At 36.2% G+C, this 144179-nt stretch overlaps 5 protein-coding genes across 8 annotated transcripts; 3 read left to right on the top strand and 2 right to left on the bottom strand.

Annotated features, from left to right (window-relative positions):
- The first annotated feature begins 22438 nt into the window (after positions 1-22438).
- On the top strand, positions 22439-24653 carry LOC123540462 (uncharacterized). Its single transcript, XM_045325538.2, has 2 exons — positions 22439-22700; positions 24310-24653. Exons 1-2 carry the CDS (start codon positions 22622-22624, stop codon positions 24651-24653), a joined length of 423 nt encoding a protein of 140 aa, XP_045181473.2. The 5' UTR covers positions 22439-22621.
- Positions 24654-25134: 481 nt separating this feature from the next.
- LOC123546333 (uncharacterized) lies at positions 25135-35341 on the bottom strand. Its single transcript, XM_053527088.1, has 3 exons — positions 35147-35341; positions 34417-34517; positions 25135-28295 (listed from the first exon to the last, which is right to left on the bottom strand). Exon 3 carries the CDS (start codon positions 28290-28292, stop codon positions 25980-25982), a length of 2313 nt encoding a protein of 770 aa, XP_053383063.1. The 5' UTR covers positions 28293-28295; positions 34417-34517; positions 35147-35341; the 3' UTR covers positions 25135-25979.
- Positions 35342-73132: 37791 nt separating this feature from the next.
- On the top strand, positions 73133-99607 carry LOC123541430 (uncharacterized). 3 transcript variants are annotated; one of them, XR_008367879.1, is made up of 3 exons: positions 73133-73161; positions 97413-97649; positions 99319-99607. XR_008367879.1 is itself a non-coding variant. In XM_053527087.1 (2 exons), the coding sequence occupies exons 1-2, from the start codon at positions 97435-97437 to the stop codon at positions 99413-99415; spliced, it is 312 nt and encodes a 103-aa protein (XP_053383062.1). In that variant the 5' UTR covers positions 97413-97434; the 3' UTR covers positions 99416-99607. The 3 variants fall into 3 exon arrangements, 1 of the variants encoding a protein (XP_053383062.1); XR_008367880.1 differs by lacking the exon at positions 73133-73161 and adding an exon at positions 96086-96138; XM_053527087.1 differs by lacking the exon at positions 73133-73161.
- A 12272-nt stretch (positions 99608-111879) lies between these two features.
- Positions 111880-113010, top strand: LOC123539884 (heparan sulfate glucosamine 3-O-sulfotransferase 1-like). Its single transcript, XM_045324666.1, has one exon. It carries the CDS (start codon positions 111880-111882, stop codon positions 113008-113010), a length of 1131 nt encoding a protein of 376 aa, XP_045180601.1.
- A 2151-nt stretch (positions 113011-115161) lies between these two features.
- LOC123539794 (solute carrier organic anion transporter family member 4C1-like) lies at positions 115162-138062 on the bottom strand. Of its 2 annotated transcripts, none has more exons than XM_045324569.2 (13): positions 137799-138062; positions 133419-133766; positions 132703-132813; positions 131656-131826; positions 130974-131144; positions 129844-129946; positions 126275-126396; positions 123607-123867; positions 122363-122558; positions 120551-120704; positions 119194-119354; positions 118756-118820; positions 115162-118053 (listed from the first exon to the last, which is right to left on the bottom strand). In XM_045324569.2, the coding sequence occupies exons 2-13, from the start codon at positions 133603-133605 to the stop codon at positions 117698-117700; spliced, it is 2058 nt and encodes a 685-aa protein (XP_045180504.2). In that variant the 5' UTR covers positions 133606-133766; positions 137799-138062; the 3' UTR covers positions 115162-117697. The 2 variants fall into 2 exon arrangements, with proteins under 2 accessions (XP_045180504.2, XP_053383061.1); XM_053527086.1 differs by lacking the exon at positions 137799-138062 and adding an exon at positions 135768-136054.
- Positions 138063-144179: the final 6117 nt, after the last annotated feature.

Here is a 144179-nt window from a genome sequence, read left to right as displayed (position 1 = left end):
CGTTGAACGTTAAAGCATATTTCACTAATCTTGTTTTATTTTTCTCGTACTTTTCATGCCTCAAGCCCCGCTTAGATTTTTTATTTTCACAGTCTAGATAACTAGAACACTGATAATAAGTGTTAGGTTTCTAAAATGCAATATCGAAAATCTGTCGTTCATCATTATGCATTTTGTTACATTATATCTATGTTATAAATGTTATCAGTGCATCTCGAAATTTGTTTAAGCATGTGTTTTAGGTTTACGGTATAATCATATATGTAAAGATATGTGATACCAAGGGAACGTTTGAGGAGGTGTAAAATCCTATAAAAGATATATGTCATTCACAGGGACAATGCAAGTTGAATTACTGAAACATGAGCCATCATACAAATTTAAACAAATGTAGACGTAGAGAAAGTAAAACAACCAGCCAACAAGGTCAAAAAAGGGGAAAAATATAAAAAATTGCATTCAAACTGTCAAATAGAATACCACAGGTCGCACAACATGCCATCAATATAAGAATGTTGCAGGCTCGGTTTAATTGGGCCTGTTCATGGACGGTAGTAAAAATGCAAGTAACCATCCACGTCCTGTACCCCCAGTTTAGCAGAACTCAACAATAACATGTGAAACCGGTTAATGGAGCGCACAATTACCTCTCTAATAACCACTACCATATACCATCTTTACAAATAAGCGTAAATAATGTTTATTAAAGAAATCCCCATCCAATGCATCTCTTACGAACGCCGTGGTAACAAAAGGAACTATAGTTATGTTTTTAATAGTTTCAATGTCCTATAGCCAATACAAATCACATCCTGGGGAAGCAATATTCTCAAACGGCAACCATAGCAGTATACATAATTTACATATTACGCAATATACACAGACAACGTAAACATAGGTTAAAATAGAACGATCACGAAACGAACAAATAAAGGAACAGAACAGACCGGAGCATCGCTTTCGAACGGTATATTAAATAATGGTGCCATCTTAATCCCAAACATGTTTCAAAATCAAAGGATAATTTAAATAAAAGATATCCCCTAATACATGTAATGGTTACAGAACGCTTGTTGTGTGTTAAGCACAAACATGCTGTTGTAAGTGTATATAAAAAGCACGTCTTAAGTATCTACACAATACCTTTGCAGAAGACAGACCACCGAAAGGCCCGACAAAACAGACCAGCTGACAGACATCATATTACATGTAGCTTAGTTACGATGGAATGCCAGTCATTAGCCTACTTCTTACAATTGTGTCATACCTGGTTTCATGAAAGGTTTTGTAACTTTGCCAGATACACTTAGAGGTTTTCCATGACACGAATCTAACGAATGTGTTAAATAACATACCGATAAAATCAGATTTTGATATATCAGCTGACAGAATGTTAACATTAATATTAAATTTCAAGATCAAATCTGTTTAAGATGTATGATAGAAAAAATAATCAAATTATTCAAACAAAAACAGTTACAAAATTTAAACGGTAAACCCGCTTGCAAAATGATTTAGTTGAGCAATAATAAAAACTGAATATACTCAATGATCTCACATATTCTCACATATTCAGCAAATATAACAACACTGAGACCAAGTACTGGGACACTTTGAAAGCCGCCACACTGCACTTATAGCCTGCTGCTGTGATAGTTAATAGAACCTATAAGAATATCCATTAGAAGCATAGAACGCAACCAAGAAAACAAATAGCCATCTCCGCTTGGGTCACCCCATGACAGCCAATGAAATGTGCAACATCCCTTATGCACCCTAGCACAAGAAAACCATGTAAATAATTATAAATATCATCTAATGAACCAAATATGCATGTCCTCAATACTTTAGCAACAAGGGAACATAATGAAGGTTCAGGCAATACAGACAAGGAGACAAGTTTCAATTTAAATGGTTTTATCATGGAATCGTCAACATGAAATGTAAGATACAATGAAAGAGAAAATCATACTTTTAAGTAACGGAAGGACTGAACTCCAGGTATGCGATGTTTCATTTCAAAATTGTCGGTTTATTACCTCTTTCAACAATGTTTTCAGAAGCTTTCCTCTGTATTATTTTGAATGACAGCTTACTCTTAAATATGTGTATTTTTTGTATCCCTTTTATTCCACTTATCTTTCTAAAGATCAATTGAATCTATTCTAAATGCTATTTTCCTACTTTCGTGCATATGTCATACATAGATTTAAAGTGAATTTAGTATCAAAATGCTATTTTCCTACTCTCGTGCATATGTCATACATAGATTTAAAGTGAATTTAGTATCAAACGAAGCTTCGGACATTTTCAACGTTCGCAGGCTCATACTTCGTGAACTGAAAACAGTACGAATCGATACAAAATGGCTATGCTGTGAAAAGGTAAATTAGATGGTTTATTTTTTAATTATATAAGAAGCTGCTTTGAATATGAATAACGCAACCTAACGAGGCCCTTCGCGAGGTTACGTAAAATACTCATTACGTCTGCCTAGGTTTGACCTAAGTAGTTATAATAAAGGTGAATGAACTCCACGACCCAAAATGATAAGACAATATAAAACAGAGTCCGAGCCTGAGGAAATTTTACTGCCTCCAAACTGCAATTGTGGCAATTCATAAAATGTGTAAGAAAACGCGTTGGAAACATAGAACACATATATTTTTGTGTTACTATTATTCAGGAGAGCACCTAGGGTTTTCCTCCACCGTTAAAGCTGGAAAATCGCCATATGTCCTATCATGTGTCGGTGCGACGTTAAATCTAAAAAAATTATTCAGGTTGATTTAATGACTTAATGACATGCATACAAAAAAACGTGTTCCACTTGATGCAATAGTTAAAAACTTAATGATGTTGATAACTAGCTCAAGATACTTATAAACCACTTATCATATATTATAACAAAAACTGTCTCTGGTTAAATGTAAACACTTTTTGCAGTATGCACCTTGAAAGGTATTCTACATTTTTATCGTAATGCACAAATCTTATGTAATAAAATGAAATAAAACATTATGAAACTTAACATATTTTGATCGTTTCAGTCACTTTTCTGAACACTTGCACAGCATTCCATGAAATCAGATTGCTTGTCAATATTTTGCACTGCAGCTCCAAAAGTAATTTATTATATTAGATAAAGAATGTAAAAAAAGGATTCACTTTTCGTAGAAACGACTTGATCGATTATGTTCAATAAATCAAAAGTTATCATTAAATGACAGTAAAAAGAAGTGAAATTAATTAAATGTGTAAATCAAATCTACAAGCCTTAGGGAAAAAGTATTTTAGCATTAAAGCGATATCAATATTTAGTAAAAGGAACAAGCATTCTGTATGAATGTTACGTTACAAAACCCAAAGTCGCTCAAAGTGAAATCTTCATCAGTGTTTGTAAGGCTGAAATGTGATCAATTTTACAGCTATTTTACATAGACAAAGGAAATCGAATAAAAGTAAAACTCAAATGAATAAACGAGCACAGTAGTGCGACCAATGGCAACACCACTATCTGGAACGTTATTACCGGTTAATTCAGCACGCTCACTCAGTTTCAATGCCAATATATTCAATAGTGGAATGTAAATTGATAAATAAAAGTTTCATCATCTATTAAATCCCTAGCGATATCATGGATATGTACATAAAAGATAAGCTCTTGTTAACGTATATACAAAAAGACAACAAATCATTTACTTAATGCAGCTGTAGCAAACAGAGCAACAATGTCACACAAATATAGAGCCAGTGCAGACTTTCCGGTGTAATGAAGTATTTCGACCCCCATAGAATAATGACCCCCGGTCATTATTCTGTAGAAAAGGTGACCCCCCGGTCATAGTATTATGACCTCCAGATCATAGTACTATGACTCCCCCACGTGAAGTAAACTGAACCTCACGAAGAATATTGACTCCCATAAAAAAACGACCCCCGGTCATTTGGTCAAATTTAGTGATAACTCATGTATCTAAGGCCTAATTGCTGCATTTTATGCCCCCACTCGGGGGAGGGGGGCATATAGATTTGCCCTTGTCCGTCCGTCCGTCCTTCCGTTTGACCATTAGCCCCAGATACCATCACTTGACACAGAAATCAGAGCATTCCGCAACAGGAAAAGGGATTCTATTTCTAGACGCTGTATCTTGGTGTATACATTTTTTTTTCAGGAAAATAACAATTCACAATACGTTCACAAAACACACCAGTGTCAATAATCCCTGCAAACTTCAGTATGAAGTAATTCTTCAGAAGAAAACTGCACAAGAAACTGCTAGCATAGAACTTAGTATTAATAGAAGTTGCAATACTTAGCAGTGACAGTAAAGTACGGTAGCGGCAACAATAGAAAGTAGTAGTACTAGTAGTAGTAGTAGTATTAGTGGCAGTGTTAGTGGCAGTTGCAGCAGCAGCAGAGGAATAAGTGACCTCAACAACAGTAGCAGAAGAAGAGGTAGATGTACAAGACGTATTAGTGGAAGCAGGTATAGTAGTATCAATAGTAGCAGTTGTAGTAGTAGTAGTAGAAGTAGTAGTAGTAGTAGTAGTAGAAGAAGAAGTACATGTAGTAATAGCAATAGAAGTAGCGGCACCAGTAGTAGTAGTAGTACAATCAAACTGTTAACTATTTGCAATGGAGGGTATCAGAGTTGTAGATCTAGTAAAATTGTCCGTTAGGTTTGGTGCGGATCACTTTTTAATAGATATTATCGTCGAAAGTCTTTTTAGGAGCCGGTGTTTTACACGGAAAGAGTAACTTTTTTAAATAGAATAATGTCCGGGAATCGATATTGTATTTTACACGGAAGGAGTCACTTTTTCTATAGAATAATAACCGGGGTCGTTATTCTATGAGATTCGAAGGGAGTCATCTTTAGGGAGTCAGTATTTTACTTGGAGGGGTCAGTTTTTCTATAGAATAATGACCGGTGGGTCGTTATTCTATAGAGTTTTCAAAGGGAGTCAGTTTTTTATAAGGGGAGTCAATATTTTACAGGAAAGGAGTCACATTTTCTATAGAATAATGACCGGGGAGTCGTTATTCTATGTGAGTCGAAATACTTCATTACACCGGCACCACATACAATTATCAACGAACTTTGTAACGGTTACATGTAGATTAGTTATTTTTTCATACAATTTAACTTACTAGATGGAACACGAGAATTATTATCGTTGTCGTGATATCAAACATAATATTTTCTAGACATTTGAATTACTCTTGATTGACCTAATCACATACTTGCAAAAATGTGTTTCGTGTGATGCAGTAGCTAGTAAAATCTGTAAAAAGACTTACAGAGTTTGGCAACCAGCTCAAAATACTTAGAAACCATAAATCATATATATCAAAATAAGTTTCTGTTTAAATATCAAATATTTTTTGCAGTTTCTATCTGAATGCGTAAATTTTATGCACTGAAAAATAAATTGATGGTTTCAGTCGTTTTCTCTGAATTATTAAAAAGCATTCCATGTAATCAGATTGCTTGTCAATATACACTGTATATGTTGTCAGTGTATTGCACTTCAGCTCCAAAAAATGATACATTATATGTGAAAAAGAATAAAAATACCTCACTTTTCGTAGAAACGACTTAATTGTGCTCAAACATTTCAAAGGTGTACAAAATTTGTATAAATGTGAATACTTATTTTTGCCAATCGATCAAAAGTTATCATTAAATGACAGCAAAAAGTAGTAAAATTGTATGCAGATAAAAGATTAGTTAACGTTAATGTATACAAAAAGAAAACAAATCAGGTACTTGATGCAGTTGAAGAAAGCGGCAGAAAACATTTGTTCATAAAACTTTTTATGTTAGAGATGACATCCTTTTAAAGGCATAACATGCTAATATTGTGTCATTTACAGACAGACAGGATTCAATTAAATATCCTTCAAACGACTAACTGGTACAAAATCACTGTTAACATTCAAGTAGTTTTTACAAATAAAGTATTAACAATCATTTGGGTTTACCAAAAACCTTGCGAACGTGTTGCTTTTAACGTTTTAAAAACGTACATGATTACTTTATTGACGTTATCTTGCATCTGCTGTCAACCATAATGTGCTGCTTTCAAATTGTAAATTGATGTTTTCAGGGATGTGTCTGATTACAGTTTTATATCTAGAAATACGAGCGAGACGAATGTGTACAAGATCATGAGGTCACAAAAACAAATTTCTATACGTAATTTACAATTTGGCTTATCAAACAACCATGAAATGGTATATTTACGCTTATATAGCTAGAATACATTAAAATGTTATTTCAATGATTTATTCAACAAATATAGTTTATTTGTTTCAAGTCAAGGTCAAAATTTAGACCGGTCCTAGGGAGTGTTTGGTTTCATGCTAGGTATATATTGTCACAATTGAAAACAAAAATGTTTAGAGATTTGTTAATTCGTTTGATAATAAACTTTCTGATCTGAATATCGTGTTATAGAAGAGAACTACTTCTGTGTTTAAATTTTTCAGAGAATGTCTTACAGCTGTAATTCAATAACTTGCACTCGCTTATATCAAAATTCCGCCTACTAGAAGAGATTTTCTATGCGTGAAACACGTGCACAAAATATCATTTCAAGTCGAATTGTGGTCATCTCCAAGTAAAACGCTCTATCACTTGGAATTATACAAATTATTTGATGACAATAATGTGCCTCAGTATTTAATATGCCCTCGATTTGTTAGACAAACCGGAAGTTATATATACTGCGGTAATTGTCATAAATTCGTACTGTCCTTGTTAGATTATGAGTGAAATTTCTGAATTCGGAAAAAACAAGATTGGTGTGGTGTTTGTACCGATGGTTTTGGGCTGGCATTTTAAAAGCGGGTGGTGTATATAAAAACTACCAACCAGGTAACAGAATAACTGTCAATACAACTGATTATCGTTTTAGATCTGAAATATAATCATTACAGACTACTTCATTTCAATTAACTGACTAAAGATATGAAGAAAAAAAAATATTATGAAATTATACATTTGAAAAACTGGTGAAGCTAAACTGTATTACAAATAGAATTCGTTTCTGCAAATAGAACTGATATTTTTTCATTCATCAATGATATGAGCAAGGGTCAAATACAGAATACATGTATACAGTTCCGGTCAGGCTGAAGCTGGACTGACTTAATATTTAAATAAAATAGAAATTGAGGGTTTTAAACAATTACAATTTATTTACAATAAATTATTATGAAAATATTGAAATGCAATTAAAGATCAAATATTGCATGTGTCTGAAAATGCTGTTAGAAAATATGTAATATACAACACTGCATAACCTTAAATCATAAACATGACATAGATATGTGTCCTGAAAATTTACTGCTATAGATGAAAAAAGTAGCATTTTTAGCTTGACTTTTCGAAGAAAAGGTAGAGCTATTGCACTCGTCCTGGCGTTGGCTTCGCCGTTGGTTAAAGTTTTTGATAAAGTCAAATATCTCTGTTACTGTCAAAGCTTTTGACTTGATAAACTTAAAATAGTTATTTACTATCAAAGTCTACACCAGGTGAAACAATCCCCATAACTCTAATGAATTTTGACAGGGTTATGCCTCTTTTTTAACTTAGAATTTTTTGGTTAAAGTTTTTTGATAAAGTCAAATATCTCTGTTACTATCAAAGCTTTTGAGTTGAAACTTAAAATAGTTATTGACTATCAAAGGATACACCAGGAGAAACAACCCCCATAACTCTGATTGAATTTTGATAGGAGAAATAACTTTAATGCAACTAAAAATAAGTATCATGATATATTATAGACGATGTGTACATAGTATATATTTATTGTGATTAAAGTCCATTTTAGAACAATCTGGGACTGGAATTATAAGCTTTTGTACACTGTTACGTCCGTTAAATGGAGCGCACTAACAAAACTTGAGAAAAATTGTAAACACACACACACACACACACACACAAAGAAAACGCTGCTCCACTGTTGCTTTTTTTTTTAAATCAGTATGAAAAATGTAACTGTATTGCACAAAACATTGTTTAGTGACGAATGCTTTACATTGTGTTATGACAATGTTATATGAAATAAATCTACCTTAAATAAAGGGGTCTTCTTACTTGTTATATATATGTTTCTGAGCAAAGTTAATTACTCCACTCATGATTCTTAAAGACAAAATTAGATACCTTTCAATGATTGATTTGTTTTACTTGCTGTACAAATAACTCGATGTGTAAGCCATGACGTTGCATTTTTCAATCTTATAATTTAACTAATTATACAATTTATTTAAAACAATCATCTCTGTCAAATCTATGTAACTTTAGGTTAAATTTAAGTTTGATACTAGGCCATCTTAGAGTAAACATTACCTCGTGCTATCATCGTGGGAAATCTTACTGAGGCATAATTTTCTACCTTATCTCCATCAAATGCAGTCATAATTTATGCCGTTATAAAGTGTAGGTCCCTTATTTTATAAAGAGACGTTTTGGTCAAAACTGTTATCACTATGTCTAATAATAGAAAGCCTTGTTAACTTTCCATATATTCATCCTAATCTACATTAAAATGGTATATGTCTCCATAAAACCTAGGTCATGTTATTCGGCTTTGATCAATTGTAACGACATTTCCTCAAAATGTATGTCTTTTTTATAGTACAAGCTTGCCCACATTCTTTCCCAAATGAGGATGACTGGTCAGGGTAATCATGACCCTCATGTTAAGATTGATGAACTTTAACAAATGGAAAACTTCATTAAAAAAAAAACAATTTTAACATCGCTCCCTTTGATAAACATTTTTATGCAATTTGCCTGTCGAAACGATATTTTTTCTTTCATTAAAAATTAAAATTTGCATGTTATCAGAACCTACATCGTGAGATTTTCTGCATAGATATTCCGGTGTAACACTTTAACGTGATAAATTATTCAAACCATTAATCATTTCAAAATATTATTCTGAAAAGTTTAGTTGAAATCTTATGCTTTTCGTCAATAAAAAAGAAATTGGACCATATACATTTAACTTTTACAGATACACATAGAGGACATGCAAATGTGTGTTTTCTGTAATTTTTAAACAAAATCATAAATTATGTCATCCCAATTAAAGGTGACTACAGCATTCGTGCTTTTAAGGGTACATGTAATATTTCTTTCCTTAATTCAAAGTGAATGAGGTGAACAAAATTCCGATCATAACATTATTTTCACAAACAACAGCCCTTCAGGTTTAATACATGAAAAAACAAATTTATTGAACTGTTTCTGGTTCTTTAGAATCGCATGGTCCATACCTTGTATCGGTAAGCAGAATCAAACACATGTACCTGATGGTATGTGGCATGTGATGTGCTGATTACCTCTTATGTACAAAGTGAATTAGTTAAGCCGAGTCTTCTATCTTGTTTGGTTGCTTTCTAAAAACTCCACAGATCGCTCAACACGACAAAAACGAAGTCGTGCTGAACGATCTGAGAAGATCGAAATATAACAGCTCTGGTTGAATGTACGGGGATACTTTTTGCGGCCGCCACACGGCACAAACAACGCTGCTGTGATAATACAATAATAATAATACAATAGAAAAAGTGGAAACTCCACAGGAGGCTCAACACGACAAAACTGAAAACGTTGCAGGCTTGGTTTGAGCATTGTCATGGACGGTAGTGAAAATGCATGCTACCGTCCACGCCCCAGGTTGACCAGAACTCAACATTTACACATGCTACAAGTATAAAAATCAATTAAGAAACATCCGCAGATGTATTCATACGGCAGTGCGCATGGAACTTCAATGATACACTAGCGTGTGATTCCATGAAAAGCGGCGTATGGTCCCCAGTTCATATAATGGGTTTGCCCTAAATGAGAAAACAAGTTTCCAAGGGGTTTTCGTAAATATTATTTAATCTAGTGTTTTAATCTAGTTAATATCTTCATGTCTCTAGTTAAAAAGACACACTTCTATGAAATAAATTATACATGAATACCACTGGTTGTTTGACTCAAGGGTATTTAAGACGTCTTGAGTATCCTCTATAATCTAGCTTCATGCGTAACATATTAAGCAGAGTTTGTAAACAATCGCAAGCCCTACGTTGAGTTGATATTTTGTAGAATGTATTATATTTGATCAATTATTTGATAATAAAAGTGTCAGGTTTCTGAAAGGATACCATCAGACATCAGTTATAAACCATCCTGTTGTTTGTTTCTTCTTTGTTTGGGTTTTTGTTTGTTACTGCACATTAATTACATGTCAATTAATTTATTAGTAAATCTTTAAATTTGAGTAAGAACAAGCATAATTGGTTTTGGGGTAATCGAACAATCATTACATGAAATGAATTTAATGTTTTCGGAGTTCATGAATATCTAATATTAAGACATAATATTGAACTGAAGACACAGGTTTATTACATAAAAATCAAAATAAGATTAGAGATTATTTTTTACGAAAAACGTACGTCTACCATATACACGCAAAATTGTACAATTCCACAAATTAAGGGCCAAAGTTCCAGTGAAAATCACCAACCGTAACTTTCAAACAGTTTGCACAACTAGGCATCATAGAATTTTACAAATCAAGGCTCACAAGCCCGCTGAAAATCATAGGCGATTTGCACAAATACGCCTCCCACTGACCACTTGTGAGTTTTGGTGAACTTAAGCCCAGTGGTATAAGTCAAGTAGTAAAAACACTGTAAGATATAGCAAGAGCCATAACTCCGCTGAAAATAAATGAACCAGAAATACCGACAATATCCACAATTAGTCTCCTGTAAGGTTATGTGGGAATCCACCAAATGATAGAACAGATGTGGCCAAAATGTCATAAGATTTGATGAATCAAGGGCCATCTGAAAATCAACGAAATGGGATATGCGGATTATATGTACAATAAGTGTTGGCAAAGATAACTTTTAAGAAGTTTGGTGTAATTCTTCCACACAGTTGAGCTGACAAGGTAAAATATGACAAATCAAGGGCCTTAACTCCAATGAAAATCAATGTACAATATACACAATGAGGCTTAGTACTGATTACTGTTGTAAGGTCTGGTGATAATCCGCCCAATAGTTTAACAGAAGTGGTTACAACATCATAAAATTTGATATATCAAGGGTCACAACTCTACTGAAAATCATCAAAACGGAACCTGCCGACGGAACTAATGCGCAACTAAGCTTGGCATTAGTCAATCGCGAAGTTTGGTGTAAATCCACCGGGTGGTGCCAGAGGAGTTGCGTTGACAACTATGTGACAAAAAGACAGGCTGACTGACGGAGAGCATCTTAACGATATGTCTTCTCCATCGACATGTTGGAGACATAGGTCAGGTACAGAAAACATACGAAACAAGCATCTTAGCGTATAAAACAGAAATAATAAATAGAAAGATATGTCTTCTCCAGTATATCATTCACATTTGTTATTTAATGTACATGTATTTCAATTTTCATTTTGAATGTTCATGGTATCAAGCATAGTATCCTACATATAAATATTTATGGTAAATAATGTTGATGTAATAAAACATACTGGTTCATTAAGCAAGATAAGAAATTATTTTGGCAGTGACTATTTGTCATAGGATTTCTGAATTACAGTACGGTATATGTACATTTTATCCCAAAAATAAAACAACTCAACATTCTAGATAATGTCATCCAGTTTTAGATATTTAAAAAAAAGCAACATTATATATATTATGGTTATCATAAAGAGTTGTTTTGTTTATTACATGAAAAATATTGTGTTTTTGCTCTAGTCATATTATCGTACATTAGACTGAAGAGGAGTTTTAATATTTTTGAATATTTTCATATGCGTTTATATTCAAATTGAATAAAACATTATGAAATTTATTTGCTATCAATTTATTAATATTTCTTCGAATGCGCTGTGGGTTACTCATTACTATTTATTCTATTCCATCAGTTTTTATTTATTTCATTTAATCCGTTTTCTTGTTAATTTCTTGATCTTTTTTGAAATTTCGGTTCTCATTTTCGTAGAAGCCACATCATAAATTACTTTCAGTTATTTTATGATGTGCACTTAGCATAAAACTAAAATGATCGTTTAATGTGTTATCTTTAAAAGATAAAAAGAATTGTATATACAAGACAGGCATGTTTATATTTAAATTAAAGCGACTCCATAAATATTTTGGCTGAAAAGTAGAAATAACTACATACCAATATTGCAGCCCCAGGAAACGAAAGCTTTCGGCAGCGTTTGTTATACACAATGTTTTATAATTTTAGAACATGGACAGGTTTGGGTATGAGTGAAGTTTGGTGCAAACCAGTACATGGTCTGAACTCATTTGTACTGTGTTTTTTTTTTGTTTTTTTGTTTTTTTTTTTGTTTTTTTTTTTTTTGTTTTTTTTGTATTAAAGGTTTTTGACTGGGCGGATGGCGGATGAAAAGATGGATAGACGAATAGACGGAATAAAGTACAACTGCGATCACTAATTAATATAACCCGTTACATTTCAATGTACATTGCAAACCACCAGTTTCAAAGATTTATAACTCATAAGTCTAAAAAGGACTAAAAAGTAAATGTTTCAAATATTATGACCCTACAGTTTTGAGCCGCACGCGTTCAACTTTGACTTCGGTTGAACAGTCATCGATAGTAATTCCTTAAAGCCCGCTGGAACTGTACTGCTGTACTATTGTTCTTCTGGCCTTTACCAGTGCTCTTAGTGGTGTTTTTGCATAATTTCCGCCTTGTGGCCTTGTCTTCCATAAATGTATTGAGTGCATTTTACATGGTTCGTAAGGTATGTATTTTATATCTTCACATTTTTGTGTTTAACATATCGTGAGCAATGGGTCCTTTAGTGGCGAAGTATTTTTTACACTGTTCTGTATCTTTAGTCAACGAAAAGGAATACTAGCGAGGTTTGTTGCCCACAACTTTTATATAAAAAAGGATTAACACGTTTGTTTTGTATCACTGTTGAAGGAATAATCTTATTATTCCTTCTCTTAAGAAGGAATATTATAGTTCAATAAGTCACACTTGACTGAGCTACTGATACCGAAAGCTGTTGTCATTACAAGCTGGCCAATAAAACTCCGTGACCTTAGAAATAACCTCTGACGTTAGACTATTCTTTCCTAATTGAGGCGACTCTCTGACTGAACGCGTTCCGTGGATTACATATTACTAAACCCGAGGATGTTATTTCCTCAATTCTTGAAGAATATAACATACATTCAGTCGACCAGATAGACATATATCAACAAATTTAAATGTAAACAACTACATATTATCGTTACCTTGAAATGCATAGTTAATATATGAAAACAAACCCCATTGCGACCCTCTAATTATGCGCAACAAATTCACGCATCGAAACGTAAATGATTAACCGGGTCAATGTCTTATTGCCATATTTACTCTACTGAAAGTGGTAACAGATTTAATTTGTTGTTGGATTTAACAATTTATATTAAATAACAAGCGTAAATACTTACTTGAAATTTTTTGGCAGTATAAAACAGAAATTGCAACCAAAATTTTACAAGATGATCATTTTATATGTATATAGATATGCCCTAGAAGGAACTTTTGCTATGCTTTAACTTGTAACACACCTTACCCTCAAGTTTGACCTACGTAGAACTCGAGACACAGGACCCAGAGGTATATCGTTTTGATAGCCACGTTATATATTTAAATAAAAGCTCCGGTCTTTGACTGGTTACATTTGACCAATGTCATAGCTGCGGATGTGACAAAGACTAGAATAATACTTAAGTAAGGTCCTCTTTTATTTCGGATACATAACTTACAATGTAATGTAATGTATGAGTCTCAATTTTAAGTTCTTGCGTATAATGCGTTGTCCGTCCGGCTTATCTTCCGTCCATCTATTCGTGAGTGCATCCGTCCGAAACTGAAAACGCTTTGCACCAAACCTCATATTATTACATATTAGCTCATAACTTTCGCTCACATTTGCACTAAACCTCATATTATATTAGCTTTCTCTCACATGTACTATCCTGCCCTTGATTTAGTTCAAATTTGACTAAGTAAAAAGTAGGAAGTTCGAGAGTGTCTAAGTAACATGTTGACGGATCTTCATGAAACTTCACACAAATGTAGATAACTATGTCGGTGGTGCACATATAAATTTCTTAGGCAGTAGTTTCAGAGTTACTGTCCTTTGATTGTTTCGCAATTCATAAATTTGCACATAACAAAGTAATCCATCGATATATCTTCATAAAATTCAACACATATATTAGATAGTGGTAAATGCATATCTGTCGTCAGGAGCTCTTCAGTATCTGAGTTATTAGCCTTAAATTGTTTTAAATTTCAAAATTTTCAAAGAAAGAATGTAACCCATTTATGGATCTTAATGAAACTCGTTACAAATATATATCACAATATATCGTAGGTGAACTTTCGCCAAGACGTCTTCAGTAACTGCAGAGTTATTGCCTTTAAAGTATAGTCAGGGGCTTCCGTGACCGAGTGTTTAAAGTAGAGGAATTCAAATAACTTGCCTACAACGATGTGGTTCTTCGAGCCTCTCTGGGGTGAAGAATTCTTCATGTGAGGATGCCATTCAGCTGGCATACGGAAGGGCGATGGTTCTACCGAGATGCCCACGCGTAATGACATGCCTGGAGGAACCCCTGGGGTCTTTTTCCATAATAAAAAGCTGGAAGGTCGCCATATGGTGTATGATTGTGTCGAGGTGACGTAAAACCCAACAATTATTTTTATCTTTATTTGAAAATGCAGTCCCCTCATTTGGTTTAAACAGTATTTATTTAGAATTCTGCACATATAACAATATACATGAATTTGTACATGAATGGATTAGAAAACAAGTTTACAAAAACTTATATGAATTCTTCTCCATTAAGAAATATTTACACTAGTACAAAGATGCGTTAGCAACATGGTCGTGTAAAATATGCAGACGAAGTACGAAAGAGAAACTTTCGATGGTGGGATTTGGAAAAGATGAAATACTACGACAATATATGCCTATTATTAGGTAGCAAATAGTGAGTTTTTTTTCGGTAGGTAGGCATTAAGAATTTTGAAAAAAAACAACAAAAAAACAAGAGTGCACGGATAAAAAAGCAAACATGGACACAGTAAATTCAGCACACGGTTACAAGCGATGGTCACTGGGCAGGTCGTCTGATTAAAATTACCTATCAAAGCGCTTTGTTGATAAGATGAATTTTTGTACTTTGACAAAGAGAAGGGTGTTTTCGTTAAGTAATATGTGTTCGTTCCCGAATAAGAGGTTATTAAGGGTCCGCGGGCTTGGGATATCTCAAAGAAACTGTTGGCGTAATTGTATATAGTTACTGCAAGTAAGTAAATAATGGCTAACAGTTTCGACCGATCCACAGGTGTACAACGGTCACTCTACAATCGACCTTCTGTACAAGTCATGATTTAAAGAACTGCATCCCAGTCGCAGGCGAGCGTGGAGGATTTGACCAAGACGGGTACCAAAGTTGTAGTATTTGGGGGTTCGCCGTGAGGTACGGTTGCGAAATGCCTTAAATGCTTCTATTGTCGTGCTTGTGCGGACGTCTTCAGATAATGAGTTCCATTCCTGGATAGTTCTTGGAAGAAAGGAACTAAAGTATAGAGTTGTGCGAGGGCGGAGAGGTGTTATGTCATTGGTATGCCTTAGGTTGTATTGGGGCTGTTGGCTTGGTGGCAGAAGGTTACAGAGATAATCAGGACAAAGATTATTATTCATTTTGAAAAGGAGGATGAGTCTATGTTTTTTTTTCGTCTAGATTCAAGAGTTTCCCAACCGAGGTCGTGGATAAGTTTTTGCAGATTACATAATTTAGTTGCCCCGGCAACGATCCTGGCTGCTTCATTTTTGGACGGACTCAACTTCCTTGCTTAGATCGTTCGAGCAGTTGTCCCAGACAACGTCAGCGTACTCTAGAAGGGGACGGATAAAAGAAATATACATACGCTCTAGACATGATTGGTTCAGAAAGTCCCCTCATTTAACGAACGTATTAGCTGTGGGTTGTTTGTTTACATTGGAGTAACCATTGGTTCATTTAGACCAGGTGGAGGCTTGCTATGATTATACTAATAATCTCTTAGACAATTTCCGTAGCACTACATGAACTTCAAAATACAATTGTGACAAATGAAACAAAAGTGTCCAAGAGGTTTTCGTAATCAAAATAACTGCATTTTTTTTAAATCTATTCTTAAAGAGGCATACCCTATAACTTGGTGCAACCGAAAACCGTCCGAAAATGATTTACTTACAGAGACTTTTATAATTTTACATCGAATGACGCCGATCCCAGATCGCTGGACCTTATCGTTCGTCCACAATTCTCGTTTTTCTGTCACTTTGGTTTTGCGCCACCGCAACACCTACAACGCGCTTATTCGGGCGTAGCAATCGAAAAGGGACAGGTAGCATGCTAACAGGGATAGTGTCGCGCTTCACCGTCGTAGTGTCGCGCTTCGCCATCTCACTGTCACGCTTCACCATCGTAGTGTCACCATCGTGCTGTCGCGCTTCGCCATCGTACTGTCGCGCTTTTCCATCGCACTGTCGCGCTTCACCATTGTAGTGTCACCATCGTACTGTCGCGCTTCACCATCGAACTGTCATGTTTCACCATCGTAGTTTCACTATCGTATACTGTCGCGCTTCGCTATCGTACTGCCGCGCTTTATCATCTTTTCTCTGTTTATTTAAGGACCGACTTTAATTAAACTCGGTATTGTATAGTATTGTCAACTTTGTCCAATGATCAAATAATATACCTTAATATTTTTTGAAATGTACAACAAAAAATTGGTCTATGGTCTATTTTACATTGTTTATTTGAGGGATAATTAACAGTGCGATGGTGAAGCGCAAAGGTGCGATGGCGAAGAGCGACAGTACGATGGTGACACTACAATGGTGAAGCGTGACTGTGCGATGGCGAAGTGCGACAGTACGACGGACTGTCACCATCGTACTGTCGCACTTATGTCGCGCTTCGCCACCATACTGCCGTGTTATCACCATCGTACCGTCGCGCTTCGCCATGGTGATACTTTCGAGTTTTGCGTTCACAGGAAGCAGACGCTGGCTAACGGAACATCGTATTGGATAGATATTTTAACGCTTTATTGTCTTACAAAAAACCTTCAACGATTATCGGTCTTATTAATGGATCGCGATAATTTTATTTTAAGGTACTTGGAAAAATCCAAAAACAGGTAAAGCAGGTGTATTTTCCGATAAGTGGTGTTCATTTGTATATTGTAGTATTCTTTACTCTAGACACGATGCGTCATTCCATAACAGATTTGTAGTCAAGTGGATAGTGTGTTGATTTCTTTTCTTTTTATGTTTGTATGTGTAGGTTCGAGTCCTTCTTTTTAAAAATGATTTTACTAATTCTATTTTTGCAGGTCTTTTTTTATATCATCTTTTGTATTTATTTTTGCTTTCATTCTTGCAAGAGTTTTCTCTATTCATTTTGCAATGTTAATAGATTTAATATCGATTCTAATATGAGATCCCCTGAAAAATATTAATATGTACTAAGTATAAGTGCACAAGAAAATCAAGTTACAAATAGTTTTAACTGCATTCTTCTCCAGGTAAAAACATGTTAAAATTTTTTAAAAAGTAACTCGTCCCGTATTCAAACCAGCACCGTAAGCTTACAAATCATACGTGTTAACCACGCCGTTATTTACATCGGTTTTGCGATATAAGCTATTTGTCATGTAATGTTTCCACCTGATTCCCTATTTCATTGTTATGGGTTGATCCGGTATTAGTAAATAAAGGCCACAGTTATCGCGTTTTGTTAATACTAAATGTAAAATTTTAAATCAGCTAAATTTCTTAATGTTGTTGTTGCGATTTAATCATAAAACGTCACTGTAATGCTGTTTACGTGCCTAAAATGACATTTTTCGATGCAAGTTCTTCTGTGAATTATCATTACTTGTTATTTTAGGTTCGTCTAGCTAATAATATAATGGGTTCTTTGTATTTACTTTCCTCATTATAGGGTTTTCCCCATTGTTTACACATGATATAAAACATCAATCGCCTTGAAGCAAAAGCCCCAGCATTAATTTTGATATATATAGTTACATAAAAATGAATTTATAGATGTTGCGATTTCCTATTAATTACTAAGTTTTAATAGAATTCTCGGTTGCAACCATATCAATGTTTTCAAAGAGCATGCGTATTTTACATTAATCTTGCATTTTTTTTCGATCAATTGAAACATTTCATTAAACTATCCTTCTTCTTTCTATGCAAGCAAATGGGAAATGAATTACGAACATAAAATATGTCTGAATGTTTAAAAGAAATTAAACAATATTTCTGACAGTTTGTTATATTTTAATTAATGCTTTGTTCATATATTTTCACTTGAAAAGTACATTTCCCCATTTTTTTATCGAACATCATAATATCCATTTCTAGAGTTGCAACAAATATATTTTCTGAAATATTGCCGATATCTGAATGAACCTTAGAGCGTTTGGGATTTTTCTTTCTTTCTTTTGAAACTGTTTCTGTCTAAGATAATATAGAGAAAATGTTATTGCTTTGGAAAAAAAAAAGTTCGCTGGTCTCATGTAGGTTTCCAACAGCCGTGTTCTTGAGTGGTCCAACGTTGTCGTGATCGATCTTTAAGCTTTTCAGTCGTCCTGTAGCCACAAGACTATGCAGGACATTGTGCACAACTTCTTCTTTCTTCTTGTCGTTCGCGTCTACACTGTCAGACCAGTAGCATTTTGCACAACAAGTCACGTCAAGTTGCACGAGCTGTCATAATTAGTCACAACATGTCGCACGACCAGTGATAACTTACGATGGAAATCTGTGTTTATCTTAGGTGACCGTACGAAACAATCATCGAGGCCATTAACGGTTCATGCCGTCAGTCTGCTGAAGGTCGCATACAGGTGTGTAACTGCAAGGCTGACGTCTCGAAAAAGTTCTCAACACAAGGCCAAGACAGTCCTACACTGACCAGTGGTCGCAGATAATTGCAGCGCGAATGCAACTGGGGCAATATGAAAATAAGATTTCACTGTACAAGCGACATAACCTGAAATCGATAAAATCTGTTTTACGCTAACGCGTTCCCATTAATGAAATGCCTTTTATTCATGTTACTTGATTTGAATGCAAATGTGGTGCATATTTTGATATCACATGCTATGCCACGTCGACGATATATGTGAATGTTATATGTTACTAATGCAAAGCTTACTGTGTCATTTGTTACCATTGCCTTTGTTAAGGCTTCATCTGGCTGGCAAGGAATACGTTCATTTACGCTGTCCGGTAATTTTTGAACAAGGTTAGGACTCAGGGTAAGGATTTAAGCTCACCGATTTTTTTCTCTCCAGTGCTTTTTGTTTACTTATATTCCCGCCCATTTGAGTTCCTTTATTTGTTTAATTCATTTTCGTCTTTTTTGTTCTTGCTTTATACAATGTATATGTTTTTTGTATATATATATTAATGTACATCTCTATCCATACAGTGCTGTAGGGTTTTTAAACATCTTATATCATGAGGTCACATAAGAAAATAATATTATTTCGCTTTTGAATCAGATTTTGTCAGCTTTAATATCCTAAGGACGTTAGTTTTTTCTTCAGGTGCGTTTTTGTTATTTGATACATTAGATAGTAAAATACTAATATAATTAACTAACCGCAAAAGGAAGATCGGCTATGATAGCATGAAACGTTTTCAATTGCGACAAATGATGGTAAATGACATTTTCCTTTTTTAAATGATGATTACTTTTAAAAAGATAAAAGGCGTATCTCTCACAAAAATTAGTTTTAGGTAATAAATTTGCATGTAAAATATCCTCATCAAATGAATTCATTTTGATTTTATATAATTATAAACACTAACTTAAGAAAAAACCCGGCTTTGTTATAAAACTTGAAAACGTTACCAAGTAGACAAGTAATCAGTTTTAAGAGCCGTTGCTAATGGACGTGAAGGACTGTTTGTTTAAATAAAATTATTGTCATTATTATTATTATTATTATCATTATTATTATTAATATTATGTATAACGCCTTTGGATATGTCATTGTACAGAAGTAGGCGCATATCAAATTAATCAGTTTCGGTTTCAGAGGGGTGCTGCACATTTCATTTCTCCTCCTGACTCAAACTTGGTCTAGTTTGTTTCCGTTCTGTTATATCAAAGGATTTTGTTATAGACTATACCAAAATGATTTTATTATGAAAATATGAATCTGGTAAATGACGACAGCCTAGTGTGAGGTTTTTTTTCTATTTCGAGTTCAATTTTTAGTTGTCACTAATTCATGAATACACATCGTAGTGTCATACTAGCATTTTCAACATTTGACTAAAAATAATTAAATTTACTTTCTGAAATTGTTCTTTGAGAAAGCATTTGTGTTGTTATACATTTTACCTGACACAAATTAAAACTAGGTGTTTTTGTCACAAAAGCATATGTATTTCCACCCCTCCCCCCCCCCTCCTCACCCCACCCCGCTAGCTTAAGCTCTGGCTGCCATTTTGTGCAGCGAAGCGGAACGTGTCGGAAATACGCAAAACTAGGCTTGTTACTGATGACACCTTTAAAGTTTCGTCGAAATCTGTCCAGCAGTTTGACATGTGAAAGCCGGAAAATAGTTTTCTTTTTTTTTAGCTCTGGGTGCCATTTTGTGCAGCGCAGCGGAACGTGCTGCCGATATGCATAACTAGACTTGATACCGATCACTCCTGTGAAGTTTTGTCGAAATCCAGCTAGCAGTTTGACCTGTGAAAGCCGGACAAGATTTTTCTTTTTTAGCTCTGGCGGCCATTATGTGCAGCGAAGCGGAACGTGCTGGCGAAGTGCACAACTAGGGTTCGTACTTGTTACTCTTGTGAAGTTTCGTTGAAATCCAGCTTGCAGTTTGACCTGTGAAAGCCTGACAAGATTTTTCTATTTTTAGTTCTGGCGGACATTTTTAATGTTTGTTTGGCAAGATTATTGCGGACGGACGGAGAGAAGGGCAGACGTACAGGCGGACGGACAGATGGACGGCAAAAGCAAAACCAAGTATGTCTCCCCTATTTCATGGGGATACATAATTACGTTGTATAATAGTTTCATTTAAAATGCAACACAAGACTACAGTTTCATGGTCAATTAGAAAACATAGAAAACCACAGATCGCCAAATACGACAAAAATAAAAATGTTACAGGCTAGGTTTGATTGAGTCTTTTCTTATTATTATTGTTATTGTTGTTGTTGTTGTTGTATTATCAGCAGCGTTGTTTGTGCCGTGTGGCGGCTGTAAAAAGTCTCCCAGTACCTTCAGTCAGAATCTCTTCAGATCGTTCAGCACGACATTTATGTTGTTTTAGTGTAGTGTTGAATTGTTAATCTTAAACATTTCGGCTTGAGTGGTTCAAATACTTTGGCTTTAAAAGCTTTGGGTATTGTTTAACAACCTATTTGATATGGTATGGAACGACGGGACTGTCTGATGTGATCAGCTATAGTTTCATTATGTTAAAATACAGTATTAATTTGTTTACAGCTGTGATATATTGTCAGTTTGTTGTACTGTATTCTCTACTGACCTATCATCTTGTCAAAAGGACATATCATTATGTTAACACACAGTATTAACTTGTTTAAAACTGTGTTAATTTGTCTGTTTGCTATACTATCTTGTCTAGCTGTGTTTTGTCCATTTGCTATACTGTCTTGTCTACTGACCATATTGTCTTGTCAAACGGACATGTCATTATGTTTACATACAGTATTAACTTGTTAAAAGTTGTGTTATTTTGTCCATTTGCTATGCTGTCTTGTCTATTTGTGTTTTGTCCATTTGCTATACTGTCTATTCTACTGACCATATTGTCAAACGGTCATGTCAATATGTTTTAATTACATACAATATTAACTTGTTTAACATGTTTAAAGCTGTGTTATTTTGTCCGTTTCCTATACTGTCTTGTCTACTGGCTAAATTATCTTGTCAAGCGGACATGTCATAAACATGTCTAAAACTTCAAGCTTAAATTCCAACTGAGACTTACAATCAATAATAAATAGCTACTTGAAAATAGCTATTAACTTTAAATTTCGTTTTAAACATGTCAGTTAGATGTAAATGCCAAAAACGTTTCATTATCAAACTCATCCGAGACTGAAGATGTTTTGTGAACACGGGACCAGGACAACTAATTATGTTCAAAGTTTAGAAGGAAAAAGAACTGAAGATCAATATCAAATAATTGTAACATTATTAATGTTTATGCATTTTTAATATTTATAACGGCATGTGAATTTTACCTTTACTTCTGAAGATAATAATTACAGATACGGTTTTATCACGTAACATTTTCCTTTTCATTCAAATTGTATTTGATATGATTGGTGATAACTTAGGTAAACATTTAATAGACGAGTAACACTATATATTCAAAGAATGCCGTTCACGTACTCACTCTTGTTACTTCACTTTCGGTAACTAAAATATACCACCAGTTTAATATTTGTCTTGTGTGCAATTATTTGTTGTGAATTGCTAGTATTTTGGTAAAGATGAATTTCTGGATCACCGTATCATACCTTTTAGTAATCTCTATAGTGATAGGAAAATCTTGGACATATAAAGAAACAGGTTAGCATCAATACTTTTACTTTGCATTACTTCTTATTTTCCTTGTGTTTTTTTTCAAGGGTGAGCTTTTGTGGTCAGTAATTGTCTGGCGTCCGTCGTCGTCCGTCTTTCGTCAACACCCCCAGCATAAATCACCAGTCCAAGTTTGATGAAACTTTACAGGAATGCATCATTCTCATTAAAATTAGTCACAGAAATGAATTTCATACAGAAATCTACTTGCCGTGGCAACCGAAAGGAAAAACTTTAAAAATCTTCTTGTCCAAAACCACAGTAGCTAGGGCTTTGATATTTGTTATGTGGCATCATATAATGGTCCTCTACCAAGTTTGGTCAAATCATTCCTTTAGAGTCATATATGCGCCCGCAGCACTGGTGGGGGCGGTTGGTGGGTGTCACATGGTTTACATAGATTTATATAGGAAAAAACTTTGAAAATCTTCTTGTCCAAAACCACAGGACCTAGGGCTTTGATATTTGGTATGTAGCATTATCTAGTGGTCCTCTACTAAGATCGTTCAAATTAGCCCTCTTGTTTTTAAAGCTACAGCAAAAAGAATTTGGACCACCAGTTTAATGTCTAAACAGATTTCAGTAGTTATCTTGAATAATCTTAACCATGACCTACTCGCCTAGTTTTTGTTAGTGAACCATGGTATTGCGCAAAACACACTGTCTCACTACGGGAAACAATTGTTTCAAGTTATATTAAAATCCCTAAATAGATGACGAGAGTTATTGACCGAACAGGAAAATAAAATCTACTGACCTTCGAGCTCTAACTGTGACCTTTACCTTTGAGAGGAGTGTGGTTGTTGCTCATGACACGCTGACTTATCAATGGAAACGTGTGCTATTAAAATCCTCTTTTCTATTGTTGAGTAACAGCTCGGACATGAAAAAGTCCTTGTTGACGTTTTACCTCCATTTGGGTCCTTGACCTTTGAGCTAGAGGTCTCGCTGTCGCACATGACATGGCATCTTTATTTGGAGAATATTAATATCACAATCTCTTACGAGATAACAGATTAATGACATAAAACCAATATTGACCTGTGACATGCAAGTGTGGCATTGGCCTTTCAACTAGGGGTCTAGATGTTGCGTATAACAGGTCGACTTATTAAAGGGAACATTGGTCCCAAGTAAAATTAATTTCCCTTCATAGATTGTGACAGGTAAAAAGCCCTGTTAACTTTTGACCTCCAGCTGTGTCTTTGACCTTTGAGCTAGAGATCTGAGTTTTGCGCCAGACACGTCGTCTCATTTCGGGGAATATTTGTGCCAACCAATATTTAAACCATGACCGGACAGGAAAAATTCCCTATTAAAAGTTAAATGTTGGATATAGGTGTGTGGTTATGAAACAGTTTGAGGAGTGCAACAAGCAATATTACTCTACCCCAGCCGAGCCCCCGCATTACCAGCCAACACTCCAAAACACACTTTCTAGAAAACAATCCGAAAAAGAGCTTTTCAGTTATTTGTGGCCTAAAACGTATGTTGACTTAAACTGTGTTTGTTACAAGTACGTAATATACATAAATTCTATCAACAATGACTGCAGTTATTTCCTACTAATCCATGATGTTGAACTTTGATTTTTCAGTTTCAAACGGAATTCCGAGGAATAAACGGCAAATATCCCAGGTGAACGACGTAATGCCTTTTGATTCAAAACCCAAACTAGAAAGATTTGATGATTTCTCCGCTGATATTTATCTAGATCTTGTTAAACGATCAGACACTGACGACAAAATGTCTGATAATTTACTGCTGAAGCCAAAAGTTGACAAAGACATTCATTTGTTCGGAGGGAAACGTAGGATACAGAGGTCGAATGCGGCGATGGAAAAAAGCAACAGGAATTTAAAACCTAAACTTTCAACAAAAAATGTCAAAGAAAAAGCGACATTTACAATTCATAACACAAGCGCAAAGGAAGTTTTATGAGTACAGTTACCAGGAGCAACATGCAATATAGAACAATGCCAAAAAAATACTGGCTAAATGATCCCCCTTATGTGCAGTATACATTGACTGTATAACAATCAACGTTTAAAATATTAGAACAATTATGATAATGAAAGCAACAACAAGTTGTGTGGAAGGAAGAAACATGCATAAAGAGGAATGCAGATCGCGTATATTCGCAACAAACCTGTTATCTTATGACTGATTTAAAAATAAAACCTACAAACTGCCACATTAAATTCTCGTTAGAATGACCATGTGACATAAGTGGCATGTTTTCACTTATGAAAATATTTTGAGGAGCGTTTCTATAACTCTCAATATAGATATTGCAAAAGACACATTTTTTATTGTGTTTATCCAAGAAGAGATATTTATTTTCACTGAATATATACCATAAAATTCCTGATGATCTTTTATTTTGTATTTTATAAAAAAAATTATAGCGAAAATACCCTTCGCTATGTTGGATGAACACTCCAATTAGAGGCAGGAGATGCTCCTGACTCTAATGGCAGAATAACAATGCAAATTGCAGCCTACTTACCAAGGATTAGCCTGGATTTTCACTGCGAGTAACAGATAGTAACAGAAACAATGGCGTCCAGAATCAGAAGAGGCCGTGCAGCCTTCGTCCTCCACTCTCATTGGCTGCGACAGTCACATGATGCCCGATTCGGCTACTGATTGGCTGAATGGCTCCTCAGATGACCTCTCACGACCTCTGTGACCTCCATTCCCACTACACTCCCCCCCGTTCTAAAAACCCAGTCCCCAAAGGTGGAAAATAAGAGGACATACGGGCTGTTGGAAGTGGGTGAGAACAAAGGGCGCCCTACTAAAGGTCATGGGATACCCATATTAACCTTCTTTTACCACAACCACTCTGGGATGCCCAGAGTACCCAAAAAACTTCCTATTCCTAAAAATTCCAGAATGGCAAACCACATATGCCCTAAATTCAGAAGGCAAGGTCATGGGAAACCCAGTTTGACCTAGATTTGTTATCCCCAGCCTAACTAGGGAGTAAACATGAATACCACAAACAAAGGTTAAGGTCATGGGAAACCCATATTGACCTCCAAAAGAAACAACATTGATTCTGGGACAACCAGAGAAAAAAGAACAGATAGTTTAATTTAAGGTCATGGGATACCCACACTGACCTCCAAAACAAACAACCTTAATTCTGGAACATCCAGAGGAAAAAGAATAGATAGTTACAAGTTAAGGTCATGGGATACCCATATTGACCTCTAGTCTCCCAACCCATCCTGGGATACCCAGCAACAGTTATGGGCTGTTTCACTCGGACCCGAAGAACAATTCCTCGGCATTTGAAGTGGTCCGTGCAATAAGGCTTTCCGGGGTTGTCCCCAAAACCCTGGCCACCAGCCTTGCTGTGACCCCAAGAAGATGTGGGCCATTTGCCCTAAACCCTGGTGGAGAAAAAGCCGGGCCATCAGACTCCAGCAGAAGTCTGCTTGGCGGCAAGCACTTCAACCCAGCCCTCTGGTCTTGTGAAAAGTGTTGAACCCCATTATTAATACTAAAGTAAGTATTGGGGAATCGGTCAAGCCAACTCATAGCCATAAGTCGACTCCCTTGCCAGCAATGAAGTTGGATCCTCCTATGGTGACTTAACCCAGCGGCAGAGCACAAACCTAGCAGCCGCATACAAGGTTCCTCATTAAAAGAGTCATGGGCCATGCCCCTGGCGTGGAGAACAATAACTCCCTTAGCAGGAACACGGGACAACAGGTCCTTTACCAACTCCTCCTGGGCCAACCAATAAGATGGGGATACGGTTCTATCGAGCCCTATCTCCCCATACCCCGCAAGATAACCTGAAGTCCAAAGGGATTCTAAAGTCAATCTTTCTTCCCCTCCAAATTCAACGACCACCTTTGGGTGCACTCCCACTGTGGAGGCAACCCTAAAGTCCATTAGGTCTGCAACCAGGGTTAAGGAAGGGAAAAATCCTGGATCACAGAAAGAGGTTACCGACCCGTGAACCTCTACCCGGTCAGCTGGGGTAGCCCTACCCATGGCTTCTGCCAAAACAGTGGGCTGGGTCCCCGTGGACACCCCATATAACCTGCACAGCCGGTCGTAGTGGTAATGTGAGTCCACGACCCGGCCCAGATAACCCCCTTTCACCGGCTCCTCTACAAAAGGCAACGGTAATGGCCGTGTACTGGTACTTGGAACAGTACCCGACCTATGTACCCCTGGATCTGGCGAAACTCGAACTTTGCGATCCCTACCCCGGGGGTCAGGGAATGGTTGCTGTGCACCAGAACTTTGGGTCCTATTGATGCCCCCAGCATTACCACCCGTTCTACCTTCCCGCCTACGGCCCCCACTCCCTGATTTGGGTTGACCTAATCCTTGGGCACCTAAACCTGAGGTCCCTGTTGTTCCCAACACACTATCACTCCGTCCAGGTGTTACCTGGCCCGAAATCCCACTCCCTAAATCAGACGAACTATTCCTCCTCAGTGCGACCCCCTCCTGGAACTGTAACCTCATGGATGATGGCAACAGATTTATTGCCGCCACTAGACACCTCCAGTCGGCCAACATGACGGCAGAATTTAGGGGATCGATTGAAAGGGGCAAGATCAGTGGCCAACCCACAGCCCTTGCAAATCTGCTTAAAGCCTCTACCTGGCTGCCAACCAATCCATATTCAGTGAACGGTATCCGTCCTTTCAGTAACATAGTAAGAGTGCTAAGGGACCCATCCCCCCCTCTTACATGTTGTGCCAGCCACTGAATAAGACATGCCCTTTGCCTAAGAATGGTAGGGTGCGTGCCCCCTGTCCGAAACTGCCCCGGAAAATGTGCTTTTCTTACATGGGCCAGCACATCCGACCACATACCCCCACACCCAACTACAGGGCAAACCCTAGGGGCAGATGAATTTCTCTGCCTCTGAGGGCGATCACTAGATGGCTCGTGACTGAGCTGAATAACCTCCCCAGACGTCTTTGGTTTAGCCCCACCCCATGGCTCCTCGGAATGATTCCAATTCACTGATTTACCTGGTCGAGGGTCAGAATCTGGGGATGTCCGAGGCCTTTTCCCCACCCGTTCTATTTCAATACTACTAAGAAGTGGGTGAATTCCTCGCCCAACTGGGGTGACCCTTACCCCTGACGGGGTGACTTGTAGGACAGGTTTTACCGAGGGCGATGTTTGGTCAGGGTACCCCTGACAGGTGCTAGGATAGGAACCCATGGACTCAGAATCAGCATTATCCCCTTTTGCAACCACAGTTTCCCAGGAATCATCGCGCCCCAGTAGGTAACCTGATGATATCGATGACCGTGACCCTGAAGAGCTAGGACTCAATCTGAGCCCCCTCTGCAGTGTAGCTTCTAACCCAGGGCTTGATTGGACTATCTCTGAAAAATCTGGACCCTTTGGAGAGTAGGCCGGATTAACCTGGCCTGAAGGAGAAACATTGGGGACTATTCGACCCAATGATTTAGGGGAGTGCTCGAAACCCCCACGTGCTGGACGTTTCTGGGGACTATCCAGATCTCCTGGCTCCAACTCAATATCCGGATCTGACAACGCGTCCAGATCCCTGAAAGGAGGGCTGCCCTCCATGACCTGAAAAACAAACCAAAATTACTGTGAGATAGTTCCCCCGACTTTATCCCCCAAGCGACATCTATCACACCGATACTTCTTAATCTTCAATGCATCCGTAGGTGATATATTGATGCATGACCCATGATACCATGCGTCACAATAGTCGCACATAATCATGAAACGCCCTGCCCACGGTTTTCGACACAAGCAAAACACTTCATCAGAGGTATCCTCTGGTTCCTCCCATTTTCCCCCAGACTCTTTAAATTTCTTGACCCACCCGGGCAGCTCCCTATCTTTACAAGTTTTCAATCGGTCGTGATTTGCCGTAAACACTGCATTTGACAATTTCACCCTGTATACATAATCTGACAGTACCCTCACTATTACCCCCGGTCCCTTCCAAGGATTCATCAGTTTACGGCACTTACCTTTCACGGTAGCAGTATCCAGAACATACACAACATCACCCAAACCAAACTTGCGCTCATACACCCGGAGGTCATAATCCCTCTTTAAAGATTTCTGGTAGGTCTTAAGACTCTGCCTCGCGACCCTATGAGCCTCATTAGTTTTTTCCACCAAGTTGGTGAGATAGGACTCCTCTTGCCCTGTGGTGCTATCGCTTGTCTTAGGTAGGGGAAACATTAGAGTCAACGGGGTATTAACTTCCCTCCCAAGCATAAGACGGTTGGGTGTGAACCCTGTGGCCCTATTGACAGATGACCTCATCGCTGATGCGATTTGTGGGAGAAACTCATCCCATTTGTTCTGAACCGACCCAGTATAACACCTTACTGCATCCATTAACGTCCTATTATACCGTTCCACCTGGCCATTTGCAGACGGTCTGTAAGGAGTAGTGCGTGCCTTATGGATACTGAGAACATCGCACATGGCCCTAAACAAACCACTTTCGAAATTGCGGCCCTGATCCGAGAAAATTTCAAAAGGGAAACCAAAACGGCAAAAGAACTCATTAACTGCAGCCCTAGCTGTGATTTCAGCTGTCTGGCCGGGCAGTGGGACTAACTCACACCATTTGGTGAACTGATCAACCATGACCAAAACATACTCATTGCCTAAAGTGGTCCTTGGAAGAGGCCCCAAGAAATCCACATGTACCCGCTCCATAGGAGCCCCCGCATGATACAACCTCATTTCCCCCTTACCCAACCGTGTGACTTTTTTACTCCGGTTACACACTCCGCACGACTCCACATAATTCCTAACACTCTGTCCCATTTTATACCAAAAGAACTTCTCCTTCAGGCGGAGCAATGTCCTCTCTCTCCCTTGATGTCCCGCGGTGGGGATATCATGACAAAACTTAAGAACTTCCATCTGCAAGGAATTAGGGACTATTAGGGCCCTATCACTCCCCTCGGGATTAGCAAGGTAAAGGATCCCCTCCTCCAGCTCTAACCGTTGCCGGTTTAGCCATAGGAATTTCTCCCCAGGACTCCCCAGGGCCAGTTCCGCTTGTGAGGGCTTTACCCCTGTCTCTAGGAAATTAATAACAAAACTCAAGGTCGGATCCTCCCGTTGAGCCTTCTTTAGGTCCTCTATGGGGAATCCCCAACAACTGCTGGGACTTACTGTTAGCGTCCTAATTGATAAACTGTTACCCTCCTGATCACCCCACTTGTTCCCGTCATCAGAACGGCCAGAATCGAACCCCTCTTCCTCAAACAGACTCCTGCCCCCAACCATTAAAGAAATATCTTGGTCATCTCTGGGCCCCCTTCTTGTTTTCCTTAAAGCAAACCGATGGCCTTTACCTTCCCCCAAAGGGATTGCGTCATCTACCTGATTAACGAAATTTCCCCAAATATCTTGGGCTCTCGCACAGTACTTACATGGGAAACAAGGAAGGTCCTTACAATCAACCCCCAGTTTGAACTTAAGACAAGGGTCCTCTGTCCCCAACCTGGACAGGGCGTCTGCATTTGTGTGCAGTTTGCCCGGTCTGTGCTTAATTACCATAGTGTACTGGCTTAGTTCCTCTAACCAGCGGGCTAGTTGCCCCTGAGGATCTTTAAATCTCAATAGCCACGCCAGGCTACTATGATCTGTTCGCACTATGAAAGGCCTACCTAACAAATAATGGCGGAACTGCCTGGTGAACTTCACCACAGCTAACAGTTCCTTCCGTGTGGTACAATAGCGGCGCTGTTCGTGTGTAAGAGCGCAACTACCGTAAGCAATCACCTTTTCTACGCCCCCTTGCATTTGCGACAGTTGGCAGCCAACCGCAAAGTTACTGGCGTCCGTATCTAATATGAATTCTGAGGTGGTATCCGGTAGTGCTAGCACTGGAGGACTAACTAGTGCTCTTTTTAGAGCGTCAAAGGCCTCTTGTTGATCAACCCCCCATTTGAAAGACCCCCCCCCCCCCCCCCCTATGCAAGGCATACAATGGAACTGCAAGCTTAGCGAAATCACGTACAAAAACCCTGTGGTAGTTGGCCAAACCTAAGAACCTTTCAAGCTCTTTAAGATTTCTAGGAGCCGGCCAGTCCCTCACCACTTTGATATCTGTCACACTCATTTCCAGAGAATCCTTCCCTACCCACCTACCAAGGAACTCGACCCGTTTCTGAAAGAATTCGCACTTCCGAGCCTTCAACTTAAGGCCATACTCCCTAAAGCGACTCAAGGCCCCCCGCAAATTCTGTAGATGGGACTTGAAATCAGCCCCCAACACCAGAATATCGTCGAGGAACGCCAAAACTGTTTTCCAATTCAACCCTCTAAGGATTAAGTTTATGGCACGGGCAAAAGTCCCTGGGGCGTTACAAAGGCCAAAACCCATCCGGACATGCTCAAACAGACCCTGCTTCGTTAGAAATGCTGTTTTGTGGCGGTCTTCCTCTCGAATTGAAATTTGCCAGTAGGCACTGTTAGCATCTAACTTGCTAAACCATTCGTTACCTGCCAGAGTGTCCAGGCAGTCGTCCACCCTAGGTAACGGGTACACATCTTTGGCGGAAACCGCGTTTAAAGCCCTATAGTCCACGCACCAGCGAACCCCCCCATCCCTCTTTCTAATAAGGACTGGAGGGGAAGCCCACTCCGAAACAGACGGTCTAATCACGCCCGCCTCCAACATTTTGTTAAGGTGATTTTCTTCCTCGTCTGCAAAACCAACTGGGGTTCTGCGCATCCTTTGCTTTACTGGCCGTGCACTTCCCGTGTCAATTGAATGGGTTACCCCCTTAACCTCTCCCAAATCTAAATCCCCACGCGCAAACACATCCTGAAATTCAAGGATAAGGTTCCTCACTGCCTCCCCTTGTTCTACAGTAAGACCTTCGTATTCCTTTTCCATAAGTGATCTTATATGTTCCGGGACCCCCTCCCCTCCCTTGATAACCTGGCAAGCCTTAGCTATAAAGGCATTTGGCTGGTCCCTAGTGACAACCTCTGAGGACAAAGTCCCCTCCTCGGATAGCCACTCTGGGACACTAGCGGTTGCCACCCATTGGCCTTTCTTTAATACTTGGAAATTGTCTGACAGATTAACCGCGACAAGCACTGGATTACTCCCCTCACTATGCAAGGTCCGCGGAATCATAACTCTCAACCCATGGCGAGGTTCAACAAAGAAACTACTAGACATATCAACCCCAGAGCAAGGCACATGGGCTAGCGATGCCGGTGGGATTACCGTGCGCTTACCAACTGTCACTCTGGCCACTCTATCAGGGTGGAAACCGCCACACATTTTTAGGGGAACTTCCCAACTTCCGAAGTCCAACACCTCCCGGCGAGTATTAACTATAGCTCGTTCCCGATAGATAAAATCGAACCCTAGTAACATGTCATCCTCAATAGGGGCGACATACAGATTTTCCTTGAACCATTTCCCCCCAATCCTTAATGAAACTGGACCTACAATCCTGCCCCTAATAGGCATATCCCTGCCTGCCGTCATAAGTGTAATTGTTTTTAGGACTGGTGGTCTCTTACGGAAAGTGTAATACAGGCGATCAGAAATCAGAGTAATCTCAGCAGCAGTGTCTACCACTGCATCAACCCGTTTCCCCCCAACTTCCACTGCAACTTTACACATAGAGACGGACTTCAGCTGCCTCACATTCACTACAGGGTTCACTTCAGATCGCGTTTGAGAAGAGTAGCCCTCAACAGGTAAAGCCTCCCCCGGCAAAAATTTTTGACTCGCACCCTGTAACAATGCTGAATTCTGAGAATGATGGCTCAGTACAGATGCGTCAACCCCAACCCCCCTATTGCCCAGCCCTATTTGATTCAGTGAAGTTTCCTTCACACTTTGGTTGACCTGATCTGCTCCCGATGGAACAACATCGACCATAGCCCCTGCAACCCCGTGGGACACCAGAATGCTTGGTGGGGCTTCACTTAAACAAACCACCCGTCGGGCCCGGTTACCCGGAGACTTGTTACCCTCATTTGTATCATCCTTAAAGGACACCCGCCTATCGGACGGCGATGCACTCCTAGAACGTCTCATTCTGTTTTCTGGGCAATCCCGGCGAAAATGAGATGGATCCCCGCAGTTAAAACAGGTCATTTGCCTACCCGGCGATCTCATTGCAATCCTTGGTTCAACTGAAATAAAAGAGCATTACAGAGAGAGCTCATGTAGGACTTTTGTCTGCAAGTACAACATTCGTCTACCATGTTCCTATAGATGTAATGGTCACAAAGATTGTCCGACTGGCGAAGATGAAAAGGATTGCAATGAGAGTGGAGGACGAAGGCTGCACGGCCTCTTCTGATTCTGGACGCCATTGTTTCTGTTACTATCTTCCCCAAATCTACGCTCTAATTTATCTAGAAGCTGTTTATATGTCAGACCTGGTTGACGGGACTGAATAATAGCCCAATATTGGCCAGCTTTATCAATCAAGTTCCAACATAGCTGATCTTTACTGTGTTCATCAGACCATCCATTAACCACCGCATATCTCTCAAATCTGGCCCGAAAGCTTTGCCAATCACCTTGGCCGTCATATTGTAAGGCCTTTGGCAGTCGAACATCCCTATGATGATGAGTCACCGGGGATGATGGGAGAGGGGAACTGGGTGCAGAGGTTACAATTGGGGTCTGAGGGGCGTAAGCAGCTGTGACAGCCACATTCGGAGGGGTGTACGCAGCCGTGACGACTGGAGGTGGAGTAATGTAATGGGGAGATGCCATGTATGGAGAAGGGGGAGGCACTGGTGCCCCAGGTGGAGGCCATCCATATCCCAAACCCGGGGGATAATAGCCTTGGTACGGCCAAGGGGGAGGGGGAGGAGGGGCGGTGTGTAACGGTCCCCGAGGATCCGCACCCCGCCAGTGTGTGGGGGTTAACGGGGGGTTTGACCATAACCCATAAGCTGACCCACGCACAAAGTGCTGATCATCATCCGTATCCTCACCATAACTAGAATAGTGACCCATCGTCGGCATCCGACTGGAAGACTTGAAATGTTTAGGAATGGCCGCAGGACGCCCAGGCGTAAAATGAACAGACCCCTGAGAATATTCCCTTGACCCCTTGTTTAAACTGTCAAGCTTGGGTGAGCACTGGCTATCCAGTTCCGTAACCTGAGCAGAAGATGTTTTGACTGGTTCAGACATGCTAGCCTCAGGTATATTGGCCATAAGCCCCTCACTACGGCCAGGGTTACCTTGAATCCCCATGCCTTGTGCCATAATAAACATTGCCTCAGCCTGTTCTTCCAAAAGCATTTCTTTCTCCGCCTGATCATCCGGATTATCCGAGTCTTCCTGTGACCAAGCTACCGGGGACGTAACTACATCATCCCCCCAATCAGGGTTTGGAGAAAAATCCAAAAATAAAGCCAAATACTTAGGATTAGTCAATTTTGGAACATATTCCAAATTGTCTAACGTTATGTTTCCGTGTTTTTTCCGGAAACGCCCAATTGCCTTAGCCCCCCGTTTCCCAACCCCTGGGATCGAGGCGTTGAGCCCGTCGATCGTCTCGAAATTTATCTTCACTTTTTGCTTGGAAGCCTGAGCTAACTTAGCAGCCATGGTAACCACAGCGTAACACAATGAATAGAATAGAGTACACAAGTAAGTGTATCACTGAATCAGTGCCAATGGCAGAAACTGCCGCACCAAACAAACCAAAAGACTTACGTGTTAAAAAGTAAGGGATGCCCTTGACGAAATTCCAAACCGAAATTGGTCCAGATGTATACTGTATTGCAGATTGCAAAGTGATGTAGAAATCTAGCACTCTGAAACAAAACAATTTAATATATGAATCAGAAATTAGAATTATTTTATTTATTTACTGAATTTTTTTTTAAAAACACCCAGGGGAGGTTACTGTAATGGCCCTTGCGGTGTACACTCCCGGAGTTAATGGTAACCAGACTCTCTAGGAGTTCTCTAGGATTTGCCTAAATCAAAGGAAAATTGTCCAACGAAGGTACTTAAGGTTAAATCGAACGTAATTGGAATGACAAGGAACCAGTGAGGGTTGACTTCTACTACAGCCCTGAGGAGCGAACTCTGTAAAATGGCGGCACCGACCGGGATCAGCAAGTTGCCGTGATTCCCGTTTTCCGACAGTCCGCAGGCTGTCTAAACCGGGCTAGAAATTAAAGAAATTATCCTTACTAATCCTACACAGGAATCCTGTTCAGAAAAAACCTGGCTGAAGGGACAGTTCAAAGGCTTTCGCCTTCTACTACGTAACGGACAGGGACCTACTAGGGAATTTCCAGGCGAGATGTTCTCGATTACTTCTGACACCAATATAGCGAAAATACCCTTCGCTATGTTGGATGAACACTCCAATTAGAGGCAGGAGATGCTCCTGACTCTAATGGCAGAATAACAATGCAAATTGCAGCCTACTTACCAAGGATTAGCCTGGATTTTCACTGCGAGTAACAGATAGTAACAGAAACAATGGCGTCCAGAATCAGAAGAGGCCGTGCAGCCTTCGTCCTCCACTCTCATTGGCTGCGACAGTCACATGATGCCCGATTCGGCTACTGATTGGCTGAATGGCTCCTCAGATGACCTCTCACGACCTCTGTGACCTCCATTCCCACTACAAAATTATGTCATGTCCTTGAATAACCGATTTTTGTTTTGAAATATCTTACTTGAAGCAATAAACTTTCTTCATGGTTATAAAACCTATATATTATTATGTAAATTGTATTGAAAAAAAAAATTATGTAAATTGTATTGAAAACAAAACTGCAAATGTTACAAATGTTACGATGTGTTAGGTTAACCCGGCACTAAAATATGGTTTATATTTGAGTTTTAAGCGCGTATCGTAATATATATATATTTGTTGTCTTTTTTTGTATTGGCATGTTAAAATCGATTAATTAAAAAAGATATTTTATTAAAAGAATGTCCCTTCAGGTATATGTTTTAAGAAACTTTTCATAAATCTGGACGCGTGTCCTTTTAATTGAATATTTTTTTTAAATGAATTGAATAGTAGTTATTGTTCGAGGAATAGGTCTGCATTGTGTTTATAGACCTGTAAGGGATTTGTGAACCGAGCGAGCGAGGTTTTCAAATCTCCTCACAGGTCTATAAACACAATGCATACCTATTCCGAGAATGATAACTGACTTACCTACATGCTTCTTTGTTTTACATAGTCCAGATTGGTTTCGGATTTGAAGACCGTTTGTATGAAAAGACAGAAGTAAGAACAATTTGTCACAATTTATTTGATACTATTGATATAACATAATGCCCAACATGCTACGAACCTGTAAATATATTTGTCAGCAATTAGGACATGACATTTTATATTGCATGAAAAATCCGTGCACATTTGGGAAATAGTCCCTCCCTGAGATTATCAATGTGTGTCTAGACAGTCAGTCAGAATTTGACGCGAATGATATTTTATGTTTGTTTTTTTTTTCATAATTATTAAAAAAAAGTTTATTTAGCTCTTTAATTTGACACTTAAATATACATTGCCGTATAAAAAAGTATTGATATAGATTTATCATTACAGTATCACAAGAAATGCGTATCATAATAATATCCTGATTTGGCACACGCCAAGAAGACACAGCGAAATGTACTAAAAACTGCGCGGACAGCATCGAGAAGATATAAAAAAGGTTTAGTTTTCTTGACAATGAAAGTAATGAGTACAACTAATTAAGAGGTTTGTAGTTAGAGGCCTCCGTTTTGATTGACATGGCAACGATTTGAATAAACATTATATAGTTTAATGTCGTTTTGGTTCTCCACACCTCATTCACGTGTAGAAGTTGTCATATACTTGTGGATGTCAATACAAGTATAGAATCAATCAAACCTTGTACATCGCAAAATATCTAATAATATTTAAAGGCATAAAAATGTAAACTGTTAGTTCTATATGAATTAACGACATTCAGCAAATTTAGAACATTTTTCAGAAAACAAGAAATGTACTTTGACCAGTTTCCCACTAATTACCACTACCTAAAAACTGCCTTTAAATATGTTTAAACTGTCAGTCTTATTTCAGACGCGCTCGGAATGTATCACGATAATTTAACTGAGCTATTTTAAAAAATAAAACTTCGTTACTTATGTTCCATGTTAATTGTACAGAAAGTGGTCACAATTTTCATTAACACTATTAATTAACTTGGAGGAAATTTGTGTAGTTTGTAGTTTTCGCAATTATATCATTGTCAATATTTTTCAATGTAAAATAAAATGTCCTGTTTCATGAAGCATTCTCCACTGAAGAATGAGTATGCCCGTATTAACTTTCTGACAAATATCAAGACCTGCTTAAAATTGAATGATAAAACTTTACAGTATAGTCATGTTTTGATCAATTTTCAAGATATGTAAAACTGGTCGAAATTATTTCACTTAAAACGTACTTTTTTGAAACAATTGATACTATATTCACGGAGTCAATCACGCGTTCATCTAAAATGTCATGCACGGACTTCTCATGATTCTACTGCATTGTTTCGGTCGCTTACGCATAACTTAAAATTTAATCTTCGACAAGTGCGTAAGTGTGTCGACAATTTGGCTCAGTGGTTAGAGCACTGAACTAGCATCGGAGCGACTCGGGTTCGATTTCCACTACAGGCACTTGAGATTTTTGTGTAGACAGTAGAAATAGGACAGGTCTGGAAATTCTTATAGGCCTCATAAGCGGTCTATAAGGTGTTTATAGACCTCATCGGAACAAAGAAGCCGGTAGGTAACTATGAATAAATGTAGCGTCATATTTATAAATAAGAACATGCCTTCACATAAGATGATAATATTTATACATTAAAATCGTAGAAAACATTTTTGAAAATTTGTACCATTTGCTATTGTTAGAACAATTTAACATTTCAGCTGTTTTCCAATTACGATAATGTATTCTTTTTTATCGTTTATGATCGAATTTATTCCCAACTGTGAATAATATATTAACCGAAATTAAAGTGACGATAACAAACATCAAAGAATCCTTTATAACTGATGTAAATATTTTTCGTATTGCAATTATCAAAATGAATTAATTTGCTGTATAGGAAATGTGTTTTGCTAGTTCAAAGATCATGAAATGTCCATATTTATGGATACATTTTGTTTTGATAAAATAAATGACTGATGTAGAAAAAGATACCAACTTTGTGATAAATACCCGGGCGTAACAGCCGCAAGCATTAAGGTGCACGGATACCTGACATCATATAAATGTACAACCTCTTCAAAGGTAAGATAATCGGGCAGACGACTTAAATGTGACTATTTTATATTGTTTTTCAGTTGATGTAAGTTTACTAAGAATGCAATTAACATATCATGGGCTATATGCTATGTTCCATAAGATACACTAGCAAATAGAAGAGTTTAAGCGAATTGGACATACATCTTTATGTACGTATAATTAATTCAAACGCTCCCTTTTACTTGCATACAGTGTTCTTGCTGGTCAGTAGTTAATAAGAGCACTCGGGGCCAAACGAATTGATTTGACCGCCGAATCTCACTCTTTCCCTTACCATATTTCAAAGTCACATGACAGTGTAAATAAAATTAATCCTTGCTAGGTGAATCCCTAACACACGCAAATGTTACAGTACAACACAAAAAATGCTCTTTTAAATTTATATAAAAAGCAAACCTAAAGAACCAAACGCATGTACTCAATGCCTTTGCAGAAGACAGAGCATCAAGAGAACAACCTTAAGGGCCCGACGAGACAGGTCAGAAGACAAAAATCAAAACAGTTCATTCCCGATAGGATTTAAAAACTGCCTATCACAGAGTCCTTCCTAACATGTATTGCATACAGGTTCTTCATGTATGTTGAATCTTTGAGCGTGTTGTTCCCTGTTTCAGTTGGATCATTGAACATAACTGATCCAGATGGATATCTGTCTTTGGTTTGTTGAAGGTCTATACTTAACCTGAATGTCAATTAACCCTTACCCTGCTTAATTTCTACAATGAACTTGTCCATCTTTCAATTTGGACAGTACCAATAACTGTTAAAATGGTTGCTTACCAAAAAGATAGTGACTGTATAGCGAACAGTGCAGACCATGATCAGACTGCACGGATGTGCAGGCTGATCTTGGTCTGCATTAGTCGCAAGGGAAGAATCACTTGCCGCCAGCAGTCTAAGGTAATATACGAATTCAACTCTACGGAAAACCAATTCGTTTTAAGAGGTTGTCCTCAGCCTTAATTGTGATGAAATTATATAAACAAATAACACTTGCGTAGATGAACATCCACGTGACACATTCTTTAAATATCCCGATAAGCCGATAAACACATTCAGTGCTACTATAAAACACACCTGATAGAAATATATTTGTCATTAAGTGATATCGGCGCGCATATATGTGAAAGCTTTTAACGTAAAAACTGATTTTTGAAAAAGGTGTTCATATTATAGGACATTAAGGAGATCGTAGAGAGGATGACTTCTTTGACATGCAAAGTTGTATTGCTTCTTCTCTTGGTTGGAGTACTGTTACAAGTTGATGCTGATTCTGAATCAGGTATAATTTGTCAAAGATTAATATAAATATGCATGTATGTATTAGAAATTCTAATACCAGTTTTAATAAATATTAAATGAATTGATATTCGATGTTCTCTAATTTCTTACAATGATTTTACCACAAGAATAAGTAATTTTTAACACTGTAATAAGTAGGTAAAAAACAGGTAGTTATAAGTAAAATTACTTTTAAAAATACATTTGTATAATAATGATGGCATGTTACATGTCCAAAGGCTCTTAACCCAGATTTCATTATTTTCTTACGGCATATTTGTATTTCCTTGTAAAGCTATTTTTTTTCCTTTTCAAAAGGAGAAAAACGTTGTATATTTTTTGAATCATTATAATAATGTGTGTCATTCTCTAGAATATATTGGCTCATTTTCTTTTAAAGGCACTGGCCTCCAGATCGTATGACAACAAAAAAAGAGATAATTTTTTAGGTATTAGGAAATTAATGCTATATGTCTTAAGAACGCGTTGAACATAAATAACTGAGTCATACTATATGTTATGAGAACACACGATAATTAGTTGTTTTTACTTATTTTATTAAAATTAGACGGTTTTTAACGCTTTGCTCGGGGTAAACTAACTTAATTAAGAGTATCTGTATTTAACTATCGATAAGTGGTGTATTGGTAGACTAAGTGGGTTATTGCCGCCGCGGCCCGGGTTTAATTCCCGACTTCGGCATTCTTTCTTGATTTAGCATTAAGATAGCATAGAAAAAAAAACTCATATTCTAATGTTCATAGTATCACCAACCTTAATTTTAAAGAAAGATCGCCCCTGACTAAAATCTGGAGTTCAGTGCCTTAAACTAATGCAAATAATTTTGAAAGTACTTTTGAGGTTGTTTGTTTATTCGCTTTTACGGAATGCCCCTAGTATAGTTTATTCAAATTTAAAAATTTTCAGAACTTTCTTCTTGTTGTAATGAAACGTTTTGATGTTAAGTGATTTAGAACGATAACAGAAAATAAGCAGTGGATGTAAGGATTCCAATTGATATGTTCAGGTGATCTTTTTCTATACACAAACATATCAAAAGTGAAGCCCGTTGTAAAATTGATCGGACTACACATATTTTTAAAACGCAAAGCAACGCATTAAGCACATCCCGATATTTCATTGCCTGATTTTCCTTTAGATACAATGATGATTTGGAAAAAAGGCTAGATAAAATGCTTCATTGAAAAAAACAAAAAAAAAACAAAACAATAATTGTTTCAGAACTACCTTAAGGAGGTAGGTTACCTTAATATTTGTATGTGCGCATGTCCAACCGGAAGCTAACGTGACGATTTACGACGACGTTTAGGATAAAATTAAATGTGTTTGTATATCCATTCTCCTGAAAACAAATTATGAATCTGTCTCCATTCTGATGCTTTATGGTTTAATAATACAGAAATAATGAATAGATTGCCGCAGAAACGCTTCAAAACAATGTTGCTTTAAAATGACGTCACTGACGTCTTGACGTTACGTGTCAGTTACCGCGCAAAATTAATAGCTTTTATATTTCATTAAAAATCACTCTTTTATTGAATTTTCGGCCACCTGGCCTTTATCACAACTTGAAAAGTCATTGATACAACTATGTAACATCAATATTATAATACTTGTTTTGTCTCAATAACGTGACGTCATTTCCTGTAAACACGACGTCAAACGACGTAACGTCACTTCCCGTATTATTTCACATGTGTCTTTCACTCAATTTATGTGTTATATTTAACATTGCAACCATGTGGAAATTTCGTTGCAAGCTTCTTCATCCATTTCTCCTCTATTATCTGTCTGTAAAGGCGGCCTTCATGGTATAACTTTTGCAGTACTACCACCTGCAAGTCCCTTTCAGTATGACCTATAAAATGACGATTAATAGGCTTGTCAACCTGTTGTCTGATATCACGCAAATGTTCACTTATTCTTTCTTTCAGACTCCTCTCAGTTTCCCCAACATATATTGTTTTATTGCATGGTTTGCATAGCAATCCATACACTAAATTGGTATCACTACAACTGGTATGTGTTACTGTCTGGTATGTGTGTCTCTTTGTGGTGTCAGCTACCTCCTCTTTAAATATCAGTAGGCAAATGTGGCAGGAACATATATCAGGAGAAGATCTAAAAGCTCTATTAGTTTTGCCATGTACCAATACATCACGAATGTTTTTATCTCTTCTGAAGGCTAACAATGGTGGTTCCTGGAAGACAGTTCTCATACGTTCTGAATTATAGAGTACTTTTTGATGTTTTCGCAGGATGTTTCGTATATCTGGTAACATTTTGGAATAGGTCAGCACTAATGGGACCCTCTTTCTTCTGGTTCAGTCTTCTTTTTTGTTTTTAATAATTTTCCCTGCCTGTCTAATTTATCGACCCGTTGCAGCTGTTGTTCAATTTCTCTACCACTATATCCTCTTTTTCTTAGCTAGTTGTTTCAGTTCTCCTCTGTGTTTGATATAGTCAGGTTCTTTTTCACAAATTCTTTTAATTCTTATACCTAGGCCATAGGCCAATGCCTTCTTGGTATGTGCTGGATGACATGAAGTTTTCTGTATATAGAGCTGTTTGTCTGATGGTTTTCTGTACAATTCAGTATCGATATTACCATTCTCTAACCTAACCAGCGTGTCTAAAAATTCCAGTTATTGATGACTCCATCTCAGTTCAACTTTTATGTTCTGGTGAATATTATTTGCAAATTCACTAAATTGCTTCAGCTTTTCAATGCCACCTGTCCATAGTCCAAATCCATCATCAATAAATCTTTTGTAGAACCATGGCTGCACCTCAAAATTCATCAGTTGTTCATCCCACTTCCGCATGTAGCTGCATGCAAAATTCTTTCCTAGTCGCGAACCTATTGCTACTCCGTCAGTTTGAACATAGTGTTTTTGGCCTAAATTAAAATTGTTGTTGTCCAGTACAGTTTCTATCATTCGTAGGACATATCTAGTTGGGATTATTGGCTTAGATCTCTTTGTCAACCCCTCTTCACATGCCTGCAGGCCCTCAACTCTTGGTACTGATGGATATAGTTTGCAAACATCAAAACAAAAGAGAATGGTGTCACTTGGAATGGGCTGTTTAATCTGTGAAATCTTGTCTATAAAATCTGTTTTGTCCCGTAAGTAACTTGGTGACTGCGTGACATATTCATTCAATTCATATTCAGCTACCTCTGCTAATTTTTCAGTTGGTGTGTTTATTCCATTGACGATGGTTCTTAATGGTGCACCAGGTTTGTGTAGTTTTGGGTTGCCATTTAATTTTCCTGCCCTTGGATATCGTGGAATAAGGTATGCCTGCATTTCTTTTGATATAGCTCCTTCCCTATACATTTTGTTCACTAGCTGCTTAACTATTTTAAGAGAGTTCAGAGTGAGGTCTTCTTCGGTTTCCATGTAAGATTCATTGGATTTCATTTCTGCATAGAGTTTGTTTATGTATTCCGCCTTGTCAATTATAACAATACCAGATCCTTTGTCAGCTGGGCGGATGATGATATCATCATTATGAAGTAATGACTGGAATGCAGATTGTTCATCATGTGAGATGTTCAGTTTTCCTGATCGCTTCAAACTATTAACTATGTCATTCTTGATCAATTCTATGTATAGGTCTAACCACATATCCCTACCTTTGTTTGGTGTAAAGTAGCTCTTTTTGCGTAGTTTGAAGCGCTCTCTTGGGTCATCCTCACTTTTTCTATTACTGTCATCTTTAATATCCTCTGTATAGAAAAATTCTCGCAATCTCATTCTTCTTTCCAATTCACCTAGATCTGCCAGTATTTTCACTTTATCTATTTTCGTTCTATCTGGTATGAATTTCAATCCCTTCGTAAGCAGTGATTCTTCAGCTTTTGTTAATTTATAGCTGGAATTGTTTGTAATAACTGTCTCAATTTCTGGTCTTTCTGGTCTCTTTCCTGGTCCACGCATATTCTTCTTGTGTTTCTTTTCTTTTACATTTAAAATTTTGTTTTCATTTGATTGCTCATTTTGTTCTTGAAGAATATTCAGCTGATCTTCATCACATACACTTTCACACGGTGTATTAACAAATTTTATTGAATTTTCGGGAGGAAAACAATCACTTAAGTTTGTGACATCATCATTTAAATTGTTGCATATATCTTCATAATCAAACCAATCCTTTTTGTAACGTGTGGTATAAGCCTGTTCTGTAACTGTGTTATCAACCTTTTTATCAGATTCTCTGTCAGCTGCCAAAATAATTCTAAAATGGTCATTTTTCAGTACGAGTTGTATTGATCTGTCATACGGGATAGTCATATTCATGGGATTTGTACCACTGATTCTATATATGGTTACTGGATCCAGTTAGATTCTCTTCATTGTCAGTAACCTTGACATTGATTTCATAAAGGGCTGATGCTGCATACATCTCTGCTTCTGTTGCCCATGATTCAATACTCTATAATTCAATATTCAATACAATAATCTATACTGAATTGTACAGAAAACCATCAGACAAACAGCTCTATATACAGAAAACTTCATGTCATCCGGCACATACCTAGAAGGCATTGGCCTATGGCCTAGGCATAAGAATTAAAAGAATTTGTGAAAAAGAACCTGACTATATCAAACACAGAGGAGAACTGAAACAACAGCTAAGAAAAAGAGGATATAGTGGTAGAGAAATTGAACAACAGCTGCAACGGGTCGATAAATTAGACAGGCAGGAATTATTAAAAACAAAAAAGAAGACTGAACCAGAAGAAAAGAGGGTCCCATTAGTGCTGACCTATTCCAAAATGTTACCAGATATACGAAACATCCTGCGAAAACATCAAAAAGTACTCTATAATTCAGAACGTATGAGAACTGTCTTCCAGGAACCACCATTGTTAGCCTTCAGAAGAGATAAAAACATTCGTGATGTATTGGTACATGGCAAAACTAATAGAGCTTTTAGATCTTCTCCTGATATATGTTCCTGCCACATTTGCCTACTGATATTTAAAGGGGAGGTAGCTGACACCACAAAGAGACACACATACCAGACAGTAACACATACCAGTTGTAGTGATACCAATTTAGTGTATGGATTGCTATGCAAACCATGCAATGAAACAATATATGTTGGGGAAACTGAGAGGAGTCTGAAAGAAAGAATAAGTGAACATTTGCGTGATATCAGACAACAGGTTGACAAACCTATTAATCGTCATTTTATAGGTCATACTGAAAGGGACTTGCAGGTAGTAGTACTGCAAAAGTTATACCATGAAGGCCGCCTTTACAGACAGATAATAGAGGAGAAATGGATGAAGAAGCTTGCAACGAAATACACATAAATTGAGTGACAGACACATGTGAAATAATACGGGAAGTGACGTTACGTCGTTTGACGTCGTGTTTACAGGAAATGACGTCACGTCATTGAGACAAAACAAGTATTATAATATGGATGTTACATAGCTGTATCAATGACTTTTCATGTTTTGATAAAGGCCAGGTGGCCGAAAATTCAATAAAAGAGTGATTTTTAATGAATTATTATATCTACTTCCCTATGGAAGATCTTTGAATGAATATAATAGCTTTTATTTTGGAAGTACGTAATTCTGTGCATTTTTTTTATTTGAATTATTTTCAAATAGCCATTATTTGCTAAAATATTTGTACGAGTCTTTTGCTGTGCATAACAATCATTATTTTGCTTCTTTTATGTAGTTATATTGAAATGTTAAGCCCGTGACCTATATATCTAAATGTAAAATTCAAAAGCGTTGACACCGGTCTATCTAAGGAACACAACTTCGGCTTTTTATTTTCATTTAAACAATATCCATTTGAATAATAGCAGCATGCTGAACGATTTTTCCATGAAAAATGCCAGACGAAGGGTACTGCTGTAACTATTTTAAGCTGTAAAATTTGTTTGAATTAATGCAGATAATACGAAAATATAACTTACGTTAGAAATAATATGTTTTAAAGCTACATTAACAAAAAAATTTTATTCAGTATCTTTTATAAGAAATTACGACAAAAAGCAAGATATAAGCTATTTTAAACATCTTTGTTGCCATTGTTACTTTAAACTTCAAGAAAAATAGGGTACCATGTAAAGTGCTTGGTATTTTGCTAATAATATTACCCAAATATTCCATGTTGGTCATTAACAGAATGGCACTGGAGCCGTCGAAAAAAAAACCCGTGTTTATACAGAGTTGTTTTAAATGAGAGAAAATGCATTACTATGGAAACACGAGCCCCGTGACATATACATTTTAAGCTTATATTAGAAAGCCAACGCGCATACTAAAATTATCAATTATAAAGACTTCTACGGATATCAATGAAACTAAAATACATTGAAAAGTGTTAAATATCCGTATTTTTCTTCTTCTTTCAATATGAAATACCTTTGGAGGGTCATGTTCTTCAAACCTGGATAAAAATTGAACTTGAAGGAACGGAGATAAACGAAATTGAGATTGTAGCAGTTATAATTAAAACATCATATTACACGAAATACAAAAAATTGCTGCGGTTCAATTAATTTGAATTTACCCTGGTAACAAGGTAACCTACCTCCTTTAGTCAAGGACTTGTCAAATAATGCTCTAAAGCAATCAAAATGTAATTTAATACAAGACTGCAACCTATCCTTGATGGAATTCATGTAGTATGTTAACTTATTGTTTTTATTAGTTATTCAATTCTGAGACAATTGCCATAATAAGAACGATACTTTTGTCGTCGTCCAACCACTTTCTCCTGTAACCTAGCATCGACCGAGTTTAGCTTAGTCTAGTCTATAACACATACGGCGTAAGTCTTATGTGTCCAACGTTCTGCCTTTAAAGCATTTAAGTTTGCTTTCACGGGTACATGGCTTGTGAATAGTTTGCAATGTTCTGAAATTTGACACCCATGACACATATAGTGATTTATTACGTGCATGCGTAAACGTATATTAACCCATATGCAATTTCAACCTCTCTAAATGTTATATTTGGATAGCGGTGACATCACTAATATTATACCAGTTTGGCATTTTTCTTTTGCTTTTGTTTACAGATCTTTACAAATTGATTGTCAATCCACCACCGAAGACATCCTTACATAAACGGGAAACACTCGAAACAAATGATGCAATGATCAACCCACCTAAATTAGACGGCCTGCCTCCGAAATTAGAACTGCATAAAAGGGATGCTGAACCACCGAAACTGTCTTTACATAAACGGAAAATATCTCGGGCAAATGATGGGAACGTCGCCGGCCGTCCGAAATAAGAACTGCATAAGCACTGACAATATTCTTACATAACACAAATGACGAAATAAAAATTTGCATCCCATAATAAGGTTTGTTTACCATACAAACTGTACATGAACGGAAACTACTCGAAACAGCTGACAAGAAAGGTCGATGTGCCGTTTTAAAAAAAATGAAAGTACCATGCATACATGATGAGTTAAGCACATTTATCACATTGACCAAATGAGAATAAGAATGTGAAATATTACACTATGTGCTTTCTATCTGTATTAAAGTGCGGCTTGCATTTAAGTAGTTAATTTTCTATATGCAAATGTGGAATTTTACATTCATTATTATATTGTGGTTTGTTCTTTATGTAACGTAGTAGTTGCAACGTAACAGTCATGGAAGTAAAATATTTCTTAAATCTATAACAGTCTAAAACAATCATGTATCTAATATTTTTGAAGACTGGAGTGCAAAGTTAGAAAATAAGGAAGTAAACTTAATCCTAATTGCTATACTAGTTATTACTGGGGTTTGTGTTTGATGCTACTCATGTGTACAATACACAAAACAAAAGAATAAATCATAATATTTCACTCGTGAACACCATAATTTACATTTTCACTCGTGGCTGCGCCACTCGTGAAAATATTGTATTATAGTGTTCACTCGGTGAAATATATTTCGATCTTACACTAAAACAAACAAATATCCTCTATATATTCATGTAAATTTTGTAAACTCTTGTGGTTCCAGAATGTTACAATCACAGGAGAATGTGTAACGGCAAATTCGGTAATTTATTCAATTAGTTTGTTAAGGGAATAAAATAGTTTATATTAAGTGTTTTAGCTCAGTTGTTGTAAGGGCAAACCTTCTATTTACTTAAAAAAGCACGTTTGCTTAATTTATATTTGTGCAATTGCATCTTTTATAAATGTTGAATATGTTTCGTACCTAATAAATTTGTCTTTATTCAAACAGAATGTTTTTGTTTATAACTTTTATTCCATACATATAACAGATAAAGATATTAACGTCTTCAAGACCTGTATGTTACAAAACGCAAGAACCCTGTTTTCACTAAGAACACTGACGATGGCTTTCAACAATAGTATCTTGTTTTAATACATGCAAGGATAAAACAGCTGTAGTTTAAGATATTCCAATTTAATTCCTAATGTGGACAAATGCAGTTGATTTCTGTATTGCACCCTACTAGAAATTCAGTTTATACTGGCATTAGAGGCCTTCGTTCATTGTTTTGTTTTATGTAAGCGGTTGTTCACTCACTGGTTAATCTTTTTGTTCAAAGGGTATCTCGGCTTTATTGTTTCCGCATATTATTTAGAAAAGATGTATCGCTATTCGCGGTCAATGATTACTGCACGTTTTACAGTCACTTATTATTAATGAAAAAAACTAATAGATTCAATTATAAGATTTTATTATTCAGCCGTCCCTTGTTGGTCTTCGGTTTCGTGCAAATAAAAGGAAAAGAAAGACTTCATTAAGTTTAGTACTCATCTCATGATTACATGAAATAATAGAATAACAATTTGTCATGTTCTCATTAAAAGACAATATATTTTGTGCGTCAGCTGTTATTTAACTACAATGAAATTATTATCTTATCGTTTATGATCAAATTCCCATTGATAAGTAATGTGTTAATCGATAACAAAAAATCAAATAACCCTCTACTGGTGTAAATAGTCTGTCAAAATTAATTAAATTTGCCGTATGCGTTTTGTTTGTCCGAAGAGCATAAGATGTTCCTATTTATGGACGCGATTTATTATACCACAAGAAACGAAGTAAATTGTAGTGACGAATGTCAGTCTATCCATCCGTTTGTCCGTACTTCTGCCAGTTAGAAGGCCTTAAATGAATTTTCATATCAGTGAAGTAAAATGTTTCCGTTCGAAAACAAGAGATAATCGCATGACCAGGCTACCAAATTCAAAGTCAAGGTCAAATTTGGAGGTCAAACGTCATATAGAATTATTTTGTGTCTGCCCCACATTATTTAATAACGTCGTCACTTACAGAGTGTATGTCTTAGGGTTCTAGGTTGAAGGTTAATACAAACCTCGGACACTATAAGTCAAACAGCATTTTTTTTCATGTCCAAATTGTCAAAGTAAAAAAAAACTAATATCAATTATATACCTTAACAAAGCGGCGCACATAGCATAAGTCCAGTTTCTATAGGATAAAGTCACACTTGGAGGCTAAACGTCAAATAGTTTCATTTCGTGTCAGCATCATATATTTTTTTAATGACAGGAAATATTTCCAAAAACTAGCGTCATATATTTACGTCATCAAAACAATGTGCTAATCTCGTCACCCATGACGCAAGGTCTAAGGTAAAGGTAAAATATGTAATAGCTTTATTTCATGACAGTTTTCTAATCCGATGGAATGCTTTTCATTGAACTTGCATCAATTATTTACCTCATCGAAACATCATAAATATTGCAAGACCCATGTCCCTAGCGATGCCTTGTGGTATTAATCACATTCAGCGATAGCGCTAGTTTTGAGTAAAAAATTACTTAGTCACAGGCGTTAAGGTTATATTCTACACTAAAATATGTGCGTAACTTAACATTTTGAATGTAAAAGTAGAAGTTTAAAAATCTATATTTAGCCTGGGTTTTCATATTTACAATTCTTACCACATCGCGACTACGCCCTCGGGTTTTGAGAGAAATCATATGTCACGGTACGGACTTTGTCACGTAAGGTGTCAGACAGCCGGTTAGCTAAGTCGGTAGGGCACTCGCCCTGTAAGCGAGGGGTCCCGGGTTCGAGTCCCGGACTGACATTTGATGCTATGTTGATGGTTCAGTCAAATGCTTGTTGAAAAGAGTCGTCTGATTGGTTCAAGTAAAAATAGAATTGCGAAAATAAAAATAGCAATTTCGGAAATTAATCCAAATATACAGAAAGATGAATGTGAATGGGTTATCTTCAGATCTTCGTTTAGAAGATCAACTACTCTAGTCAGATAGTAAATTCGCTTGTCAATGAAAGATTATCATCTGCTCAAAATATATACTGCGTAACAGTTGAAAACAAATGTCACGTAAGATCCACACAAATCGATAGTTACATTTAATGCCTCTATTAAACAGCTATGACAGAGACACAGCTTTCATAAAAAAAAATACTGCGTCAATATGTTGGTTCAAACATATTTATTCAAAACAATATACATAATTATATTTAAATACAAAGATTACAAGTACAGTTGATGGAAAAGATTAGAAAACAAGAATACAACTAAATAGGAAAAGAAGATTTTTTCTCAAAGTCTGTATAGTACTAGCAAAATGTTTGTTGACATCTGTGACAAACTAGCTGTAATGATTTTACATATATACAAAATATGTTATAGCATGTCATCAATGAATACTTGAGTTTACATACATATGTTTTTGTATAACATCAATAAATACTTCAATACTAATAAACTTTGATAATGTGGCAGTTGACCTCAATACAATCGACACTGTTTATTTTCCAATACAGGTAAATCCAATAATTGCTTTACAATAGATCTGTGACGGATTATCTTTGAACACCCCTGGACTTATACAGATGATCTGATCATATGTAGATTCATTATTTTAGCTCAATTTCCTATTTTGAAGTGCATTAGTACCCTAATATAATTTTCAGTATCTTAATATCTTCTACTTTTATGGCAGATTTTAGACTATGATTAGCAAAGATATTTTAACTTTTAATTGTATAAATGTAAATAGCACGGTGAAAGTTCATTGATGCTTGATCTTAAGCACAGGCTAAATCACGGCTAAATAGAGTCTCTTGGTGATGTGGTACTTTACTCTGGAGTGGGGATGAGGATCATGATCTAAAGGTTTATGATTGTCTCCCTCGCTCCACTGTGGAATGCTCCCAGTTGTGATAGAGTATGTGCTTTGACAAATATGATAAGTTAAAAACTTCTGTGATATGTCTCTTGTAGTTCTATGTTAGAACGGCCATTTACATGTCTTGTCAGTCAATTTTATGTAATGTTTTATGTATTGTTTTATGTAATGTATGTAAATGGATGAGACAGTAATAAACAAATATATATTGGACTCAACTGCCACATTATCAAAGCTTATTAGTACTTGTATTTGTGAATATTAATTGATAAGCTAAGCTAGCAAATCTGTAAGGTACTGTCAACAAATTAGTTTTCGGCTGTGACAAACTCACTTTAAAAGGTTTTTTTGCCTAATCTGTATGGAACTGTCAACAAAAAAGATATTAGTTGGTTGACAGTCGTGAAAAAACCGCTTTAATGAATTATTTACATTTGTATATTGTGGTATATCAATGAATACTAAAAATCCTTTATTCATGTATAAAAACTAATACCACTAAATAGGAAAAGAAAATTCATTGTCAAGATTTTTATAGTACTGTTAACAAGCTTATTGACATCTGTGACAAGCTCGCTTTAATGAATTTACATATATATGTGAAAGTATGTCATCAATAAAAACTTGAAATCTTATATTATGTGCAACAACTATCAACAAGTAAATTGACAGCTGTGGTAAGCTCGCTTTAAAAGAATCTTTTCGTCAAAATATGTTTGATGCGTAAGTTAAATTGACACCTGTGACAAACCCGCTTTAATAAAATATCTACATCTGTATAATGTAGTATATCAACAATGTAATCATATATATAACAAATGACTAGCTTAGCCAATACGACTAAAAAGGAAAAGAAAATCAAATTCTTTATAGTACTATCAACAAGTCAGTGGACAGCGTGACAAAACCGCTTTAATGAATTATTTACATTTATATATTATGGTATATCAATGAATACTAAAACTCTCTTAGAAAAGCTAATACTATTAAATAAGAAAATTAGACTCCTTGTCGAAATTTGTATAGTACATGTTAGTTGACATTTGTGACAAACTCGCTTTAATGAATTTACACATAAATGTTAAAGATTGTCATCAATGAATACTGTTAATATTGTATTTATATGTAACAAATGAGTAGCGTAACTAGCAAAATCTGTATAGCACTATCAACAAGTGCATTGAGAACTGTGACAAACTCACTTTATAAAATGCTTTTTGTCAAAATATGTTTGGTGCTGCCAACAAGGTAAAAAACACATAAGTTGATTTACACCGTCACAAACCCGCTTTGACTAATAATTGACATTTACATATTGTGTAGTATATCATAAACAAATACTAAAAACCTTGTATATATATATATATATATATATATATAATAGAAAATATTAAAAGTTACTCCTGGACAAGTATATAATTATATAATCAATAAAAAAGAAAAACATCCAATGGGTGTCGATTTTTTTGTATGTCTGCCCTGATGATTATAATATGAAACCGGTAGGTAGACAGAAATACAGATAGAGGAAACCCATTGGATGTTTTTCTTTTATATATATACATATATATATATATATATATATATATATATTAAAATGACTGTAGAAATAGAGAGAATGAATTATTTGGCTTACAACCTTGTACCATTTTCCTATTGGCGAAAGTACTAGCATTTGCCGACAGGTATGATGTCAAATGTAAATAAAATACTGTTTATATTTGTAATGATGAAATTAATTTTCGGTTGCTAAAGAAATTAATTCATAGAGCAGATAATATATGGATTTTTTCAAACAGCACAGTCAGCTGGTAAAGTATTAATAATTATTAGTATCATTTCATTTTTTTTTTTCCATCTTTTTTCAAAATGTTGTAGTTAAATAAGTTTTACGCTAAAAACGTCTTACACTTTTTCTTTAAAAACTAACTAAAAATTAACATTTCGTTAAAAAATCTAAAACGGTTCTATAGATGTGTATTCTTAAATAATCCGTGTACAAAATATACGTAAACTGAGAAATAAAGTTTCTTGAATGTGATTATTTCCGTCATATAAGATAAATTAAGGACAAATCAATAAAGGTTAAACTTTATAATTTCTTTCTTTATATTATTTCTTTCTTTATTTCGTATATTCATGATGCTGTTAAAACAGTTCCACATTTTCCACCTTTTACTATCTTATTATACATTTATTTCAACATGTGTCTTGTTCCAGTCTTTCAGATTTTAAACAACATTTCAGGTTTTTTTGCGAGTGTAAGTAATTATTCCAGAATAATAAACAAAGGTTTCAAGCGGTAAATATTATCAATTCGATTGTGAGTAGTATATATCGGACAGTTTCACAGAGTTGGGACAATGGGGCAATGGTGGGGTTACATAACGGGTCAAAGGTCAAGGTTCTGCCTCATCCGGGGTCATTACGCAACCGTGACGTCCTCTAGCGGGACTGACTCATTATTTCCTAAAACTGTTCGTATTAGATAACGGTAAACTCATTAATTTTTCTTTATAATCTAACGACCGGATCTTTACGACCTAATTATCGATTCCCGCCTAGCGTCCTTTTTCCTATCAAATATTTGTCCTGACGGTATAGAAAAATCGATATAGCCTTACTCCACCTCATTTTTAACCCTTTAACGTATAGAATCTATACTTAAGACCGTCGGCAACCGACTTTTTAAATATAGAACTACAATCGGAACGTCTAGAGCTAACAGTTTAACCAAGGTACAGCGCAGAGTCATTATTAAATTTTGTTTCTATTTCTTTGATACATAATTAATGGTTTATAAGGCTATAACTACCAAAATAAAGACACTGGATTATAACTTATAAAATACTGATTGCAGTCGTAACTAATAGTGACGAATATTGAATGCTTACAATCGCTTCTCCGTCGAAAGAGCGTATCTGAAAGAAAAGAAGAATGAAATAAATACATTGTACTATTATACTTATACCTCGAAGTACCAATTACAAAAAGCTGGGTTAAAGATCTTTGTCAGGTACTAAATACGACGATAGATGATCTATTAGATATTAGGACGCTGCGTACGAATCATAAATCGATACACTGGTTTCTTTTTCAATCTAGTAAACACGAGTTAAAATTTCGAATTAATAACATTCGATGGAACATAACAAGTTAAATATTGTGGAGATAAATAGCATAACAGTGAACAATTTGAAAATACTGAGCTTATTCGCTGGATAGAAGTGTTTAATCAGTGTTTATTCTAGACTTTGCGAAACGAGTATAAATGGCTATGCTGAGGGGTGCCGATGGGGGCAAAAGGAAAAGCAAAGAAAAGGACTAAATCGGAAGCGTCTCCCGACTCGGTGAGTGTTCCTATAGACAAGAGACTAAATATGGCAGAACAAACTTCTCCCATGGCAAACTATCTGCCCCAGGTGTCCCAACTGCCCCAAGTGCCTCCCTACCCTGGACAATTTTTACCCCCTCATACTCAATTTGTGACCTCACAAAATCAAGTACCACAACCGCAGGCGGCTATGGCGAATTTTAATCAAGTGATTATCGATAAACTTGAGGCTATGAACAAGAGATTAGGCAAATTGGATACCATTGAATCGCAATTATCATGTTTGACTCAAAAAATGGATAAAATTGACAGACGCGTGTCTTCGCTTGAAAGCAGTCTCATGGAAGCAAATAGCAAAATAAATGATATTGAAGTCAGTAGAAATTTTGATGCTAGCTTTTGTGAAGAACTGAATAAAAAGCAGTCTGAAATTGATAAAGCTGTAAAATCAGAAAGGGAGTTGAGCCGAAATGTATTAAAAGAGTGTGAAAATTTAAAACAGGAGAATCGTAAGTTAAGTGACGAATTAATAGACTTGCAGTCTCGTTCAATGCGCGATAATATGCTCTTTTTCAATGTTGCTGAATGCGCAAATATAGAGGATAGAAAAAATGAGGACTGTCGGGACAAAATTTTGAACTTTTGTAAAAATAATCTTGGAATTGAGGACGCTAAAACCAGGTTTAAAATAGCAAGAGCCCATCGCCTGGGAAAATTTGTTTCTGGCAAAAACAGGCCAATTGTGGCAAACTTCTGTTATACCCCAGACAAACTTGACGTGAAGCAGCGAGTATACGACAAGCGTGAGGAGATTGATGTTAAAGTCAGTGACCAGTATCCGAAAATTATACAAGAGCGGCGAAAGCAGCTCATACCGGAGCTTATCAAAGCAAGAGAAGATGATAAAGAGGCAGTACTTCGATACGATAAACTTTATATTGACGGCAAACTGTTTCGTTTTGCATCAGATCAAAAGAGTGTCGATGAGAAGCAGTTAAAGTGTTTAGTCTTGAATGTCCAGGGGCTAGTAAATAAACTTAGTGACAATGACTTTTTGGCTTATATCTGTAACTATGATATCCTGCTTTTTACGGAGACGTGGAACTCTAAAGCTACAAATATTGATATCAATGGCTTCTGCTCATTCTCATGTCCTAGACCTAAAACAAACAAAAAAGCAAAACGTTTCAGTGGAGGTGTGATTATTTATTATAAGCAGAAGTTTTTCAACAAAATACAACTAGTCAGCTTGAATGAAAAGGGCATTGTTTGGTTAAAATTGGCGAAGGAATATTTTGGCAATGTTAACGATACATATTTTTGTACATGTTATATACCGCCCGAAAGTTCAACTGTATATAAAAATGCTTCTTCGCAACTATATAATTTTGACTTTTTTGATCAACTTAATGAAGATATTAGAGAATATAGCATGTGTGGAGATATCTATTTGACTGGAGATTTAAATTCCAGAATAGGTAATTTATCGGATTATGTACGAAGTATAAATCTTGATAGATATGTTGATATGCCTGAGGGTAATGTACCGTTAAGAGGTTTTCCGTTACGCAATTCTCAAGACAACATTGTTAATCCTTTTGGTCTCAAATTATTATCGCTGTGCAAAGAAAATGATTTACTTGTTACTAATGGTCGTTTAGACGATGGGTTGTATACATGTTTTAGTTTAACCCATAATAGGAAAGCGGCAAGTGTTGTTGACTATATTATTACAAGTTATAATAATTTTCATTGTATATCTAGTATGAAAATCCGTGATCTAACGGAATTTTCTGATCACTGTCCGATTGAATTTTGTATGAACATAGAAAACATTATATTATATAATAATGATGTATTAACATATGAAAAAATAATATGGGATGAAACGGATCCCGCTAGCCTTAATACTATTCTTAGTGAGAATAAACACATTTTTGATGATATTGAACAAAAATTGATGTCTGGTGAATCAGATATTGATACAAGTATAAGTAATTTATCGAAAGCTGTCTACGATGTTTCGTATGCCATGCACGGTAAAACATTTAGTACACGCCCTAATGTAAGTGCACCAAAAAAAGCGCAGTGGTTTAATGACGCCTGTAAGCAGGCAAAGTCCGTATTTTGTAACGATAAAAGAGCGTTTAAAGCAAATCCTACAGATGATAACATGATAAAATTTTTGAATAGCAGAAGTGTATATGCTCGAACCAAGAGAAGAGCTAAATATCGATACAATGTTTTAGAGAAGGATAAATTATCTAGGTTAAGTAAATACAGTCCTAGAAAATTTTGGAAATACATTAACAAATATAAGAGTAAAAGTAAATTTAATGCACCTGATATTACTTTAAATGATTTCGTGAAACATTTCAAAAATATGTCCAATGCTTCCAATGGTGATTACACACCTGACGAGGATTTTGTGGAGAGATTCGAAACTGTATCAGTCAATGAACTAGACTGCCCCTTTACAGTGGGGGAAATTTCCAAGACTATCAAAAATCTCAAAAGGCATAAAAGCTGCGATTTTGAAAATAATGTAGCTGACTTTTTTATTGACTCAAATCAGTTTATTTCTCCGTATCTTGTAAATATTTTTAATAAAATATTCGACTCTGGCATATATCCAGAATCGTGGTGTAAAGGTATTATCATACCTATTTTTAAAAAAGGTGATTCTAGGAATCCCTCTAATTATAGAGGGATTACTATTGTTAATATTCTTGCAAAAATCGTTTCACTATCACTCAGAAATAGAATTAATAGATGGTACGAAACAGAAAATGTTTATTATGATTCCCAATTTGGCTTTAGAGATAACCACAGTACAACAGACTGCATATTTTTATTACATACTATTATTCAGAATACACTTTTTGACAAATCTAAATTATTTTGTGCTTTTATTGACTATGAAAAAGCTTTTGATACTGTTTTACGTGATGCTTTATGGGTCAAACTTGTTCAAATTGGAGTCAGTTGTAAGGTGATTAATATGTTGAAATCCATTTATGAAAATGTTAAATCTTGTGTGAAACTGTCTTCAGATACGAATTTATCTGACTTTTTTGACGTAACACTAGGGTTAAAACAAGGGGAACCACTCTCGCCTCTTCTCTTTATCCTTTTCATCAATGACATTCATAATTGTATAGATTTCAATAATCTTTCTGAAAACGACTTAAACCAATTGTCTAAATATATGTTACTTTTTGCTGATGATATTGCCTTGTTTACCACCAATCCCGCCAGTTTACAGGCCCAACTCGATAATGTTTATCAATATTCTGTTAAGTGGGGTCTCAAGATTAACGTGAAAAAAACTAAAATTTGTATATTTGAAAAAAGGAAACATGTAAATAACTTTGAATGGTATATTAACAATGAAAAGGTTGAAATTGTTGATAACTTTTGCTATCTGGGTGTAAATTTTACATATACAAACAACATGAAAACTGCTGTTAAAGTTCTATCTGATCAAGCCTTAAGAGCGTATAACAATTTACTGTCAATTTTCAGTAGAGTCAACCTTGATATTAAAACCAAACTTTCCCTTTTTGACTCCATGGTTTTGCCAATTTTGTTGTATGCAGCTGAGGTATGGGGAATTTATGACTGTAAAGAAATTGAAAAGATTCATCTTAGGTTTTGTAAACATATTTTGGGAGTTCGTACCCAAACACCTAATTTAGCTGTTTATGGGGAACTTGGAAGATTTCCCCTTTCCATAATTATGAAAGAAAGAGCCTTGAAGTACTGGCTTAAAATTATGAAAAACCCAGAGTCACCAATGTATACAATTTTTATCGAACAGAGAAATAGCACAAATAACATGTCATGGTCTCATCAAATTAAACGTTTGTTAGATACCTTGGGTTATAGCGAACTATGGAATAATGTTCACTTAGACTCAAATGTAAATTTTCTTGCTTTGTTTAAACAAAGAATTAGAGATCAGTATATCCAAGAATGGAATGCATCGATTAAAAATATTTCTAAACTTGACTATTATTGTAAATTTAAAACTCAGTTCTGTTTTGAAAGTTATCTTGATGTGATTTCTGTAAACAAATTAAGGAAGCAATTCACTTCATTTAGAGTTTGTTCTCATAATTTAGAAATTGAGTTTGGTAGATTTTCAGGTATTAATAGACAAGATCGCGTGTGTAAAATGTGTACCAATAATGCAGTTGAATCAGAATATCACTTTTTACTGTGTTGTCCTAGATATGCAATTATTCGTCAAAAACATTTTGGGCATGTATCATGGCCATCTATTCAAAAATTTGTCTCTTTTATGTCTTCAAAAAGAAAAAATATGTTGTTAAAAATTGCTAAATTCTTAAATGATGCTTTTGATTTAAGAAAAGAAGCCTTAGAACATATTTCTGCTTCTTAATTATATGATGTCAATTTATGAATGTTTAGTGTATGTTATGATATGGTAGGTAATGTATTGATTAGTTATGTTCAATTATTTAAGTTATAATATGTATTCGTTTTCTGTCTTGGCCATATTTGTTTGTATGCTTTGTAAATGGTCAAAGGCATTATTATGTGCCGATTAACCAATAAATGAAATGGTAATAAACTGTATGCTTCAATTACCCCTCTCTAGTTTTCGTATTCTTACTAAATATAGCTACAGAAATTACTAATCATAATCGATACACTGGTTATAAACTGTATGATTCATATTCAGTAACCGATCCCGAGTTTCAGTACTTAAATCGGTGATGCTAAATAACGCCGCACAAGTTATGAATCATAACAGCAATTAATAATCATAATCGATACACTGGTAATAAACTGTATGATTCATATTCAATAACCAATCCCGAGACGGTCGTGGCAGTTTTTGAGTTCAGTTTTACGAAATTTGCATATATTTTTGCGTATTTGTCGAAATTTGTATTCGCCGATTCAGTTTTTGTCCCAGCTAATTCATTTTCTGTAAGTTTAAACGGAAAATGCCATAGAGAGCGTGGTCATTTTCGTCACGGTCGTGACAGTTTTTGAGTTAAATATTTCAAAATTTGTTTATAATTATTTTCGCGTTTTTATCGAAATTTGTATTCGCCGAGTCCGTTTTTGTCCCAGCTATTTCATTTTCTGTTAGTTTAAACGGAAAATGCCATAGGGAGCGTGATCATTTTCGTCACGGTCGTGACAGTTTTTGAGTTAAATATTTCAAAATTTGCTTATAATTTCGCGTTTTTATCGGTAAATTTTTCTAAAATTGTGTAATGCGATTACCCTTTCGGACGATTAAACTTCGCTGTTTTTCGAGGTCGATGTTTTAGTGGTTTACATGCATTGGCGCTGGGATGTCGAGGGCGGGTAAAACCTCAAGTTTGCTTTTAAATTAAAGCAAATACGTATAAAAGACGACAAAAAATCAAATTCGTTTTATTAATTTTTTTATTGTGTTTTCATTTCTCGTACACACACAACATTATAAATGATTTTATAATTCGATTTAAATATTTAAATAGTGTTCCGTCCTGTACACCGTACATTTTCGTACATTGGAATGTTTATCACTTCATTTCGCAGTTACAGTCAGTGTTAAGAGTACACCGTTTAGTGTAAAGGTAGAGTCTCCTAAAACGTAATACGCATTGTAATTTATCCGAATTCGAGGTCGCGAGTTGAAACTGTTCGTCCAAGAAGTAGAAACGTAAATATTCCGGCAATCCGCTCAACACGGGTACGTATCTCGGGTCTGTATAGGTATCCAGCACGTAGGTTTGTCCGTGAACTTCGACGTTCCTGAGAGTTTGGAAGTTGCTTTCGTTGATAAAAGTTTCATTCACAAAGTCGGCGCAGAGGTATAAACGTTCGTGTTGGGAGGTAAACTGACACTCCATGGTAATTTCCACGAGCGCGCATTCCCACGCGCTTTGTAACGTTTTTATCCAAGGGCAGGCTACTGAAAAGTCCGCTTGAGTGTTGGGACGTCCGTGAGTAGTTGCTTTAGGGGTAACGTGTACGTAAAATTTCTCATTTTCGCTCCTGGTTATAACTTTTTGCAATGTTTTGTACCGTTTTCGCGGCCCTTCTTAGGCGTTTAATCCGTGAACAAGCATTGACTCTGACCTGAAAAGGTCACGTTCTTCCACACGTACAGAGCGGAGAAGTTATCAACGCCTTGACTTCCGGCGTACCAAGACCAGTCTATCCAATCAGGTTTCGGTTTTCTCTGCATCCAACAACTAAAAACCTTTTTAGCTTTCTCGATATCTCTTTTAAATTCGGATTTGGCCCTTTCCACGGCGGCCGCTATTTCCGACGGACAATTAATGGCGACTCGTTTCGACATGATCATGTGAAGACGTTCGAGCCGTTTGCTCCCCTTCTTACGTTTTTATTATTATTATTATTATTCCCAGTAAGGTTTTTCCAATCGACAATAAGTGCATTACACATTTTTTTTAATTTACCGACAAATACGCGAAAATAATTATAGGCAAATTTTGAAATATTTAACTCAAAAACTGTCACGACCGTGACGAAAATGACCACGCTCCCTATGGCATTTTCCGTTTAAACTTGAATTAGCTGAGACAAAAACTGAATCGGCGAATAAACATTTCGACAAATACGCGAAAATATAAGCAAATTTCGTAAAACTGAACTCAAAAACTGTCACGACCGTCTCGGGATTGGTTATTGAATATGAATCATACAGTTAATTACCAGTGTATCGATTTATGATTCGTACGCAGCGTCCTAATATCTAATAGATCATCTATCGCCGTATTTAGTACCTGACAAAGATCTTTAACCCAGCTTTTTGTAATTGGTACTTCGAGGTATAAGTATAATAGTACAGTGTACTTATTTCATTTTTCTTTTCTTTCAGATACGCTCTTTCGACGGAGAAGCGATTGTAAGCATTCAATATTCGTCACTATTAGTTACGACTGCAATCAGTATTTTATAAATTATAATCCAGTATCTTTATTTTGGTAGTTATAGCCTTATAAACCATTAATTATGTATCAAAGAAATAGAAACAAAATTTAATAATGACTCTGCGCTGTACCTTGGTTAAACTGTTAGCTCTAGACGTTCCAATTGTAGTTCTATATTTAAAAAGTCGGTTGCCGACGGTCTTAAGTGTAGAATCTATACGTTAAAGGGTTAAAAATGAGGCGGAGTAAGGCTATATCGATTTTTCTATACCGTGAGGTCAAATATTTGATAGGAAAAAGGACGCTAGGCGGGAATCGATAATTAGGTCGTAAAGATCCGGTCGTTAGATTATAAAGAAATATTTTAATTAAAATGAGTTAACCGTTATCTAATACGAACGGTTTTAGGAAATAATGAGTCAGTCCCGCTAGAGGACGTCACAGTCGCGTAATGACCCCGGATGAGTCATAACCTTGACCTTTGACCCGTTATGTAACCCCACCATTGCCCCATTGCCCCAACTCTGTGAAACTGTCCGATATATACTACTATTGTGTATACTCGGAAACATTACGGTATGACGTAACGGTGGTTTGACAAAATGATTATTTTTTTATTTTGTGATGTACAAACGACTGAAATAAAAGCTAAATGTAATTCACTTTTTCGCCTGTATTCCGAAGAATTACCGTATTATGTTAAACAAAACAATCCTAATTTGCTTGAAATTGAAATATTACTGAAAATCAATTCTAGTGCAGTTGCAAAAAAAGAGAAAAAGAGCTAAATTATACTGAATTAAAACAAAGCAAAAAACAAACAATTGTTTAAATTAATGTTAAGTTATACTTGTCCTTCCTCTGTCCTCTAGTTTGCTATAACCCAAATAAATGAAAACGAGTTAATGAAGAGCTTTTGAAGTTTTACATTAGGGAGAAATGAAAACACATTACGGAATATAAATGTTCCCCAAGATGATAATTGTTGGTTTTATCTAGTCACTACCAACGACAAAATCTCCGATCCTAGAGATTAATATAAATTCATACTACATTAGACAGAATATCTAAGCGGTGCTTTTTGCAACTTTGATTAGCAGTTTATTAGAGGAATGAAAAATGTAACTATCGTTTAAGTTGGTAACACGTGTCTTGCTGTTTCACTCAAACTTATCAAATAAAAGATACCTACAGATGAATAATTTTCGTCAAAAAAGCCAAACGATGATAAACCAAAAGTTAAAATAATTTATTGTAAGCAAAGCGGTATATAAAGTAGTGAATAAAGACAAAATGAAATCGTAGATCTAGACCGGCGATTTGAACAACTATTTTCATATGCACATGTATTTGTGGATCCCCTCCGCCCCCAAACAAAACTTAAACATAACCCCCGAATAAAATAGGTGGCAGAGTGATTTGTATAAAACAGTTTCGTTATACACTCATAGATTTATTTACGTTTGTGCATTATTACTGCGAGACATCTGGTAACCAAGTTCAGCTAATCTAGTTAGCGGAGTTGTTTTGAAAGACATTTTTACGACAAGAAGTATCTTTAGAAAAAATACACGGCACTCTACACTTTAACATACGATCGGGTATTTATAAAGCAAAACAAAATGCAGCTTTTAAAGTAAAATAATGTTTTACGCCATGATTATATTAATCATAATCTAGAACACTTTGACAAAAACATAAGACTAAAAAGGAGGGCTCAAAAAGTGCGTGTGTGTGTGTGTGTGTTGGGGGGGGGGGGGGGGGGGGGGTGGAATGACCATTTATGAAATTGTCAAGGGATAAGAAATGACTAAAATGGGGACGAGTTGACTGTAAAACGTTTACGGGAGATTATTCCGTATCAGAGTGACAGAGTCGAATTCTGCAGCAGGGGATTACGTTTTACAAGCTATTTCCACATGAGGCTTGCAACGGATTATACTGTGTAACAATACAGCTTACCTGCAAACACCTTAAGGAAATAGTACTTCTGTGGAATTTTTCATTCACCAATCAAATTGTACAGTTTTAGTCAGCTGTTAAATGACCTTCACCCCAGATATAAACAGAAAGTAAATATGAAATCAATACCGGCCTGCAGCCGGAAAAAAAGAAAGTGTATCAATGCTAAATGAAAAGATGTATTGAAAATTTCACAAAATCGTCTCTTCCCCGAGCCCGAAATAAAGTTTGTAAACTGATCAAAGTTTGGAAAAAGTGTTATTTTTGTGAAATTTTTGTGAAAAAACGAGCTGGATGGGCCCCCATTCCGTTTATATCCTGAAGTTCAGTAAGGACTATTAAATTGAGAAATGCAATAAAATTGGGTATTGTTCTTGCAGCGGGATCATTGCAGGCTGTTCAAAAAGTGCAAAATTGATGATTTTGGCATGCTATTTTCATGGATGGTGTAAAACTTTCGTTTTGATAACTTTCTTTATTCTTGTATGAGAATCCTGATCTTGCCATTAATTAAAAGCACAAAACATGCACGCAATTTATAAAATGGCAACCCTGATTCTGCTCATAAGGGAAGTGCAATATTGCGACTCGCTACATGTAAGACTGTCCGTGCCCCAAATTTTCGAATCTAAGTGTACCCTTCTACCTTAATTTACGTCAGTCGCTTAAGTATTCATAACTACCATTTACTGTTTGCGGAAGAAATTGCAATGACCCTGTTGATAATTATTACTTCTGGCATACCGAACTGGATTTGCCCGTGTTATCATCTGTGGTGGGAAAACGAGATAAAATTCTAATAATAAACAATTATTTGCATCTTCAAACAAGCAGAAAATAAAATTTAATGATGAACGATGACGAATGCGTTTGCAGTACACCGATATGTTTAAATATTTTAGGATGGTTTGAGCTGTGACTCAGTGAAGTTCATGAATCGAAATGAATTTTCTTTTAACAAAAGTTGTGAATTTCATTTTTCTAACACGCAAGACTGCTGCAGGTAAGGTCTTAAACATGTCTTTAATTGAATAATACTAAGTAGAAATACTCGTAGAGATTTTTTTTATCTCAAAACAGTCATTGTAAAAGGTACTTCAATATGATTAAATCATTCTTTCATTTCGGGATGGGATGTAAAATTTAATTGTCAATGTGTTTGTGGTTTGGAAAATGGGACCGTCTACATTATATGATGAAAATCTGTATTGGGATAAGCTTAAATACTTCCCCCCTGTTCAACGTTTTCTTCGCAACAAGTTGTTTTATTAGCTTTTATAAAGTAATGAATTATGCTTTTATATTTTTAACAAGCCTACAGAAATGTTGAAAATTGGAACCGTGTCCCTCGGTTGTAGAGATTGTAAAAATGGTAGCTGTTCCTGTCCGTCTTCGACAGATCAGTATTACCAAAAGGATATATGTTTTCAAACAAGGAAAATACAATATCCTTCAAACAGAGCATTTATGACCAGTAAGCAGTTGGCAAGCTGCGAATTAGCCAAACAATCACAGTTATCAACGCAATCTTAAATGTTTACAAATTAAACATAATGTTCACGAAAACGAACTGTACATGATGATCGAAAACAAGTAATTAAAACATACTCCCGTAAATACATCTAAATACTGTTATGTAATTTCAGTTCCGTGTGCTCGTTATGCGTGACAGCTTATATACACATTGTGATTAGGGTATTAGATACCTGATAGAAATGTTTAAATAAAATGGCGCTCGCTTGGTATATTCTTAAAGTTGATCTTGTTTTGCACTATGTTGCAATTTTTAAACAACTTTACCATGCCGTTTTGTTTTTATAAATTTGGTATAATTTATGATGTTTCTTCAAGCTCAAGTAGAGGCAAATTTCAAAGTGATGGCCGCTTGTCCAAATAGTTGCAGAGAATTCATTATTACATTAATTTTGATGAAAACAAAAAACGTCAAGCTATTGGTAAACAAAAAAAAAATGCCCGTAAATATCCTTGTTTTCTAGGGTGTCTCAAGTAAAAGCATTTAATGAGGCAGAATTCTAACTCCAACATTGAAACATTAAGCTCGAGTCTTGTTGGTTTGTTTAAAATTTTGTCACTTTATTCAAAAATAAGCTTGGGACAGAAGTAAAACCTTTCTACATTTCTTCCACACTAATATTATGTAATCCAAAGAGTAAGAGCAAAAAAGAGAACTTTTACCGCATGTAACTCAGTATTTTTAAAGGTGTCTAACACTGCCCGCTTCTGTATCAGAGGTAAATTGACTTTGAACAGCAAGAAATCACTTATCAAGTCAAAAGTTTCCAATTTTTGCAAAATAAATCAATAATAAGTCTTGAAAAAAAAGTAAAACGTTACTAAAACAAGAAATATAAGCAAAACAAATTTGGTCCCAGTGGGGCTTGAACCCATGCCACTTGAAAAATTTAAGTCAAAAGTAGGTTTATGGTAGGAAATGAATACTCTTCAAAAGGAGGTACACTATGAGAGATCTAATACCTTAAATTACAAGCATATGAAATATAAATCTCATTCTATAATTTCTTTTTATTTCTGGCGTCTAAAATTTAAGAAATATAAGCGAAAGTTAGGCATATTAAAACATAAATTAAATAGCAGCGGTTAAGAATGGCATGGTTATATGATTAAAAGAAACTTACATACATAGCACATATAAGCACAAACCTGTAAAAAATATGTACATAAGTAAAAGAGAAATTACATGCATATAATACACTACATAGTGAGTTTATTGCGTAGAAGGTGCTAATTTTGGCAGTAACTATAGATAAAAGACAAATAAAAGGCAAACTAATTTTTAAAGGCATTTTAGGATTTAGTGAATGCTAGTATCTTATTTACTAAGGTTGGTGTAGCCCTTAGCACCTTCCTCCAGTTCATATAACAGAAAGCACATAAAAGACTATGTTTAAAGCACATAGAAGACCAAGTTTAAAACATGAACAAACTAAGTTTAAAACATCAACAAACAAACAGTACACTGTCTCTACAGCAACCCAGATCAGTTGGCTCTTACTGACTTTTGAATGTCTAATCTACCCAGCCAGTGTACTCGTCCAGCTGACAGCAGATAGGCTTCTCTATGGCAAACAGAAAAAAAAGCACAAAGGGCAATTTAAATTTTAAAGTTTGACCTGATGAAAGATTTGAATCTTAATAATATATGGTTGGAATCATTACTTCTATGTGTTCTTATCATTCTGTTTTCTATGTTATTACACAATCATATGACTGTTCTTGTTTTCTGTGACTATCACTTTTTATGCTTTTATGACAGGTTTGTCTAATCGTCATGTCCTCGCGTGTAGGGATAAAAGTACGAGGATATAAAACAGCGAAATAATGAAACTTTATGGGCGGATGCACTATCTAATATAAAACATGTGCCGACGAGTATCAAACGCCATGTCGTCCCCTTCCTTTGTCGTGTTTTTCTGTATTCGCCATGACAATGTAAAGACACGAATACACGACAAAATGTGCAGCTTGTTGTCCTTTCCTGTCTCCGCACAGGGTAGCACAGGACGGCATGAAGACACGACGATACACTGCTGAAAACAATATTTTCGACTTATGCATCTTTGTGTAAGGATGTAAATATTTTATACAAATATATCGTTTACAACATTGTAAACAAAACCTGACAACAAATTGAAACTGTGTAGGCTTTACCCTCACAGCTGGTGCATATTTTAAGGGACTTTCATTATAACGTTTGTATATTTAAGTTTCAGTCGTCGTTGGAAATGTATTGGAAAAGCGATATTTAAATTACGGAACTGAATAGATTATGACATATATGTTTCAACATTGACAGACGAAGTAGAAAAATAAAAAGGATAACTAACACAATACTATATGTTTTATAAAACGTATCTCTTAATTAATAGGTCAAATATACAATATACTTAACGTTGTTTTCTATGATTGTACTAATGAATTGTCAAATTAAGAAAAAAAAGTAATTTAGGTATTTCAGATTAATCAGCACATTTTACTGTTGTAAACTTTGAAGATCAAGAATGTAGGTCAATAGCTTTTGTTAAAGTACTTTTTTGAGGTGATACAGTTTTACCGTCGTGAATGAAGAAACGATTGTAGGTAGTGTTGAATCTCGTAGTCTATCTAGGCATGCTTACTTAGAGGCGAAGAGACTCAAAGACCAAAGGAACAACAAACTGCCAGTTTGCTGTGTCTTGTAGACCTTATGATGTGGCATTCTTTCAAAAGAATAGTTAAAGTTTTGTCCGATTATGAACCGCCCACAAAATATTTTGTCTAACGTTCGTCTATTTGCAAATGACACTGAAAAATCTGTCAGACAATCAAATACCCACCCAAATGGCATTAAAATATTAGAAAATTGGGACTTGGACTGGGATATGGAATTCAATCCCACACAGAAAGGAAACATACTATTCCCTCCCAGTACTTCCTATATACTACACTACTAGAATCTGACACCTCAGCATAATACCTTGGCATGGATATTTCACATCTTTCATGGGACGCACACATAAATAGTTTAACAAAAAAGCAAATCAAACCTTAGTTTTTTTTCGCAGGAATATAAAGGTCAACTCAAAACCCCTTGAGTACATGGCACACCAGATCCTCGTCAGACCACAGCAGGAATACAACTCAAAATTCTAGTCTCTATACAAACAAACTAAAAATAGACAAGATAGAAATTGTTCACAGACAGGAATGAATTGCGTTAGGTCCAACTTTGGCCGCTCTTCCAGTGTCATTGATATGTTATATAGTCTTAAATGGCGCTGCTAAGATCTCAAATCATCTGGTTGCAATCTCCATGGAAGATTATCCCACCCCACTGACAAGGATATTACTTCATTATTACCCATTGTTTTACAGGCTAATCAAGGTTGCAACCACTGTCAATTGGAAAACGTCTTTTTTCTCAAGGATTAAAGTCCTGTAGTCTCCCACCTGACATTCCCTTCCTTCCAGCCTTTGAGCATAACCTTACTTTTGATCTCTGTTATTTTGAAATCATTAGCGCATTATCCTTTCGCTTTTTGGTCCTATTTCCTTTTATTTGTCCTAATTATCGTTGTGGCTTGATACACATGAAAGTGTCGAGTTGTCAGTAAATGAAGAAATATAGACGTTTGTTATTCCACTGTAAATGTTTTGTGTCTTCTTGTCTTCGCCACGACATAAGAAGACACGAAAACGCGACAGCAGTGTGTCATCCTTTCGTGTCCTCGTTTCGTCGCCCTGAAGACACGAAATGGCAAAAGTCACCTACCATAGCTCCAACCAGACAAAATGAACTTGATTAATCTTCTTTAATTCTTATTGGTTTACAGTATATCGGTGATGTAACGGCGACCAGTTAACCTTATTAGATTTTTTGAATTCTGTACTAGTACAACTTCTACATACGACTCAGAGGCCGAGGACGAAATTATTCCTGGCGCAATGTCTATCGTGGAGGAATACAGACGCTACGCCCGGGAGTCGAACTCGCGAGCCAACGATTAGTAGATCACTATGGAGCTAAGTGGGCTAGCTGAATTATTTGAAACGTATTTTTGTTGTTGTTTTACCGGAGAAATGCAGTCGAAATCGGATACTGAGTAACACCGTCTTTGTAAAGAAATTGGGTATCATTTGTATCTCTCTTACAGAAATTACAATTTTAACAGTAACTGAATGAATATTATGCATTCGTGCCAAAACTGTGTCACCTTTCTGATGAATTTGGATGAGTAAATAGTTTGAAAATAAGTGTCGTTCCAGTTACAGATTATTAATTAAAAACAAATTTTATTCCTATCTCAAATATTTTAGCCCGATACTTTACATGTATATTGGTGTTGTTACGTATATGGCAAGTAACTCTTCTGTTCTATTTCATGTATGATCCAACATTACTTTAACATCTTTGTGTCGTAACAGATTTTACATTCACTATCAGAGGGGATAAAGCCAAAGACCACCAAACTGACATTTTGTATTGCTGAATAATTACTTCGCAAAATTAACTGTCGCGATACTTGCTGCTTAATATTTAGAATTGTAAATAAATTTATTTTGACTTTCCAATTATTTCATTCAAATTTCTGTCCGCTTAATACATTAATCATGTTATTAATACATTTTGTAGTCATTGAAGTTGTATTACATTAGGGAGAAAAATTTGTTCATTATATCTAGTCACTATCAATAAAAGCATCTTGATCATTGACCGATTTAAAGTATGTTAGATATAATAGCTAGCGGTACATATTACCATTTAGTAACACTTTTAACAGTCAGTGAAGTTGAAAACGGTCACATGAATCAACATGCTAATTACTTGTAATAAGTTTAGTATTCTCCTTTGTCCCAAGAGAAACGAAAATTCAATTAACCTAAATACATAATAGATACGTATCTGTTAGTACCTTTATAGACATGAGTTTGTTTTCGATAAACAACAACAGAACGATAAATAATCAGTTGAGAGATTAATGTGGTTTTCATTTGATCAGCGCGTTCAGGGCAGTCACGTTGAGAGCATGGAAGATGCAATGAATAACAACCTGTTCTTGACTTCCAATTCAGAAACTAGCGTTTGAAAGTCACCCTTCTTACAAGCACCCGTACGTATTTAGGTCAAAAGCGGACTTCAGTGTAATTCATAACTTATACAGAAATAAAGACGCTACGTTAAATACATACTTCCTCTGTAAGTGGATGTGTATCATTTCATACGACCATTTGAAATCAGTTCTCAAACTTGGACATTGCAGATTTCGAAGCCCTACAGTAACAGAAATAAAAGTATAAGTAGACTCCCGGGAAGCATCGATCATAGCAAACAAAACCAGAACCACACTTCGCAAAGCGAACAACAAAAAAGTAGAAACTGTAGTTGAAAGATATTGCAGAGGGGTTACTTCAAATATCCAACAACACCGTCTGTCCGTGTGAAATTGTGACCCATATTCCTTTTTTATTTAAGCATGGTACACGTACTTTTTACAACGGAACGGAGTGTAATGCACGTATTACGTCACCTTCAGTGTTGTTATTAGACTGGCATCAGTCGTTAGAGTCATTAAATGTATAGCACCTAGCCATAAAATCAATCCTCTATGATACTATTTTCTGAAAAAAATTACAAAACCTCTTGAGATGAGCCTAGAGAGAAAATATTTTTCTGAGAAAACATCAATGTCAGTATGAAGAAATTAATATTATTACACATTATTTTATCTCAACAGACTTGTAAGTTTATGTTGTTATATATTCTGTTAATCCAATAGATGTGTAATAGAATTCCTCTTAAGCCGGTGTTAGAGGGCGTGACAGGTGTTGCACTTTTCATTACCGCTTACGAACAGACTAGTCTGCTATTATTCTGTTTGGTTGCATTCTAAGCTTTCACAAGGATCTTTTTAAAGATTTCATTATCACCAAGACCAATGTCATGGAGAGACAAAAGGGTCTAAAATATGTCTGTATCTTGGCATCTTGTCGGAGCGTGATGTTTTTGTATCCTATATTCTTTTTACCTAGGCACAAATATTTATGATTGCAACTCCTGCAATACTTAAACTGCGTCTAGATCAAGAGTGGTCAAATGAGTGATAGAGTATTGCACTTTTTGTTTGGTCCTTAACTGTGTTCTACATCAGAACATTTTGGTGAACAGTATCAATGCCAGGAAAGGTCAGAAGGGTCTTAATTCAATTCACCTTCTTGTGTTTGTCGTGACTTTGTAGCCCTTTGTAACCCTGATTTTGTCTTAAGCTGACACAAATACTTTTCAAATTATTGCAAATTGCAATGGCTTAATATGCCATCTCATCTTTAAAGTCAACCTCGAAAGGGATCAAATGTCTTGAAATGTCGCACTTGTTTGTCTAGACCATAACTTTGTTACCCTTTACCTAAATACATATTGCACAGCATTGTGGTGTATAGTGTAGTGTACCGTTACCTATCCTAAAGGCCGAAAGGGTTTCTTGTTTGCGACGAATCCAAATTAATGCTATTTTTGTCGTGTGCACCGGACATATTCTGTTTTCTTTAAGGTCAAAAGTGTCCTAGATAACATACTTTCTAGTTTGGGTCTTTACTGTAATATATTTTTGATGTTTTTTTAAGTTTAGAAAATAACGTTTTCTGATTGTAAGGTTTTCTTTTATTTTTGCGAACTAGTAAATTTCTCATAAGGTAATTGATCCGGTGTGCCTATCGGAACTTTTCGTTATAATTCGTACTCTGCATGTAATCCTGTCATTCGACGGATTTAACGAAAAAATGCGGTCGTACTAGTCGGAAAAACACAAAATAATGACATCCAAAAACATCATTACACTAAAAGTAAATACATAAACACATTTTTCACCACCTTGGGTATCACTTCTGTCTGGATGGACTTGAAAAGTGAAGTAGGAGTAATGTTACGTATTGTTAATTCTATTTTTATCGACTTTAAGATGTGCAATGATGTATAAGAAACAACCATCAGCAGTCGAGACTAGACTAGGGATCCGACGTAACCATGAAAATATTAAAATATTAAGAGCAGAGCAATTTAAACGTACTGCCAGAATCGGGATACAAATATAGTTTTGTTTGTAGTACTGTACTGCAAGTGAAATATCTTAATTACAACTGCCCATATTTGTACTGATGTGCAAGACGTTGCGGTTCGGACAAGTTATGTAAACGCCTTTAAAGCACAAGGAAAAAGCATATTCTTCCAAAACCTCCGCAGTCAGATGTTCTGTGCACGTGTCGGAAGGACACATTTTTAATTCGATAGGATATATCTCACTCGGTATATCAAATGTTACCGTAGAGGAAACGATTCCCTAGAAATACCAGAAGATTTATAATATGTTTAGCTTACACCTGATCTGTTTTTATAAGTTATAAAAATCAATATTTCTCACAAATTGATTTTATTCTATTCTTAACCAAATTATGTATGAGTTTATAGTATATAATATTATACTGGAACTTTCTGCAGCTTTGATATGGTAGATTTCTAATAAATATAACAGTGAACTGTAAAAATGTCATTAGCAAAGAATTGTCGGAAACATTAATTCTCCATAAGTCAGAACTGCAGTTACTTTTATTAATTTTGCTTCTATAGTGTTTGCATTGTTAAACGCGATTAAACCCCCAGTTTACGTTATATAGGTTACTGACCGTTCCAAGGCGGTGCCTCTATTTTCAACTGGTTTACTGTCTGTCTTGTATTGTCTCTTGCGTATGTTTTCTTGTTTGTTGTAAGCGTTTTCTCCTCATCCTTACTCCTCCTATTCCCCCTCCTTTTCCCTTGCATTTGCGCTACTTTTTGCACCCCTCTCCCTTTACGTTGAGTTAGTTTTCGTGGCTCCCATTTTTTCTGCCTACCGGAGTCCTAGGGCGGTACACAATTGTTTTTCCTGCTTATATGGGTGCGTTTGTGTGATCGCGGATCTAAAGCGGTGCCCTGCTGTTTTCTTGTGTCTTACTTGTTCGTTTTTCTGTGTTATTTAGTTGGGTGTGGTTGTGTGTTTGATTTTGGTGCATGAGTGTCTGCTCTTTTGTGGTTTACGTTGTAGTGTGACTGTTATTAAGGAACGTAGCATTCCCTTTGTATATTCATCCTTGTTCTCTTTTTCCCTTCAAATTCCACCCCACTCCCACCACCACCACCACCACCATTTTACGCTTTTACGCCCCCCCCCCCCCCCCCCGCCCCCTATCTATATTTGACATAAATTAATATGTACTTGTTAGATGTTTGAAGCTACCCTTCTGTAATATTTTCCATTACAGCTTCTTTTTGTTGTGGGCCTTCTTTGCTCTAAGGCTGTGTTTTTGGTGCTCTGTGCTTCCGAGAAATCTACCCTTACCTATTATCTTTTGGTGCCAAACAGTGTTGTTATATCTTATTTGTATCATGGTAACTGTGATTAAGGAACGTAGCATTCCCTTTTCAATATTCATCCTTGTTCCACTTTCCCTTTCAACCACCCCCAGCCACTTTCTATCCCTTACACATCCCCCACTCTTTCAATATTTTGCATAAAATTAAAATGTACCTGTTGGATTTTTGAAGTAACCCGTCTATAATATTTTTCCGTTACAGCTTCTTTTTGCTGTGGACCTACTTTGCAAATGCCTGGCTCTGTGGCTGTGTTTGTGGTGCTCTGTGCTTCGTAGAAATCTACCCTCACCTATTATCTGTTCCATTATTAAACTAATTAATTAACAAACAAAAGGGGTAATATAGTTGTTTAAAGGCGCGTCATTTATTTATGATAGTAATGGCAATACAAAGAACGTTTTTCGTTTAAAAATGACCATGTTCTTTTCTTTATATCAAACTAAACATCATCGCGGTATTACATTTGCGAATAATACCATAGAACAAATCATTGTTAATATATATTTGACTTGGATCAAACCACCGTTGTTTTCAGTACACGCGATGACTTTAGTTCTGGTATGTATGTTTGACACTTACTTGTCTTCAATTAATTGTAATAACGTTTATAAGATATCGCGTTCTTTGATTCCAAGTACAATAAAATCTTCAGAAAACCAGGAGATGATTGTCTATTTTTTTGGTATAAACTGTAAAGTTTATATGCTGTTTAAATATGTCGTCTATGAAATTCGCCAGTTTTTAACGGTATTGCAAAGATAACGGATGAAAAACATGCTTTGATGTTACATGAAAATTGCTATAGAATAGACTAAAAAATAAGGTGACATATTAAATTAAACCTTAATGACGTTTTCCGGTTAAAAATGACCATATTGTTTTCCTTATATCACATTAAACATTGCGGTATGAAATTTTAGGTCTATGAACGCAGTATTTCACGAATTTTCAATATCACTTTTTCAAATATTTGTCTTCTGTAGCGCGTTTGTTTGCCATTTGCACATACCAGAGGTTTACCATGCTTTCCTTAGTTAAAGTGAATTTTGACGAATCTCTGATGGATGAAAATGTTCATTTAGACAATTTAAAGATTAACTTCTGTTTCTTACTTCTAATTGGAATATTGAATCAGGAACAGTCGTTAAAAATGTTATTTAAAGGTTCAATTAATCACAAATGAATTACTAAGAATATTGTAGTTACCAGTGCATAACAGGTCAGTACTAGTGCAGAATCAAGATTAAGCTGTCGCCGATATATAACTGAAATATGGTTCATACAAATCAAACAAAACATTGATTCCACATGAAGACCTGCAAATAGAGTAAAACTTGCATTAAGTGATCACATAAAAGAAATGTTTACTTAAAGATATTTTGCTTTCTCTCTCAAAATATTCTATACTGTAACATCATTGTTTTTTTAATTCAACAATTATTTATGATTTGTATACACTATATTATTGTCAGTTTATTGTTTAAACAAATTACTTGGCCAGCTTCCAGTTTGTTCAGTTATGAATATAATACTTTAATGTTTTGAGTGTAGCAAAGGTACGTACATTTCTTAAAGAGAAAGTAAAACATAATAACATCATGCATCTCCTTCGTCGGATTGAACTAAATCGAGCTAAAATTATTTTAAAACATGTTTATATATTAAATTTTCTTTACCAGTTACCTGGAGGTTTAAACAAGTATGGAGGTCTGGATAATTTTCTTGGTATTGCAACTTCTTCGCTCTTCAGTGTGTAACGAGGAACACATAGTGACTACGGACTCTGCCGTGTCTGAGAATACTACGGACTCTTCCTTGTCTCAGAATACTACGCACTCTGTCGTGTCTGAGAATACTACCAACTCTGCCGTGTCTGAGTATATTACGGACTCTGCAGAGTCTGAAAATACTACGAACACTGCCGTGTATGAGAATACTACGAACTATGTTGTGTTTCAGAATACTACGGACTCTGTCGTGTCTGAGAATACTACGACCTCTGCCGTGACTGAAAATATTACGGACTCTACAGTGCATGAGAATACAAAGGACTCTGTAGTTTCTGAGAATACAACGAACATTTCCTTGTCTGATAATACTACGAACTCTGCCGTGTCAGATAATACTACACATTCTACAGTGCCAGACAACTCTACGGACTATGCCGTGTCTGAGAATATTACTGACTCTGCTGTGTCTGAGGATACTACGACCTCTGTCGTGTCTGAGAATACTACGGACTCTGTCGTGTCTGAGAATACTACGACCTCAAGCCGTGTTTGAGAATACTACGGACTCTGCCGTGTCTGAGAATACTACAGACTCTGCCGTGTCTGAGAATACGGACTGCCGTGTCTGAGAATACTACGGACTCTACAGTGCCTGAGAATACTACGGACTATGCTGTGTCTGAGAATACTACGAACTCTGTTGTGTTTCAGAATACTACGACCTCTGCCGTGTCTGAGAATTTTACAGACTCTGTCGTGTCTGAGAATACTTCGGACTCTGCCGTGTCTGAGAACACTACGGACTCTACAGTGCCTGAGAATACTACGGACTCTGTCGTGTCTGAGAATACTAGGCATTCTACAGTGCCAGAGAATACTACGGACTATGCCGTGTCTGGGAATACTACGGACTATGCCATGACTGAGAATACTACGAACTCTGCCGTGTCTGAGAATACTACAGACTCTGCCGTGTCTGAAAATACGGACTCTGTCGTGTCTGAGAATACTACGAACTCTACCGTGTCTGAGAATACTACGCATACTAAAGTGCCAGAGAATACTACGGACTATGCCGTGTCTGGGAATACTACGGACTATGCCATGACTGAGAATACTACGAACTCTGCCGTATCTGAGAATACTACAGACTCTGCCGTGTCTGTAAATACGGACTCTGTCGTGTCTGAGAATACTACGGACTCTACAGTGCCTGAGAATACTACGGACTATGTTGTGTCTGAGAATACTACGAACTCTGTTGTGTTTCAGAATACTACGACCTCTGCCGTGTCTGAGAATTTTACAGACTCTGTCGTGTCTGAGAATACTTCGGACTCTGCCGTGTCTGAGAACACTACGGACTCTACAGTGCCTGAGAATACTACGGACTCTGTCGTGTCTGAAAATACTACGCATTCTACAGTGCCAGAGAATACTACGGACTATGCCGTGTCTGGGAATACTACGGACTATGCCATGACTGAGAATACTAAGGACTCTGTCGTGTCTGAGAATACTACAGACTCTGCCGTGTCTGAAAATACGGACTCTGTCGTGTCTGAGAATACTACGGACTCTGTCGTGTCTGAGAATACTACGAACTCTTCTATTTCTGATAATACTACGAACTCTGCCGTGTCTGAGAATACTACACATACTAAAGTGCCAGAGAATACTACGGACTATGCCATGACTGAGAATACTACGAACTCTGCCGTGTCTGAGAATACTACAGACTCTGCCGTGTCTGTAAATACGGACTCTGTCGTGTCTGAGAATACTACGGACTCTACAGTGCCTGAGAATACTACGGACTATGCTGTGTTTGAGAATACTACGAACTCTTGTTTTGTTTGAGAATACTATGGACTCTGCCGTGTCTGAGAATACTACAGACTCTGCCGTGTCTGAGAATACGGACTCTGCCGTGTCTGAGAATACTACGGACTCTACAGTGCCTGAGAATACTACGAACTCTTTTGTGTTTCAGAATACTACGACCTCTGCCGTGTCTGAGATATTTTCAGACTCTGTCATGTCTGAGAATACTACGGACTCTGCCGTGTCTGAGAACACTTCGGACTCTACAGTGCCTGAGACTACTACGGACTCTGTCGCGTTTGCGAATACTACGAACTCTTCTATTTCTGATAATACTACGAACTCTGCCGTGTCTGAGAATACTGCGCATTCTACAGTGCAAGAGAATACTACCGACTACACCGTGTCTGGGAATACTACGGACTCTGCCGTGACTGAGAATACTACGAACTCTGTCTTGTCTGAGAATACCACGGACTCTGGCGTGTCTGAGAATACTACAGACACTGCCGTATCTGAGAATACGGACTCTGCCGTGTCTGAGAATACTACTGACTCTACAGTGCCTGAGAATACTACAGACTATGCTGTGTCTGAGAATACTACGGACTCTGCCGTGTCTGAGAATACTACGACCTCTACAGTAGCAGAGAATACTACTGACTATGCCGTGTCTGGGAATACTACGGACTATGCCATAACTGAAAATACTACGAACTCTGTCGTGTCTGAAAATACTTCGGACTCTGCCGTGTCTGAGAATACTACGGACTCTGTCATGCCTGAGAATACTACGGACTATGCTGTGTCTGATAATGCTACGAACTCTGTTGTGTTTCAGAATACTACGACCTCTGCCGTGTCTGAGAATTTTTCAGACTCTGTCATGTCTGAGAATACTACGGACTCTGTCGTGTCTGAGAACACTACGGACTCTACAGTGCCTGAGAATACTACGGACTCTGTCGTGTCTGAGAATATTACGAACTCTTCTATTTCTGATAATACTACGAACTCTGCCGTGTCTGGGAATACTACAGACTCTGCCGTGTCTGTAAATACGGACTGTCGTGTCTGAGAATACTACGGACTCTACAGTGCCTGAGAATACTACGGACTATGCTGTGTCTGAGAATACTACGAACTCTTGTTTTGTTTGAGAATACTATGGACTCTGCCGTGTCTGAGAATACTACAGACTCTGCCGTGTCTGTAAATACGGACTTCCGTGTCTGAGAATACTACTGACTCTGCAGTGCCTGAGAATACTACGGACTATGCTGTGTCTGAGAATACTACGAACTCTGTTGTGTTTCAGAATACTACGACCTCTGCCTTGTCTGACAATTTTACAGACTCTGCCATGTCTGAGAATACTACGGACTCTGCCGTGTCTGAGAACACTTCGGACTCTACAGTGCCTGAGAATACTACGGACTCTGTCGTGTTTGCGAATACTACGAACTCTTCTATTTCTGATAATACTACGAACTCTGCCGTGTCTGAGAATACTACGCATTCTACAGTGCCAGAGAATACTACCAACTACGCCGTGTCTGTGAATACTACGGACTCTGCCGTGACTGAGAATACTACGAACTCTGTCGTGTCTGAGAGTACTACGGACACTGCCGTGTCTGAGAACACTACAGACACTGCCGTATCTGAGAATACAGACTCTGCCGTGTCTGAGAATACTACTGACTCTGCAGTGCCTGAGAATACTACAGACTATGCTGTGTCTGAGAATACTACGGACTCTGCCGTGTCTGAGAATACTACGACCTCTACAGTACCAGAGAATACTACGGACTATGCCGTGTCTGGGAATACTACGGACTATGTCATGACTGAAAATACTACGAACTCTGTCGTGTCTGAGAATACTTCGGACTCTGCCGTGCCTTAGAATACTACGGACTATGCTGTGTTTGATATTACTACGAACTCTGTTGTGTTTCAGAATACTACGACATCTGCCGTGTTTGAGAATTTTACAGACTCATGTCTGAGAATACTACGGACTCTGCCGTGTCTGAGAACACTACAGACTCTACAGTGCCTGAGAATACTACGGACTCTGTCGGGTCTGAGATCACTATGAACTCTTCTATTTCTGATAATACTAAGAACTCTGCCGTGTCTGAGAATACTACGCATTCTACAGTGCCAGAGAATACTACGGACTACGCCGTGTCTGGGAATACTACGGACTATGCCATGACTGAAAATACTACGAACTCTGTCGTGTCTGAGAATACTACGGACTCTGCCATGTCTGAAAATAATACGGACTATGCCGTGTTGTAGAAAACTACGGACTCTTCTGTGTCTCAGAATATTGCGAATTCTGTCATGTCTGGGAATACTACGAACTCTACAGTGAATGAGAATACTACGGACTCTGCCGTGTCTGAGAATACTACGACCTCTGCCGTGTCTGAGGATACTACGGACTCTGTAATATCTGAGAATACTACGACCTCTGCCGTGTCTGAGAATACTAGGGACTCTGCCATGTCTGAGAATACTACGGACTCTGCCGTGTCTGAGAATACGGACTCTGTCGTGTCTGAGAACACTACGGACTCTACAGTGCCTGAGAATACTACGGACTATGCTGTGTCTGAGAATACTATGAACTCTGTTGTGTTTCAGAATACTACGTACTATGCCGTGTCTGAGAATACTACGACCTCTGCCGTGTCTGAGAATATTACAGACTCTGCCATGTCTGCGAATACTACGGACTCTGCCGTGTCTGAAAATACTACGGACTCTACAGTGTCTGAGAATACTACGGACTCTGTTGTGTCTGAGAATACTACGAACTCTTATAAATCTGATAATACTTCGAAATCTGCCGTGTCTGTGAATACTACGCATTCTACAGTGCCAGAGAATACTACGGACTATGCCGTGTCTGAGAATACTTCAGACTCTGCCATGACTGAGAATACTACGAACTCTCTGCCGTGTCTGAGAATATAACGGTCTCTACTGTGTCTGAATATACTAAGGACTATGCCGTGTCTGAGAACACTACGGACTCTTCTATGTCTCAGAATACTTCGAACTCTGTCGTGTCTGGGAATACTACGAACTCTACAGTAAATGGGAATACTACGGACTATGCCGTGACTGAGAATACTACGGACTATGCCGTGTCTGAGAATACTACGGACTATTCCCTGTCTGAGAATACTACAGACTCTGCAGTGTCTGAGAATACTATGGACTCTACTGTGTCTATGACGACGGCGGCTACGGAAACTGTACCTATAACGACTCAAGTGGCTACCGATATTGTTGATTTGTTGCGTGATGTAAAATGCTGCACTCTACGAAGGTGTCCGGAAATAATGTTATGCATAGAAGATACAAAGTGGAAATGGAGATGCAGGTAATATTCTCTCTCTCTCTCTCTCTCTCTCTCTCTCTCTCTCTCTCTCTTTGTTCTTGGAGCATTGTCTCATACTTTCCCTCTGGTCAGATCGTTCTGTATATGTACTAGTAGAGAATTAATTTGGCCACCTGAGTGGCTGCTTTTGCGCTACGTAAAGCGCCTTTGAACGTGTTTATCATATTTAATATAGTAAACAGCATCCATGTACGCTTTAATTCATCTGACGTACCTTAATATATTTCGAAGAATGCATTTGGTCGTTTTAACTTTGTGTTTTAGATTTCGACTTTCTGTCCAGAATACTTTGATTTTATGAAAATTATCGGTGTTTCGTTTTTCTTATGTTTTTAAAGAAAATAGCATGATCGTTGTATTTTGTATTGAGTGTATTGTAAATCTCACTTAAAATTTCTTTGAAATTAAGTATAACCTGATAACACCTATCACAACAGCGCAGTATATAAACATGGAAACTGTATAAACATGGAAACGTCAATTTCAATGTTTGTTTCAACACATTCGCTGATACATAATTAACACAGCATGGGGGAGTAAATGTGTGTTACCTGAGAGATTCACGGGCTAATGCGCTGCTAACACCTTTTTACACGTGCGTATTCTATGGCCAAACGTAAACATCCCCCACCCCCACTCCCGCATTTCATGAATACTTAATGACAATATATTTAATTTCCAGCTTTCTACTGTAACACGTTGTATGCTAGAATAGCGTTTACGCATGTTTGTTTCGTGTTATAGCATTAGCAAAATCCTTCGAGATACGTTGGTACCCTCGCCCTGCTGGCCTCGGGTACCAATAAATTTCCCGGGACTTTGCCGATGTTATAACATAAAAAACTTGCTTTATCCCTGCAGTAAAGCGTCCATGGAGAATCCGCGCATGTGTGAACAAATCAAAGCAAACACAGAACGCGATATACTAGGCCATTTGATCATAACCTTTCAGTTATATTTCGCTTCGCACAGCCGCATGTCGAGGCGCGCTAAGTTTAGGAGTGACACAGCTCCAATACATAAAGAAACTGGGACAATTTGTGTTCAAAGCCGTTTGCATTTTCTTAACCTTTAGCCTGCTTGGGAGGCTGGTGCAGACCAAGATCAGCTTGCATGATCATGGTCTGCACTGTTCGCTATTCAATCATAAATTTAATATCAGTAAATTTTCAGTGAACACCTTTTCGAATGATATATAAGTGGTACTGTCCAAATTGAATGATGGACTAGTCCATTTTAGAATATTTAGCAGGGTAAAGGTAACAGAATGCCAGATTTGTTGCCATGTCAATGATCCGAATACCAAGAAAGTGTCAACTCTATTCATATTTAAAGTTGTAAACCTTTACTCTGCTAAATGTCTAAAATGGACGGGTCCATCATTCAATTTAGGAAGTACCAATTATTAGTTAAAGGGATGTGCACTGAAAATTTACTGACTGAATAGCTAACAGTGCAGACCATGATCAGTCTGCACGGATGTGCAAAGGCAGAATCACTTGTCACCAGCAGGCTAAAAGTTAATTACACCAAGTTCCAGTAAAGTCTTTTATGATTTTAGTTGAAAGAATGTTTGTCATTTTCTGTTTTAAGATGCGCATTGTCTGAAGAGCAGAAGAGACGCAGAGAGAAACAAGCTCAAGCAGTAAGGGAAAGGTTGGGTATAGTGCATGAACACAACCACGGCTAACCTAATACACCAAAACTGAACCTTTAGAATTGTGTCCTCGTAACAAATTAACTGAAACATGTGGAATTTGAGTCGCCACATAAAGACGGTTATTTTTTGTCTTATTTGAAGGTGTCTTTTCTTCGCATTTTGCCTATTTTAGTCATATTCACAAATAAATTCGATTTAACAGTGTATTATATCTCCTGTCATGATTTGTTGTTTATTGAATGCAAAAGTTATGTTTGGCAATTTCACAGTGTAAATATCACTATATACTTGTTCAATATTTGGCAGATAAGCTCATACCATTAATTTTTGTGGTTATTTTTTTCTGGGAATTAAATAATGTTTAAATGTCAAACGTCAGTGTTAGAATATAGTTGTCAAAACTACAGCTAGAGAAAACATGGTTTGTTTATCACTTATGTATACTAAACAACTTTACAATTCATAAAAATGTCAACCTGTTTAACTGACACCTAGAAGCAAGCCATTTTCAGCTTATTTTGTTTAATTTTTTTGCATCAGTATATTTTAAGACATGATATTATGTGTTAAACAATTCCTTACGCTAATATGTCTGGAACTTGCATTGCTGGCCTTGTCGGCCACAGGCCTAAGACCTTAAATGTATCAGGAATGGCAGCTTCTTTACATTGTATTTGGTGTAATACTGTTCACCAGTCTAAACATATAGTATCGTTAGAATGTGCGTGTAAGAAGCAACAATATGATGTCTTTCATTTGTAATTTACCATCAAATGCAAGGACAGCTGCAATGAAATATACCAACACTGATGTAATTTTACTAAAAACAACTGACAACATTAAATGTTCATCTTCTCTTAGAACGTTAAGTAAATAAATGTTTGGAAATCTGGTATAATCCTAACGTCAATTCCAATAAAAATATATGGGTCCCTAAATTTGGTAAAAAGCCACCTTTTACGTACCCCCACCGTCCTGAAGACATGGCGATTTTTGTGGATGATTCTGTCAATATACAGAGAATTGTGTTAATGCCTGATCATTAGAAGCTATGGTGACTTCTATAAAAACAAATGAACATGGAAGACATTATTTTTACGCACATGTATACATTATGATATATAAGAAACAGTCATTTTTTGACACTAAATTAAGTGTAATGCTGCTTACCAGTTCAATGTTACCTTTCAAATGTTATACTGTCCACAGAAAGTGCACGTAACGATCTACAATACCAAAGACAAGACCCAGGAGACGCGTGTGCATATAGAAAATAGAAAACATGGTTAAAAATGCACAGGAAAAAAAAAGATAATTTTAAAAAGGGCCTATTTTGATATATCTATCGTACAGGTAGAAAGTGTTTAGTCATCTAGAGTCACACTAACATCAGCTGCAAGCAAAGCATCGGAGTTCCAAATTTGGTAAAAACACGTACACCAAGAGAAATATTGAGGTTACTGAGGTTGTCGTTCATCGCCGAGTTTTTGGTATACAGCAATGTGCCTTAATGCTTGGTCACTGGACAGACCATCTTGCCATCATTCCATCAGTTGCAATCAAAATATCAGAATCCCAAAAGAAATGAACGTTACCTCTCAAATCGTCTAAGTGTCGTATGAAAGTGTTTGTAACAAGCTACAATATGATTTTTAACCATTGAAGCTGCGTATGCATATATATTGCAGAAACAGTGAAGCATGGATGAACAGAAGAATGTACACAACTTTCTCTGTTTCCATCGTAAGTATTTGGTGTAACTTGATCATGCTATCGTCACTTGCAAGTGAAAAATCGGAGTCGCTATTTGGTCAAAAAGTGATAGTTTCTCGTACTACTCACAAAACTCCTAGAGAAATATGGAGATCTATATAGTTGCCCTACCTCTCCGATTTTGATGATGCAATGCAAAGTTTGTAAGTCCAAAGTTACATGTTAAAATTCTCAATGTCAAAACTTCCCATTCTGTCGGTTTACAGCAAAGTTTGTAAGTGTTGGACATCGGAGACGGGCCATCCTGGCTTCTATTACAAACAGTTAGAATCTGCCATTTTCACCTGTATTTGTATAAATGTATGCGTAAGGAAAGTCAAGGAGTGACAAGGTGAGCTTTTGTGATCGCACTTCTAGGCCAATTTCACCCAAACTTCACAAGAATGTTCCTTGGATGAAGCTCTACAAAAATTGTTCAAAGAATTGAATTCCATGCAGAACTCTGGTTGCCATGGCAACCGAAAGGAAAAACTTTAAAAATCTTCTTGTCCAAAACCACAGGGCATAGGGCTTTGATATCTGGTGTGTAGCATCACCTAGTGGTCCTCTACCAAAATTGTTCAAATGATCCCCCTAGGGTCAAATGTGACCCCGCCCCGGGGGTCACATGGTTTATATAGACTTATATAGGGAAAACTTTGAAAATCTTCTTGTACAAAACCACATGACCAAGATTATTCAAATTATCTCCCTAGGGTTGAATATGGCCCCGCCCCGGGGGTCCCAAGTTTTACATAGGAAAATTTCTAAAAAATCTTCTTCCTGAAAACCACTGGGCAGAATTACACCAAACTTCACAAGAATGATTCTTGATTGGACCCTTTTCAAATTTGTTCAAAGAATTGAATTCCATGCAGAACTGTGGTTGCCATGGCAACCGAAAGGAAAAACTTTAAAAATCTTCTTGTCCAAAACCGCAGGGCCTAGGGCTTTGATATCTGGTTTGTAGTATCATCTAGTGGACTTCTACCAAAATTGTTGAAATGATCTCCCTAGGGTCAAATATGGCCTCGCCCCGGGGGTCACATGGTTTATATAGGGAAAACTTTGAAAATCTTCTTGTACAAAACCGCACGGCCTAGGGCTTTGATATTTGGTATGTAGTATCATCTAGTGATCCTCTACCAGGATTATTCAAATTATCCCCCTAGGGTCAAATATGGCCCCGCCCCGGGGGTCCCAAGTTTTACAAAGACATATAGGAAAAAAAGTTTAAAAATCTTCTTGTCTGAAACCACAACACTTAGACCTTTGGTATTTGGTTTGTTGCATTGTCTTATGGTCCTCAACCAAAATTGTTCAAATTGTACCCCTTGGGTGAAAAGAGGCCCTGCCCTGGGGGTCCCAAGTTTTATATAGACTTATATAGGAAAAAGCTTTAAAAATCTTCTTGTCTGAAACCATATAACCTAGGCTTTTGATATTTGGTATGATGCATCGTCTAGTAGTCCCCTACCAAAATTATTCAAATTATGCCCCTGGGGTTAAAAGAGGCACCGCCCTGGGGTCACTTAGTTATTATGTGAGTTATATAGGAAAAATACTTTTAAAAAATCATCTGATCCCAAGACCAAGACTGTTTAATTATAATTACCTGATGACCCCAAGTAATATGATGTCACTTGACTGTGACCTTGGCCTACTGACCTACTTTCTTGTTTTTTAATATACAGCCTTGAAATTGTGATGACATACACAGTTTTGCACACAAATCGTAAAACTGAATTACATTGACCATGAATATGACCTACTGACTTTCTTAATATTTTATCATCAGTTTGACATTTGAAACATGTAGCTCATATTACTCAGGTGAGCGATCCAGGGTCATCATGACCCTCTTGTTTACATAATGGTTTAGTGTAATGTTGCTCATCCGTTCAATGTTAACTTTCCAAACGTTTTGTGCCTTTGAAAAGTGCATGTCTAAGCTTAAATAAACTGAAATGTGGAGGATTGTGAGTCATATTCTGTTAGAAAGCGCTATTTACACGTACGCCAAGAGAAATATGGAGATTACTGAGGTTGTCGTTCATCGCCGAGTTTTTGGTATACAGCAATGTGTCCTAATGCTTGGTCACTGGACAGACCATCTTGCCATCATTCCATCAGTTGCAATCAAAATATCAGAATCCTAAAAGAAATGGATGTTCATTTGCTCTATATTAAGCACAATACTGTTCAAGGCTGCCGTTCAAATCGTCTTAGTGTCGTATGAAAGTGTTTGTAAAAAGCTACAATATAATATCTTTCACTCGTGTTTTAACCATTGAAGATGCGTATGCATATATATTGTAGAAACAACAAAACATGGATGATACGATACAGAAATCTGTTAGTCTGTGTTACTTCCCTTGTCTTACAGACTTAACTTATTTACGGCTGAAATAGGAGTCTTAAGAAATTTGTACGTTTGAAATTGGTTTGTTAAGTGGCAGGGGAAAGTTTCGCACGTTTTTTAAATAAAATAGGTAGATGTACTTTAAATTCAACTGGTTATTTATGGTGTTTATAGAACTAAGGATTCCTGCGGACGAGTAATTATTGTGTAAAATAAATGAATAAATGCTTGAATCGAATTTCCCTGCTCCGTGTAGGCGGCCTGGTCTAAAATCTTACCTGAAGTAACGAAAAAATATAGAACCGGCCATCCATCCATTCAGATTCAGCTCAGATTTGCGGGAAAAGTAACGGTTATGAGGCACTTTTCTTCCCACTATTATTTGTTACTGGTCGCATGCTTTAAAATATACATATGATTTAGGTCAGTCATTTGCAGATAATGCGGTACAGGTCGCGCAAAGTGTGCATTTTGGGGTCATTTTTGCCTCAAAATTTAGTGTCCTGAAACAGGAATTTTACTCGTTTTTATCATAGAAACAACGGAATCGGCAGACTGAAAATGTCACATGATAAAATGTTAAATATTTGCAATACATCCACTTAACACTTAACCCTTGCCTCCATAACTGACGCTGTATTGCTAAGACAGAGCAGTGGAACAGACTACAAATGGAATCAGTTTCAATTCCGTTTGCAGTACTTTGATAATATGTTTAAATATTTTAGGATTTAAGTGCGCCTACAGCCAGTGATTGAATCTTTTTCAACAAATAATAGTAAAAATAAATTCAAACAAATGATTTTCTTACAGCACTTTTTTCTTATAGTAGCGTACTAACAAAGCACGGGAACTTTACGTCCGTAAACAGGAAGTACGTCATGACGTTACAAATTCGTAAAAAACGTAATAGTTCCGGTTTTGTTTTATCGCCTGCATTGAAACGTTATGTTCTTTCCGTAAAATGTCGTTTTCTGATATATGTTATAAGGTACAAAGAGAAACTATCAAGGTATTTGATTTTTTATCCCGTTTTACGTAAAACATTAATATCACTACACAAATCTTCTGTACATAATGTAGTTCGTTAACGTCATTTACAGCACGAGAGTCATCTTACACCCCGAGGTGTAAGATGGAGTTTTCCAGCACCGGTGAAATCACCAGAAATCCCAGTCTGGTATGCAAGAATAAATCATCCTTTTATTTCGGAATGGGATGCAAAATTTAATTCTTTGCGAAAATCGTTATTGGGATAAGCTTGAATACTTCCCCCTGTTCAATGTTTTCTTCGCAACAAGTTGTATTATTAGCCTTTATAAAGTAATGAATTATGCTTTTATATTTAAATTAGCCTACAGCAATTTTGGGAATTGGAATCGTGCCCATCGGTTGCAGAGATGTAAAGGTATCTGTTCCTGTCCGTCTTCGACAGATCAGTATTACAAAAAGGATATATGTTTTAAAACAAGGAATATACAAAAACATTCAAACGGGGCTTTCTTCTATCTTGATTTCTGTGCAGTAAGCAATTGGCAAGCTCCGAATTAGCCAAACAATCACAGCTAGTCTTTAGAGACTCCTTTCAGAATCGAGTGTGCACCATACTATAGATGCCGATATAGATTACAGTTGCAAGGCTTTAAAAATTAAATTTAGATCAGCATAGATCTCTGAAAAAAAAAAACAACATTAGGTCAACGCTTTTAGAACAAAGTTTTCTCAGTCAAAACCACCATATCTGTCAAAAATGTATATAATTGTTTTCAGGGGTCAATTTTTGTCTTATATAAAAAGTAACGTTGTTTAAATCACTCCATGCAATATGGAATGATACACAGAATGAATACTGTTCTCAACATATTGCTATACAACATACTGCTTTACATGATGAACGAAAATAAGTAATCAAATCAAAACTTTCTTAAGTAAATACTGTTATATACTGTTATGTAATTTCAGTTCCGTGTGCCCGTTATGCGTTACATAATATACTGGCAAAATGTACAGTTCTTATTTAAATTACAAGCATAAAAAAAAACAAAAAATACAGTCTATAGATTCTATATATTTCTGTCATATGATCTGAGCGCTTTGTTTCATCTATGTATGGTTGGAATTATTACTTTTGTGTGTTCTTATTATTCTATTTTTAGTCGTGCAGATGTTTTTAAACAATTATGTAATTGATTTTGGTTTTCTGTGACTATCAGTTTTTGTGCTTTAATGACAGAAAAAAATCCGTATGGTTGCTGATTTCTCCATTTCATGTCACGTAAGGATAACAAGAGGGCCATGATGGCCCTATATCTTGCCTCCTGCAAGTTTCTTGCATTTATATTGGTCAATAGACGTCACATGGAGACAGGATATATTCCATATCCTGCTAGTATATTTCAGATATGAATTTTGATTAAAACAAAATGGCTGCCACACTGCTGGCTTAATTGAATCAAGCCAGATTATTTGTTAGCTCCAGTGATAGAATCGTTTCCGAGGGTAAATTTAGTGTTTACTTGCCGATTTCATTCTACTTAAGTTGAGGCTCATGAAGTTTGACAAAAGTTAGCCGTAAAAGCGGAATAACTCTGTATGGAATACACGGACGTTGAAATCTTGTTTTGGAAGTTAAATAGTTAAATCATCGTGAAATAAAGGAATTGACATATTTGTTGCTCAGCAGTTTGTTGTAGGACCATTTAATCTACGTGCAAGATAAATGATTTAACAGGAAACGGGATGAAAGCCGAAGTATCAAGACATTTATGACATCGTGATATCCGGTAACTTTCGAAGGGATGGAACAAGAAGTTTTTTAGTGTTTCTAATTTAAACCAGTTCATAACCTGTGTAAATGAGCTTTTGTGTTTTGTGATTTAACCAAAACACAGGTCATTGTGCATTTTATGGCTGGTGTAAATCAACTAGTGATGACCAAACAAATGATTTGTAGGATTCCAGTCTGCACTGTAAGTAGCTTTGTTAATTTACAAAATGTGTTGATTACTGTATAGCATGTAAGTAAAGGGTAGTCGGCAAGATAAAATCGTTACACTGCTTGTTGGTGACAGGATACGGGATATGCGCTGTCTCGAAAATCCATATCAGCTAAAGCTTTAAAAACAAGAAAAATAAGAGAGTGAGTCAATATAAAGATTAATATGCAAAATTACTTTTGAAATCTGTAAAAAACATATTACAGGTGGTCCAAATCTTTTTGCTGTAGCTTCGAAAATAAGAAAGTAGGTCAGTAGGTCACATTGATGATCATTGAATGTCTGTTTAAAGATCGGCATGCAAAATTATACTTATATCAGATTTCAAAGCTGTATCTTAAAAAACAAGAAAGTAGGTCACATTCAAGGTTACTGAAAATCAGTTTAAAGATCGGTGCGCAAAACTGTACATGTCATCCAAATTTCAAAGCTGTATCTTAAAAAACAAGAAAGTAGGTCAGTAGGTCACATTCATGGTCACAGAAAGTCAGTTTTAAGATCGGTCTGCAAAACTGTACATGTCATCGAAATTTCATGGCTGTATCTTAAAAAGCAAGAAGGTATGTCAGTAGGTCATGGTTACAGTAAAGTGACCCCTAATCACTTGGGGTCATAAGGTAATTGTAATAAAACAGTCTAGGAAATATGATCAGATAATTTTTGAAGTATTTTTTCCTATATAACTCATATAAAGACTATGTGACCCCCGGAGCGGGGCCTTTTTTCACCACATGGGCATAATTTGAACAATCTTGTTAGAGAGCCACTAGGCAATGCTACATACTGAATATCAAAAGCCTAGGCCTTAAACTTTCAGTCAAGAAGGTTTTTAAAAGTTTTTTCCTATGTAAGCCTATGTAAAACTTGGGACCCCCAAGCAGTGCATCTTTTTACTCCAGAGCCATAATTTGAACAATCTTGGTAAAGGACCACTAGGCAATGCAACATACCAAAAATCAAAAGCCTAGGACTTGCAGTTTCAGACAAGAATATTTTTTAAAAATCCTATATAAGTCTATGTAAAACTTGGGACCCCGGGGCAGGGCCTCTTTTCACCTCAGGGGCAAAATTTGAACAATCGTGGTAGAGAACTACAAGGGAATGCTACATACCAAACATCAAAGGACAAGGTCTTGTGGTTTCAGACAAGAAGATTTATTTTCCTATTTAAGTCTATGTTAAACTTGAGACCCTCGGGACGAGGCCTCTTTTCACCCAGGGGCATAATTTGAACAATTTTGGTAGGGAACTAAAAGGCAATGCTACATACCAAATATCGAAGGCCTAGGTCTTTTGGTTTGAGACAAGAAAATTTTTTAATTTTTTTCCTATACAAGTCTATGTAAAACTTGGGACCACCGGGGCGGGCCTCTTTTCACCCAGGGGCGTAATTTGAACAATCTTTATAGAGGACCATTAGATGATGCTACCTGCCAAATATAAAAGCCCTATGACCTGTGGTTTTGGACAAGAATATTTTTAAAGTTTTTCCTTTCGGTTGCCATGGCAACCAGAGTTCTAAATGGAATTAAATATTTTGGATAATGTTTAAAGAAAACTACCCAAGAAACATCCCTGTGAAGTTTCATCAAAATTGGCCAGGTGGTTTAGGAGGGGATGTTGTTTAAAGGAAAGTATGGACGGACGATGGATGGACTGACGCCGGACGGTCAGCGATCACTATAGCTCACCCTGAGGTTAGCTAAAAAGCAGAGGTATGTCATATCATTGTGTCCTTGCGTGCTGGAGTAAAGGCCCGAGAACTTAAAACATGTAAAGCGGAATAATGAAACATTATGGGCGAACACATGAAACGATATATAACATGTCGTGTCCAAAGAGTATTAAACGTCATGTCGATGCCATTCCTTTGTCGTGTCTTCCTGTATGCGCTCCGAAAACATGAGGACACGAAAACGCGACAAATTTGCAGTCTGTCGTACTTTCGAGACCACGGTTAAAAAGTTCACGTGTAAAAAGTGTCATAAAGTCATTACAGATTATGAATCAAACTTATAACAACAAATTGTATTTATATTTGAGCCCAATTTTTGCAGATTATATGGTAAATAACTACAGCTACTCTGTTCTATTTTGTGTATGTTTCAACATGATTTTCGTCGTGAGAGTTTGTACATTTACTTCCATAAGGATTAAAGCCAAAGACCACCAAAACTGACATTTAGTATTGCCGAACAATTACTTCGCGATATTTGCTGTCAAATATTTAGCATTGTAAGTGGCTTGATTTTGACTTTCAATTATTTAACTCAAATGTCTGTCCGCTTCCTCTATCTTTTAATTATACTATATTTTAAATACATTAATACACTTGTAGATATTGGAGCATCATACATTAGGGAGAAAAATAAAGTTTGTTGATTACATCTGGTCACTATCAACAAAAGCATCAAGATCATTGATAGTTCCAAAGTTCGTTAGATATAACATCTAAGCGGTATATTTCAGTATTTGATCACACTTAATTAAGATGCTAATGACGTGCTAAGTATTGGCCTTTGTCCCTAGAGAAACGAACATTCACTTAACCCAAATAAATAATACATGCGTATAGATTAATATCTTGTTTTCAATAAGCTTTGGTTTCTAAACAACAACAGCATGATAGATAATCAGCTGAGAGATTAATGCGGTTTCCATAGGATCGGCGCGTTCAGGAAGTCACGTTGAGAACATCGAAGATGTAATTTATATCATCCAATTCTTGACTTCAAATTCAGATACTAGCGTTTTGAAGTTACCTATCTCATAATCGTCTGTACTAATTTAGCCTAAAAGCGGACGTTACTACTTTGATTCATAACTTATCCAGAAATATAGACTAGACGTTAAATAAATACATGCTTCCCCTGTAAATATGTGAGTATCATATTCTACGACCGTTTGAAATCAATTTTTAAACTTGGCTATAGCAGATTTTAAGATGCCAGACTTTTGTTTGAAGCCCTACAGTAATTAATAAAACTAAAGGTAGACTCCCTGGAACCATTGACTACGGGTATCTTCAAATTTTCAATAAGTACAACACTGTCTGTCCATATGGCAGTGAGACCCCTATTCCGATGTTATTTAAACATGGCACACATACTTGCAACATAACGGAGTGTAATAAAAATGCTACGTCATCTTATCATCAATGCCAGGATCATAAGGGAGCAAAAGGGTCTAAACTCTGTCTTGTCTGGGCTTGATGATTTGTTATCTATATTCTTCTTTTTAACCTTGGCACAAGTACTTATCATGACATTGTATACCTGTAATACTGGACTTTGTCTACCCGTCCTTACTGCCAAGAACAAGAGTGGTCAAATGGGTGATTGCACTTTTTTGTCCTTAAATCAATTTTAAAACCTGGTTTGTCTATATCAAAACATTTTGGTGAGCAGTGCCAATGTCAGGATAGGTCAGAATGGTCTTAATACTTCCCGAGCTGGAAACTTGTTACTGAATATAGTAACTTGTTTCCCGTTGGGAAGCGAAATCATCATTTTTTGACTTGCTTCCATCACAAGGCCCGGTGCATAAGAGTATACATGGTGTCATTAAATGAGATATGCCAGTTTAAAGTTACTTTATCTAAATTTCTACCGTTCAGAATTTTTAATGTCATAACAAAATTGTTATTTAACTTTTATATTTTTTCAAAGCTTTCCGAACTGAAAATGAGAATTCCCAGTCGGGAAACAGATATGTATATTTACACTGAATTTGTATTCAGTCATAATTATGACCCCTTTACGTTCTAGTCTGTAAAAACTTCGTAGCCCTGTGTAAACCTGATTATGTCTGACACAAATGCTTTTCACAATATTGCAAAGTGCAATGGCTTAATATTCCATTTCATCTTAAAGTCAACCTCGGAAGGAATCAAAGGTCTTGAAATGTCGCGCTTGCTGGTCTAGACCATAACTTTGTTACCCTTTACCTGAATATAAAATGCACAGCGCAAATGCCAAAAAGGTTTTCTTGTTTGGTATATGTCCATATTAATGCTATTTTATGTTGTGTGCACGGGACATATTCCGTATTGTTCTCTTCAATGTCAAAAGTGCCCTAGATAACATACTTTCTAGTCTGGGCCTTTACTTTGCTTTTTAAGTTTAGAAAATAACGTTTTCTGATTGTAAGATTTTCTTTTATTTTTGCGAACTGGTGAATTTAAATTTCTCATAAGGTAATAGATCCGGTGTGTCTATCGGAAATTTTCGTTTTGATTTGTACTCTGCATGTAATTTTGTCATTCTACGGCTTTAACGGAAAAGTGCGGTCGTACTAGCCAAAACACACCAAATAAAGGCACCCAAACAGATAATTGTACTACATTTGAATGCATTAGTACATTTTTCACCACCTTGGGTATCACTTCTGTCTCGATGGACTTGAAAAGTGAAGTAGGAGTGACGAAACATATTGTTAATTTTATTTTTATCGACTTTAAGATGTGTATGAAACAAGCATCAGCAGTCGAGGCTAGACTAGGGATCCGACGCAACCATGAAATATTAAGAGCAGAGAAATCTAAACATACTGCCGAACCCAGATACAAAATATAGTTTTATTTGTTGATCAATACTGCAAGTGAAATATTTTGATTTTGTAATGTTTGTTTTTATTGAATATATTGTTTGCACAGTAAAACACAACTATCCACTGTGTTCAAGAAAGTTGCAGGCTTACATTACGTTTCTCGCAAGCTTGTATACATTAAGTTTTGTTTAGTCTTCAAACAAAAATGAAAATGTTGCAGGCTTGGTTTAATTTAGCCTGTTTATGATCGGTACTGGAAATGCTTGCTACCTCCTACGCTCTCTAGCCTAGGTTTAGAAGAACTCACACACTAGTGATACAAGTACTTAAAGACACTAGAGACATCTCTGCAGATGTGTTGATGCGGCGGTGTGCATCGAACTGTCATTGATACACTAGAGTACAATTCCATGGAAGCGGCGTGTGGTCCCCAGTTGAAATAAATGACTGTCCCTAAGCGAGAATACCATTATTTATTTTATTCCCTTTAGGAAAATTGTTTCGTTCATAAATGCTTATAAAGAATTACAAGGCTGCATGATACCAAACACCGTCTTGAAAACTAATGTTGTGACATGATTGCATGGATATTGAAAAGCAAGCCTAATTGAGTACGTAGCTGTATTTATTATATGATTGTGTGTTCGTAGTTTGTGCTACCGGTTGGTCTATATTTCAACACCAAATTTTGTTTGGCTATAGTCGAAACATTCTGGATTATTACATGCATTACAGATTTTATTATATTGGTATATTAAATATATTTGAAATAAAACCGTCCGCGGTGTAATCATAAACGGATCAAGTCGAAACTTATTCGAAATTATTTCTGACGTCATGTATAAAACACTTGTTGAATGGCTTACCTCGGACAATAGTCTTGGCTATTGCAACAAGACGTATAATTTGCAAGTACATGTGCATATAAGTCTTTACGTTTCATTTTTTATATATGTATTTGAGGAGGGCAATGGCAAAAGGTTAAATGTGGCCGCGACAAATGAAAAAGGGGTTGACTCTGGGTCTTAAAGTAATTGGATGAGTAAAAGCATTCGCGTCGGCGCCGGTAGTGATTCGCCAGGCCTCCTATCCCCATCCCACCCCAAAACTCCTAAAAAAATATATGGAGTAGGCTATACAATAACAGATTCTGGTGTGTATTTGCAGAAGGGTGCTATTTATTTATAAAAAGTAGATGATGTAATAATCGACCGAGTTCTATTGTTAATGGGATACCTGTATGTCGTCAAAAATGTTTTTACCACATACTTTATGATAATAACCGCTGAGAGTAATCCTTTGCCTGTTATCGACAGCTCTGCAGTGTTTTCTCTTGAGTATTCCAACCCAAGTAATGACTGCTTAGATTATTCCTTTGTGAGAAGTTTACGTGCCTTATATAGAAAGCTATGCATTGTTTCCAGTACCTATTCCAAGCAGTGACCGCATAGATTAAACCTGTCTGTTTGCATGATATAGACTACTACGTAATGTTTTCTGTTAGTATTCCCAACAATGACTGCTGCGATTTCTCTTTTGGTTGCCTGACATACACGGCAATGTATTGTTTTCTGACAGTTACTTCTGCAGTGACAACCGAGATTTATCATGTGTGAGCAACTCTTTTTGCCCTGATATAGACGACGAAATAATGAGGTTTCTATATCAAACCCAGCAGTTGTCTTACCATGAGGTAACCAGCCAATTAAAAAGCCACATGTGTAACCAACAGAGCTCCTTCAGTATGGCAGTGGTCATATCATGGTAAGAAGTAGGGTAACTACTCGATCTCATTCTGTATTTCAGCAGTCTTCTTATCCTGACTAGCCAAATAACAAGTCTTATAGATAACAAATGGAGTTCCGTCTGTATTACAGAAGTCATGATATACTAATATCATAATGACGCTATTAAATCAACACGTCGCACTTGACTCCTTCAGCATAGCAATAGTCATGAGCTGTTAATTAGCAAGTCTCACGTGTAATCAGTGGAACTTCATCTGTATTTCTTTAGTTAGATTGTGAGGTAGCCAGTCAGTTAATAAGTCTCATCGCTAACCAGTTGAGCTCCTATATTCAAGTAAAAATATTGTGACGTAACCAAAATGTTACGGATCCTTAAGTAACATACTGATTCAATACACGGCGTTTTAGTAATTTAAAGACTATAAAACGCAACGAGTTACATTTCTTGCTTGTATTTTTATACCTTTCAAAATATAGTCTCCATATTTACAAAACGACCTAGATATATTCGGCGGAGGATATAAATTCAGAGAAATTGCTTGTTAATTAGCCATTCGGTTACTTTGCGACTATCACCCGTAGGCTACAGGCTTAGCAAGAAGTCATTGGTAATTATTCACGTACATCGTTTAAAGTATTTTGCCAGACGCAGAACATGTTATATCAACACATTCCTACGTTTTAAAGGGCACTGTAACCAAACTGAAACGGGAAAAATACTTTATTTATATTCATAACGCATGATTTTAAATATCATTTTATTGTTATCAATTTTATAAATACCGGATGATCTATAAGCTGTTTAGCTTACACCTGATCTGTTTTTATAAGTTATAAAGCAATATTTCTCACACATACACACAACTGCTTAAAATCGTATAATTGTTTTTGATTCTGTGCTAAACCAGCTTATGTATGATTTTATAGTATATAATATTATGTTGGAACTTTCTGCCGCTTTGATATGGTAGAGGTTCAATGAATATAACAATGAGCTGTAAAAATGAAATTAAAACACTCGCAAGGGAACGTCGGAAACACTATTTCTACTTAAGTCAGATCTTCAATTACTTTTATTAATTTTGCTTCAATAATGTTTGGTGCCCTACAGTGTTGTTATATCTTATGTGTAAGTAAGTTATATATATATATATGCGTGTGTGCGTGCGAGTGTGTATGTCTTTTGTACACGAGTGTCTGCATTGCTGTGGTTTACGTTGTAGGGTAACTGTGATAAAGGAACGTTGCATTCCCTTTCGAATATTCATCCTAGTTGATTAAAGGCACGTCATTTATTAACGATTGTAACGGCAATACAAAGAACGGTTTTCGGTTAAAATGACCATGTTCTTTTCTTTAAATGAAACTAAACATTATTGCGGTATAACATTTGCGAATCGTACAATAGAACAAATCATTGTTAATATATATTTGACTCGGCCCAAACCGTTGTTGTTTCCCGTGAAATTTCAGTATACGTGAGGACTTGTTCTGGTATGTATGTTTGACTTGCTTGTCTTCAATTTATTGTAATAAAGTTTATAAGATATCGCGTCCATTGATGTACAATAAAATCTTTAGAAAACAAAGAGATGATATATCTAATTTTTGACTAGAAACTGTAAAGTTTACATGCTGTTCTAATATATCGTCGATGAAATTCGTCAGGTTTTCACAGTATTGCAAAGTTAACGGACGAAAAACATGCTTTTATGTCACATGAAAATAGCTATAGAATAGACTAAAAACCTGCCATATTTTTTCTTACTTATACTACAAGGTGACAAACTAAATTCAACTTTAATGACGTTTTTCGGTTAAAAATGACCATATTTTTTTCTTGATATCATACTAAACATTGCGATATGACATTTTAGTTCTTTGAACGATATTTCACGAATTTTCAATATGACTTTTTCATTTTTTGTCTTCTGTAGCGCGTTTGTTTGTCATTTGCACATGCCAGAGGTTTACCATAGTTCCCTAGTTTAACTGAATTTTGCGGAATCTCTGATGAATGAGAATGTTTTTGCACACTTTAAAGATTACTTCTGTTTCTAATTTGTAATTGGAATATTGGATCAGGAACTGTCGTTAAAAATTTATCTAAAGGTTCGATTAATCACAAATGAATTTTAGATTTATTAAGAATTTTGAAGTAGACAAGTTACCAGTGGAAAAACAGGTCAGTACGGTGCAGAATCAAGATTAACCTGTCGCCGATATATAACTGAAATATGGTTCAAACGAATTAAACAAAACATTGATACCACATGAAGATCTGCAAATACAATAAAACTTGCATTAAATGATCACATAAAAGAAATGCAAAAAGTGGACTCTTAACACCACTTGTCTCTTTATACAACATAATTCGTCGTCAAGTAAACAAAATGGAACTAAAAAGTGACCGTCTTTTAATGGATGTGAGCAAGTTTATGTTCACTAAAATCTATACTGCTTTCTCTCTCTCTCAAAATATTCCATATAGTAACATCGTTGTTGTTTTTTTAATTTAACAATTATTTATGATTTATATAAACTTGATTGTTTGTAGCAATATATTGTTTAAACAAATTACTGATGTTAATTGGCCAACTTCCAGTTTATTCAATTATTAATATAATACTTAATAGTGTAGCCAAGGTACGTACATTTCTTAAAGAGGAAACAAACATAATAACACCATGCATCTCTTCCGTCGGATTAAACTAAAACGAGCTGAAATTATTTTAAAACATGTTTATATATTATATTTTCTTTACCAGTTACCTGGACGTTTAAACAAGAATGGAGGTCTGGATAATTTTCTTGATTTTGCAACTTCTTCGCTCTTCAGTGTGTCACGAGGAACACATAGTGGATACGGGCTCTGTCGTGTCTGGGAATACTACGGTTACGACGGCGGCTACGGAAAATGTACGTAACCCTATAACATGCTGCTCCTTACGAATGTGTCCACGAGTAATGTTATGCATAGAATATACGAATAGATGGGGATGCAGGTAATATTTTCTTTGTAGTTATTATACTTTCTTGGGCTTATAACTTGTTAACAATGTATGTTTTTATTTAGCTGATATTCTAATATACAAATGTATAATGTATACATGTATATTAAGAAGAATGCATTGTTTATTTTTTTACTTTGTGCTTTGGATTTCGACTGTATGTTCAGGATCCTTTGATTTATGATAACTATCGATGTTTCATTTTTCTTATGCTTTTAAAGAAAGTAGGATGATCTGTATATTTTGCATTTTGAAATTCCTCTGAAATTAAGAATAACCTGAGAACACCTATCACAACACCGCAGTATATATATATAAATATATATAACTGTATAAACATTGTTGGAAACTTTAACCCCATGGAAATTTATTGTGATACAAATCATGATACTGCTCGTAGAAATGTAGGGGTAGATGAAAATAAGCTAAGTCAAAACAGAATTTTGGAGTAATACAGTAATGTATTGTTTTAGATAAATCATATCGGGGTTAGGAGTGGTACAGCTCCAATACATTTAGAAACTGGTAGATACAATGATCTGCCTGTTAGTGACAGGGTTTGTTTAAATTGTTCCAGTACAGTTTAAGACGAACTTCATGCCTTATTACATTGTCAATGTTACAGAACTACCCGTACATGTTAGAAGCTTGTAGAATCAGACCAAGTATAAATTTCACAACTTTAAATGATACTGAGAAAGTAGCGGTTTAGCTGACAAATCCAGAAATTGCTTTATTATGTGCTAAAACATGTTTTAGTATTTTAAGTAGAGGGAAATAACATTGATATCATTGATTAATTATAAATGTGTAAATAGGTATGTAGGAAATAATTACTTGGTTCTACGGTTTTGATAGAATTTTCTAAAATGTTTAATGCTCATAAAAGTTAGAAAAGAATTCTTAAGATATTTTAGCTACTTGTGAATAGATTATAGTCTCTCATATCTCTAAAGTTTGCATGGTTTTATATGTGATGTTATTGTTCTGTGTATACTTTTGTTTATCATGCAAGGTGAGACTTTGTCTTAATTTGTCTAATCGTATATTGATTCTCAGGACCAGCGTTTCGAAACTAAACAAACTTTCGAATTATCCTCAGTTTAAACTGGGACAATTTGTGTTCAAAGCCGTTTGCATTTTTTAACCTATAGCCTGCTGGCGGCTGTTGATTCAGCCTTTGCGACCAGTGCAGGCTGATCATGGTCTGCACTGTTCGCTATTCAGTCAGTAAATTTTCAGTGAACACCCCTTCGAATGATAAGCGGTACTGCCCAAATTGAATGATTGACCAGTCCATTTTAGAAATTTGGCAGTGTAAAGGTAACAGAATGTCAGATTTGTTGTCATGTCAAGGATACGTCCAAATACCAAGAAAGTGTCAACTCTGTTCAAAGTTGTTAACCTTTACCCTGCTAAATGTCTAAAATGGTCAGGTCCATCAATTTGGGAAGTACCAATTATTATTTAAGGGGATGTTCAATGCAATTTTACTGATTGAATAGCGAACAGTACATACCATGATCACTCTGCACGGATGTGCAGGCTGATTTTGGTCAGGCAGAATCACTTGCCACCAGCAGGCTAAAGGTTATTACATCACATTCCAGTTAAGTCTTTTATGTTTTTAGTTGAAAGCATGTTTGTCATTTTCTGTTTTAAGATGCGCATTGACTGAAGAGCAGAAGAGACGCAGAGAGGAACAAGCTCAAGCAGTCAGGGAAAGGTTGCGTATCGTGCATGAACACAACCACGGCTAACCAAATACACCAAACTGAACCCTTAGCATTGTGTAAAGTGTGAAATTTGAGTCGCCACAAAACGGCAGTTTTTTTTATTATTATTTGAGGTGTTATAACAGAATTTGTTAACGTCGTATATTTCAAAAGGTTTTTTTTCTTCGCATTTTGCCTATTGTAATCATGTTCACAAATAAACTCGATTTAACAATTTATGCACTTACGTTAGATCTTCTGTCATGATTTGTGGTTTATTGAATGCAAAAGTTAAGATATGTTTGGCATTTTCACAGTGTAAATATCAGATGTATTTTCATTGGAAGGAGATATCTATTACTTGGGACCATCGAAGATTTATAATATTATATTTTTATCCATTTACTTTACATAAACTAACACCAATACCTTGCCCAGCAGCTTTAACGTTTTCAACATAAAAGCTGTGACGTCATAAGCAATTTGTTAAATTTCACATAAAACATTGAAAAGAAGTTAAAAATTTACTCTACATGTAAGATCAAAATATTTTTCACAACTGAACATTAGATTTACATCTCAGCCGTTTCTATGCCACTACACTGAAATTGCCTTCCAGTAAAGTGTTACACAAAATGAATTGATAATTAAAAGATCTTTCTGTTTTATAGAGGATATTACATGAGTGTCTTTCCATATTGAATTTATTAAACACGTTGAATAAAATAATAAAATGCGAGGCTCTGCCGAGCATTTTATTAATTTTATTCAACGAGTTTAATAAATTCAACGTGGAAAATCACAAATGTAATATTCTTTTTATCACATATTAGCTTTCCCTGTCGAAACATTAAAAATTCTACTTTTTTACTGTATAAACAAGTCAATTTGACTAACGTCTCCTATACTATAAACGACGTCGACGTTAAAGCTTTATTACACTAGTGTATTATCATTTTTAAGTTACGGCTTTATTACACTCCCGCGACGTCTAACATGTGATAATATATTTTATACTGTTTAGATCCAGTAGTGATATAAATTTATTTATCTTGCGACTAAAAGCTATTTTAGAATTTGCAAATGAGCGAACAATGTTCAACGAAATAACTTCGTTGATGTGTCCTTTCAAAAAGGATATAGGTCTTCTGGAAAAGTTCTTTGCATAACCAGGCCCTTACAGAAACAAAAGAAGATATTAAAGCGTAAAGTTTTCAATGTGTTGACCTAGTATACGGCGGTTAGATGCAAATGTGTAATTAAGATAAAAAAAAAACATTACCATTGTTAAGTTCCGATCTATTAGCTTTACTTATTGATCTAGCCTTAGTATTGTGCTAAAGGTTACCGCGTTCATTAATTGCTGGTGAATACGTAATTAGGTTCGGACTGGCTACTGGGTGCAGGAAAAAAAGTGATTTTGATATATCCCTTAACCCCCTACAAGTTTCCCTCCATCCCAAAAAAATAGATTTTGAAATGTTTATAATAATACACATGTTTTAATCAGGCTCTTGGTTATACTTGTTCAATATTTGGCAGATAAGCTCATACCGTTATTTTTCTGTAGGTGTCTGTGTATGTTGGTAAAAACTTGTCTGGGAATTAAGGAATGTTTAAATGTCAAACGTCAGTGCTAGAATATAGTTGTCAAAACTACAGCTGGAGAAAACATGTTTTGTTTATCACTTATTATGTATGTTAAACTACTTTACAGATAATGTCAACCTGGTTAACTCACACCTGTTCAAAAGTTATGAGAAGCAAGCCGTTTTCAGCTCATTTTGTTTACTTTTTTGCATCAGTATATTTTAAGTCATAATATTAGTATGTGTTAAACAATCCTTACGCTAAAATGTCTGGAACTTGCATTGCCAGCCTTGTCGGCGGAACGGCAGCTTCCTTACACTATATTTGGTGTAATACTGCACACCAGTTCAGTAATATTGTCCTAAAGATATGGTATCGTTAGAAAGTGCGTGTAAGAAGCAACATATAATATCTTTCGTTTGAGTTTTTATCATCAAATGCAAGGGCAGCTGCGTGTGTAATGAAATATACCAACACGGATGACATTCCACTGTAAAAAAAAAGCAACTGACAAGTATATATATGTTTGGAAATCTGGTATTATCCTAACGTCAATTCCTATAAAAATTGTGGGCGAGTCCCTAAATTTGGTAAAAAGGCCGCTTTTTTAAGCAGCACCTCCATCGTCCTGGAGAAATATGGTGATTTTTTGTGGGTGATTCTGTCAATATACAGAAAAGTGTGTTAATGCCTGATCATAAGGGACTATGCTGACTTCTGTAAAAAACAAAAGAACATGAATCCCAAACTTTGATAAAAAGACATTATTTTTACGTAAATGTACGCAATGTATACGTTATCAATAGGATATACAAGAAACGGTCATTCTTTCTAAATTAAGTGTAATGCTGCTAACCAGTTCAATGTTACCTTTCAAGTGGTTTACTGTCCACAGAAAATGCACGTAACGAGCTACAATATGACGCCCATTATTTGTGTTTTACCAACGACAAGGCCCAGGAGACGCGTTTGCATACAGAAAAATAGAAAAAAACGGTTAAAAGTGCACAGGGAAAATTTGACAATTTAAAAAAGGCCAATTCTGATATATCGTAAAGTTAGAAAGTGTTTAGTCATCTAGATTCACCATAACATCAACTGCAAGTAAAGCATCGGAGTTCCAAGCCTGGGGAAAACGCTATTTGTTTTCGTACCCCAACCCTCAAATATATTATGGCGATTTCTGTGGGTATCATGCCTTGCCGACGTGTATTAGTGCTCAGCCATTCGGATCCATCCTGTCATCAACTGCAAACAAGACATCAGATAAAAAAAAACAACGTTTTTTTACATACTTACATTAAATGTACTAGAAACGGTCGTTTTGACATAATATTTGGAGCAATGCAAATCCCAGTTCAACGTTACCTTTGAACAGTCTTAGTATCTATGGACATAGATAATATTTATTTTGTTTCATTTAACAAGGCTCTGGAGAGCCTCTTGTATTATATTGTAAGGTAAATAATGGCAAGATCATCTTGGACCATCCTAGCGTCAATATGTTTACCAACTAAGAGAAAGTGATTGGGGACTTTCCTGACAACCTGACATCAGTAGCAAACAAAAAAATAGGATCCAAAATGATATGTATTTTGAAATGAAATTTCATTGAGATACAAACAATTTTAAGGCGGCCAATTCTGTTATATCAAAGGCAGTACATGTTTAATCATCTGGGTCCATCAAAGGAAAACACTTTTTTACTTAGCGCAAACAACGGAAATATTCAGATTTTTGGCATGTCGTTCCTCGCCCATTCTGTTGGTTTACAGCAAAGTCATAGGAGAAGGACCATCCTGGCTTCAATAACAAACAGTGAGAATCTGCCATTTTCACCTGTATTTGTATAAAGTTATGTGTAAGGAAAGTCCGTTTCTTACATAATGGTTTAGTGTAATGTTGCTCATCAGTTCAATAATAACTTTTCAAACGTTTTGTGCATTTGAAAAGTGTATGTCTAAGCTTAAATAAACTGACATGTGGGGGATTGGGGTGTCATGTTCTGTTAGAAAGCGCTATTTGTACGTACAACAAGAGAAATATGGAGATTACCGAGGGTGTCGTTCCTCGCAGATTTTGTTGGTCTTAACCTTTAGCCTTCTGGCGGCAAGTGATTCTGCCTTTGCGACCAGTGCAGACCAAGAGCAGTCTGCACTGCACTGTTCTCTATTCAGTCAGTAAATTTTCAGTGAACACCTCTTCAAATCATAAATGGTATTGCCCAAATTGAATGATGAATCGGTCCATTTCAGAAATTTACAGGGTAATGGCTAATGATTGGTCATCGGACAGACCGTCCTGTCATCCTTCCATCACTTGCAATTAAAATATCAGAATCCCAAAACGGAAATGGACGTTCATTGGTTCTATATTTAGCACAATACTGTATGAGGTTTCCTTAGTGTCGTATAAGTGTTTGTAACAAGCTACAATATGATATCTTTCACTCTTGTTTTAACTATTGATAATACCCCGAAGAGTTCATATGGGAGAATTAGACCCATCGATTGTTCGCACGAGTGAAAATACTTTATATAATGCAAAGGAGTACTTTACTTTATTAGAATTTATGAAAAAAAATATTATAGTTATTTTAGCATTACAAACGGTGTGATAGAATTTCAATATATTGTCTTTCTTATGATATTTTTTAAATAAAATTAAAAGAAAATGTTATTTATTGCGTATACTTTATGTCTGTCTATCTACAATTAAATACGCGGTAAATATGAGCCGCACCATGAGAAAACCAACATAGTGCGTTTGCGACCGCAGCATGGATCCAGACCAGCCTGCAGGATCCATGCTGTTCGCTTTCAAAACTTATTGCAATTAGAGAAAACATTGGCGAACAGCATCGATCCTGACCAGACTGCGCGGATGCGCAGGCTGGTCTAGATCTATCCTGGTCGCAAACGCATTATGTTGGGGTTTTTTTCATGGAGCCGCTCATATGATAATTTGTTTCATATTATTTTCAGTTTAATAAGTGAGGAAGAAGTATAGGTTTTTTTTTCGTTATCGGAAAGACTCGAACTTTCTCGTATATTTCCATCAATTCTTACGGAATTTCAGTTCCTTAACGGTAAAGACTGGTTTCTTCTCACCCGCTAAACTGCACATAGATTAGAGGACGCTCCATAATCTGATTTTGTTTACGGTCAATAGTCAATTTTAAACAGCTTGATGATTGAAATACAAAATTTCAAAAAGAAAAAAAAATGAGTTCGGATCAAATCTGGATTTTGCTCGAAGCTCGAAACTGAAATGTTCAGTGTTAAATTCGAGCCAGCATTGAACTTCGAGTCTGTCGAGAATGGTAATCTAAGGAATTGATTTGAGCTTGAGTTAAACTTCGAGCATTTCATAAGAAAAAAAGCAATTGTTTTAAAACCTTGAAATTTGAGACGGCATATTTTGGGCAAGTTAGAAGATCGAAATTCAGTTTTTCGAAAAAAATAAATGACGTTTAATTTCGCTGACATTCAATTCGGAACAAACTCGGAGACCAAAATCAAACTCAAAAGAAAGCACAGGATTTCAAGGTAGAATTGAAATTAGAGCAAGCTGGAAGATCGAAATCCAAATATTTCGAGTTAGCACGAATTTCTTGTCAGTCGGCATTTGAAAATTTGATTTGCGATCTTCAGGTTTGCTCCTAATTCAATACCTGCTCGGTACTAAAGTTGAAAATTTGATTTGATTTTGCTATGATTTTGGAAACATCAAGCGCACTCAAAAATAAATTCATTTGTTTGTTTGTTTTGGGTTTAACGCCGTTTTTCAACAGTATTTCAGTCATGTAACGGCGGGTAGTAAACCTAACCAGTGTTCCTGGATTCTGTACCAGTATAAACCTGTTCTCCGCAAGTAACTGCCAACTTCCCCACATGAATCAGAGGTGGAGGACTAATGACTTCAGACACAATGTCGTTTATTAAATAGTCACGGAGAACATACGCCCCGCCCGAGGATCGAACTCACGACCCCGCGATCCGTAGACCAACGCTCTACCTACTGAGCTAAGCGGGCGGGCTCAAAAATAAATTCAATGCAAGATCGAAATTCAGCTGTTTCAAAAGTTGGTTTTACATTCATTCTTAGCATTGAATTCGATTGTTTTGAAAATTCGAGCAGGCTTGGTCAAAAAGTGAAACTTTTTCGTACTTCTCCCCAAACTCCTAGAGAAATTTGAAGATCTGTGTGGTTGCCATTCCTCTCCGATTTTGATGATGCACTGCAAAGCCTGTACGTTCAATTTTATCTTTTTAAATTCTTAGTATCGTTGGAAAACGCATGTTACATTCTGTAATTGTACTCGGTATAAATTTCCAACAAATGCCATGCACTCGTTTTCTGACTTATATATAATTTAAAACAATAATATTAACATAGACTGAATAAGGTACCCCAAATATTTTAAACATCGACCGGGGCAAAAGTTTGAAACAGCTCCCCTGCAGTTTTTTTATATGATCTTTTTCAATCTTCGTGCTTTTATATTGAGAAACCTTGTAAAAATATCTTGTTTCCAGTTTGGAGGGCCTTCGTGACTGAGTGGTTTAGGTCGCTGACTTCGAATCACCTGCACCTCCCCAATGATGGGTATAATGCAATAACGACTTATAGCTATCGGCATTGTAACAGATAGCACTATTACACTGCTTCTCTTCAGGTTTGATTAACGAAACATAAATATTATGAGAGGGGAAAAAAACGACTTGCTTAAATTATTTACAACTTTTACACCCGTACATGCCAAACTGAAATCTAATTCTCCTATATGCGATGTTCCATTTTATCTGCTAAATCAAAATGAAAATCAGTCAATGTCCCAAAGGAAAACGCGAAAGTTCACTTGAAAAGCGACTAGTTATATGAAAGGGAAATATTAATTTGGTAAGATTTTATCACCACCGTAATTACTTTGTGTACCATGATTAATGACAACAAATATGTAAACATCGGGAGTTGGTTTTTATCTGTGCCAAGGTATATATTTCAATAGAAATTTTGTACTTCAGTCCAAGAATCATGGCTGACTGCACGTTTTCGTTGTCTACTGGCGGCGGTTACCGCCAAAATTAGTAAATATACAATCCATTCATAAACAAGTCAGTCAGTGCATAGCTAGTTTAAAACTTCTAAAACAGACCTTGTGGTAAAGTTCTAACATTTAATTTTACACTGTTCCTGCGATTTATCTGAATATTAAAGGGGCCTTATTTTCGTGAATTATCTTTCTTCTTAGTTTAAGCTTTCTCATAAGTATGCTTCGTAAAACAGACTCAGTAATAGAAATAATAATGATAAAGTTAACAAACACTAAAAATTTCCCGAGTTAATTATTAATCATATAAAGTTATAAAGTACATGTCAACATGTTTATGTTCTTTAAGTTGGACAGTCAGTTTCTTGGATTTCATACGACCTGTAAGTGGATTAGTGAACCGAGCGGGCGTAGCAGATACTTGTGGAGATAAACTTAATACTTGTATGAAATCCAGGAAACTGACTGCCCAACTTAAATGAAATACATGTACTGTTTAGAAACGGCATAAGATCTTCCGCCCCCACCCATCCCCGAAAAAAAAAATTGACAAAACATTGCACAGTGAAGTACATGTAATTTAGACATACTGTCTAAAAAATAAACATGTTAACATTTATATGATTGATAATTAACTCGGGAACCTTTTAGTGTTTGTTAATTTTGTCATTATTATGTCTGAGTCTGTTTCGCGAAGCATACTTCTGACAAAGCTTAAACTAAGAAGAAAGATAATTCACGAAAATAAGGTCCCTTAAATATTCAGATAAATCGCAGGAACAGTGTAAAATTGAATGTAAGAATTTTACCACAATGTCGGTTTTAGGACAAATTTTAAGATATTCATATGTAAAACTGATCCAGAATCTGTATTTATAACAAGGCAAACTTATGAACTGATAGTCTTATTGACCTTTTACAATGCAATGTACTCGTGTTTCGTTAAACTGCTTCACATTTGGCTGCATGGCATCAAGTTTTGATACGCCGCTCCAAATCACACAACACGGTTTCAGTATGCATTAGACGGCGCCAAGTTTTAATGAATCGTTTCATTTTACACTGCACGAACTCATGTTGCGTTAAACGTCTTCACATTGGACTGCATGGCATCAAGTTTTTATACATCGCTCTTAATTACACAAAGCGGTTTCAATATGCATCAGACGGCGTCAAGTTGTAATAAATCATTTCATTTTACACTGCACGTACTCATGTTGCGTTAAGGAGGTAGGTTACCTTCATATTTGTATGTGCGCATGTCCAACCGGAAGCTAATGTGACGATTTACGACGACGTTTACGACAAACCAAATGTGTTTGTTTAACCATTCTTTAGAAAAAAAAATCATGAACCTGTCTCCGATCTGATGCTTGATAATGCAGAAATAATTAATAAATTGCCGCAGAAATGCTTCAAAACATTGTTGCTTTAAAATGACGTCATGACGTTACGTGTCAGTTACCGCGCAAAATAAATAGCTTTTAATTTGAAAGTACGTAATTCTGTGCATTTTCTTTATTTGAACTATTTTTTAAACAGCCATTATTTACTGAAATATTTTTATGTGTCTTTCGCTCTGAATAATAATCAGTATTTTGCTTCTTTTATATAGTTATATTGAAATGTTATGCGGAATGTAAGAAAATGGATGATGGCAACCAATGTTATTGGGAATATAGCTGGGTGAAAGGTTACTTAATACGGCTATTTTCAAATAAAAATTATGCAGTTTGATTTGTAATACCTATTTTTCAGTTTCCGTTGATAATTTCTTACTTATATATTACTGATTGAAAACTTAGCCCTAAAATTGTCCAATTTTCACTAGAAAATTGTGGTTTCTTGAATTAAAATGATGTTACCATGGAAACGAAGCCCGTGACCTATATATCTAAATGTAAAATTCAAAAGCGTTGATACTGATCTATTTAAGGAACACATCTTCGGCATTTTGTTTTCATTTCAACAATATCCATAATAACAATAGCAGCATGCAGAACGATTTTTCCATAAAAAATGTCAGACGAGGGGTGCTGCTGTAAGTATCTTAAGCTGTGAAATTTGTTTAAATAAATGTAAATAACACGAAAATATTACTTACGTTAGAATTAAAATGTTTTAAAGCTACATTAACAAGAAAGATTATCTTATTTAATATTTTTTATAAGAAATTATGATAAAAAGCAAGATATAAGCTATTTTAAACATCTCTGTTGCCATGGTTACTGTAAACTTTAAGAAAAACAGGGTACCATGTAACGTGCTTGGTATTTTACTAATAATATTATCCAAATATTCCATGTTGGTCATTAACAGAATGGCACTGAAGCCGTCGAAAAACCCGTTTTCATACATAGTTGTTTAAAAATGAGAGAAAATGCGTTACCATGGAAACACGAGCCCCGCGACATATATATTTCAAGCTTATATTAAAAAGCTAACGCACATACTAGAAAAAATATTAATTATGCAGACTTCTACGGATAACAATGAAACCAAAATGCACTGAAAACTGTTAAATATACGTATTTTCCTTCTACTTTCTATATAAAATACCTTTAGAGGGTCATGTTCTTCAAACCTGTATAAAAATTGTACTTGAAGGGCCAGAGATAAAAGAAATTGAGATTTTAGCAGTCAAAACATTAAATTACACGAAATTTACAAATTATTGCTGCGGTTAAGCTAATTTGAATTTATCCTGGTAACAAGGTAACCTACCTCCTTAAACGTCTTCACATTGGACTGCATGGCGTCAAGTTTTTATACATCGCTCTTAATTAATTACACAAAGCGGTTTCAATATGCATTAGACGGCGTCTGCACGTACTCCTGTTGTGTTAAACGGCTTCACATTGAGCTGCATGGTATCATGTTTGTTGGATGATTTCATATTACGGTGCATCGCAACAAGTTTTTCAATACATCGTTCCATGTTTAGATGGATGGAATGAAGTTTTGTGTTAAATGGTTTCAAAATACAATGCGTTGAATGCAAATTTATTGGACGGGATGGAGTTTTAGACTAGACGGCGTTGAAATGCTATGCACCGACTGACTTGTTTATGAATGGATTGTATATTTACTAACTTTGGTGGTAACCGCCGCCCATAGTTGCCTTCTTGCTTTCATGTGAAGTTTTTTTTTTTCAAATTAACAAAACACGACAACTAACACAAAGACCTAGCCTTTAGAACATCGTGCATTAGTTTATGGAAGCTTAGATTAGTTTTGTTACGCTTTGAGTTAGTCATACTGCCGTTTAACTTCATTTGACGCCCGGCATAGGTAGAGCAGGAATATCCCATTTGCCACTGGGGATTAGTCATTATTTCATGCGCCGGCGGGAACCAAGCTGGAATGACTGGCCTTCTATAACACAAGCAGGTAGCTTTCTCACATCGAATAACTCGAAACCAGGCCATTCTCGAACGTTATGGGGAAACTTGTGAGCATATTTATAAAAGAAATACGTTAACAATAAGACTAATACACAAATAAACAAAATTTACTTGCTTGTTATTACCCGAACAATCAAACTCTTACTATGCGGCTAACGCTTCAGTTGAATTTTATTTTACTTAAGGAGGTAGGGTACCTTGTTACAAGGGTAAATTCAAGTTAGATTAACCGCAGCATTTGTTTGTATTTCGTGTAATATGAAGTTTTACCTGCTACAATCTCAGTTTTGTTTGTCTCTGTCTCTTCAAATTCAATTTTTATCTAGGTTTGAAGAACATGACCCTCTAAAGATATTTCATATTAAAAGAAGAAGGAAAATACGGATATTTAACAATTTTTAGTGTATTTTAGTTTCACTGATATCCGTAGAAGTCTGCATAATTAATAATTTTACTAGTATGCACGTTAGCTTTCTAATATAAGCTTTAAATGCATATGTCGCGGGGCTCGTGTTTCCATGGTAATGGATTTTCTCTCATTTTTAAACAATTATGTATAAAAATAGGGGTTTTCGACGGCCTAAGTGGCATTCTGTTAATGACTAACATGGAATATTTGGGAAATATTTTAAGCAAAATACCATGCACTTTACATGGTTCCCTATTTTTCTTAAAGTTTACAGTAACCATGGCAACAGAGATGTTTAAAATAGCTTATATCTTGCTTTTTGTCGTAATTTCTTACAAAAATATTGAATAAGATTATCTTTCTAGTTAATGTAACTTTATTAACATATTATTTCTAACGTTAGTTATATTTTCTTGTTATTTGCATTGATTCAAACAAATTTCAAAGCTTAGAATACATACGACAGTACCCCTCGTCTGGCATTTTTCATGGAAAAATCGTTCAGCATGCTGATATTATTCTAATGGATATTGTTGAAATGAAAATAAAAAGCCGAAGTTGTGTTTCTTAAATAGACCAGTGTCAACGCTTTTGAATTTTACATTTAGATACGTAGGTCACGGGCTTCGTTTCCATGGTAACATCAATTAAATTTAAGGAACCGCATTTTTCTACTGAAATTTGAACAGCTTTAGATCTTATTTTTAGTATATAAGTAACAAATTATCAACGGAAAATGAAAAATAGGTAATACAAATCAAACTGCTAGATTTTTTATTTGAAAATGGCCGTTACAAGTAACCTTTCATCCAACTATATTCCAAATAACATTGGTTACCATCATTCATTTTCTTACAATCCGCATTACGTTTCAATATAACTAAATAAAAGAAGCAAAATATTGATGATTACTCAGAGCAAAAGATTCATAACAAATATTTCAGCAAATATTTGTTATTTGAAGATAGTTAAAATAAAGAAAATGCACAGAATTACGTACTTTCAAGATAAAAACTATTAATTTTGCGCGGTGACTGACACGTAACGTCATGACGTCAATGACCCATTTTAAGGCAACATTGTTTTGAAGCGTTTCTTCGGGAATTGATTCATTCTTTTTGCATTATTAAACCATAAAGTATCAGATCGGAGGCAGGTTCATGATTTATTTTCAGGAAAATGTATATACAAACACATTTAATTTGTCGTAAACGTCGTCGTAAATCGTCATGTTAGCTTCCGGTTGGACATGCGCACATACAAATATGAAGGTAACCTACCTCCTTAATTGCAAGGAACATTCTGTTTTCATTTCTATGCAGTATTAACGCTTTGTTTGTCTTGGGTTTAACGTTGTTTTTCAACGATATTTTAGTTGTGTGTTTTTTTTTAGTTGGATTTAACGTCGCACCGACACATGATAGGTCATATGGCGACTTTCCAGCTTTAATGGTGGAGGAAGACCCCAGGTGCTCCTCCGTGCATTATTTCATCACGAGCGGGCACCTGGGTAGAACCACCGACCTTCCGTAAGCCAGCTGGATGACTTTCTCACATGAAGAATTCAACGCCCCGAGTGAGGCTCGAACCCACATATAACGGCGGGCAATTAAAAAGGGTTCCTGGATTCTATACCAGTACAAACCTCTTCTCCGCAAGTAACTGCCAACTTCCTCAATGTTAAATATAATCTATACACTTTTAAATGTATTGTAGTGAAGTAATTAGAAAGTGGACTAGTTACGACGTGTTTAGAACATGTATCGATTCCCTAAGTCAACAATTGAATGAAGATCGATTTGTTTAAATATTGTATAAACAATCTTTGTTATGACTGACCAATACATAAAAGTCGATACCAATGATTGTAACTGGTCAAAATAATGTCATTGAATGGATTTTGACTTCGTTGGAAAGGAGAAATGTTATTGTCTTAGTGTAAATAATGAAAGTTAAAACTAAGTTTTTGCTTTCACTTTCTTTAGGCTTTTTTCTTGTTTTATGTTCTTTGCATGATAACTGCATCGGATATTCAATTTTTAGAAGCGTATTCATGAATGCGTCTGTTTTCAGTAACACCGTAAACAAGTCTACTGTAAATTTTGTCGAGAATGAAAAAAGAAGTGGAGATAGCGGGACAAACTCAAACCGGAATCGAGAAGAAAGTCAGTCAGTGCAATATGGCGGACACCAAATTGGAAAGGGAGTAAATGAATCAAACTCGAAGAAAGATATGTACAACAGTGACACGCACGAAGGAAAAGACAATACTTTGCGGAATTCAAATACAACAAAAGTTATATATAGTGTAGATATCTTAATAAAAGAACTGAAGAAGATTCATGACAATTTGTACAAGAAACGGGAGAACGACACCTGCAAAATACGGCCTGCTAGTTGCGTAATAATTGGTATAGCGAAGAGTGGAACCCAGGAGTTGCTGAATTTTTTATCAATTCATCCAAATGTGGTACAGAAACACAACTTACCAAATCCAAACTTATTTGACAAAAACTCATACTTAGATAGAAGAAAAGAAAAAATGCCATGTACATATTCGGATCAAATTGGGATAGTGAAAACGGATTACTTTTTCTTCCGCGAGGAGATGCCAGACAAATTTTACAAATTTAACAAAAAATTGAAAATGATTCTGCTTGTACGAGAACCAGTTGAAAGACTGATATCTGCTTATTCCTTTACATATCTTCAAAAGAAACAGCACAAGCTTGTATTTAACTACAGATTAGAGGACGTTCCCGAAATTGACTCCGTCTTTGTTGACCAACAGAACGGACGTGTTAAAACAAACCAGTTTGATCTTACACATTCAGTTTACGATTTAGCAATGGAGAGGTACCTTAAATATTTTTCAAGAGACCAGATACTGGTAATAGAATCTAGTGAATTTAGAAAGGACCCGGCTGCAGTTTTGCAAAGGGTGGAACAGTTTTTAGGTTTAAAACACGTGATTAAAGACGATTACTTCGCCTATAACAAAAATAAACATTTTCATTGTTTAAAAACATTGCAAGGAATGGTTTGTTATGGTAGTGATAGGGGCAGGGCAAAACTGAAAGACATAACACCAGAAACCAGACGCACACTCCACGCATACTTTAAACCGCACAATGAAAGGTTTTTTGAACTGATTGGGAAAAGGTTTAATTGGACAGGACTTTAGAAATAGAAAGTAGAATATTCTTTGATGAATATTTCTATAAAATCGATGTAGCTGTGGTGAATATGTTTCGACGATCTATGCATGTGCAAACAGAGCACGTGACTGCCACTCAAGAGGCTCGGGCAAGGCGAATGTGACTGGAAAAGAGGCCGCGGGTTCGATGCCCGGACTAGGCGAAAGGAACTGTAAAAGAGGCCGTGAATATGTTCCGAAAATCTACGCACGCACGGAGCATGTGACTGCCACCCAAGAGGCGAATTGGATGCCCGGATTAGACGAAGGTACATGTATATGGCAAAGAGACCGCAAGTGTTATGCCCTGACTAGATGAATGTGTGAAAGTTGTTAGCGACTGACAGCGAGTAAAGTTTTTATTAGCACAGAATTCAGAAACACGAACTGGAATACTTTAACACAAACCTAAAAACGTGTTTTATCAGTGTATACTCTCTTTTCTCATGCAGTGAGGCAATTTTTTTGTGATAACACTTTTAAATCTTTGAAAAGCAAGCGTTCCTTAGATTCATCATTGTGTCTTAAATGCATATCGAGGGCTGAGCGCGAAACTATTGTATCTTGTTCTTTATTTATATACAGTTACAATAGTTTCGCACTCAGCCCACGATATATGAAAATTATCAAGTACAATATTCCATATGATAAGAATGTAGTCTTTTGTGACTTTAAGAAGTTTGTGTTATAATGATACTCATATGAGCCGTGCCATGAGAAAACCAACATAGTGGCTTTGCGACCAGCATGGATCCAGACCAGCCTGCGCATCCGCGCAGTCTGGTCAGGATCCATGCTGTTCTCTAACTGTTTCTGTAAATGCAATAGGCTTTGAAAGCGAACAGCATGGATCCTGACCAGACTGCGCGGATCCATGCTGGCCGCAAAGCCACTATGTTGGTTTTCTCATGGCACGGCTCATACAGATTGTGAAATGTATGTTAGTCATATGTGAGACAGATATAAAGACCTTAAATAACTGTACAGACATGCCTACCGAACTAATACTTTCAGCAAATTTATCGGCAGGTGCTAACACAATATCCGTATTATTAGGCGCACTGTATTTTAAACAAGCATGACTTTTTAATTACGTGATCATAGCCGCAATGTTGTTTTACAGATTCCTAGCAACTATAGCCCCACATTTCGCGAATCTTTCTTAACGGAAAAACAACTCCTCATTAATTTACACGTGTTGAGGTGTGTTTGTTTTTCTACTTTAATGCTAAGCACGAGTAATAATTTTATCTATAGACAAGAATTTATATGTAAGTATTTGTAACATAATACATTCTACTCTCTCAGTTATCTTCATATGTAAGGGACGGAGGTTTTGACCCGTATTTAAATGTAGCTACATCTGTCCTATTCTTTGTCTCTGTCAATTTTAACAGAAGGTCTATAGTCCTGCCCGTACGAATATCACCATAATCATGTTTTACAACCGATAAATGGTTTTAACAGTATTTTATTATTCTGCTTAACGATGGTCTAAGACTGAAAGTATAATATATCTGGTAATGCCATGTTACCAGGGAGACAACCAAAATCCCCTTGATCAAAATCCCCTCCATTGAAAAATGACAGGATGTTACAAAATCCCCTTCGTACTTTTGCAGGGGGTATCATAATCCCCTCTGTGATTTTTACTTCTTTCATCAAGTTCAAATACAACTGTATACAACTGTATACAACTTAAAAGTCTATTGCATGAAGCACGCGTAAATAAAATGCCTTTAGCAAACATAATATAATTTGGAGCACTGATTTCTATGTATCTATAATGTTAATCACAGAGGGGATTATGATACCCCCTGCAAATGTGCGAAGGGAATTTTGTAACACCCAGTCATTTTTCAGTGGAGGGGATTTTGATCAAGGGGATTTTGATATACATGGTTACTTGTAATTGCAGTTAAGGCAGTTGTTTACCCGCAATGACAGTTGGCAAATAACGTGTCTCTTGCCGAACGTCTCATGCGCGTTTAGATATATCTTCATCCGAAGAATGCCGATTCGACTACTACGAGAAGACGTAATCACACGGAAATTGCTGAGTGTCATTCCAGGTCCACTTCCGTAATCACATTAATTGTTCATACCACACAAGCTGCATATACAGACAAAAAGTCCATGTAAACAAATAATTATATTTATTTATTTTACAACATTTTATAAAACATCTCATATAAAAATATTCATAGATAACTGAAAGAAAATAAAACAATAAAAGATATGGAAAAAAAACCTTGCCCAGCTGAGATAAAATAATGACTCGATGTCCGTCAGCTAACAGCGAATGACACAATTTATGCAGTGCCGACTTACTATTTATTCATTATTTTGTAATACCCTTGTGTGCTATCGTTAGATCATTTTATATCTTTAAAATATTTTATGATATCACAAAATATATTTAACATTTAATGACATGTAAACTTAAGACGAAAACCTAAAAGCATCTTTTTGGGGGTATACTGTGATATTAAACAAATATTTTTTAAACGAAACATTTTATTCAGTTTTGCCCGAGGAGCACTCGACTCTCGATTTTTTCGAGGTAGCATTGTGTACAAGTACTACTGATTAAAAAAACCTCTAACGTCTTAAATACTTTCATTTTTGAAACGAAATTTATTATTTGAAAGCAAAGAAACGAGTTAAGATTTTCAAATATTAAACAGGAAAAAGCTGTGTTGGAAAGAAAAATTATTTCAAATGTAAAATACTTGTTTATATTTCAAACTTTGTTACGATTGAAGGGGAACAACTCAAAAAAGCTTGACAGCTGCGTTTTGATCCGTAGTTTACAGCGCAACAAATCAATAGATTCTTTCAAAACTGTCCCGACATAGAGATCTTGTTTCAAACTTCGATTAAACTTTAGAATGCTGAACAACGATAAGTAAACAAGATGATCATAAATAATATGCACGAACCACTACAGTTCTGTTTTCTGACACGGAAATGATAAATCATACACTGTAATAACTGGATTTCAGTAGACAATAAACTTGCAAATGATACCAAAATTATATGAGATTACCAGACATCAATATTTGATATATTTTAAAAGTAGTTTTATATAGAACCTGCTTATTTGTGGACCTTAAGTATTGATGTTTGTGATGTATTACTGATATGAATTAATAACTTGAGTTATTGATGTGAAGTAATCTAACAGTGTTATACAAAAACCTTCATGTTTTGCATATCATATTGTTTTACCTTTTACTGAACATAGAAAAAGTACAGCGAATTTCAGTCGAATATTTTAAGTAATGAAGAACATATTGAACGATGATGCCGGGGTGAGTGCAGTAGCTCTCCTTATTCTTCAAGCTAAAAGTGAGAACACGGAATGGATGCCTGACCCTTTAAGTCGTCGGCATCCCAAAAATATAATACACAGAAAAAACCTTCCAAAAGAAAATTATTTCTAAACGCAGATGCGATTCAAATACAAGCCTTCAAAATTTAATATACTTTAACCCTTACTCTGCTAAATTTCTATAATGAACACATTAACTGTTAAAAGGGGTGCATACCAAAAAGATACTGGCTAAATAGCGAACAGTGCAGATCATGATCAGACTGCACGGATGTGCAGGCTGATCATGATCTACACTGGTAGTAAATGCAGAATATATCGTGTCCAACATGGTAAGGGTTAAATTGATGTTAGATATTTCGAATAGGTTTCATTTAATAGAATTATAAAAGCAAACCAATATCAATAGCAGATAGATGTACACAGAAAATCCTCTAGCGGAAATATACGTGTACATGTTGTGAGCAATTGGGCAATGATCGAGGCAGATAGTGTATCATTGTGTCACATCCCAGTACACGGCCATTTGTAATTTGTAAATTTTACATTCTTTGTACAAAAAGAAGGGATCGAAATTTCTGCAGCCTATATACAGTCTGTTTCAGACGTATGTATGTAACAAGCCACTCAAAGTTATACTTAGACTCTACATTCTGCCTATGCTATGTGTGTGCGTATAAACATTTGAAGTAGATACTATAGATGAAGTATAAAGTTGGACATTGGATATCTTTAAAAACAAAACTATGCAAATATTATCTGTATGAGAAAGACACTGATTGCAATTGTAGAGATATACGAGTATTATCAAATATAAATTATAATCGTAAACATTTTTATCAAATGCATTTTTTCATGGCAAATTTTGTGTCCGTGGTACAATGAACGTTGTTCTTATATCACACTTTGATTAAGGATGCTGATATGTATGGAACACAACCGAAGATATGTGTATCTCGTTATATCTCGTCTCAGTCCCTGCCTTCGTTATTTCCAATATGTTGGAATGTCGAATAATAAAAACTGACATGATTTGTTATCATTTGCAAAGGACTGCACATCACCGGGATCAGAAATTTGTGTCAAAACACCAGAAACAGTGAATACATGTACTGCACTAGTCTATGATTTTACACACCTTTTTATCTGTTTTAGACTCACTTTTATTATCAAAGTTGAGAACCCGATTTGACTGACAAATGATTTTCTTCTTTTTAAACGTAAGCGAGTATTCTCCCTTTTATAACCACTTTTAGCCTAGCAACGCAATGTTTTAACTTTTGGCACCTTACCATACCATGCGTAATAAAAAGTTCTTCTTCATATTGAAGTTTACATGTTTTATAAATCGGTCGTCTGGTTATCAATGTTTGTATTTTGAGCAACATCTGTATCTTGGACATTTTGTTCAAATTCTGACTCCCTGAAAGATCCATTTATAAACGCCATTTGCCTCTTTGGAGTTTCTCTGGTATCGAATTTAACTTTAGCCTCTTCTGGTGGCTTATATAAACAATATGCTAGGGAAAAGAATATTATTGAAAGCCCTTTGGCGGCCATTGCAATTAGAAAGTAGTTCCGGCTAACTACACCATTGTCGTATATCCAACATGAAGATGGTTCCCCGCACTCATCTTGCCAAACAAGACACGCTGTATCAGTTACTGCACCAAATATAATGGGGCCAGGAACCGTCCCTGAAAATATATTTCATACTTTATAATTTTTGTATTGGCAATACTGAACACTGCCATTCCTGTCCAAGATTAAAGTTCCAAAAACTTATCGTTAGTATACGGACATTTCGAACAGCATCGCTTGTCTCGTGCTTTCTTCCACATTTTAGGTATCATATAATTTGCTAAGTAAGGACAGTTTCAAACAAATAAAACCTGGAGGGTAAGTTTTGATATACAGGCTTGAAATAAAGTGCTTCCTCTTCTAAGAAAAATATGCAGGTCACCTGCCATGAGACACCTGTGATAGATAAGGTAACGTTGAATATGAAATGGAATTCTTATCAACCAGACGGTTTTCACGCTTATAACAGACAACATCTTTTGTCGCTAAAACATAAGCAAAGCGTTTATATGTATTTATGCGATCTTAAAGACATACGTACAGGGTGATATGATCATGTACAATGTAATGATTTTTTTGTTTTGCTCGTTGACAAGTCACACCAACGTCCTGGCTTAAATCATTTTGTGTGTGTGGAGGACGGTTGGGGGAGACCCCGTTCCACTTGTAGATTTATTTAAGCTATCTTAGTATAAATATCAATCCATCCCCTAGCACGGACCAAGGCGGTTCGCAATGCCACATTTTCGTCACCCTCTTCAGAATCCCACGGACATATTTTCCTTTATCTCTATATATTAATGAGAAAGAAAGGTTACCTAATAATCGGATAAAGAGCCATTTAACTCCCATACTAAACGTTCTGTGGTCTTCATGAATACACCTGAAAAATTACAGTATGTATTTTATCAAATATTATCAAGATATAGCACTGTGATAAGCAATAGTACAGCAAATACACAAATGTAATGAAACATTTTGATCGTGACCATACTGCCGTCAAGTTGGACATGAAACCTGTCGATCCTAAAATAAAACATCTTGCAAGAAGCCGACAGTTTATTCTGGTCAACATAGATCGAATCTTTATGTAAAATAAACATGCGAATGTTGCAAGATACAGATTTTGTTTTAATTTACTCAAAAAATGCTAGTAAAAGACAATACTTGGTTCTATTTTTAGTTGGAGTTATTTCGACATCGCGGAAACATAATTTTGACCGCATCACTACTGTGCAGTCTACCTGATAACGTACCTGAGAGTGGCAGCGTCGCTTGGTGTCGAGGGCAAGAAGGTGAGGAATATAGTTACAAAGAAACACACGAGAAACACATACATGAGGCCACAACCTGAATCACACGTGCCCGATTTCACCGTCGCAGAACTGTCTGATATACACGTGCAGTTGGAGAATGTCTGAAATATGAATGAAAGCATTCCCTAATAAACAGAAATAACATATTAGCTCAATTTTTGAAATGGATTCTGTTCTAAACAATATGCGTAACTATTTTTAAACTTAAATTCTTTTAAATGAAATTAATAACTAGAGCTGCTTTTGAGAAAAGCGCATGTCTTCCACAACTGCCTAATCATCTGAATAGTAGTACATGAGTCAACCATGCACCAAGACCTCAACTGCCTAATCATATGACATGATTAGGTCTTGGGGCATAAATGACTCATATACTACTATTCATATGATTAGTAGTAAAGGGTCATTTATGCGCAAAGATCTGAGCGATTTTCGGTAATTCAAGGGCCATAATTCCGAAGTGCCTTGGCCGATTTGGTTAGTTATCGAACCTGGCCGAGGACTCATTGGCCAACACATTTTGTTCAAGTTTGGTGAAGATCGGATGAGAAATGTTCGACTTAGAGTGCGGAGAAGATTTGTGACAGACAGACACACAGACAGGAGTAAATCAATATGTCTACCACCACAGTTCCCATCACCAGGTGAACTCACTCAAGTCGACAACTTAAATATAGTTATGATGATTTCCTTTCAAAAAATTTATAGATCTGTATTTTCTAGGTCCAAATAAGTGTTATTCTCTGGTATACAATGCTTACCTCCCCTCCGCTGTCGGTCATATTTTGACACCCTGCATGTCAGACAATTACTGCATAAATGCGACAGAACATAACAGACAGTACCGTGAACGTAGCAAGTCTCCGTCGACAGTGTCTGTCATGTTTTGACACCCTGTATAAAGTACTGCACACTTACTTTAGAAAGCTCACATACCTATCTAAGTAGGAAGTGTGCAGGCCTATGGATCGTGGGGTCGTGTGTTCGATCCAAGGCAAGGCATATGTTTTCGTTAAAGTTTCGTAGAAGGCAATGTGTGTGAAATCATTCGTCCTCCTCCTGTGAAGAAGTTGGCAGTTACTTATGGAAAACAGGTTAGTGCTGTTATAGAAGGTTTACGTTATTATTCTGCCAGTATATGTTATATATTTGTATGCTATTTCTGATGCTAAAGAAAACTATCTACTATCTAGTACAAAACTGAAACATGTCTTAAAAGCTCAAAAGCAAAATCAAAACACGTTTGCTGGAATATACTAGATCACGATACTGCGAGTATAAAGCATGTAATGCTTACCTCCCCTCCGCTGTCGCTGTCTGTCATATTTTGGCATCCTGCATGACAGGCAGAGAAGTACTGCACACCTGTGCTGGAACATACCGGATCATAATACCGTGTGGTACAGGCACAGTCTTTATTGCATGACGATTCCACATTGTCTGTTCGTCCACTGATACAAAGAATGAGAATATACATGTATATTTGGTCTCTTTCTCGAGTCCGCCCGCTTAGCTCGATAGGGAAAGCGCAAATCTACTGATCGCGGGGACGTGATTTCGATCTCTGTATGAGGCGTATGTTCTCCGTGACGCCTGATAGAAGGCAATGTGTCTACATTCATCCGTCCTCTACCTCTGGTGCGTGTGAGGAAGTTGACAGTTACTTGCTGAGAAAAGGTTAGTGCTGGTACAGAATCCTGGAAAACTGTTTAGATTAACTGCCTGCCCTTATATAACTGAAATACTGTTGAAAAAACTAGCTAAGACCAAAATAAAAACAAACAAAAATCAAGCACATGATATGAAAACAGTGCCAAAATGTACCGCTTCGGTAACCTAATCGCAAGGTGCGCGCTTCGTTTTCAAATGGACGTGTTTTCCATCCCTTGCCACGTCATACATGTATAAATGACGTATAAAGTGAATGTAACTCCCTTGCTTGGTGGTCAAAATAAAAAAAGAAAAAATGGATTATCTTCCTACCCCCACGACAATAAATACCATCAGGACTGAGGTATCGAAAGTGATTAATATACTGCGAGATTAGTAGCGCGCGTATGCTCGTTTCTTTTAATTCGATTTTGCTTCATTGTTTTGTTCTGAATCGCTCTACCGACAATTAATTATTAGAGAAAATTTTTATCTAAAGATCAGTGCTTTTTTGACATTTTTAACACGTCTGTACGAAAACTGACGTTTGAGACAAAAATGGCTAAACTAAAATGCAATTTAGGAAATCTGTATATCCTTTCCGCAGCCTTAACGTACTAAAACGTATTAGCGTCTGATGGCCCTTTCACGCTTCCGTAGAAACAACATTTATTACACGAAACTTATTTTGAAAATATTTCTGAAATGTCTAGGTCTGCAGCTCTCAAATACGGTTATATCTTACACCTGAGGCATATACTGACACTCTCAGACAACATCAAAAATGACATTTTGAGCGATTTGATGAAGTTCCAAAATTATCAATGTACCCTTGGTCCGTTACGGACCCCTGTGGGATTTCTGTTTATCCAGAGCTCAAATATTTTTTCACAGATTAAAAGCTGACATGCTGTACTAAAGCCCAGGTAATTTCAATTCGTAATAAAGTGCTGAAAATTGGCTCCCCAATAGCAAAAAAAAAAAATGAAAGAAAGAAGTCCACGCGCATACATTTAGACGGGGTGACCCCTGCGCGTGACCCCTGACTATCTACGAATCAAAATGCGGCTTTCGTTTTCAAGTTTAGCATTTCTACTTTCATTTTATTTACTTCCGGAAATAGCTGAAGGTCGAGTGACGTCATTTTCTGTATTGTCAAAAACATACATATGCCTGGCGAGATTGCATAAATACATTATGTGCTGGCCGTCATAAGGATATATAAGAAGACTATCCACCTTCAATGCCAGAGGAAGTCCACAGGTGTACCTCGCTGCATCGTTCTATGAACAGGAATTAATAGAGAAAAGTTTTATATGAACATGATGAAATGTTAATTGCTACTATAACAAAAAACATTGAAATTATTTTACGTAACGCAATACATTACAGTCATAGTTTACAAACATGTGCCTTTCTTGTCGTTTTAACACAGGCCTTGGAAAGCTGTAAAACTCACCCAGATTCATACGCAGTATTGACTCCGGCAAACGTGGCCTCATCACACGTGATCCACAGTATGTTGACGGAAATAATTGTGAGCATACAGGTTATAATAGAAAACCGAAACATGCCTCGAACTTTAAACTTCATCCGGTTACAGATGAAACCTCCGAAAAACATGCCTCCCGCTGCACCAGGGACTGCCGCAGCACCTTAAATATTAAGAACAGTGTAAACTCTCATTATTTGGCCTGATGTCTAACTATTCCTAGGCTATATTAAGCAGAAAATGACTTTAAAATGGTTAAAAAAGCCATATTTTAAAGAGAACAAGAGCTGTCAGTGGACAGCGCGCTCGACTATTCTCAGTGCTTGATAGTATAAAATAAGCAATGAGTAAAACTCTAACATTACAATAAGCATATACAAAGTCGAAAAGGGGCCATAATTCAGTCAAAATGCTCGGTAGAGTTGCCTCCTCCTTTTTTTTCAGACTGGGGTCATGACGGTAAACAAGTATGCAAAATATGAAAGCAATATCTCAATGGACTTTGAAAATATTTGGGGTGGTATGCAAACCTTAATATTTATTCTAAGTCGAAAAGGGGCCATAATTCAGTCAAAATGCTTGATAGAGTTGCCTCCTCCTTTTTACAGACTGGGGTCATGATGGTAAACAAGTATGCAAAATATGAAAGCAATATCTCAATGGACTTTGAAAATATTTGGGGTGGTACGCAAACTTTAACATTTATTCTATGTCGAAAAGGGGCCATAATTCAGTTAAAATGCTTGATAGAGTTGCCTCCTCCTTTTTTCCAGACTGGGGTCATGATGGTTAACAAGTATGCAAAATATGAAAGCAATATCTCAATGGACTTTGAAAATATTTGAGGTGGTACGCAAACTTTAACATTTATTCTAAGTCGAAAAGGGGCCATAATTCAGTCAAAATGCTTGATAGAGTTGCCTCCTCCTTTTTACAGACTGGGGTCATGATGGTAAACAAGTATGCAAAATATCAAAGCAATATCTCAATGGACTTTGAAAATATTTGGGGCGGTACGCAAACTTTAACATCTGTGTAACGCTGACGCTGACGCTAACGCTCACGCCGACGCCGGTAGGATAGCTCCCCTATTCTTCGAATAGTCGGGCTAAAAAAACAAGTGTGCATTCTTTAAATGTTTCACAATTTCAAATACAATATTTAGATTACTGAGTGAAAAAACATGAAGCAGTATAATAGTAGGATCAAACCTGTATATAAAGCTGCGGATCCCGAGGATACTCCAAACTGATTCTGTATGTATTTAGGCACAAACGTAGCAAACCCGGAAGTTAAAATTCCTTCCGAAGCTCCTGCTAGCATTGTGAATACAAATGGAGCATTTTGAATCAGGGCCCACGTGACTTTAGGAAACATTCTGATTGGTAGCCGCTTGTTTGTGCCATGTCCGTCGGAATCAGTGACCCCCTGATGCATCTGTGATATACGCGATTCTCTAACTTTCTTTGCACCTGGAAAAGGGTTAACATCGTTAAAAAATTATTATTAATCCGATATGTAGACTAGAGCAACGATATATTTGCATTTTTTGTGTGTTTTGCTGAAAGGTATCTGTATCTTTGTTTTGTTTTTGTTGTGTTTAATGTGATACCAACACAATTACATGTTATATGACGTCTTTCTGGCTTTTTACCGTGGAGAAAAACCGTGGATACCCCTCCTAGCATTACTTCGTCACGGGAGGGTATCTGGATAGAACCCCCAACATTCCGTAAGCCAGCCACTTCCTAACATGAATGAATTTTAGACCCCATGCAAGATTTCGAACCAACAACAACGAATTAATATATATCCGTGTGTAGTATATTAGTACATCATTGTAAGGAACTCTGTAAATCTTTCAACAAGTTCTGGCTCCTATAACTAATCAGTTTATGCAAGACAGGACTTAACACTTTAAACTTTACATCAAATCATTATTTAGTGTAGTACTAAAAATGTGATTATCATAAAAAAGCACGAACATATAGTTATACACACGAATATCAGAAGGTAAACTGACATTCAATTCACGCCGCAAAATTTTTCGAACACTCGTAACTCTACACATATACGCAAGAAATCACAAATAACACAAAAAGTCTAGGGATGCGAAAAGAACAACGCTGTTTTCAACGTGAAAGAGTTAAAAACTCTTTCATCATGGATGAAAATAAATACCACCGTTTTCGTCGTGGATGCAAACACAACACACAACACAAAGTTTTCATCGGAAATTTTAGACTTAATAATGAAATAACAAGAGGGCCATGAAGGCACTATATCGCTCACCTGACCTATTGACCTAAAGATCATCAAGATAAACATTCTGACCAATTTTCATTAAGATATTGTCATAAATGTGGCTTCTAAAGTGTTAACTAGCTTTTCCTTTGATTTGACCCGGTGACCTAGTTTTTGATCCCACATGACCCAGATTCGGACCTGGCCTGAAGATTATCAAGATTAACATTCTAACTAAGTTTCACGAAGATACAGTCATAAATATGGCCTCTAGAGTGTTAACAAGTTTTTCCTTTGATTTGTCCTTGTGAGCTAGTTTTTGATCCCACCTGACCCAGATTTAAATTTGACCTCGTAGAGATCATCAAGATTAACATTCTGATCAAGTTTCATTAAGATATGGTCATAAATGTGGCCTCTACAGTGTTAACTAGCTTTTCCTTTGATTTGACCCGGTGACCTAGTCTTTGAGCCTACATGCTCCAGATTCAAACTGGACCTTGAGATCAGCTAAATAAACATTCTAAGTTTCATGAAGATACAGTCATAAATGTGGTTTGAAGATACAGTCATAAATGTGGTCTCTACAGTGTTAACAAGCTTTTCCTTTCATTTGACCTGGTGACCTAGTTTTTGATTTCAAATGACTCAGATTCGAACTTGCCCTAAAGATTATCAAGGCTAACATTTTGACTAAGTTTCATGAAGATACAGTCATAAATGTGGCCTCTAGAGTGTTAACAAGCTTTTCCTTTGATTTGACCTGGTGACCTAGTTTTTGATCATATATGACCCAGATTCAAACTGGACCTTGAAGTCATCTAAATTAACATTCTGACCAAGTTTCATGAAGATACATTCATAAATGTGGCCTCTACAGTGTTAACAAGCTTTTCCTTTGATTTGACCTGGTGACCTAGTTTTTGACCCCAGATGACCTTATATCGAACTCGTCCAAGATTTTATAGAGCGCAACATTCTGGCCATGTTTCATTAAGATTGGGGCAAAATTGTGACCTCTAGAGTGATAACAAGCTTTACCTTTGATTTGACCTGGTGACCTAGTTTTTGACCCCAGATGACCCAATATCAAACTCGTCCAAGATTTTATTGAGGGTAACATTCTGACCAAGATTCATTAAGAATGGGCCAATTGTGACCTCTAGAATGTTGACAAGCTTTTCCTTTGATTTGACCTGGTGACCTAGTTTTTTGACCCCAGATGACCCAATATCAAACTCGTCCAAGATTTTATTGAGGGTAACATTCTGACCAAGATTCATTAAGAATGGGCCAATTGTGACCTCTAGAATGTTGACAAGCTTTTCCTTTGATTTGACCTGGTGACCTAGTTTTTTGACCCCAGATGACCCAATATCAAACTCGTCAAAGATTTTATTGAGGGTAACATTCTGACCAAGTTTCATTAGGATTAGGCCAAAACTGTGACCTCTAGTATTAACAGTAACAATTGTTGACGACGGACGGACGGACGGCGACGGACACAGGGCGATCACAAAAGCTCACTTTGAGCACTTCGTGCTCAGTTGAGCTAAAAACGAAATAATATCCGTTTAAAAACTTTGAATCTCCATAATAAAGGTAAAATTACAACGGTTACAACTGTTATCTTACTTGGCATTTCAGCTCCGAAGAGAGATAAGGGGATTGTGAGTAACCAACATATTGTCATCGTGATGAAAAATCCTAGCCACCATGCCCCTACCCAACGTGGATCATCTGTCTTCAAGTTAATTCTGAAGAAGAAAAGAATATAGACGATGCAGAAATTCGGCAATTTTAATTTGGTGTTGTAGTTTTCAAATGAATTGAATACGAATTATGTTTGAGGCAAGAAATGATTTTGACAATGCTCCAATGAAGTCATATGTTTTATTGAGGTTTGTGCATCGTCAATGAATATATTTTGGTATCAAGAGTAAAGTAACAGTACAGGGTTTCATCAATGTTTGAAATCCAAACTTTTTACGAATATTCTTAAACTTGCGTTCAAATGTTTTAAATATGTCGTAAATTTGTCAATAGCATATTTACCAAGTTTCGTGGCTAGTATAACAATGACCGAGCAAAAACGAGAAAACTTTTACGTCTTAATTTCAGCTGTTGACATAGATCAAGGTTAATGTAACATTTTGATATTTCATGTGATGCATATACAATTTCAACAGTGTGTTAAGTGCAAGTTTTACTACCATGATTTTTATTTCAAAAGGCGAAAGCTGATAAAATTAAACTTCGTTTGACGTGTTAAAAGATGGTGGATAAGCGGTTATAAGCTTTCAAACGTGCAAAACATTATTGATAATTATTGCGTATAAATACAAATTATTGAATACGATCAATCTGTAACAACACTTACAAAAAATGTATTATTATATAACATCAGTTTAATGAGTTCGACTGATTGGGTTGAAAGCTTGAAGCTTATTTGTATCACTCGAGCCCGCTTCCTAGAAAACCTAGAACTAATTTCATATCAGAAGGCATGTTTTGTCACCCAGTTGGGCTCGAGCCCACGACCTCCGGGTTAAATTCCTTGAGCAATACACTGGTCACCGTTCCCCTTAACTGTGAGGTTTATTAAATGATTTTATGTCGCAATTTAAGTGTGAAAATCTTCCTACGAACAAGCAAATTAAGTAAATTTACATCCCAAGCCGAATACGTTGTTTTGTGAATGAGGGGTATATATCTTGAAAAATATTCAATTTCTAGATATACACAAATTATGTACAAAAGAACAGTGCAACGGTTTACTGGTTCCTATTTTTTACAAAATCAAGAGGAACATGCACAAAGTGACTTATATTTGTATTAAGTTTCATCAAGATCCGTCAAACAATTAAAAGGCAATAAGCTGTTCCTGATGAAAGATACGCATACATCACTGTCCTGTAGATAGTGATCTATGTTATTTTAAAGGGAATTCCTATAGCTTTTTATGCGCACCTTTCTGCGCAGCCGACACTTTCTATGAAAAACTAAAATGAAGTCAACATTTTGTTGAAACAGACAATGTTGAATATGAGGAATCTTGAATGAAATAACATTTTTGATAAGTTTTATCAGTAATCAAATGTTGATACTGGTTTATATTGTATTGACAAGTATCATGCCTGACAGGTATCTTGCCATTTTTGTGGTTGTGTTTTCACATCCATTTTAGTACAAAGACAGTGTTGTTCATATAATGTAAGACAATTGACTTAGTAATGATAAGACAATATCATCTTTCAGATTATTAAGTATTCAATCATAGAAAGAATTAAGAAATTTTAGAACTTTTTTTTAACTTCTAGCAGATATACATGTAATCAATTTGGTCAGGTTCGCGCCATTTTTGTCGGAACAGGTGTTGTATTCAAGCCGTCTTAACATAAAATTTAGCCTAGTGACCCATACATTTTTAGCCATTTTTATGCTCACAATACAATTATTTATACACAAGAAAAACAGGAAAAAAATTCTATGAAACAGTTTTTTCAAAATTTAAAAAAAAAATTCTTTACTATGGGTATTTTTCATTGAAAAAAGTTCACAAAAGTGAATATGAACAATATTTTTTTTTCATTTGTACCCATTATTGTAAGGATATATTATTACAAATATGACTATGATATCAAATAAGTATATAATAAAATCTGTAAAAAGAATAAACCTTATTGTGCTGTCTTGATGTATATTTTAGTTGGTATTTATAAAAAAAGTAGAAAATTATGAAAATGTTGAAAAATCGCTGGCAGTTTCAGCAACAGTGGGTGTGTTCAAAACAAATTTTCACAAAAACAAGCCTGGTGACCCATTGTTTTTATTTGTTCATTGTTTTCAGCACAAATCTTCCTATCATATATATGAATTTGAAAAAAAAAACTATGAAAAGAAACAACTATAGGAATTCTCTTTAATGCCATGAATATCCATCAATTGATAACTTTGTTATGTTTGAATTTATGGATTGTAAAATAATTGAAGGAAGATAACTCTTATTAACATAGTGATCCTGGTAAATTTGTGCGTGTACCACCATCCTATAGTGATCTACATTTGTATATAGTTTCATGAAGATCCACCAATAGATTAGTTAGATACAGGTTTGGTGTTTGTAGCTGAAATACTTTCCTATTATAAGCATTTTCATTTTTTTTCAGTGTTAATTTCGGACAAACGGACGCACAGACGGACGGACTGAGGGACAGCATGACGGACAACGCCAAAACAATATTCCCGGGGAATGATAAGAATTATGTATGGTCAGTATCACAAACAGCGGAAAAGGCTCTATCTGCTACAGAAGTAAAAACGTGCTGATCTTCGTATGAGAATTTTCTCTTCTTTGTGTGTCAACAATAGCAATTACTACAGGTGCATCCAAACTCTCCAAAACACCCCCTCCATATCTTCAAGTAAAACTCCTGCGGGCATAATTTATGATAATACTATAACTGAGGTAAAAATTAGTTTATAGTCAAAATTTTTGGCTAACAAATTTAATATCAGTATATATATATACAATTGCTGAAGTAGAAGTGAATGACAGTCAAAGTATAAAACTTTCATCTTATAATAATTGCTTTTTATGAAACTGTTCAAATATGTAAGCTGACATTGTGTTAATATTCATGCAAAATATATGTCAAATATAATGTAAAACTGCACAATCTGCGGTATTATTACGTGCCCAAAAAATAGGACTGCCCCTCCCCACTGACCAAAATCCCGGATCCACTCGTGTATAACGCTTCATAATGTATCATGAACCATGGATCATGTTGCAGAGCCTGAGAGGTGTAAGTTAATTTCCTAGACCCGAGACAGTTAAGTTTTATGACAATGGATTAACAGCCGTCAATGTTCTTAACAAAAATTAAAAAGCAGTGTAGTAGTCTAAAGCAAGACAGCATGAGTCGCAAGTTAGAAAAATACAAGCGGAACAGATTTCGTTTGAATCCAGATTAAAGCGGTGTCTGACATTCGTCTACAAATTCCAGACTAAAACTCAAACAATGGTTTGAAATGCAGTCTACAATCTTGGATTAAGTTAAAGCAAGTAAAAAATCGTATACCACTGATGATTTGAAAGCATTTTATAAAGGTACAAATGTACTATCAAATCTAAAACAAGCAAAGGCGCACAACCAAAACAAGCAAGCAAACAAGGTTTTGTTTAAAGCATCAAGTCTTACGTGCTTGTGTCAACCTGATCAAAGTCGACGTAAATGTTTAAAAGCTGTCCTCCAACAATGTATCCCAGTCCGGGCCCAAGCGCTGCTGCGCCGTAAAATATACCTGCAATGGGATAGTTTTTACATGGTTTATCTATTTATTATAGCCTCATGCATTCGCATTTATTGCACGGTCTATCGGTCTATAGACAAAACTGATGCCCGAGGTCCGAAGAATTGTAGGCAATAGTATTGACCACTGAGTAAGTGTATTCCTTTTTGTCTCCATGTTTTTACCTTAGCCCAGCAAAATTTAGCGCTGAACTACAGTCCAGTCAATAGCACTCACTGTGGACCGGCAATTTATAAAAGAAATGAGCCGCACTATGAGAAAACCAGCATAGTGCATTTGCGACAAGCATGGATCCATGCTGTTCGCTAACAGTTTCTCTAATTACAATAGGCTTTGAAAACGAACAGCATGGATCCTGACCGGACTGCGCGGATGGTCTGGATCTATGCTGGTCGCAAACGCAGTATGTTGGTTTTCACATGGCACGACTCAAATTATGTAATGTTTACGAAATAAGATATACAGCCACAAAAACTGAGCTAGACACCGGGAATGCACACTGCATTTTAGCCAGCAAAACATTTATCTCTGTATCTTATTGTCGTTTTAACATAAAGGAATTGCAACTTATACGTTATCTTTTACAGCTGCAAGTATGAAAACAAGTATTAAAGTTTTGAAAGGCTACTTTTTTAAATAATAAACATTACAATACAAGTTAAAAGAATTAACGAAAGAAACGTAGATCCCACAACGCGCCTCAAAAGCGTTTTCCCCAAAGGAATATTTCATTTTTATTTCAGTCTCATTCATGTATATAATATACAACATAAAAGATAAGCATGACAGATAAAATATATATGACCATTCATTAACTGAATTATAAGAGACTTATGCATTAAAAAGATAAAAATAAAAGCTACAAAACTGATTTACCTTTGTTAGATTCTGTGATTTGACCATGCCTATTTAGTTTATCAAATTCTAAAATCATATATAATGAAGCTAAATCGATGTAAAAATCCCAAACATTTAAATAGATCAACGGTCAAGGAATGTACAAAACAGAAACACTTACCAATATAAAGTGGGGATCGAACCTCGCTAACACTGTCATCAATCAGACCAACACCAACAGTGTACATGATACAGCCACCTATACCGTGGAATATCATACCCAACATGAGAACACCCAGGTAGTGGCGAAGATTTGTCTTCTCGCATATAGCATCCTCAGTCGAGTTAAAACCTGGTGAAAACAGAATTAAACGTATCACCATTCATATAAAATTCATCCCCTAGTTGACTTTCTTTCAAATGTTTTGTATTTAAAAAGTGAAATTTTCTGTCTGAGGCTACGGAAACGTACAAAATGTACGTGATAGTATGTATTCATAAAGCGTAATAATGAACGTCATTTTTCAACAAAGCGTCCTGTGAAAAGGATTTTTTAATCTTTTCAAGAAAACAGTAACTGTTTCTCTTGGCCTAATGTTGGAGATTTTTCCATGACATGCAAGATATAGTGCGCCTACAAATATTTCATGAAGGGATATTGTCAGATTCATGCCGAATTAATACAAATTAATTCTAGTACATGTATATGATACAGGAACAAGATACATTATGTAGCCTTTTCATATTGCAGAAAAGCTGTTAAAAGGAGGTAAATAATTTACAACATGTCATTGATTCTAGAAAAACGACGCAGGTCATTTTTGTTTTCAAGCAGACCAATATATTTAACACGTTGATATTACCAAGACTGCATGTCTTCGTTGAAACATCTTGTCCCCACTCGTACAGCCCTGTCGCGAAATGTGGAAGGGCCATTGTTAAAGACCCTAGACCCATCACAAACGTTGCCCCAGCAACCCATCGAGCTTTGTACCGTCCTGATGCAAAGAAACTTATCACCACTCCAAATATCGCTAGAGATAAAAGGAAATTATCCATACCAACAATTGTCACAAAAGTTTTACGTCTATAAATGTATAAGATTAGCATATGATTAAAAAGTACAAAAGTTTTTAAGTTATATAGAAGATATTACATGAGTGTTTTTTCATATTGAATTTATTAAACGAGTTGAATAAAATCATAAAGTGGGAGGCTTTGCCGAGCATTTTATTAATTTTATTCAACGAGTTTAATAATTTCAGTGTAGAAAGATTATTTCTATCACATGTAAGATATCAAAAATTCTTCTTTCTTAACCTATTACAGACCACGTCAATTTGACCAACGTCTCCTATACTTAAAATGACGTCAACGTAAAAGCTTTATTACACATCTTAGTGTATTATCAAATTTATGTAATGGCTTTATTTCACTCCCACGACTCCAACATGTGATAAAAATAAATGTAGAATGCAAAAAAAAAAAAGATACTTAAATATCAAATACAGCACTACTGAGTACTGAGAAAGATTACATACTTAATAACCATCTACACACACACACACACGCACGCACGCAAGCACGCACGCACACACGCACACACATACACACACACTCCCTTATCATTATTAAAAATATCACTTCACTGCATTATACATACGTACAGTCTTGGTACTTTTTATATGAATAGTAAACAGTATTACCAATCTATGTCTGCCATAGAAAACTTCTGTCAGGTGTATACGGATGTCAGAATCACTTACCCAAATACTGTGAATTTGCCCAATTCATACAAAGTAAAATGGACCAAGTATCTATCAATTACTTGTCAATTATGACAGTTTAACACGAGGCAGAAAAAGAAACATGAAAATAAAAGAGCTAACAATATTCACAACTAAACCTACCTGCTGCAAAATCATATGAACTTGAAATGAGGCCCGACCTGGAACTCGGCAAGTGGAAGCGCCTCTCAACCGACTGTGTGTTCACGTTGTTTACACCATTCACGACAAAGCCTAGAAAAATCATAAACGCCTTTTTTTCTCTAGAGTAGACCAAACGTATTTCATTGTTACATAGAGGATATTTGTTTGTTTCAGTGTAAAATTGTAATACCTTTCACGCGTAAACAGCAAATGCAATACTTTCACGAGTTGCAAAGCCGCGAGGGCAAATGTAAGATATGGTGTTCATGAGTGAAAGTTATCTTATCTTACACGAAAAGAAACAAATTTTCTTCCATTTCAGGTTTTGACTAAATTTTTCCATTCTGATTTCCAATTCGGGAATCTTCGAAATTCAGAAGTTCAATAGCTGAATAAATCTCTTATTAGGTCATAAGTTCTAACAGTCATATCAAACAATTAAGAACGGTGGAATTTAGAAAACTCTCGTAGGTAAACAATGCTGTATTTTATGAAATGGTAACATGCACCGAATCTTCTGAAAAAAAAACAACAACAAGTAAATTGAATTATAAGTTTGCCTCAAATTATTACATTTACAATCGAGTTTCTCGTTCGGAAAGTAGGAAAAAATCCATAGATTTTTCCCGAACGGGAAGATTCCCCTACTGTATCATGTCATGCTGTTTTTCAATAGGTGAAAAGAAAATATTTACCTTGGCACACTGCGAATATACAAAGAAGCAACAACAGGATTTTCGGATTGTTACAATTCTGGAGTCCTTCAGGTTTGCAACTTCCGTAACCGCATCTGACGTCATATCTGTCACCGCTTTCTTCATTTCCGGTTTTCTTCGCCATGACAGCCGTTACTTCGTACGCAGCTCCATTTCTTTTGTCCATTTCTGCATTTATCTAATATATTAGGCTATTGTTTGTCGTGATTTTCACAATTTTTTCTCAACGTTTTTAAGTCTTAAAACATAAGTTCTCCACATTCGTGTAATAGAGTCCTTCGTATTGTTCTCGTTGCAATGGTGTAAATGTAGAACACTATGATGAAACTGTAAAGACAAAAACACGCACTTTTCAAAAAATATAAAAACGCAATATTCTTTATGTCTTTTACTGATTATAAATATTAAACATTTGCATCCGCATGCGTTTGATTCTTTTTTGTAACACGGTTTATATATTCCTGCATGCTATTGTTCAAAAAACCGAGTCGGATGGTATTACACTCAAGTTTATTAAAGAAATAAGAATAGTGTCAAAGTGTAGTTGTCTATTATACCAAAACTGCACATGTCTATTGTCATCTAACATAAACCCGTAATGATTTTTATAAACAAGTAAACGACAAGTATAGAGTAAACTAGTTTGTGTTTAATGCAGGTATAATCACTGGTAGTAGTATATAAAGTAGCGTTTATAGTGGGTCATCTGTCACTTACCGTCTTATTAAAGTAAGCCTTTTAACCCTTTAATTATATCCAAATAACAACCTTATATCGTAATAACAACAATTTATATTAAACATGATACGACTCTCTATCACTGAAGGCCAATGCTATATTCTGACTGTTTTACATCCTGTAACATTGGGAATTTGTCTGTTGAAACAGTGAATCATGTGCCTTTTTTGTCACAAGAATGTCTTCTTGTAGAATTACTGCCAGCTATACATTCACCCTGGATCATTATGCGGAATCATGCATGCTTCCTCAGTAATACACTGTTATTTGTATATTATAACATTAGTCTCTGGGTAGCACTGCCACGTACATGCCATCATTTTCGAGTGAAATATAAGCATTTTGCTATGTTTGAACAAAATGTTCTATATACATCATGTAATACATAAAAATGTGTTGTATCTCCCCTCCCCCTCCACCTTAAACGCACATACAAACCCGCCTGAGCATAACGAAAATAAGCAAATTCGTCTTGACCTTAACCTACTACCCTACAAGATACGCTCAGACATTTTATTGTTTTGGCTAAAGTCTCAACAATTAAATATCGCCAATTTATTCTTCTAATGCTCTGAATTTATTATGGATAGCCTTATTAGCGAACACAACACCTTTACACGAAACAATTGAGAACGTCGAACGCACACCTTTAGTATAACAGCTGTTTGATACTTGTGATAACAAATCGATTTTTCCTCTCAAATATCCCCGAGTAACGTAGTTAACAGTTTTCTTATGATTATTTCCTTCTTTATAGCAAGTAAAGCGAATTGGCCTCTCATGCAGGCCGCATTGACCTAACAGAGACTTGATCCTGTGACCAGGTCCCGGTGGGGGTTATGGGTAACCAAAAAGAAGTATTCGAGTATTCGCACGCTTTTTTAATTACATCTATATCGCACCTTGTATTCGATGACTTTTTAGAGGACTTACAACATCCGTTTGATTGTCTATCTCTTGGCTAAGAGATCAATATGTTCGCAGCATTCCTGTGATCGTGACTTAAGTATCAATATCTGTGACATTTAGTTTTAGTTTACCATAAGAGTGTACTGTAAAAGAGTGTACTGTATATAACATAAAGTGAAAAAAATATGTGTCGTGTCGTTTTACTTGCGATATCACAGACAGAACAGCGTTGAAGTCAGCAACTCGGCGGACGTTCAGTGAGTTGGGTTTTACGGCGAATCGACATAAAATGGTCATATATCGCCGAGAAGGCGGACGTTCAGTTGCCTGAAGATTTAAATTTGCACGAGACAACTTCTATACATGGTAAAGAACTAAGATAAGATGGTACATTTTCCTGTACGAGACAAAGACAATGTAAAATAAGTCTAGCTTGAAGCACGTCTTACATGACGATGCAAGTCTTATGATAAAAGTTCTCTGGACGATAAATGCAATGACATAATTTGGCTCGAACCTTTGTTAACTCGTACTTGATTCGGTCAATTCGTGTTTACTGTAACTTGTTCAATACTAACAGCATATCTTTTTCATTTTTTTTATACAATCTATTAACTTTCAAAAAAAAATGCATACAACTCCAACATCAATTAGTAATTTGTTCATTATACAAGTCTGTACCATATAGTTTCTGTTCCATATATGTCCGGTACCACACACAGTTCTATAGTTCTATACAAGTCCTGCACACTGTAGTGTGTCTGTTCTGTACAAGTACTGCACACTGTAGGGTGTCTGTTCTGTACAAGTACTGCACACTGTAGTGTGTCTGTTCTGTACAAGTACTGCACTATAATTATAGCTGCCTGCCTCATACAGCTTCTCTGTTTTATACAAGTGGCTGCACGTGCACTAAGTAAAGAGCCTTTGAACGTGTTTATCATGAAAAGAGCGCTATATAAAGCTGGTATAATATAATATAAAACAATATAATTATACAATAGGCCCAGCATGAAACAATATCCCTGTTCTATACAAATCCTGCACCCTGTACGGCTTCTGTTCTACACAACTACTGCACCATATAGGTTCTGGTTCATTCAAATCCTATATTATGCAGTTTCTGTTCTATACAAAGAAGGCATCATACAAAATCTGAAGCCCGTCCGCTTAGCTCAGTAGGGAGAGCGCAGATCTACAGATCGCGGGGTCGTGAGTTCGATCCCCGGGCGGGGCGTATGTTCTCCGTGTCGATTTGATAAGAGACATTGTGTCTGATATCATTCGTCCTCCACCTCTGATTCAAGTGGCGAAGTTGGCAGTTACTTGCGAAGAACAAGTTTGTACTGGTGCAGAATCAAGGAATACTTGTTAGGTTAACTGTCCGCCGTTAAGAACTGAAATACTGTTGGAAAACGGCGTTAAACCAAAATCAAACAAACAAACATATGCTCAGCACGATACATGACTCCTGTTCTATACAAGTCATGCACTATATCGTTTCTGTTCTATACAAGTCCTGTATCATGCCCTGATCTGTTCTATACAAGCCCTGAGTCAAATCTTAAATATCGCAGCCGTGAAATGGTATAAAAAAATGTATACGGAAATAGATCGTCGATAAATACACAACCTTAGGTGAAATGTCAATATTATAAGATGATAAGATATTGTTGTCGTATGAAGTAATTATTGTAAACAATTTAAAATCGGTCGTTTTAAGGTTGAAAGTACAGCTTTAAAAGCCCGTTCGCCGATTACAAGCTGACACAATTTACAACTTAATAATCACGAAACTGCAGTACATGCTTGCATTTTGTATGTGTTTAATGTTTGAACAGTCCTGTGCGCCATCGTCTTAGTTTGTTGAAAGTTTGTTAAAAAGTTATACAAGCGACCGCAAATATACAATTACAGCTTAATGTTACAACTTGACCACGCATTGGATGTACACTCGACAAAAATATTCAATCAATGAGGAGCAAGTTTTCCGCCTAACATCAAATCCTAAATGTTTTATCCTCCTAATGGTTATGAATAATACATTTGTTTGTCATACTGGCGACTCTACTAAACAGACTGCTAAAGACGCTCTAACTCCAAAACTCCCCTGGTACTTTGTTTTGCTAAGAGTAAAGCACCCCATGGAACTCTTATCCCGAAGTTAGCAATTTTAATTTGAGAGACGGTGGCTCGATCTCACGGCATCATCGGAGTGAGTACCAATTGCGTGCATGCTTCTAACACACAGATCACCTGTAACAATATTGACCGACTTATATCTGATCTTATTACAGTATTTCATGCCTTTTGTTATTAATTCACTGTCGCTTTGATAAAGACTATCATAAAAGGCCTCAAGGCTTTCACACAATACATGTATAACTTTATGACATTTAAACGATAAATTGATACTGTAGTACGGTTTATAAGTAAGGTGTACGAAATGTAAAACGCACACTGACATACGATATGATACAAATATACCATGATCAAGTCGTATATTTCAATATATTCATAAAACTTAACTACTGTTTAAAAATAGCTTCGTATACAGTTTAAGTGTTAACTAAGTTATTTAATCATACGAACAACCTATTTTTGTACAGATAATGCACACTAACATAATGCTCGAAGATAAGTACCAGTCACACATTCTAGGAGGTTAAGTATAAATTTAGAAAAAACACTCGCAATTCCTAGGCTACAAACCTGTTTTAAAAATCCTATATCCAATTATATATTCACCAATATGTCTTTTCATTTTATGTTTTCAATGATGCGTGTATGTGCCTTCATTTAAACCTCGAATCAGTCTTGCGGAAACAACTGGCGCGTTTCACCTGGTTAACCTCTATATAATATATAAACACGTAATGAACGAATCTTCACTTTACGTTAAACGGTTGTTCACATTTAATCCGTCCTATAACGATTTGTGTTAAGTATCCTCTATTTTGCTATGTATTGTATTTATAATTTGATATAATGATATTAAAGAGGCTTACGCTAAACCTCTCTTCTCAAGGGGAAACAACCTGTTATAGAATGCATACCGTTTCTTACGGAAGCTCTGCAGGGACTTCTAGGTAAATGTCTCTATATTAATTTAGATCCTTCTTTGTTTCATTTTAGCAGTAAAAAAGTGTGATGTACATGAAATAGCACAGAAAAAAAAATCAGATCTATTTAAGTCTGGACTTCTGAACTCAGTTCGTGCCGTTTCAAATCGTAGGAGATTATATGATTAATGACAATGTTTGCTTCATTTATAGTACAGTAATGCCAGTTTAGAGCCAGTGCAAATGTTAGATTACAATGCAGTTCTTTAGTTCATCCTCTCTATTTAAGATATTAACGAACATACTTAGTTTCTCTATGCAATAATCAATAACATTTATATGTATTTTTATGTTTTTGTGTGCTAGTGTAACTATGTGTACGCTTGTGTATATATGTGTGTGTGTGTGTGTGTGCGCGCGCGCGCGTGCGTGCGTACGTGTGCGTGTTATTTGAATGTGTCACGTTGTATTTGTTAATACATCTGTTTGTAACAAGATACTTTATGTATTCGTTACAAGAAATAAACTTTGAATCTTGAATCTTGAATCTTTAAACTACACAATGGAAGCATTTTTTGGACCGAATAACTGGCATACCTTTCTGACCTTCTAACATTCAAACATCATGACTTTCTACTTTCTAACATAATAGAAGTAAGGGTAATGAAGTTGTGAAGTTGAAATTTAAAAGTTAGGAAGTTTAACGTTAGAGGTATTGAAGTTTGATGTTATAAGTAATGAAGTAAGAAGAAATGAAGTTGGAAGTAAAGCTTTTGGAAGTTAGAAGTAATGAAGTCGAAACTCAGAAATAATGAAGTTGGCAGTAAGAAATATAGAAGTTAGAGTTAATGGAATTAGAAACTGGAAATAAACTGAGTTGAAAGTTAGAAGTAAGAGCAATGCAGCTGGCAGTTAGAAGTAAAGACGTTGGAAGTAAGAAGTCATGGAGTTAGTAGTCCCTCCTAGGATCCCATAGTTTCTAGATTATTATCCATGTTGTTTTATTGCAATGGAAAAGTAATTTGTCTATGTTACCTGCAATACAGGGTAATACAATCATGCATCTGGCAGTTTTCAAATTGTTTTCTTTGATTTTCTTCTATTTATAGATTATGTTTCTAATACTTGGACGCAATTATGCAGCAGAGGTTTTTTCTCTTTCCACCATTACTTTTTAATATCAACATATTTTTTTTTTATCTAGGCTTGCAAATTCTGTGGATTTTTAAAACTTTTTAAAACAAAATAGTCTAACCGTTGATAAAATTTGTTTTTTCAGAAAATGTCGCAGTTTCACAGGGCATCTTATGTTTTTAAATCAAAGATCACTGTCCAATTAATAAAGTGTCTGCTTATATCCGTCTGTAGAAATGATCATGCCTGTTCCATGCCTTGTATTTAATTTATTTGAGTCTCATTCACATGCATACATATACATATAATACGTATAAAACAACATACAAAATGCATATCACCATTCTTAACATACATACTGCCTACAGGTAAAAAGTGTATAGATAGTAGGATACTGCCTATAGATATTACTTCAGAGAGAAAAATATATCAATACAGTATTGTGTGCTGGCCCCGTGTTCACAAAACATTTTCAGTCCCGACTGAGTTTGATAAAGAAACTTTATTTGTCATTTATATCTAAATAGCAATTTTAAAGCTAAATTTTAAGTTAATAACTATTTTCAAATGACTTTTCACTATTGATGGTCAGTCTAAATTGGAATTACGTCTTGAAGCTTTAGTAAAATTGTTATTGAAATTTCAAACTCAAACTCAGCTGAGACCGAAAAATGTTTTGTGAACACGGGGCCAGGTTATATAGGCATTTATTTTAGTTAAAGCGTTTCTGGAATATCTTGGATAAATACTACAAAAATGTGGTTAATGAAGTTTTTAACTTTGTTTAGATTTGGTGAAATCTTGCTTTGGAGCTATGACATGGCGAACTGAGTAATTATGCCCACACATTTATGTTGGGGGTATACAGAGTTGCTGCTGTCCGACGACCGTCTGTACGTCCGAAATCTTGTGTGTCCAACTCCTCCCACACTTTTATCCTGATTTCGTCCAATTTTTCACTGATGAACAAGCTTGATGTGCAGATGACCATAAAGAATTGTATTTTTCTGTGATTATTTTCACCGCAGTTATGACCATTTGATAGTTTTATTATATGAGCCGTGCCATGAGAAAACCAACATAGTGGGTTTGCGACCAGCATGGATTCAGACCAGCCTGCGCATCCGCGCAGTCTGGTCAGGATCCATGCTGTTCGCTATTAAAGCCTATTGGACTTGGAGAAACTGTTAGCGAACAGCATGGATCCTGGCCAGACTGCGCGGATGCGCAGGCTGGTCTAGATCCATGCTGGTCGCAAACCCACTATGTTGGTTTTCTCATGGCACGGAGAATATATAGAGAAAGATATTGTACACCACCATCCTTCCAAACTGTTGGTCCGAATTGCTTCAAGCTTTCAAAGATAAATAAAATTGATGTGCAGATGACTACAAAGGCAGGAACTTTTGCTGTGACTATTTTTACCGTAGTTATTGCCCTTTTACAGTTTTGCTATATATTAGAATATGGAGAAAAATCTTGTGTGTCCAACTCATCAAACACTATTGAAGGGATATGCTTGAAAGTTTCAAAGATGAAGGATCTTCATGTGCTGATGACCATAAATAATTGACTTTTTTCTGTATCTATTTTTTCTAGAATAATGGCCCTTTCTTTTAATTTCACAAGATATGTCATAGTGAAGAAATTTGATGTGTTCAACTCCTCATGGATTTAAAGTTGCTCAGATGCACAACCATGTCTGGGTTACATTTAGTCGAACATCCTTCATGTGAAGATGGTCTTCACTAAAAACTTTGCTGTTTAGATTGGCCATGAGGTAACATTTTTGTTGCGTTTTCTCTTCTTTATACCTCGCGGCAACGAGATAACTTTTTTCTTTTTATACCTCGTGGCCACGAGATAAGAAGTTTTTGGTTTTTGTTTTGTTTTTCTTTTTATATCTCGGGACCAGATAATATAAAAATAAAACTCACATGTCCCCTCGAGCTTCCGTAAAAAATGATGAAAAGTTGTTTTCATTTTTTTTTGCGCTAGGAGTGAAAACCTGATAACACACACATCTAACATTAACACACATATTATGAGAGAAGAATATGAACGTCTAATGTTCGTTGCAAAGCATTTGGAAATGTTTTCAAGCGTTATTTTAAAAATGGGTGATTATTTGTTTTTCCGTCATTTCTTTTTTCAATGTGGTGTGAAATAAACAGGTAATTTATCATTCGTCTCGTCCAAATATGGGTTAAAAGGGTATTTTAAAAGCAATTATACCTTCAAAGCTTTACATTCCTCAACAACCATGATAATTTCAATTTAGACACAAATTAGCAAAGTCATTTTAAAACATCAAACACCCTATAGATTTGGGAATTTTAAATTCAGAATTGGGAAAAAACATACTTTTTTGCTTTGAGATTACTTCCTTTTATGGGAGGTAGATTTATAGGGGAAAACTAGCACGCTTAATTTACGTTATCTGTAAAACGCAGCGAAAGACATCAAATTATTTATAGTTCAGAATGTGTATATTTTTGTAAATTTATTTGTTTTTGTTTTTCAGCTGTGAGCTGTGTCGTTTGAAAATGACTGCTTATAAAAGTTTCAAACAACTATGAAGTGAGTGGATGTTCTAGAGAGGTAATCATGATCTAATCATTTGCAATAGTGTGTGTTTGCCAAAGTACCTGTAGAAAAATAGACTTACAGAAGTAAAAACTCAAATGCGAAACCGTAATAACTGGATTTCTGCTGAAGTATCATTGAGGAATATAAAGTAAACAATTAAAAATTTAATAACATATTGTGTCATGTAATTTACATTTTCTTTTTCAGCACACAGTGCACTTTCAAAAAATCCGGCACATGAGTGGATCGAGTTTAATGACTTACTTTAGTGTCCTTAGACTCCTAGAGCAATAATCATCAAACACCCATTCTAATAATTATGACTACTCCCTAGACAAGAGTTTTTAACCCTTATAGACTATGTTTACAACTACTTTCTTTTTATGGCCAGGAAAAAATACTGCCATTTATTCGCCTTTAGTTAGCTAAAACCATCAACTTTTAAAATTGCATTAACACATGTTCATATCTTTATCTGATTTGCGACAATTCGACATCGTATCGTACAAAACACAGTGCGAATCCTCACTCTGACAACATCGCTTAATAAGGAATCAATCAATAAGCAGTCAGTAAAACCAACATGGTGGACCTTGCGCGGACAAAGCAACCATTGCAATATGAATTTTTAACTAAAAACAACAAACTAACCGCCAAAGTTCTATTCGCACAGCACCAACACATCCGCGATAATCCTTGTTTCAAACTGTTTTGCTTCAAAAATCCCAAACCTATGGTGTTCCGTTTGGACAATCATGACTTTTTATTTAATACTAAACCGCGATGCACGATGGTACGATGACGAAAACGCGATGGCACGATGATGAAAATACGATGGTACGATGGTGAAAACGCGATTGCACGATGATGAAATCGCGATGGTGCGAGGGTGAAATGTCGATGTAATATCGCGTTTTCATCATCGTACCATCGCGTTTTCACCATCGCATCATCGCGTTTTCATCATCGTACCATCGCGTTTTCACCATTGTGTCATCGCGTTTTCATCATCGTTCCATTGCATTATCACCATCGTACTATCGCATTTTCACCATCGTATCATCGCCTTCCGGTGTTCATGCGCAGTGGTACAGTATATGTGTCAGTAAAATAGAGGTTTGACACAATCTCATTTTCACATTGCACTATGTACCTTCTACATCCTAGCAAGAATAAGCTGAGTTTGAATAATACCATGTGGCTATTAAATTACACCCAGCTTTTTATTTACTTTCATGCATACATAAAATACAAAGGACGTGGCCTTGAAGATTTTACAGTTTTAATGAACTGTGCACTGAACATTTTGTAAAACATTTTGCAAAACAGCAGAATCTAACTGGTAAATTACGTCTCACAAAATACATTGAGATACATTCATCTATTGTTGACAAAAATACAACTGTACGAGACTACGCATTTCTAACCGGAAGGCGATGATGCGATGGTGAAAACGCGATGGTACGATGGTGAAAACGCGATGGCAAGATGGTGAAACCACGATGGTACGATGATGATAACGCGATGGCACGATGGTGAAAACGCGATGGTACGATGGTGAAAACGCGATGGTACGATGGTGAAACCACGAAGGTACGATGATGAAAACGCGATGGCACGATGGTGAAAACGCGATGGTACGATGGTGAAACCATGATGGTACGATGATGATAACGCGATGACACGATGGTGAAAACGCGATGGCACGATGATGAAAACACGATGGCACGATGGTGAAAACGCGATGGTACGATGATGAAAACGCGATATTACATCGACATTTCACCATCGTACCATCGCGATTTTATCATCGTGCTATCGCGTTTTCACCATCGTACCATCATTGTTTCATTATCGTGCCATCGCGTTTTCGTCATCGTACCATCGTGCATCGCGGTTTAGTATTAAATAAAAAGTCACGATTGTCCAAACGGAACACCGTACAAACCGCTACCATTTTGCTTCGTTTTCGTTATAATGGCAGCTACTCGAATGAACATTTGGTCGAATAAAAATAACGGAGTAGTGGAGGCAACCTTGGCTTTACAAGAATTGAACGTCCGGCCCTTAAGGATGCTTCTCTTGATGCTCAGTCTTCTGCAAAATCATTGAGTACATGCGTATTTGGTTCAGAGGGTTTGTTTTTCATATTATTTTACAACAGCATGTTTGTATTTTACATACCATGCCTTATGTTTCCATTGCGTATGTTAGGGATTCACCCGGCGGTGATACCTTTTATTTACACTGTCCTGTGACTCTGGAACATGGTGGGGATAAGAGTGAGGTTAGGTGAACCATTAACCGG

The sequence above is a fragment of the Mercenaria mercenaria genome, chromosome 16, assembly GCF_021730395.1.
Source record: "Mercenaria mercenaria strain notata chromosome 16, MADL_Memer_1, whole genome shotgun sequence".
Classification (NCBI taxonomy): domain Eukaryota; kingdom Metazoa; phylum Mollusca; class Bivalvia; order Venerida; family Veneridae; genus Mercenaria; species Mercenaria mercenaria.
Note: the sequence above shows the minus strand (reverse complement) of the source record. Positions and strands in the feature narration are given on the sequence as shown.

Coding starts and splice junctions, on each gene's coding strand:
- LOC123541430 (XM_053527087.1), top strand. CDS start 97,435: ATGGAGGTCTGGATAATTTTCTTGATTTTGCAACTTCTTCGCTCTTCA. Junction 97,650..99,318: donor ACGAATAGATGGGGATGCAG/GTAATATTTTCT, acceptor TTCTGTTTTAAG/ATGCGCATTGACTGAAGAGC.
- LOC123540462 (XM_045325538.2), top strand. CDS start 22,622: ATGAATTTCTGGATCACCGTATCATACCTTTTAGTAATCTCTATAGTG. Junction 22,701..24,309: donor TTGGACATATAAAGAAACAG/GTTAGCATCAAT, acceptor TTGATTTTTCAG/TTTCAAACGGAATTCCGAGG.
- LOC123539884 (XM_045324666.1), top strand. CDS start 111,880: ATGAATGCGTCTGTTTTCAGTAACACCGTAAACAAGTCTACTGTAAAT.
- LOC123539794 (XM_045324569.2), bottom strand. CDS start 133,605: ATGGACAAAAGAAATGGAGCTGCGTACGAAGTAACGGCTGTCATGGCG. Junction 131,827..132,702: donor TTCATATGATTTTGCAGCAG/GTAGGTTTAGTT, acceptor TTTTATCTCTAG/CGATATTTGGAGTGGTGATA. Junction 118,054..118,755: donor GCTCTTTATCCGATTATTAG/GTAACCTTTCTT, acceptor ATATATTTTCAG/GGACGGTTCCTGGCCCCATT.
- LOC123546333 (XM_053527088.1), bottom strand. CDS start 28,292: ATGGAGGGCAGCCCTCCTTTCAGGGATCTGGACGCGTTGTCAGATCCG.